The 144,179-nt window shown below is 37.2% G+C and overlaps 6 protein-coding genes across 9 annotated transcripts; 4 read left to right on the top strand and 2 right to left on the bottom strand.

Annotated features, from left to right (window-relative positions):
- The first annotated feature begins 3,918 nt into the window (after nucleotides 1-3,918).
- Nucleotides 3,919-30,296, top strand: syne3 (spectrin repeat containing, nuclear envelope family member 3). Its single transcript, XM_056267155.1, has 18 exons — nucleotides 3,919-4,064; nucleotides 5,575-5,733; nucleotides 6,624-6,796; nucleotides 7,917-8,226; nucleotides 10,098-10,253; nucleotides 11,799-12,143; nucleotides 13,038-13,174; nucleotides 13,571-13,745; nucleotides 14,550-14,732; nucleotides 15,534-15,677; nucleotides 15,993-16,127; nucleotides 17,582-17,743; nucleotides 18,580-18,752; nucleotides 19,190-19,718; nucleotides 20,590-20,748; nucleotides 25,412-25,585; nucleotides 25,948-25,989; nucleotides 29,649-30,296. Exons 2-18 carry the CDS (start codon nucleotides 5,590-5,592, stop codon nucleotides 29,838-29,840), a joined length of 3,333 nt encoding a protein of 1,110 aa, XP_056123130.1. The 5' UTR covers nucleotides 3,919-4,064; nucleotides 5,575-5,589; the 3' UTR covers nucleotides 29,841-30,296.
- Nucleotides 30,297-42,597: 12,301 nt separating this feature from the next.
- clmna (calmin a) lies at nucleotides 42,598-72,103 on the top strand. Its single transcript, XM_056267169.1, has 13 exons — nucleotides 42,598-43,014; nucleotides 59,847-59,908; nucleotides 61,656-61,751; nucleotides 61,841-61,924; nucleotides 62,016-62,108; nucleotides 62,519-62,712; nucleotides 62,799-62,992; nucleotides 63,515-63,597; nucleotides 63,679-65,682; nucleotides 66,771-66,934; nucleotides 67,346-67,424; nucleotides 68,098-68,156; nucleotides 70,459-72,103. Exons 1-13 carry the CDS (start codon nucleotides 42,930-42,932, stop codon nucleotides 70,616-70,618), a joined length of 3,357 nt encoding a protein of 1,118 aa, XP_056123144.1. The 5' UTR covers nucleotides 42,598-42,929; the 3' UTR covers nucleotides 70,619-72,103.
- Nucleotides 72,104-76,323: 4,220 nt separating this feature from the next.
- Nucleotides 76,324-85,936, bottom strand: map7a (microtubule-associated protein 7a). 2 transcript variants are annotated; one of them, XM_056267170.1, is made up of 15 exons: nucleotides 85,503-85,934; nucleotides 82,986-83,099; nucleotides 82,681-82,755; nucleotides 82,423-82,586; nucleotides 80,530-80,635; nucleotides 80,291-80,404; nucleotides 79,960-80,108; nucleotides 79,730-79,845; nucleotides 78,842-79,062; nucleotides 78,267-78,423; nucleotides 77,836-78,007; nucleotides 77,418-77,519; nucleotides 76,916-76,966; nucleotides 76,647-76,839; nucleotides 76,324-76,413 (listed from the first exon to the last, which is right to left on the bottom strand). In XM_056267170.1, the coding sequence occupies exons 1-15, from the start codon at nucleotides 85,633-85,635 to the stop codon at nucleotides 76,403-76,405; spliced, it is 1,878 nt and encodes a 625-aa protein (XP_056123145.1). In that variant the 5' UTR covers nucleotides 85,636-85,934; the 3' UTR covers nucleotides 76,324-76,402. The 2 variants fall into 2 exon arrangements, with proteins under 2 accessions (XP_056123145.1, XP_056123146.1); XM_056267171.1 differs by lacking the exon at nucleotides 80,291-80,404 and having other exon boundaries at nucleotides 79,960-80,084; nucleotides 85,503-85,936.
- A 1,785-nt stretch (nucleotides 85,937-87,721) lies between these two features.
- On the top strand, nucleotides 87,722-94,388 carry si:ch73-204p21.2 (uncharacterized). Of its 2 annotated transcripts, none has more exons than XM_056267176.1 (8): nucleotides 87,722-87,767; nucleotides 88,123-88,216; nucleotides 89,791-89,929; nucleotides 91,201-91,264; nucleotides 92,923-92,992; nucleotides 93,088-93,165; nucleotides 93,359-93,445; nucleotides 94,164-94,388. In XM_056267176.1, exons 3-7 carry the CDS (start codon nucleotides 89,802-89,804, stop codon nucleotides 93,433-93,435), a joined length of 417 nt encoding a protein of 138 aa, XP_056123151.1. In that variant the 5' UTR covers nucleotides 87,722-87,767; nucleotides 88,123-88,216; nucleotides 89,791-89,801; the 3' UTR covers nucleotides 93,436-93,445; nucleotides 94,164-94,388. The 2 variants fall into 2 exon arrangements, with proteins under 2 accessions (XP_056123151.1, XP_056123150.1); XM_056267175.1 differs by having other exon boundaries at nucleotides 87,747-87,767; nucleotides 91,201-91,273.
- A 2,685-nt stretch (nucleotides 94,389-97,073) lies between these two features.
- On the top strand, nucleotides 97,074-105,870 carry znf395a (zinc finger protein 395a). Of its 2 annotated transcripts, none has more exons than XM_056267172.1 (10): nucleotides 97,074-97,371; nucleotides 99,821-100,054; nucleotides 100,184-100,371; nucleotides 100,458-100,564; nucleotides 101,651-101,844; nucleotides 101,947-102,047; nucleotides 102,153-102,384; nucleotides 102,540-102,638; nucleotides 104,389-104,507; nucleotides 105,417-105,870. In XM_056267172.1, exons 2-10 carry the CDS (start codon nucleotides 99,911-99,913, stop codon nucleotides 105,526-105,528), a joined length of 1,296 nt encoding a protein of 431 aa, XP_056123147.1. In that variant the 5' UTR covers nucleotides 97,074-97,371; nucleotides 99,821-99,910; the 3' UTR covers nucleotides 105,529-105,870. The 2 variants fall into 2 exon arrangements, with proteins under 2 accessions (XP_056123147.1, XP_056123148.1); XM_056267173.1 differs by lacking the exon at nucleotides 97,074-97,371 and adding an exon at nucleotides 97,387-97,461.
- A 2,227-nt stretch (nucleotides 105,871-108,097) lies between these two features.
- pnoca (prepronociceptin a) lies at nucleotides 108,098-136,608 on the bottom strand. Its single transcript, XM_056267174.1, has 3 exons — nucleotides 136,490-136,608; nucleotides 111,339-111,479; nucleotides 108,098-109,038 (listed from the first exon to the last, which is right to left on the bottom strand). The coding sequence occupies exons 2-3, from the start codon at nucleotides 111,459-111,461 to the stop codon at nucleotides 108,445-108,447; spliced, it is 717 nt and encodes a 238-aa protein (XP_056123149.1). The 5' UTR covers nucleotides 111,462-111,479; nucleotides 136,490-136,608; the 3' UTR covers nucleotides 108,098-108,444.
- Between the last annotated feature and the right edge of the window lie 7,571 nt (nucleotides 136,609-144,179).

Consider the following 144,179-nt stretch of genomic DNA (forward strand, 5'->3'; position numbering starts at 1 on the left):
TTGATTGATATGAGAATACTTTGGATGTAGAAAAAACGCGTGGTTGTCCAGGAGGATAGATATTCAATGTTACCCATACTATGATAACATTAAATTGGATCTTGTTTTTTGTCTTTTATTCCTCTTGTGCAGAACTCACAATGTAGGCTACACATTAAGTTTTTTGTTGTAATTTAGTTGTAGTTGGGAGTATTGTGCACATTTATGTATGTGGCCAAACTGTAAACACAAAACAATTCACAATTAATATCCAGTAGCCTAATGTTTGTTACGGGTGTGGTGCAGGTTGAAGGAGAAGCAGCAGTCAACAGGTCCAATTCAAATATACTTTACTAAATAACAAAACAAGGATCACGGGGGACAGTAACACACCATACACAAACGTACATACGAACGAGAACCGACAAGGAGTGAGGGAGAACACAGGGTTTACATACACAGAGAACAGATTAGGGAAACAAGGCACAGCTGGGGCAAATGAACTAGACACAGGTGAATAAACGAAACACTAACGAGGAGCGGGAAACTGGAAACAGGACTGAACCAAATACACAAAGAACGGGGGAAACACAGGACATACATGTAACATTAGCTCCCCCTCCTGCAAGGCGCGTCCTCGCGCCGAGTAACATCAATAAGGGTGGGGGGGTGGGCGCCCTGGAGGCTGACGAGGGAGTGGCCTACCCGGAGCAGGAAGCCTCCAGGGCGGAGCAGGACATGCAGGAGGCCAGGGCGGAGCAGGACGTGCAGGAGGCCAGGGCGGAGCAGGACGTGCAGGAGGCCAGGGCGGAGACTTTCCCTCGGGTGGCCAGGGTGGAGACTTTCCCTCGGGTGGCCAGGGTGGAGAGGCCACTTCAGGTGGCCAGGGTGGAGAGGCCACTTCAGGTGGCCAGGGTGGAGAGGCCACTTCAGGTGGCCAGGGTGGAGACTGTCCCTCGGGTGGCTTATATCCCCCCCCCAAAATTTTCTTGGGGGGGAGTGACGGGTTCAGAGACAGGCTTGGGGGAACTGGACGGGACCAGCGGAGAAGGCTCGGGAGGACTGGACGGGACCAGCGGAGAAGGCTCGGGAGGACTGGACGGGACCAGCGGAGAAGGCTCTGGCTCGGCAGGCGCGCGGGGAAGCTCCGGCTCGGCAGGCGTGCGGGGAAGCTCCGGCTCGGCAGGGCTGCAGGGAAGCTCAGGCTCGGCAGGGCTGCAGGGAAGCTCAGGCTCGGCAGGGCTGCAGGGAAGCTCAGGCTCGGCAGGGCTGCAGGGAAGCTCAGGCTCGGCAGGGCTGCAGGGAAGCTCAGGCTCGGCAGGGCTGCAGGGAAGCTCAGGCTCGGCAGGGCTGCAGGGAAGCTCAGGCTCGGCAGGGCTGCAGGGAAGCTCAGGCTCGGCAGGGCTGCAGGGAAGCTCAGGCTCGGCAGGGCTGCAGGGAAGCTCAGGCTCGGCAGGGCTGCAGGGAAGCTCAGGCTCGGCAGGGCTGCAGGGAAGCTCAGGCTCGGCAGGGCTGCAGGGAAGCTCAGGCTCGGCAGGGCTGCAGGGAAGCTCAGGCTCGGCAGGGCTGCAGGGAAGCTCAGGCTCGGCAGGGCTGCAGGGAAGCTCAGGCTCGGCAGGGCTGCAGGGAAGCTCAGGCTCGGCAGGGCTGCAGGGAAGCTCAGGCTCGGCAGGGCTGCAGGGAAGCTCAGGCTCGGCAGGGCTGCAGGGAAGCTCAGGCTCGGCAGGGCTGCAGGGAAGCTCAGGCTCGGCAGGGCTGCAGGGAAGCTCAGGCTCGGCAGGGCTGCAGGGAAGCTCAGGCTCGGCAGGGCTGCAGGGAAGCTCAGGCTCGGCAGGGCTGCAGGGAAGCTCAGGCTCGGCAGGGCTGCAGGGAAGCTCAGGCTCGGCAGGGCTGCAGGGAAGCTCAGGCTCGGCAGGGCTGCAGGGAAGCTCAGGCTCGGCAGGGCTGCAGGGAAGCTCAGGCTCGGCAGGGCTGCAGGGAAGCTCAGGCTCGGCAGGGCTGCAGGGAAGCTCTGGCTCGGCAGGGCTGCAGGGAAGCTCAGGCTCGGCAGGGCTGCAGGGAAGCTCAGGCTCGGCAGGGCTGGACGTGACCAGCTGTGAAGGCTCGGCTGGGCTGGACGGAACTAGCTGTGAAGGCTCGGCTGGGCTGGACGGAACCAGCGGTGCGGGCTTGGCTGGGCTGGACGGAACCAGCGGTGCGGGCTTGGCTGGGCTGGACGGAACCAGCGGTGCGGACACGGCGTGCCATGGGAGAAAGCTCTCCAGACATCTGGAGAGTGCCTCTCTCCAGTCCAGACCAGAGAGATCTGGAAGTTCCCTTGGGTCGACCACCTTGGCCCCTCGCCGGTAACACGCCTTGATTATCTCATCGCCCAGCGAGCAGGAGGCAGCGAGTGGAACAAAGCCCCAGGTAAAGTGGAACAGATCACGGCTATCCAGCGCCAAAGCCGTGATCTGTCCCGCGAGCTCCCAGATCTCCATCTTCCTCTTCTTTTTTTCCTTTTCCTTTTTGGTCGGTTCTTCTGTTACGGGTGTGGTGCAGGTTGAAGGAGAAGCAGCAGTCAACAGGTCCAATTCAAATATACTTTACTAAATAACAAAACAAGGATCACGGGGGACAGTAACACACCATACACAAACGTACATAAGAACGAGAACCGACAAGGAGTGAGGGAGAACACAGGGTTTACATACACAGAGAACAGATTAGGGAAACAAGGCACAGCTGGGGCAAATGAACTAGACACAGGTGAATAAACGAAACACTAACGAGGAGCGGGAAACTGGAAACAGGACTGAACCAAATACGCAAAGAACGGGGGAAACACAGGACATACATGTAACAATGTTTACATCACCAAATACATTACTCCAAACATTATAACATCAGAGATATCTTGCAGATATCCCCTACAAGCAAATATCATATGAAACATTATCACATATACAACTGTCAATAATTTCTAAAACAGTCGCTGAATAATAGCAAAATAATATGTAATATTAATATTAATACAATTTATTTAAACATTATTTAAGGAATACATTTTTGTCCATGGTTTAATTTAGTAAATCTGTTTTGCAGAACTTCCCCCAAAAATAAAAAGGATAAAAGTTTACATTTTCATTTGATTACGACCGTTTTTGATCATATATTTTTATTAAATCATAAAAAGAAACATTAATTTTCTATAAAATACATTTCATAGGACTCTATTATTCTTAAATATTTTAATAAATTATTCATCATGCAAATAGTTGTTAATCTAATGATAAGTTATTGAATTTAGTTGATTAGACATGTTTCATTGAAATTTGAATAAACAAAACAAACAAATGGTTTCAAGTTTGTTATAATAAAAGCATTTGTTAAACCAAAAAAACTGTTTTCTGTTTTCTGTCATTTTAACTGATGATAATAATAATAATAACAACCGTAATTTAATTTTACCGTTTATTTATTTAATAATTGATTAAAGGGATAGTTCATCCAAAAATTAAAATTAGCCCATGATTTACACCCTCAAGTCATCCTATAGGTGTATATGGCATTCTTCTTTCAGACGAATACAGTCGGAGTTATATTAAAAATGTCCTGGCTCTTCCCAGCTTTATAATGGCAATGAATGGCCGTTTCTGTTTTGAAGTCCATAAAAGTGCATCTACCCATCATAAAAGTGCATCTATCCATCATAGTATGGAAGAGTATGGAAGAATTAGTGAGTGGTTTATTTATTTTTTATTATATATCTATGTTTCATTAATTATTTAGAATTTTATTATACAAACAAATGTTTTTGTTTTTGTTTTTGTTTATTTATTTACTTATTTTCGCCAGCCCTGTTACGGTCAGTAAAGCCCGCTCTTTTTTTTTTTTTTTGATTAATTCCGGCGCGCAGTGACGTGCGCGCTCATCAGTTACTCAGCGGATGTGCTGCTTCTGCCTGCCTAATCTCCTCCTCGACCAGCCCAAGCAACGGACAGGCCTGCATTGACTTCCTGACGGATCACAGTAACTTTGTAGCTCGAAGAACAACTTAAGGTCATTTCTTATCATAAATACTCGCATCAGATGCACATATATCCGTAAGTACTACCACTTTATCGATTATTTAAGCTCTGAATACGCCGTTATTTCAGTATAAATTAGCTGCATTGCTGTGCTGTGTTACTTTCTAAACACAAAGTTGACAGCTTCAAAAGTGTGACACTGTGGGATTTAATGCACTTAACTGTGTCTGCATGGTTCAGTCGAGGCAGTAATCCTCTATATTTTGCTGTTACACTGAATTGTATCTGACTTTAAGGTTGAATTTATGTTAAATTCAGACTCAGGCAGAGAATAGACCTTCAACTGCTTCTTTTATTCAAATGCATTATCGTGTAAAAGAGGGCATGTGGTTGTTTTGGTTGTGACTTGTACCATGATTATCCGTTTATGTTTATAACATGTTAAAAGTGGACAAATGGTTTAATTAAATGATGGTTCTGTTATTTGAGCCATGTATTTAACCATTGGACTATAATTTTCAGTGTAGTTGACAAACTTTACAAAGCTAGAGATCCCCTATTCAGAGAGAAAAAAAAAAAAATATATATATATATATATATATATATATTGTGTATAGAATAAATATTGGTAAATATATATTCTATACATGCCCAAAATGTATGTAACAGTTATAGATATTTTTTTATTTGTATGTTTTTTCACGTTTCTACTGCATAACCTTCAAGACCCCTAAATTGGTTGAAAACCAAGGCACTAGTCAGGGGATTACAGTGTGCTCCAAATGTATTGTTTGTGTATTTTCATATGAAAAGGGTTATGGGTATGCCAGAGAAGGGAATGCTGTGGGAGATATGACTCATACAGGAAAGTAGCTTGTAATCCGTTTTAGGGCGCCCTCTGTAAAGAAGAAAAAAGAAGACATTTGGCTTTGCTTTTAATTCAGTCTCTTGTTTTGAAAGAACATATGTAGCCACAAGGAACTGTGTTTTGTCCCCCCTAAGAAAAGTTATGCGGCATTGCTGATGGACAGGGTTTGGCGGAAACATTGTGCTGTAGGGTGGAGTGGTTAAGTGAAGTGGTTACATTGTATGGCGCCCAAAAGGTGTTTGGTACAAAGAACCAGCTGCCAGGCGTGATTCATGAACTATCACCATTTGTGAGCAAAGCAAACCCGCCAAATTCCTATAATTACTACTACAGTTTGTTTGTTCTATAGCCTACATTTATAGGGGATCTCCTTCCAACAGTGTAAGATCCTGCCACAATCGTTACTCTTACTTTATTTTATTTTTAGATGGCAGTTTTATTGCAGTGTTATTTACAATGCATTTTAGCAGAAATTATGGTTACAATTTTTGATTTTTTTTTTTAAGAGAAATTCCTTAACTGTAAATATTTTATATTTATATATTTGACAGACCCTTTTATCCAAAGTCACTTAGTTGGTCTAAGTATGCAGTTTTTCAGTATATTTGTTTTCTAGGAATCAAATCAATGACTTGGCATGGCTTTACCAGTGTCACTTTAAAGGGTGAAGAAGACATACATGTATTTTATAATATGAACCCTATGTTTTTGCATTAGGTCAGCCTAAACCTAATGACCCAGCAAGAGCAGCATGAATTCAAGGAATGTTTGGAGGAAGCCCTGTCCTGGATGCAGGCCGTCCAGGAGAGGCTTAAACAAAATGATAACACCCAAGGGCCCAGATCAGCGCTGGAGGTCAGGCTCAGAGAGACAGAGGTGAGACCTCCCTTGACCTTTAACCTATTTAGAGCATGGTAGTACTCAAATAGAACCATTTCAGTTTCTCAAATGTGTCTCATATTTGCTAATGAAGCTATTGTGATCGTTTCACATTACAGCTGCACGATTACGCTAATCGTTAAAAAATTGGGATCTCGATTCAAACACCCTCGTGATCTTATTCCTAAATGACAATGATTCAGCTATGTCTATTAAAATCTTTGACAAGTACGATCATAGTGATCTTTCAGATCTGCATGGCGCTGCTGCAGAGAGTGCAGTTGTCATGTATAGGTATGAAACCGCTTCACAAACATACTTTTTTCCAACCACACTATGCCACTATCGATATTTCTGTTACAATAATTAAAATCATTACAGAAGTACTGGGATAAAAGCCTACAGTAGCAATCAAAATAGAGTAAATCACCTTTTGAAAGTAGCTTGACGGTTCAAATGAAGACTGTATTACATCGTTACACCAGTAGGTGGCGACAAGTGACTGTTAAGAAATGTATTTGTCATTGAATCTTTCACTAAAGAGTTAATTAAAAAACACTGGTTCATCCAGTAATGAAACAAATAAAGTTTGTATTAGTGAGTCATTGAATCATCCATTCAAACCGATTAAAACATATATCATATATAAATAAATAATTCACATTATTTTAGATATTTTAAATAGATTACAACAAATAACATTTGGTCAGAACCTCTGTTATTTTGTTGTTTATTCAGAATTGTGGGAGAATCATGATCTCTTTTTTGAACAAAATCATAGTTGTCAATTTATCCAGAATCGTGCTGCTCTATTTCACAGAGATAAATTGTACATAATCTCATCGGTTTAAATGTTCCATTAAGCATGACTTTTCTTTGTTGTAAAGAAAATCCATAGCTCAGAGCCTGATGGCCATGTGAAGATGGACAGGGTGCTTGTGGCTTCTGAAGCTCTGCTTCGAAATGGAGATGAAGAAATGAAGAATCAGACTCATTCGAAACTCAAAGATCTGAAAGCGCTCTGGGAGGAGACGTTAACCTACATCATTCACTGTCACAGGTACAGATTTTGTCCATAGGTTGACAAATCATATCACCAATCATAAAAATGTCTTCCTATCCACCATATTTTTCAACGCGGAAGTAAGGCGTTTTCTGTGAATGTGTGAGACTTTCGATTTATTAGCTGCTATAGGGAAATAACGAGAAAAATATATCAAAGTGCAGTAAACTGTAAAACTGTTTTTGCTACAAGTTCAAGTTCGTTTATTTCTAGAGCACATTTACTACCGGCTTTTGGCCGACCAAAGTGCTGTACAACAATCACAATACAATACACATTGCACCAACTACCTTCCTATCGTCAGTCAAAATATGATAATACTTAAATACATAAAAAATGTATATGATAATTAAACCAGCGTGTTTATAATTAAGGACACTACATTAAAATAATATGGTAAGAAATACCAGTTTGCAATATCAAGCAGTATAACGAGCTGTTTTGTACAGATAAAAGTAACTGGAAGCAAATGACACCGGAAGCCTGACACAATTTGCCATTACAAATGGCTGTGCCCGCTCTTACCTGAAAATTAAGGTGGATATTAAAAAAGTATTTGTATATGGTGAAATTTGCAATATGACTTTTGCTACTATATTACTACAGCCATTGGGGGAATTGGCCATTTCTGGTGGATCTTTTTGGTTCTTTTACCTCAGATGTAGGAACTTTTACGTTTACATGATTTTCAATCAGAACGTATTACCATTCAGTTTTACACAAATTATTTTGCTCCATTTTCGATTAGAATTTATAATATTTTTTCAGTTGTCATTTAAGACTAGGGATAAAAATAAAAAATAAACATTATTCTTAAGGGCAACGTAACATAATTAACATAAAAGTTTTTGTTTACATAATATATGTGTGTGTGTTATTATATTTATATACTGTATATGTTACATATATGTCTGTGGGTTTGGTTTTTTGTGCGTGTCTGTGTATATATACATACATACACAGTTAAAAGCTATGTAGGTAATCTTTATGTTCATTAGTTTTGCAGTCATCATTATACAATAATATTTGACCACAGAATGCCACGAATGACCAATCAGAATATTGGATATATAATTATTTATTTATTTCATTTTTTTTTTTTGTTCCCCTCTGATAGTCGTATCGAGTGGGTGTGGCTGCACTGGAGTGAATACCTAAAGGCCCATGAGGAGTTTGGGATGTGGCTGGAGAAGATGCACAGGGCTCTGGAGCCCCTGCTTGAGATGCAGCTGGGTCTCCAAGAGAAGCTGTGGCAGGTGGATCATCTGCAGGTCCTTCACAGTGACATCCAAGGCCAGGCCCTGTTTCTGGAGAGGCTCCTGGATGAGGCTGCAGCCCTGTTCAACCGGACCGAGGACCCCAGTGTAAATGAGCAGGCTCAGCAAGGTCTTCAAGATGCCTACAACCACATTCGAGACCGAGCACAGGTAAACCTTCATCCGTTCAGGTCAATAATTAAAATTCAAGAGTTTAGTTATCACTGACAACTAGGGGTGGGAATCTCTAGGCACCTCACGATTCGATTCAATTATGATTCAGAGGGTAACGATTATCGATGCATACATGTGACTACTTGATACTTTTAAAGCAAAGTATTTGATGACCCATAAAGAATTTACTTCCAATACGTCCTATATCAATTTCATTAATAAAACAAATGGAAGGGATTTGGCAAGTCAACTGTAAGGTTACATTTGCCAGCACATGTCCCAACATTGCAAAGAACCAACATGAATTAGCCTGAATTTGCAGCATACTTGTAGTAAATGGATACAAACTTCAGCATATTCTGAATCTCTAGCATTTAATAATAAACTTCTAACCAACATCCTCCTGTTATTTGCAATGGGCAATATAATCCTCCAGACAAAAAATAATAATAAACATTTTGCTGTAGCAAATTCACATACAGCTTTCGTTCAAAAATATAGAATTATGTACCAGCAGCTCTCATACAAAAATAATGCTTGTGGATTTACGCATATTCTGAATAATTGGTAACATACAAAGCTGCTCTTATACACAACTAAAGAGTTATGACTTGAAATGTTTGCTGTATACCACAATCAAAAACAGCTTATACAAAAAAAGTGAATAAACATCTGCAGAGAGCACAGTCAAAATGTAACTTTTTGTGACTGGCATTGCACTGATACACACTGTGACTGGAGGGCAGTCTAAAACTAAACAATATAGAAAGCAGCTCTCATACAAAAAATACAAAATAGGTCACAATGCAATTTTCCATACGTTAGCTTTTAACGAAGAGGGTGCCGTTCGAATTTCGCACTCAGCCATCATGCGTCTCTTATGTGCGCGTCTCTGTTATGTGCACGCCACAGACTGGCCGGGCACTGCACGTCCACGCTTCAGAGATCCGCCTTTTGCGTTCCGTCAATATTACGTTATTAGAGAAAAGAGAAAAAAAAAACATTTAGAAAATCGATTTTTGACATTTGTCAATCGATTGAGAATCGTCCGCATCGCGATGCTTCTAAGTATCGATTTTTCCCCCACCCCTACTGACAACCAGAACAAATGTGTGTTAAATCATTTCAGAATGTTTTAAGGCAATTAATGGCATCCAATTTGTTCTTACAATAAAATGATGCATTTTTAGGACTTGAAAACCTTTGAAGCTGCATTATATTGTTAATGTTTCATAAGGTTGTTCAGCATGTTAAATAAGTTAAAAACAGCCTTATAATCTTCCATGTCTTTTACACCCACTTTTGAAGGTCATTCAAAAGATCTAGTTTCAAGATACAATGTTCTTCAGTTCTCCACTGCTGTCACTGACTGGTTGTAACTTGTTTTGATCTTCCATAGTTATTATTGAAGAATCTATTATTAGGGGTCTACATAAAGTTTTTGGTCGGTAAGATTTTTAAAATGGTTTTGAAAGAAGTTTCTTTTGCTCACCAAGACCAATATTTTTAGGTAATTGAATTGAATCCAATTAGGGTCAATTTGACCCAGACCATACAGGCTGTAACCAGAAATCGAAGAGTGCGTGAGGGTTAAAAGAACAGCATTTATTTGAAATAGAAACCTTGCTACAATGTAAAAATCTTTACTGTCACTTTTGTACAATTTAATGCATCCTTACTAAACTAAAAGTATTATGTTTATTTAAAAAACCTTGAATGGTAGTGTGTAATTTATAATTAACCTCTATTAATGTTGGCTTTCTTAATGCATACCTGGAGAATTAATTGAGTTTATACAATTGAAAATAAAACTGTAGTATCAAAGATATGACTTTGTACTTTAATAGAAATGCATTACTTATTTGCAGGAAAGGTTGGCATTGGCAAAGAAAGTAGCAGAGGAGCACCAGCAATACCAAAGTGGCTATCATAAATTCCAAACCTGGCTGATGTCTAAAACAGAAGAAGTCAGTCGTTTCAGTGACATGGAGGATACGACACAGAACAGGCTGAAAGCCCTACAGGTACACTGACCTACTTATTTGGGGGAGGGGAAGTCAGAATGATCAACTGGGAAAATCATCCCTGCTTTGGAAGCCAAAGTCATTCCAGTTTAGCCGAGTACTTGCTAGTTTGCATCCTCATTCTCATTTCGGGCTACTGTATTAAAGGGGGCGTGTGAAAAATCGTATTACTATGTCTAAAACTATGTAAAATCTAGTACTATGTAAACATGCAGAATCTTATTTAAGTAAAACATTGCAACCATAGATGCAAAAGCGACTAATAAGCATTAATAATAATGAATAAACACTATTTCTGTGTTGAGGAACTTGAAGGAATAATGAGGAAGTACTACTATTTCCAAACACCCAAAGAAAATTATACTCACCTATAATATAAATGGTCTCAACAGAATTAATAAAACTGAGCTGACGGCTCAGAAATTCCTCTCTGAGCTGTTCACATCCTTGGACTTATTCTTTGTTTCCATAGCAACGTTCACCATGCCAAAATGGACCAATGACTTTGTTGTTGTTGACAGGAAGATACTTCATCATTACATTTATTTTCTCTCGAAATATTGAAGAACAAAAAAATCAAGGGTAATAAAATTTGTCAAGGTATCTCCCTGACTGCCTCTATCCTGTGCGGCTTCTTTCTTTGCCACAGTCATGTTTGGTTTGCTCCCTGGGGGATTAAGGAGTGATTTTCTGTAAAGCTGCTTTGAAACAATATGTATTTTGAAAATTGCTATACAAATAAACTTGACCTGACTTTCACTGTTGAGGCTGCTGCCATTTTGCTTTTTTTTATTATTTTTTTTTATGATGGCTGTTAGAGTTTGGCAGATGTGAACAGTGGTAATTGATGGTGTCAACTGATGTTGGGCAAAAATACAATGATTAAAAAAATTATAATAACTTTAAGTATAGTTATTAATAGTTATAATAGTATAACTGTAGTATTTATAGTGGTTATAATAAAACAATGAACAATTATTAATATTAATTATTTTTATAATTTAATATAATAGTAGATTATACAGTGTTATTTTCATATTAATTATTGTAGTATTTATTAATATTTTGAATTAGCTTTATTTTTATATTTTCATATTTCATTTTAAATTTAGTTTACGTTTTTAGTAATTTTGTTATGTCCTTTTGTCATTATTATTTGTATTTTAAATATTATTCTATAATTATTTTAGTTTTAGTAAGTTTAGTAATTCCGTTAGTTGCCTAGGCAGCATTTCTAATTTTCTTTCAAGTTGTTCATCTAAAATTTGCTTTATTTTGTCAACTTTATTTCAATTAGCGCAAACTATTTTTAATAGATTTAGTTGTAGCTTTGTTTAACAATAACAACAATGATGATATATGGAGTTAATCATTGTATATTCTATCTGCAATATTTCTTAATTAATGGTCTGTGTACACATCGAGATGGTCATCTTTGGCTATTGATCACATTCCACTTCTTATGCCATGTTAAGAATGCCTTATTTCAAATATATTATGAAGAATATGTACAATGAATCATAATTCATTCATTATTCCCCCCAGGAGCTGAATGCTAGTATAGCCCAAGAAGAACTCACTCTCCAGCACATTGAAAGGTTGTCTGAGGCGGTGAAGGCCAACACGTCTCCAGCAGGTGCGGAGAAGATCACAAAAGAGATGGAGGAGTTAAGGCTGGCCTGGCAGAGGTTACGCCAAATGCTGGTAGAGATTCAAGAAGAGCTCCAGAGCTCACTGGACTCTGAGAGCGAGTATTCAAACCGCTGTAAGGAGCTGTGGGCGGACCTGGGGCAGATCAGATCCCTGGTCCAGAACCTCAGCAGTGAGCTGGAGAGCAGGGATGGAGAGAGGACTGAGGAACACTTGGTAGCTCAATGGAAGGCGCACACGGTTAGCATTCTGTTCATTTCTCTCACCACTCCCAAATACTTTAAATGCCTTCTTGTAGGACACAGATGGAGACTCAACATATTTTTGTGACAGCTCATGACACTTACAGTGATTTAGGGAATGCCTTGTGTAAATTCCTATTGGGGGTGTGACAGTAATTTGATCCGTAGTAAATCAAATTCTACAAGTAGTTTTGGAAGAGCTCTGTGGTTTGGAATACCTCCTAAATGATGGACACACAAGGGTGAAATGTTGTGACACTTTGTATTCAGTATTTCAGTGCAAACATCTTCCGTCTTATTCACTTACTGCATTCACCTTGCACAATCACCTTTTTTGTATCTAGATTCGACTTTTTAGACATTGAGATGTTTTAATATTAAGTTTTCTGATTTAAACTTAGCAAAAACAGTGTCAGAAGTTGTGTCATGGCATAATATATATGATAAAAACAGCATAATTTTTAGATATTGTAGATAATATTGCTGTTTAAGATTAAGGATTGTGTGCATTATATATATTTTTAATTATTACCTGACATTTATTTTGAAATTATACATGGCCATCTTTCCAGGGTGCTTTCCCCTGTCTCTGGCCCAAGAAACTGAGATTATAGGCATTACAATTAAACCTTTACTGAAAACACCCAATCAATTGTAGATGATAATAATGGCATTTGAAATCTGATGTTTTTATTTCAATTTGACAAAGTTATTAATTGGACCAAGTTTGCTGTTAGCAGTGGGGAAAAACCAACAAGGATGAAAACCTTTTTTTAGATCAATGAAAGCTGTCTGGACCCCATGTGGAGAAATTCTGCGTTAATGCCCTGCTTGAATGAGCTCCCTTCAAACTCATGATGTGTGTACTAATTTCTCTACATCCACATTTCAGAGGGTGCGCAACAGGCTCACCGCAGAGGAGCCCAGGGTGGAACAGATAAAATCCCGGTTGAAAGAGCTATTCCGATTCCCACAAGATTCTAAAAACCTGTCTGATGAGGTGCTAGCAGTGGTAAAAGAGTACCAGAGGTGAGCAGCAACCACACACGCACACCTAAAGAGCCTCCGGCAAAGGAGGGATGAGGCTTGGAGAAATACTTTGATGGATATTTTATTAATCATTAGCTATTGATGATACTGACGTAGGTAAACATTCTATCATGCAGACACAACGGGAGGCTTGTCACATTCCCATTGTGTTACTGTCAATTGGGATGTCACTCACACAGGTCTAGTCAGCTGTAAACAATGTGCATCCAGCAATAAAAGAGTGCTAATGTAAGCACTTCAAACAATTAGTGCATTACACACAGGGTTTACTGCATTTATTTATGCATTTGTTTTGTGGCAGCCATCTGTTGAAAGCCCTATAAGCTCATGCTGTAAAGGACTACTCAGTAGAGTTGTTTTTGTTTCCTGTGACAGTGTGAAAGGCAGATCTTTCAGGCTGTCCTCTGAAAGCGAGACGACTCTCCAGCAGATACTGCAGGACCCTCTGTATGGCTTCAGCCAGTGGAGTCAGGTGGTTTCTCAGGTACTGGAGGCTTCCGCCGAGGTGACGGAATTCTCCCATATCGCTCTGCTCGTGCAGAATATAGAGGTAAATTATTTAAAGCCACAGTTTTCTTGGAAAAGCATGTGAGCGTGTGGTGTAAAAATGTGTCCCTCCAGATACATTACTGGTCAAATGTTTGGGGTCAATAAGATTTTTTTTTTCTTGAGAAATGTATCCTTTTTTTCAGCAAGGATGTATTCAAACTTGTACACTAGTCTGGCCCATTCCAAAAATGTAAAATTCATTAATTTAAATTAAATACATATTTAACAAAAAAAATGTATATGTTTTTTCATTTGCAATAATAGCTGGAAACTATATTGTTATGTAACTCGATTGCTATTAATTCATAAACATGCCTGCTCAGATATTATCACTTATGGCGCAAAATGCTTTATAATTTATTTATATTTTTATAAATGTTTTTTTTAAGGGTTATCTTACGTAATTCTTGCAATTTTGACAAAACCATTTATGTTAGCCAGCTAAATAATATTACTGAGTGGTGCAGTTGTTTGAAGCTCATATTGGGTTTTTGTTGAGAACACCTCAGAACACCTCATGCAGAGATTTGAGCTGTATTGAAGATCAGCCTCTTTTTTTTTTTTACTCTAAATGTTGTAGTGTTTTCCCATTCAGTACTTTTGGTACCTGATTTACACTTTGTTTTGAAAAAATAAAGGGTACAAATCCAGTTTATGCTACAATCTGTTGAGGAAATGATCATATTGTATTTAAGCATTTGCAGTGATTTTTGCCTTCATCTTGGCACCTTAATTCAGTGTTGATGCTTTGTTCTCTTTGAAGTTATTGAGTGTGCTCTTTCTTCTTTTGTTTTGTTCTTTGTAGAAGTTACTTAAAAACAGCGTGCAACTCCAGGAGCGCTTGAGTTTGCTCCAGGTGAAGAGTGATCTGCTCAGCTCTGTTTTTGGCCAAGAGAAAGCTGTTGATCTGTTGGAAGAGCTCAGCGGGGATATGAGGAAGAGAGAGTTACTCCACAGCCAGCTCCAACAGCGCAAGAACCGCCTGCAGGTACACCAACAGCCAGAGCTCAAAATGTTATTGCTGTATACAGACTGTAAAAGCCTGAGCTACATCAACAGTCTTTACCCCCGCCATTAGCCATAACATGCATAGTCTTACATAACAGAAAATATGGTCGAAGTCACAGCTTATCATATCTGGCTGAAAAAACAAGAAGCCTTGTTTGTTTGAATAAATGTATGCAGGCAGATAAAGTTGTAAAGAATAACAACCTATTCTTAATTTTTTATAAAGTTATTTACCTTTAAATGAAGAGGATTTTTTATTGGTATTTTATCAATGTCTGCAGCAATTAAGAACAGTTGTATTGAATACAAACATAGATCAAATTAAAAAAAACTGCAAAAAAATAATAATAAATGGATATGTTTAATATGTTAATTATAAGACTATGGAGGAAATGATAAAGTACAAACAAATGTCTAATATATATCTACATATATATACAGTGCTGTGCAAAAGTCTTTTGCACATTAGTATTCTCACCCCAAAAAAAGGTTGTAAGCCAGTTATTTATATCTTTTACTGCTGGTTGTCAGTACGAAATATCAGTTTACATTTCCAAATATTCCATGGAAGATAATTTTATTCAATTATTATTCCAAATCACTTTCTTTGTTTTCTTTTTTATTACAATATTATCTTATTATTATTAATATATATATATATATATATTCTAATATTATATTATATCTGCATCCTTTTTTAAATAAAGCACCATTTTCAGATTTCTATCAGTGGGTGAATATAAATTATATAATATATATGTTATCCTATGTACGCCTTCAGGGTTTGATATCAAAGACGAAGGACTTTTCCAATGCCTATGAATCCATACATGAAAAACTGACCTTCATAAAGGAACGGTTTGTCAAGACGGGTGAACTTCAACCTGACATTCTAGCCAAGAAGAGCCAGGCCGATCAACTCCGGGTGAGCAGCAGAGAAAACAGAAGCGTATAGCTGTTTCAGACTTCAAAAAAGTTTGCTTTTTGAATTTCTTTTTAAACAGCTGTTTTGGTTTTAATCTCTGCATGTGGTAAGCTGTAGACGTACAGTGACTTTTGATTAGATCGTCTTTCAGGAACACACTAAAAGAGTCATGTGAATAATTTAAGGAGCTAGGAGTTATGTCACGCTGAGCTCAATGTGTTTGCGCTGGTTGATCAGAGTGGCTTGTCCAGGTGGGAGCGGGAAAGACTCGCTAGTGGCAGACTGAATGTAAAATGAGTGTGCATCTATCTACAGGTCATTAGAAAGGACTTGGACGATTGTGAAGCCCATATCATAGCTCTGGAGACGCTGGTGTCATCCAACCCTGCAAACAGGACAAAGTTTGAGCGTCTGTATGCCCACTGGAATGTGCTTTATAAGGACGTTCGGGTAAGATCCGTTCTGCTTGGGGTTTTTTGGTTTTCCCCCATATTGTTTCTTTTTTTCTTTTTTCTTTTTTCTTTCGTGGAACACAAAATTAGATAATTTGAAGTGTGTTTGTGCTCCTCTTTTCTGTACAACAAAAGCAGACTACAGTGAAGTAGTTCATGCTATATTCCAATTTATCGGAACCCATACACTACGCTAACTTTGTGCGGAGTATTTGTAAGCAGAGTGGAAATGGAGTTGTGAATTTATTTTTATTTTATTTTTTTGGTTGACTGGAGCTCTTTTTTGAAAGTCGGACTGTCTCTGACTTTTTTATTGCCCCAAACTCCAATACATTAACCAGCAATATAAATCAAACGATACACTCCTGGATTTTTAAAAAGATTTTTAAATGCTTTTGAAATAAGTCACTTATGCTCAGGCTGCATTTATTTGATCAAAAATACAGTAAAAAACGATGATATTGTGAAATATTATTACAATTTATAATAAGTATTTTCTATTTGAATTCTTTTAAAATGTAATTTATTACTGTGATGTCAAAGCTGAATGTTCAGCATCATTACTCCAGTCTTCAGTGTCACATGATCCTTCTATGAAATCATTTTATGATGCTGATTGGGTGCTCAAGGATGCTTAATATTTTTGTGAAAACCATGATAATTTTTTTCAAGAGTCTTTCGTAAATAGAAAGTTCAAAAGAACAGCATTCAATGTTTTTTTTTTTTTTTTTTTTGGAATTTACAAAAATATGTCTATAGATCTTCTCAGACTGCAGTCTATTGAAAATGATATCATATTTTATCATATTATCATACTCCAACATCGCACTCGCAACTGTACAGAAATTGTATGAACACAATTTCTCTTGTTACATCATGTCCCCAGACATCCGTAATACAAAACAAAAAATGTAGAAAGAATTTTACAGCAACTGTGGCAAATTTAGCTATGAAGTTATGAATACGCATAAGCTCAAATGAGATTTTAGAGCTGTTGCAAAAGGAAGATTTTCATAGAGTAAATTAATTTTCTTCCTTGGTGAACTATTCCTTTTATTCCTCAAGTTTTTTTGCATCGTTAATTGATAGAAATACGTACATATATTTTTACTAACCACTTCAAAAATGCCCAACTTCACAAGTGATTCTGATTTAACCCTGAAGATCTGTGGAAACCGCTGAAATCACACCCCGGTTTCCACACCTCCTGCTGTGTGTTGATCATGATGGTGATGAAGAAGATGACTATGAAGGCCTTGATCAAACCTCCTTACTTCAGTTTTAATGTGCACTTGTGGTCTGAAGAGATTTGTTTTTTATATATATGTATTTTTTTTCTATAACAGATACCAGAATGTTATTGCACTAAAATCCTTCTCAAGTCTGTTTCAGCTTCATAGTGCAACAACGTATGTGTGTATTCACATGTATGCATTTTGTTGTTCATACCAGATGAAGGTGAATGAAAGTGAGAAGAGCATTGCAGAACATGAGAGTTTACATGAAAATATTCTGAATTTGGAGAAGTGGTTGATGATCATGAGACAGAAGCTGGAGTCGTTTTGTGGATCAGATGGGGAATGGAGCATTGATAACCGCCAGCATGAGGCTGAGGTACGCCTATGAGCTACACTTTAGCTTAGTTACTACAGTTAATGTTGCTTTTATTAAGAAGATTACATGAAATAAACATCACAAAGCTTCTGAAATCTTTTTACAATGCTTGAAGGATCTCATTTAAATCTATAATGGTATAACTATTATCGTTTTCTTTTATTTGAATAATTGATTAATCTGTTGATTTATTTGGTTTAGTAATCTGAATAAAGAAGCCAAACATTTTTGGAAAAGCATTTTGTTATAAAGAATGATATTCCACAACACCTTTCAAACAATGTCCAAACTAAGGCTTTAAAACACTTACAATAAATAAATAAATACTATACATTGTGTGCTATAAAAATGTTTTAAAAGTTAATAATTTATGCCATATAAATAGTTCCCACTGTTATGGAAAACAATTTGAAAAGGCGATTTGAAATTATTTTCAGATTTAGAAAATCTTTAGAAAAGTCAATGAAATTGTTTTGTTTTTTAAGTGGAATCCCTGAATATTAGAATACAGTCCAAGCTAAATAATAATTAAACATTTGTTGTCAGCTATTTTCAGTATCACTTTATGTCAGTTAAATGTGGCAGCACCTGTATTTTGGCAGAAATCATGAATATATAATGGTATTGTTTTGTAAGAAATAACATTCTACACTTTAATCTATAACTATATTTAACCCATTCATAAACGTATTTAACAAGATTCAAATACTTGATGTATTACTATTACAAGTCACTTGAGTCATGACACAAAAGCACACAATGGGCAGGATATGAGCACATGAATGTTTGCCTGTGCACACATGACTCCATCTTGTGTCACTGTTGTTGTCCCCTAGAGGGCGCTTGGAGAGTTTCCAGAGAAGGAACTTCAGCTTCATCAGACGGAGGCTCAGGGTCAGACCGTGCTGGCCAAAACCTCGGAGAACGGCAAAGTTCACATCGTTCAGGACCTTAAACGCCTTCGAGAGTCCTGGACGTCCCTCCACACGCTGAGTCTCAATCTTAACAGGTTAGGAGAAGTAATGCTTGCAGGGTGTTGATGGGATTAAATGGACAGAAACTATGACTCAAGAAGCATAATTGATACAATTTTCTCAGACCTGTTTAAAAACATAATAGGAATTCCAAAGGGCATATTTCACATTCTGTTTTAATTGCAACCAGTTCACCTACCCATGTTAATCTCAATTATTGTTGATTGCTATTTGAATCAGTTCTGTGTTTACTAGTCAGGAGATCTAGAATGTAGCATTTCCTATTTAACTTTTTATTTTATAGGTGATATGTGTAATTTTTCGTTGTTAAAATACTTATCCAATTTAACATTTTTGGCTGATTAATTGCCAACATGGCCAATATATTTCTCTTTATCACTACTGAATATTAAATTAAATTAAAAAGGGAATTTTTGGCAACATATTTATTACTTTCACCGTCACTTGTTAGGCTTCTAAATGGACATGCTGCCACAGGCGACCACGATTCCCTATCACAGAAAACTGAGTTCCTGCTGGACAGATGGGCAGACGGGCATCACCAGGGCACAGCTTTAGACTTCGAAGTGGAAATTGCCACTGCTGACAAAGGACTGGAACGGCATCAGAGATTCCTGCACAGATCTGAATCAACAGATCACCCAGAGCCAGAGAGGAACATTGTGGTCTCTGAGGGCATCGCAAGACCTGAACGTTCAGAGGTCAGGGGAAGAGAGAGGAGTTACCGAGACCAGTCCATGGATGATGAGGTGGATGCAGTCATGTCTGGAAGTGACCGTACTGTGAACAGGAAGCAGATAGGGATAAAAGGCTCTTACGGAGATGACTTGCTTAGGAGCGGTGGTCGGACTGGTGAATGGGTTGAAGAACACATAGCCAGTTCTGGGATTGAAGACCTGGATATGGAAGGCAAATACGGCTTTTCTGATGATGCACAGACAGTGATGCGGCCGTCACAGATCCCACCTGATGAGACCAGTGCTGCTTATGGCTCAACTGATGACGATCAGGTTAGGATGATTAAAATATGATTCTTGTTATTCCTACTGGCACCATTAGGGCAGGCATTATATCAAAAACGTGCAATATATTTGTAGCGATTTTTGCATGCGATGCGATATAAGAAAATTACATAGTGAATATTGCAGTAATTTTATTTATTGTCGATTCATACATTTTTCATGTATTGTTTTATGTAAGCAGTTTGGTAATGCGTTGTTATACTGGTACATGTACACTATTGTTTAAAAGTTTGGGGTCAGTAAATAACATTTTTAAAATTAGTATTTAATTAAGGTAATTTAATTAATTAGTAGTATTTAAAAGGGTATTAGAAGTTGAAAATAGTCATTTTAAATTGTAATAATAATTCATTATAATAATGTTTTCATTGTATATTTGACTGAATAAATGCAGCTTTTGTGAGCATAAGAGACTTCTTTCAAATACGGTACATGAACCAAACCATACCGTAATTGAAAATGATATTTTCCTCTTGTTAATTTAGTAGTAAAAAAAAAAAAAAAAAAAACATTTGGAAAACATGCCTTAATTATTTTAAATTGAGGTAAAAAAGTTTTTTTATGTAATTTAATGTACTTCATCAAACATTTTGAGCCATACCATGGCACCAGTGGCTGTTTGGTCAAAATATTACTTTGAAGGAGGAAAAAGCCTTCTAATTATTTCAGAGCGAATGCATTAAAAGAGATATATCATCAAAAGAACTAAGAATATATCATGATAATTTTTTAGCTAGATGACTCGGCCCTAAAGCCACCATTAGGCATGCGATACCTAGGCTATAATAATAAACGGACAGAGGGATGTCTCTTTCCATTTCTCCTGTAGATGGGCTCTCAGGGGCCCCAGCGTCATGCTGATCTGGAGGCCCAGAGGAGGGAGTTTGAAGCGTGGCTTCACAAGGAAAATGACAAACTCACAGGAATTCTGAACAACCAAAGATCCCTGAGCGCTAAAGAACTGAGGATAAGACAGAATACACTCAAGGTTGGTAGTGTTTGTTAATATTTTTTTGCTTTCTTTTTGATTAAAGTTTCATGAAGAGTCCAAAATATCAAAAAGTGTTAAGAGTAAAAAACAATCTGATAGCTTTGATATCTTATTCAACAAAGCGCAGTGTGATATTTTACTTTGGTCACACAGAATATGCTGGATAATTTTCTATATGTGAAGCTACATGTTTGTGAGAGTCTGGTGTGTAGTGTAGTGTAGTGTAGTGTAGTGTTATGTACGTTTCCATCAGTGCGAATGTAGTCGCAGATCTGTAAAGCTTTAAAAGGCTTCTGCTCAGTTGTTACCCCAGGCTTGGAAAAATTCTAACTTCACAAATACCTGGAAGCTGTCATATCTGATGACATTTGAGCTGACAGCCACTGTGCCACATTTGACTTTTTTTTTTGTTCAGTCACAGCTCAGATTTGGAAAAGCTTTTGAACGGCAAGTCATAGGTGGTCTTCCTGTTGAATAATACCACGAAACAACATCAAACAACATCTGCAGGTTGTGCTATGTGAAGAAGCCACATTGAGATTGTTTTCAATTATTTAAATCTCCCCTACAGCTGAGAAAGTGCCCAGATGCTTTAATACTAAGATCTGACTTTATGTTAGTAGAAACCGCTTCCTCCTCCATTAGTTACTGTTTGCTAAGCAGACACAGAACGTCTTATAGGAATAACTTGGACATTTTCAGGATTATGTGCTCATAAAGTGTTTAAAAGTGATTGGATATTATTCCTATGTGGGCTGAAATTAATTGACACATTGCAAAGAATTTTATCAGCCATTTGGTAACTTTTCCTTCTCACTTGTTTCATTGTTATTAAGTGCCCCAGTAATAATATTTCAGATATTACTGTAAAATGTCATACAAATGCACAGGATTTCCATGTACACTGCCGTTCAAATGTTTTGGTGTCAGGAAGATATATATATATGTTTTTTTTTTTAAGAAAATAAGACTTTTATTTAGCAAGGATTAGGGCTGGGCGATAATACCACGATAATTTTTTTTATATTAGTCTATATCGATAATTATCACGATAAATGTAAAATCTTTATTTCTTTCAAGTTTAGAGGCAGATTTTTGCTCCTAAGTGAAAGTTGTAGAAACCAGAGCGTTAATTGTGGTTTTAAACTACTCTTTATTGTCAGAACACATATCATGACAACCACTTGCCAAACAGGTGAACATTTTAAATATCTGAATAGAAATATATTTTTTCAGCACAGTTTGCAGTGCAGGCTGCAATATTAATATTACATGTTTTGTCTCGAAACGCATATTTGACAGTGAGTTGACAGTAAATCTGCATCCTAACACAAGCTAATACTACTATGTTAAATTTATGTTCATTAACAAAAAACGTAACATCTGTTTTAAAAAAAATGTAACGACCACATTTTTATTTGGTAAAATGTAATATTCTGACTGTTAAGTTTTATTAAAATTAACCATTGGTCATCCAGTATCATGCATTTAGATCATGATAACCACAGATAAAGCCAGGCCAAAGCCCGTCTATGGAAAGTCTGGCCACTCCCTATTAAGTCCTATTTTTTCTGTGATTGACCCGAACTGATGGATCCTTTATCTATGGTAATACGATATGGTACAACTACAATGCAGTGCAAATAGTAAACATAAGATACAGTGAGTAATAGTAAATAGTTTAGTCAATAAAATAAACAAACAGTATACAGTAAATAAAATAGTAATGAAAAGACTATGTAAAATATTGGCTATATAAAATAAAATGACACAACCCTGTCTATTTTTGTTAAATTTCAGTTTTATTGATCAGTAAGAGACATTATAACAGTATAAGTATATATACTTATACAGCCTACTGATGCCACAGAATTATATAATATCATAATGGCTCTGAAGAGCTCAAATTCTGCTGGAGAAGATGAAATTAGTAACAAAATATTAAAAGGTATTGCGAATGAAATAATTGAACCACTTTCACATTGCATTAATCTCTCACTGCTTACAGGAATTGTCCCCAGAATGACAAAAATTGCAAAAATAATTCCGATTTACAAAACTGGTGACAAAAATGAAATAAAAAATTATCGTCCCATATCCATCTTACCAAGTCTTTCCAAAATACTGGAAAGAGTAGTGTATAATAGATTGATTAATTATCTCAATACATTGAATATACTTAATCCATCCCAGTATGGCTTTAGGAAAAAACATACCACTAGTATGGCAATCCTTGATCTTACTGAAAAGATCAATGATGCCATAGAAAAGGGGGAATATGGTATCGGTATATTCTTAGACCTTTCAAAGGCCTTCGATACTATTGATTTTTCCATATTATTGTATAAATTGCACCATTATGGAATTAGAGGTCAATCTCTTAATTGGTTCAAGAGTTATTTATATCAGAGGCAACAATATGTAACTATACGCGAACAGACTTCAGAAAACAAATATGTTCAATGTGGTGTTCCACAAGGATCCATATTAGGTCCTCTCCTCTTTATTATTTACATTAATGATCTGGAAAACTCATCAAAGATTCTGCATAAAGTAATTTTTGCAGATGACACTAATTTGTTTTTATCACATAAAAATGAACTTGAACTTCAACAATTACTTAACAAAGAGCTTCAAAATGTTGACAGTTGGTTTAAAGTAAATAAATTGTCTATAAATACTAGTAAAACTAACTACATAATATTTTGTTCAAATAAAAAACAACTTAAACTTGATGATTTAAATCTACAGATTAAAATAGAGGGAGAGGAACTACAGAGAGTAAAGACGACTAAATTCTTGGGTGTCTTTATAGATGATCACCTAAACTTTAAACACCATATTGAATACCTTATTAAAAAGCTATCAAAGTATGTTGGTCTGTTCTTTAAGCTTAGATATCTGTTTCCTCGTGCAACATTAATCACTCTTTATAAAACCCTCTTTGAACCTCATTTAAACTACTGCAATATCATATGGTGCAACACTTACTGTACTTACCTAAGAAAGTTAGAAATTTTGCAAAAAAAAAATTATTCGTGCCATTTCATGGGCTGATTTTAATGCTCCAACTTGCTCTATGTTTCTTAGGTATGGTATTTTAAGACTAAGTGAACACAATAAATTTCATAATGCATGTACTATGTACCAGGTGGTCAATGGACTAAATGGTAGGCTGTGTGAACTTGTTCCTATTCGCTATCCCCGGCACACTTTCCTCACTAGAAATAAGCACATTATTATTGGAAAAAAACGGAGATTAAAAAGCACTGGTATGAGTGTGGTGTGCCGGGGACCGCGGATTTGGAACGACCTGGATGAAAACTTAAAAAATTCAAGTTCTTTTCTTTATTTTAAACAAAAGCTCAAGAAACAATTATTGAGTCTGTATTCATTTTCTTGAAGTATGTATTATCTCTTACTTTGTATGTATGTCAGTATTAATTTTATAATCTCATGGTACACTGTGAAGAAAAACTGTACTTGTGAAATGGGATCCCCTATTATTTGTTGTACGAATGTTGTATGAAATATTTTCTATGTATGGTCACACATCTGCGATCGTTTTTTTTTTGTTTGTTTTTGTTTGTTTTTTACTTTTTTTACTTTGATTGTTATGGCCCCCGAGTATAAGCTTTAGAGCTTCTTTGGGGACCAGTTCACATACTTGATCATCTTCTTTGTTCTTGGCATTAGTATGTATGTGAATAAAGATGTCTCTCTCTCAAAAAATAAGTAGCCTAAAAGGTATAATATGAGTTTCGTTCCGCTTTTGGCGCATACACATTATCGAACATTTATCGACCTCTTGATATCGTTTTATCGAGAAATTATATCGCGATAATTATCGTTATCGTTTTATCGCCCAGCCCTAGCAAGGATGCATTAAATTGAAGTGAGTGAAGACTTGATTGTTTCAAAAGATTTCTATTTAAAGTAAATGCTGTTCTGTTTAACTTTCTATTTATCAAAAGAAACAACTAAAATGTATGACAAAAATATTAAGCAGCACAACTGTTTTCAATATTGATAATAATAAATGTTTCGGTAACGCTTCCTTTTAAGGTACAGTATTTACGTGTACTTACAGTGTACTTACCCAGAAAGTACTGGCTAATATAAGGTAAGTACATGGTTTAGGGGTAGTACCTAGTTATTACCCAGTAATTGTAATTACTATAATAAGTACATAGTATGTACATGGGTAACAGGACTGTAAAAGGAAGCGTTACCAATGTTTCTTGAGCAGCAAATCAGCATATTAGAATGATTTCTGAAGGATCATGTAACACTGAAGACTGAAGTAATGATGCTTGTCAGCACGGGAATAAATTGGATTTTAAATATATTAAAACATATATTAAACTGTTATTAAGTATCTGTTTTTTTTTTTGTTTTTTGTTTTTTGTTTTTATAAATAAAAGCTGCTATAAGAGACTTAAAAAACTTCTTTTTTTTTAAACGGACGGACCCCAAACTTTTAACTGGTGATTATAGACGGCAAGTTGCTAAGGCAGAATTGGTTGGTAAAAAATAATTTAAACAAAGGGTCAATTTGGGATTTGAAATAATTGGATGATGATCCAATTATGAGCACAAATCTTTAATAACCACACCCACACAAACCCCTACTAGTAACTCTGTCTTGATATCTGTATAGGGTTTGCGTGCTGGTGTAGCCTGGGGTCAGAGTCAGTTCACAAAACTGATGTCTGGTCAGCGGAGTAAGTCAGTGGAGGTGGACATAGAGCTAGAAGAGCTGCGTTATCACTGGATGTTATACAAATCCAAACTTCAAGAGGCTGGCGACCTCAAAGGTCTGCTCAAACACAAGGTATGAAGAAAAAATATTTTCCATTTATATTAAATTATATTCATTTATATTTTTTGTCAAATCAAAATATAATTATTATTCAAATTTTCCTCAAGAACCTATGTCTACCTATTTTTCTTTACATTCATACATTTGTTTGCTTGTGCCATGAATAAATGTTTTAACCTGAAGCCATCATTTTGAAAAAATGGTGAAAAAAATGGTTATATGATGAATACCAGAAAAGAGTCATATATCATCTACTACATGATTTCTCCCTTAACCAATGAAGATGTTGGTGTAGTATCATGTGTCCACCAGTAGGGGGCAGCAGCTTGTAGCCAAATCTAACTAAATAAAGCAATTGTTTCTGTTTGTTTCAGGGTGTCAGTGGACAAGAACAGAAGCTTGTCCGAGCTGGAAAGGTAGGTTGTATTCATTAAACATACGTCTTGATATTGTGAGTGGGCTTCTGTTTAAAGTGGGTTTCAAAAATCTCTCTGATATGACAGTGAAGTATGTTTGAACACTCTTTGAAAAGAAAGTATTCCCTTTTAAGGGTTAGAACAGAATTGAATGCAGTGTTTATTTATTGACACAACTGGGGCTGTTTGTTTCTGCAGTGCAATGTCACTGTGTTACGGCGTCATGTGATTTATAGCTGCAAATTGATTTAATGTAATATATTGGAGGAGGGTATATGGATTTTTATTAGCACTTTGTAACCTTGGCCTCATAGGCTATTAGATATTGTTGTGATATTCTTGTGTGGAACACCCATATTTTATGACCAAATCAATTTCTGATGGACAAAAAAAATATTTTTATAGCACATTTCACAGCAAAGTGAAGTGCTTTTTCAAGTGCTTTTACAGAAAAATATTGCAGCTCATTTAGCAGTTCAAATCTACTTTTTATATATATATATATTGCATTTCACTCTGAAATATGTCACATTACGGAAGTAAAATGGGATGTGAATGCCGTTTCATGTTGACTTAAAAAGTTTGTAAGCACTCTGAAGTGAAGTGGGACACGGTTCAGCTGGATTAGTAGGAGGTCTTTGAAATAGAGGCACATGAATAGCATCTTGAAAGCCTGAACCAAAGCACTGTCTTAGCCCCCAAAGACAAATGCTATTTTTTGGCTCCGTGGCCGCTTAGAAACATCAAGGCAGTTGCTCCACTGCATCTCTCTGGGGAGTGTGTTAATCTTTCTGAGTAATTTCTCAAATTTATTGTTCACACCTTTTTTAGCACCTCTTTTCCCACTCTCTGGCCATCTGTTAATGAGCGGTCATGTCTTCTTGAGAAGAGACGCAGGTGCCCTGCTGATTGCATACGAAAGGCTGCTCTGATAGGCCTGCTTTATTTACATAAGATATTAGTGGATGGAGATAGAAATGTTGTTTTGCACATGGAGCATTACCTTCCAATTACCAAGGCTATTCACAGATGCTTTGGTTGAACTAGTTCTGCAAAATATGCACACACACAAAAAAACGTTTGAATCGTTATGAAATGGGGCATCCAAACATAATGCCAATTAATTAAGAGGGTTTTGTTTATTTGTTTCTGGATGCTTCATTATCATTTACTGAGTGTTATCAGAGTGATGTGGTTTAGTCACAGTGGTCAGTTGGCTAATTGATTTATGTATTTCTATTGAAATATTTTCTATAAATTACATTTATATTTTATTTATATTGATTAAACTTTGTTTATTATATACTGTATTTGTTTTCATTATATATATATATATATATATATATATATATATATATATATATATATATATATATATATATATAAATATGTGTGTGTGTGTATAAAAGTGCTTTTTACAATGCATATTGATCACCACGTCTTAAAGATTTCCTTTTAAAGCAGTATTATATGTATATAATATGAGTTCTTTGTCCAATTAGTTGACTAATCTTTCAAGCAACCAATCATCTATTTAATTTTACAAATATGTAGTTGTGTGTGCACAGTGCACACCCCTACTGTAATTGCGTTTTTTAGCATCTGCTATATGTCTCCTAATTTTAACCAACCATTCCAGAACATATTTTTCTCTTGGTTGTATTTTGCCATTGCAAACGTGTTTAAAGCTGCTCATTAATGCATCATAAGACCACACAAGCAAATTTTGCTCACCTGAACTTCAGCGTCTGACTCTGTCGTGGAAACCGCCATCACCTTCTGCTGTCATTATCATGCAGGGTAAATACACACTCTGATTGTCTCCGTCACTGACCAAATACGATCATCTTTTGAAGATGACGCTTCAGTTGTCAGTGAGGTAATCTTTCTGCCACTAATTACAGGCTCCTCGCATAGAATATATAGTTATTTGTTGTGATAAAGTATATTTTCCTAATGTATAATTATCAAGCCAGAACGATATGATGATGTGTATCTGTAAGGACATTATGCAAGGCCTGAGCACTGCTGTAATTACCTTCCAGTGTAATTACATTTTCCTCAATAAAGGGCTAACAAGAGAGAAAAAGAGTGGAAAGAGATTTCTGCTTTTCATCCACCCACATTTCCTCCTCCTCACTTCCTCACACTTCTGCACTCTCTCAAACACAAAGTAAAAGTTCCCAAGTTCCTCAGCTTTGCTACAGAGGCGTTAGATAGAAAGGGTCATATTAAGTTCAGATATGTCACAGTCCGGCGCTCAGAGCGATGGCGGTTGTTGAGCTGCTGTAGGTGGATATTCACTCCCACAATTCCACAGGAGCTTGAAAAACTTCCCTGTGCATTTTATCAGGTACACATTTGTCTGTGTGAATTTGTTTTTTCGGCATCCAGTGAGTCATCTAGGCAAAAAGCTTCAATCAAAAGCCAAGATTTATCTTTTTATCAAAGAGTTTTCTTTTTTGTAATCTGACGACTTTGAGGAATTATATGAGATTATGAGGGATTTTTTCTGCCCTTTCATCATCCACCAGGAGAAAAGTATAAGTCTAATAGCTTATTAGAGTAATAGTACTTTTTTTATGTGCTGACTATTTATAATAACTTCTAAAACTCAGAGAAGTATCTTTACAGTCAGAATTTGAGCTCATCTTGTGTACACATTTCTGTAATAAACCCTAGTAGTGAGTCACCTACCTAACTTGGCAACATTTTTAGGTATCATAAGGCACCAAAGAAGTGTTCTGGAGATGTGCACTTGGGACTGCATATCTGTATTGGCTGGACCAAACAGAAATATACCATTTTTATGCAATTTGAGGATAAGAAACAACATTTATTGAACAGTTAATGTCAGATTCTACTGCCGGTTTGTTATACATGTTATTTAAATGCAAGTTCGGCCATCAGGTTTTGAATTTCAGTTTTCCCCTATTCGAGTAAATGGGTGTTGGCCTTGCATGTCCAAAGTGCAATAAATATATAATTTTAAAGTAACATTTAAGAAATCCTTCTTAAATAATGCAATCCTAGAATGCACTGCAACCAGGGAAGGTGAAGGGAAAAAGTTTTTTTTTTTTTTTTTTTTTTTTTTTTTTTTTTTTTTACTGAAAAGCATCAGTAGGAAATTCTTGCATGTAATAAAAAAAAATGTGTTATGTATTTTTTGTATCTCATGTATTTTTCATGAGAGCAGTGATTCCCAAACCTTTTTTGTCATCGAACCCCTTTTGTCCTATAATATTTTCTTGAAGTACCCCCTGAGATTTAAAATATTTCAATAATTTAACATGTTCTTCGATGTCGGTTAAAGTTCCCATGACGTGGGTAAACAAAATACTTTACAAAAAAATGACTGAACTAATTAAGCTTTTCATCAATCACTCATTTGAATTCAGTCACTTATAAAAATGTGTCAGTTCAGGATGTTGCCTTGTGTAATTCACACTGACAGTGTTGTGCAGAGACTGCAAGTCATTCATTTTCAATGAGAGTTAGCGATTTGCTTCAGCAAAGTTGAGTAGACTACAGTGAAACAGTAACTACAGTGAAACTAGTGTGATAAACACTTGGACGCTGTACTCATTTGAACGCACTCACTAGGTTTTGTGATATAGCCATTCAGCATGTAACGGCATCTGTGGATGTGTGTTTTGCAGACAAACAGCAGTCTCGGATTCTTGTACCGTGTGTGTCGCGTGGCTCTTCCTCTCCAGCTCCTGCTGTTGGCTCTTCTGCTGCTGGCCTTCCTGCTCCCCATGATGGACGAGGGCACTAGCTGTTCACTGTCCAACAACTTCGCCCGCTCCTTCAACATCATGCTCCGCTACGACGGACCTCCGCCCACTTAAGCGGTGACAGTCCAAAGCAGCTTTTTTAAATGCGCCAATCTGCTCTTGTGTTTATGTAACAAATACTTCTATTTTTTATCAATGTTCTGTTAACATTTTAAGTCATTTTATTTTTAGTTGGTGGATGCAGCAGATCAGAAACTGTGTTTGTGTGTGAGAGAATGAAAGTGTGAGTGGGTGGATGGCATAGATGCTCACAACCTGCTCAACATGATTCAAGCTGTTCATTTCTCTACAGGCTTTAGAGAAACCAATGCAGCCTTTACAAAGAGCAAAACTCCCTTAAAGACATCTACTCAGGAGCCATCGCAAATTTATTGTGTTTTTATGTACGTTGTATGTTATTGCTAGTTTCTAAATGTTAAAGGGATAGTTTGCACAAAAAAAAAAAGAAAATTCTGTCATCATATACTCACCCTCATGTCCAAACCTGTTTGACTTCCTTTCTTTTGAGAGATATTTGTGAGACTTTTTTTTTTTTTTTTTAATGCAATTAAAGTCAATAGGGTCCAATCATGTTGTTTTGGACCCCATTGGTGTTCATTAAATGGATAAAAACAGTTCTTCAAAATATCTTATTTTGAAAACGTGAGGGTGAGTAAATGATGGCAGAATTTTCAGTTTTGGATGAACTATCCCTTTAAATAATTTTACTGTGGTATGTCTTATATTTAAACAGAATTGTGCATCTTTTTATTCATATGTCTTGTTTATATTCTGTTGTTTGCCATTTTACTCAGGCCACTCAGAAACTGAACTGTGTTAAATAATAGGATTTAACTTATCACTGTGTTGCGAGTATTGGTTCTGATGTCATTGAGTCATGATAGATAAGGCTACCATGTAAATATTTCAAAACTAAGCTCAGTTTTAAGTGTTCTTCATATATTGGTGAGCTTTAGAAGAGGAAATGGTCAAAATCAACACAGACATTCCTCTATCACTCAAAGCAAAGGTGCTATGCTCATGCGTTCATATAATAGACAGTTTTCCTTTAACGGTTTTTGGAAATTGAGATTGCAGAATCACATTGTTGGACTTGACTGAGTTTTGGCGTTGGCTTGACTCTGATTGTTGTTATAGGTTATTGTAAGTGCGTTTTTCTGGCATAGATTATGCAGTAAAAATAGCTCTGTTTGGGGAGAATGGCCTTTTTTGAACACAATTTTGGAACTCTGACCTTCTTGGTCTTTTTTCTTTTTTTTGCAAGCAGTGTCTCAGCTGGGTCTCAGAAGGGCCCAAAACCATCAGAAGTTAAGTTCAGTTATTCTTTTTTAAGACGGCTTCTTTAAGGTCATGGTTTGATGAAAGGAATGCCTTGATTTAATTTTTTTGGTCCAGAACGAAGGCTTCTTTGTCTTTCAAAGCTGGCTTTTTGCAGTGTGAGACACATTATTTAGAGGCTAATTGCATGGCTTTTCAGCTTTAAGTAGTATTACACAAACGCACTGAACTGCTTTTATCCTGTATCAAAATGCCATTTTGAAATCATATTCAGACCTCTCTGCATATCTCTGCTATGCTAAAACTGTAATATACGTTAATATGTGATGCACTATGTAATGTTAAATGCATTAATAGTAGTGTGCATAGTCTGAAAGAGACTTAACATAAAATATGCTGCATTTTCTAAAAAGAAACCGAAAAATTGAAGCTCAGCACTTCAATTTATTGCACTGCTTTATTGTTTGTATTTAATCTCGTTTTATGCCAATGCAAGCCATTTGATGTATACAGGTTTCATCAATGACACTGTGATTCATTAGGCTGCAAATGCTAAACTGTACAAAATTTGGTTAAATGGTTCAACTGTGTTTCAAGATCATTAAACGTAATAGATCTAGTTTACAGCACTGTGTGCATGGAAGAATTTTCTCATTGGAGAAATCTTTGATTTGGGAAGAAAATACTGGAAATTATTTTCAAAGACAGCTAACAAAATTGGAAGCATGTAGAAATTACAACATTTAGACTTCAAATGCACGAAGGGTTGTAAGACAATGTATTAACAAAAGTTAAACATTTATTTTATTACTATATTTTGAATGAAACTCGTATAATGTATCTTTAACTGATAAATATATCAAATAAAATAAAAACTATAACCAGTATTTTTGTATTTTACTCCAGGCAATAAACATGCAGTGCATTTTCGGTGCTGTTTGTGTCTCTTTTGTTGCTATGGACTTGAGATTGAATAGATAAATGTGTGACTCAATATCAAGACTCCCATTCAGACCCAAGTCAGTGATCCTCTTTTAGCAGGAAACGTATCTATTTGCCTGCATTCGGCATTAAACCAAAAGCTGAACTGGTCTGACGAGATGTGCAATGATAACGAAACACAAAACCACCCTGCAGGTGTGACTAAACATCACGCAATAGCGCACCGCTAGGTCTTCTCCGGCTATATAGCGGCCATGTAAGGTCCTGAGGTCAGCCCGAGGTTACTTGACGATCTATGTATGATTTGATTTGCTTCAAAGCTATAGGAAGGTTTTATATTTTAGTGCTAGAAAAGCTATGGTTACGGAAATACGCATTTGAGTGTTTATTTGCATGGATTTGTCATTTCTGGGTTGCCTAAGTAACCATGTGTGTGGTTCTCTGCCTATTCCATTTACATTTAATTAGGTCACCAGCTAAAGGGAAACTACACTGTAAAAAATGATTGCTGTGATCAACTTAAAATTCAACATTAGAATAAGTAATGTGTTGTTTCAATTTTAAAAAAGTACTTGTTTGTGCTTGACTTAAAATATTAAGTTTAGTTAACTTTAGTTGAGTTGGATATTTAAGTTATCTCAACCAATCTTAAGTTAAGAATTGCAGCTACATTTTTGCACAGCACTGTCAGAACAACTATTGGTAAAACATTTAGAGTCACTATCAGACTGCACAGATACATGTTTTGGTTAAACATTGGTCATAACGGAGTCCGTTTATTGACATTGGCTGTGTAGTCAGGTGGATGTTTGTCTTCGAGGTGTGTACGGGAACTATAAAGGCTATCTGGCATAAAGATACACTATGACTATGGTTTTAATGGTAAAGCCCACTTGCTGAAAGCACACTCACATGGCCTAATTTATATGAGTGGGAAAGAGTTGGATCTATTCTACACACTCACCCACATGATTTCACACTGCCGTTTCCTTCCTGCGTGGCAGTGAGTGTGAAAATGTCATCTCAATGCAATCCAAATCATGTTTGGTTGCTGATGCCCAAATATTTATGGAGCAAGGAATCAGCTTGAGGGATTACATTAGAAATTAGCCATTCAGGTGAAAGTAATGGGGTTTGAATAATACAGTGATCTTTTACCCAGATTCATTTCATTGGAGCACGGCTATGAAACATTAAAGTTTTTGCAGCTCTCCACCCTTTAAACGCTGAAACATTAACCAAAAACCAGTGCAAAAGTGCCCTTTATCTGCAAAACAAGAGGTGACTGCAGTTCTTACCTGGTTTGAAACCTTGTAAAGGTATGGCTTTACACCAGTGTTGTTATTGTTAACTAGAACTATAGATAAGATGAAAAACTAAAACCTAAAAACAAACTTACAAGAAGATTTTAAATTAAAAAAGTGTAAGTTGTAGTACTAAAATTGCTAAAACTGAAATAAAATTCAACTGAAGCTATAGAAATGTAAAAACAAAAAATGTAATTAAAAATGTTAATAAATACTATACTAGTAAATAAATACAACTAAAATAACACTGCTTTACACAAATACTGACCCACCAATCTAGAGTTATAACTGTGTTTATTCTGTTTTATTGGCATAGCCCTTCCACATTCATTGAATAAATAAAGATGAACCACATGTGTACGGAAATCTGCACTGTAATAGTAATATAATTATCTAGACAGAAGACATTTAAGAGATTGAAGCTATAGTCACACTAGCCGGATGGGCTCTGTAATCAGATTTAGCACTTAACTTTTGACTTGAGTACAAGTTACACATTTGCTGGTTTAAATGGGATATGAAAAACACACCAAGAGCTCCTGGTCACATGATGAACTGCTGTTGTTAATGTGCCGGACATGACTCGCATTGCTAAAGACTGGGATTTTCTTGTTGCCTTAATACTGTGCCGAAGTCTGGAAAAATTTTAGCTTTGTGTGACTATAAAAGTCAAACAGCAATATCACTTGAGCAAACTGGATGACTTATTTCATTAATTAATCAGAACAAAAGGTTAATGTCATTGTGCACCTGGTCTGTTAAAGTTGAGGCTGAAGGAATCTAGTTTATTGCATTGGCTGGCCAGTGCCTCTGAGGTAAATATTTAATTCTGTGGCATGTTGCCATGGTAGCCAAGGCTTCCATGTCAGAGGTGCTTTCCACTGGGAAAGTCTTGTAAATGCAAATTGAGAGAGAGACAGAGAGAGAGAGAGAGAGAACTGCCTTTTCTGGCTGTTGAATAAAGAGGTCTACGAATGCAAATTATCTATTATCTATCTAATTAAGTTTGGGTGTGTGTATGTGTATATTTCTGTCATGACAACTCTGAGTGATTGGCATGGTAATGGGTATGACAATATTGATATGTTTGGTCTTGGCGGATTTGATCTGCTACGCTGCTGCGAGACTTGCTACTGCTAATACATACACGACACGCAGTTGTGAGAAAGTAAGACATGCTGCTGCTGAACAATATAGCGTACATGAATTACCCGTAGCAGATCTATACAGGTGGAGCTGGGGAAGGTGGAGGGTTTCTGAAAGCACTCTGCACTGCTACTGCAAATGCTGACCAAGTATTTGAAGGCTTAGCAGCGAGCTCATTGGCTACTGATACAGCAGGAACCAATCAGCTGTGCCCTCAAGTAGATTGACTTTTTATTGTTAGTTCATGTTAAGGTTAACAAATGGAACCTTATTTTAATGTTACCACATAGTTCTCTTATACTCACCAAGGCTGTTTATTTAATTAAAAATACTAGTTATATTGTAGCCTGGTTAAAACCAGACCATTCTCAGTTGTAACTGAGTTATGGTCTGGCAAAGCGTCATAGACAAATCATTTCCAGAGGGGCGTCACCAACGGATGTCGCGGATAGACCTAAAACCAATCAGAGCGATGAAGGAGATGACGTATGCAGAGCGGCCGAGTGTTGTTCTTTGCTCGGTTTTTAACAAAAAGGAAACGTTCAAATCGCTTAAAACAGACGCGATAGCTGATTCGAACGAGTGATGTTCGACGGCGGCATCCATCTTTGTAATATAGGCTACAAAATCTGCTTTAAAATCCCAGCGCTGTCGTCATCGTGTAAAGCCCACCCCAACGTTTCTGATTGGTGCCTCGATTTCGACGGATTGGAAATGGGCTTGAATGAGCTCTTTGCCAGACTAACTTTCAGAGCAAATCTAAATTTGCCGGAAGTTGTCTGGGTTTTCCCAGGCTAGTTATATTGTGAAATATTATTACAATTTAAAATAACTCTTTTCTATTTTAATATAATTTAAAATAATTAATTCCTGTGATCAAAGCTGAATTTTCATCATCATTACTCCAGTCTTCAGTGTCACATGATCCTTCAGAAATCATTTGAATATGTTGATTTGCTGCTCAAGAAACATTTTTGATTATTATGAATGTTAAAAACAGTTTTTTTTTCATTGATAAAATCATTTGTATTATTATTATTTAATATTTAAAAAGTATTTTAAGATTATACATGTTAAACATAAGACTTGCCAACACTAAATCTTTCAATTTGTGTCACGAGTCACGACCATTTAAAGCAAGTAAACATGATAACTGCAATGTATGCATGAGGATTTTAGAAATGGTGTAATGTAATAATCTTCAAAGTATTGTTTACACAGAGCAAACAGCACTCAGAAGAATTACACCTGTAGAAAGTCATCATCCACCTAGAACAGGCTGAACACTAAAACAATGTTGTAGACAAATGTTGTAGTTTTTTTCACTGTAAACGTGATTTTTATTTGCTTTTACAAACTAGAGACAAATCTAAATGATTTTCTGTCACAACTGACAGCATGTCATAGATGTGGTCGATAATGTCTAGTTAAATTAGGTTATTTTTAGGTTGTTATCTACTAGCTAAGACAGGATATAAAATACCAGTTTTGTGTATGTTATCAACAGCTGTAAAATTGAACAGCGTGTTTAGTGACAAGTGCATATTATTATTTAGACATAATTTACCAAGGGAAGAGCCTGTTATAACATCTCCTATCATACGCTCTTTATTGCAGCTACTGTAGTTGAATATTTTGTATGCCAGCGGTTATGTTCATCAGAGCAGCACAGGCTGGGTTCAGTTGCGGTGACTGCAAACGGCTCAGGCTGACTGACCTGATATATGAAATCACCCTTTTAATTAAAGCTGGCTAAACCCAGCTTAATGATGCCTTTGTAGTGGTCTGTGTTTAGAAGAGAGATACGTTGGGGTTGTGGGACACGCCCCTTTATGGTGTACTATTAAACCCAGTTAAGATTTCCCACTGACCTTCAGTTTTGGATCAGGTGCCAGATGAGGGGAAGTGATGTCACATAATGATATAATACCATCAGAGAGTGAAACTGAATGGATCAAGTATTGTGCTCCATTAGTGTTCATTTACCCACCCCTCTTCAACTGTGACATCGCGGTTGCTTAGTCCATGTTTCACAGAGGACAGATGGTCGGCACCAGTGTGTTGGCAGCATTAGCAGGGCACTTGTTCTGTAAAGCATAAAAAATAAATCCAATCAGTGCTAGTGCAGCAACTAGTGGCATCACATCAGAGCCTCGGGTCAATGCACAAGATACGCAAAACAGCTGTGGCCCACATTAAAATAAGGTGAGTGTCAAGTCTCTGCCTAAATTAAATATAGATTTATGTGGTGTCAGTATTAATCAAAATTCAAAGCTCAGACTTTCCTCCCCTTGAGGTTTTAAAATAATTGTTTCCAATACTGATCAATAAAGCAAACATTAATCCTACAATACCCACAACAACACACTCCCATGGCAATTCATAACTGTTTTGCGAATTGGTGGCTAATTCGTAGGATCTCATTTGTATGTTTTCGTATAATCTGCTTACGCCACACTGACAGTTAGGTTAGGGTGGACCTTCATTCTTACTTTTTTCTAAAAAAAAAAAAAAAAATCGTAGAAATCACATTGTACAGATTACTTCGAAATCGTTACTAAAATAGTTCAACCCTAAAACTCAAGGGTGGGCGTGCGCATAACGTCACCGTTTTCAAATTCTTGCACCTTGAAACCCGTTTTCAAAAGTTTGCATTTGCAGGGCCCCAAAATGCTATTGTCATGTAAATGAACGGCCAAAACGTTTTAGTTGAAACCGGTGTCATGTAAACGGCCCCTCAGTCTTTGTTTAAAAACATTTTCCCTGAAAGTTAAAGTTAGAATTGTTTTCAAGAGCGCGATTTATAAACGCAACGAGCCAATTAGTGAGTAGATGAGTTTACCTGTTCGGCTAATGACGTTTAATGTCCACGACAACCTCTGTAGCCTTTTTTAGCAACTTGTTAGCAACCGCCTTTTACAAGACAAGTGAAAGCTTAAAAAAAAAGATCACAAGAGAGTATTACTGATGTATTTTATAAGAAAAGGTGAAAATATCTTGAGCGTGTGCTCGCCACAGACCTAATTGCAAGCATTTAACCAAAAACCCATTGACTTCAAGACATTAGAACCAAAAGTGCTAAAATGCTAACTCTTCTGTTTCTGGGTTTTGGCCAACAAAAATAGGTCATCCCTGCGCCACTCTATTGATTTTAGTGAATTTGCTCAACATGATTCTCTTCCAATTGTTGCATCATCATGCCTGAAAGAGAAAACTGACCGAAAACCATAAAAAGATTAATTAGCAGTAAGGTAAATTCCTGCTATAGTGCGGCCCTGTCCCAAATGGCACCCTAAGCACTCGCGGTCTTCCTCTGAGTCCGCACTTTCATGACGTAACGCCGCTTTGACTGTCGGGAAGACGTCTGCTGCGGAACTCGCATCGAGGGTGCAAATCGACCGCATAATAAACAGTAACTCGCCAGCACCCTTCTGAGACCTAAAATGACAAATGGGACATTCTATGGTCTCACGGACTTAACAGATACGCACACACGGATACGCGGCAGCCATTGTAAGTCCACAAGACCGAAAGTGCACATGAAGTGTGCCATTTGGGACAGGGCCTGCCTCTTGTGGCAACACTGAGATGACTAGCAGTTGCACTCCATCCCTGCGTCTCAATGTCCATACTATCCATCCTAAACAGTATGTGAGATTAAAATAAGTGTGTCCCAAAAAATAGTATGTTGAAAAGAGCATGCCAGACGTCCCCGGATGGTCTACTATTTCCAGTGGATTTTCCAAGTGTGGATCCTCGATTTTCGAAATCCTCACTATAAAAGCTAATATTACCCACAACCCATTGCGCTTTGGAGGAGGAACTACAAGCACGAGTAAAAAGTGTTAAAGTACTAAAAACAATGGCGGATATTCGCGAGGTTTAGATAAAGGTTTGAGTCACTAATCAAAGTTTAACCTGCTAAAAAAATATTTTGTTATCCATGCTATATTTCAACTGCAAAAACAATGTGGACTTTTATAAAGATCCATTTGACCCTTAACTTTTAAATACATTAACATGAGGAGAGTCTCTGCATGAAAGACCAGCGACTGCAGATCAACATGCTTCTGCATTTCTCTCCGATACAGAAGGAAATGAAATCAAATGAAATGTGGAGGATTTTAACTGTGACAAGATGACTGACAGGCCTGTTTACTGTGACAGGATGCGACAGAGAGCATCCGTTAAAGACGCAATTGTATGACGTGATAGTAGCCTATGTCCCAAAGCTTGTCTACTTTTTGCTACACACTCAAAAGTATCTACTTTTTCTTCACAAAAAGAGAATATTTTAGGGTGTAGTATAGGCGAATTGAGACACAGCGGCTGCATCCGAAAGGCAGCTGACTTGTTGCCTCGCTGCCCTATCGAGATGGTCCTCACTGCAGAACATGAAATCCAGGGGGAGGAGTTGGATCCAGATCCAACTCCTCCCACCTTACATATACCTAAACCTACCCATCTCCGCCCCCTGGATCTCGTGTACTGCAATGAGGTGCTACTGGCCCTATCAGGCAATGACTTTGCAGGCAGCTTTTGCGCACAAAGGTTCCTCGCGAAACTGATTTCGGACAGACTTCTTAGGCAGTGTTACGGTTTAATGATCTATATACAGCTAAATAGAGCGAGCTTTGGTGAAAACTAAGTGAATTTGTAATGACTAGTCTACAATAGTAGCCTAACTTCTCGCTAGAAATGACATCATAAGTGAAAAACATTGATCAAAAATTTACATTTACACACTAACTGATGACCAGCCACAAGTTTCAGATGTCATCTTTATTTTTCTAGCTCAACTGTCACAGAATGGAAAGTACAGGATTGTGGGATATCAAAGGCAGCGAAGGATACATAGATGCCTTCAAAAATCGATCAAATGAAGGTATCTTAGGAGACAGGAAGTGAAACTAACATTGCATTCGGACGCACCTTGATGCCTTCCGACCTTGGAATGCGTCCTCCGAATGCAGCATTTATCAGTTTTCGGGCGCAGCCTAAGACTGTCACATTTCTGAACAGTCAAGTTTATGTAGAGTTTAATTTGGACACATACAAATACTTACATATTACATAAATAGACCAGTGAAATACAACGAAAGAAAATCCCCCAACACTATCATTGTAAATCAAAGGGTTGTTTAATGATCTCAGATGTAGTTGGTTTTATAACCTGGTAAGCTTCATAATTGAGTTCCAGTGGTGCATTAAAGTTAATTCACCAAAGCCCCTATAACTTCAATTCATATCCCCTATTTCAACTTGCCATTGTTTTCCAAGAGATTGACTGTCTGCAACCACATCATACCTACCATGAAGCCCTCAGGCTGCTGTAATTGAACCTGAGTCTCAACATGGCTTGGTGTGAATTGCACAGCATTCTTGTGGTTATTACAAGGTGAGATATTTTTGAAACACAAACGAGTAATATTATCCTACGGCCCTAAAGATTACAAACTATGTTATTTCATTTCCAGGAAACATGGAAAGTCTCAAGACAGTATCGTACTCAACCTAACAGTTCAACAAATCAAATGCCTATTGCATTACAAAGAGAAAGATCTTTGGATGGAGTTTTTTGTTCCAGCTTCTGTTTGTGGGCGGTTTTTACTTCTCATCTTTTTCCCTGTTACACAACAGCCGCCTCTGCCTGGAACAGAGGGTGTGGGTGAATGCTGCTGTCCATCGATCTTTATGAATATTCTGCATAACTGACCCTCGGAGACATGTCATCATAATCATTGCAATGCAAAATCAACAGAGCTGTTACTGTACCTCTTGCTCTCCATCTCTCTCATGCACAAGGTAGTTAGCAACAGCACTCTATTCGCCAAGATAGCACACGTACGTATCTAAGATGTCGCGCTTTATTTGGAAAATTTCTGCTGTGTAAAAAAATCTGATAAAGGTCTTAGGAAAAGCAGTTTTATACATTCTAAATCATAAACATCTAAAAGACATTTTCAAAATGTCTATTTAACATCCACCAGGAAACGTCTTAGAGACATAGACAGATTTAAATGCAGACATCAAATAGACGTCTCTGTGATGTATGTGTTCTATCAGGGTGCTCTTCTACATGAAACACTACAAGATTATTTACAGACTTAAGACACAATTAAGCTTTCACTTTAAAAAACTACTATTGAACTTAACATTCATTGTAAAATATTAGGCTACAGTGTTTATGTAAGTTCATGTGCTTTTGCAAATAATAGCTGAATTTGGTCACGGTCATGACTCGGCTACTGATTAAAGTTTGGAGTTGAGGCTCATTGGCTACTTAAGAAAATGTTTGCTGATTAAGAATCTGCTTTAGCTTCACTGGTTATATCAGTAATCTCATGTTCACTCGTTCTCGTAAAAGATTAAATTCAGGAGATTTCGAGATAAAAACTAGTAGTTCAAGCTACTGCTTTTTGCAGTAGGCTAACCAGTTTACTGTGGCTTAGGCTAATCGATAACCTTTACCTTGACTATTCTTATTTCTTATCAGATTGACTTGTGCAGTATACTGATATAATATAGGCAATTTGTTTGTGTCATTAGAAAAGCACTGCAATAGTGGTCACGAACGATAATAGATGGTTGTCCATTACATCTCACTTTAAACGGTCAGTCGGATATGTGCACGCGAGATGGGGGTGGATAAGTGATTTGCACATCACATGAAGCAGATTTAGCTCGGTCATTGAGTAAAACGCATGCAGCGAAGCAACATACGAACGATTTGTGCTTCACATTTGCACTGCACAACCCTGCATACAGGCTCGATTCCTCCAATATGTCTTTCGTCAGTGATAAAGAGCGAGAGAGAGAGAGAGAGAGCAGATCTGGGAAGTCCAATTCGTTTTAGTGAACTGGTTCATTCTGACGGTCAGTTCAAATGAACCGAATCGCACGACTGATTCACCTGTTATATTGAGTCTTCTTTCAAAAGTAGCGACTAGTCTTTGCACGTCATTTGATAAGAAAGGTTTGATTGAAACACAATAATAATATATTATTACAAGTGATTCTCATAATGGCTTAGATCTCAGTAATATTTTAGATACACAACCTGTTTTTAAACACCTGTTTCTGCAAACAAGTATGAGCATCTGAAATTAAAATCATTTATGCATATTACTTTATGCTTAAAAGTGAATGTGTATCAATAGGCTAGGCTAAGTGTATTTCCTTGAGTGCCGCCTTCTATACGTTTTTTTTTTCTAGAAATTGAGACACTTAATGCATTTACAAAAATAAATAAAAATGAAACACTAACAGGGCCTAAATTTAATAGAGATACTATTTACAATGTAGGTAATGTCTATACACTCCTAAATATTATGGATCTTGAATTTGCTTCTTGGAAACAGGGAACATAATTACTTTCTTTCTTTTCAGAATATTTATTTTGTGTTAATATTGTATTTTGAAGTAATCTTTAGGCTACTTGTTTATTGTCAATGTCTGTTGCAATCTGAGACCATGTAACTTTCAATTGATTCCTTAATAATAAAAAAGAATAAAAAAGGAAACCTAAAAGTTGTAGGCTAAATAAATAAAAGTTGGAAATAGCACATTAAAAGTGTCAAATATTACGACATACAAACATCATTATTAGATCCAGAGTCAGAGACAATTTCTCAATATCATAAATCATTATTATATGAGAATTATTTCTAAATAATTACAAACGTTCCTTAATATGATGGCATATGAAAAAATTGAAATTCCTAATATATTCAGATATTAAAGCATAATTCCCCAGTTTCACAGACAAGTCTTAAACCTAGTCCTAGAAAATGCACGTTTGAGCTGTTTTAACTGAAAGCAACTTGTATTCGCATGTCTTAAAATATGTCACTGCCATTGTTTTGTCTCAAGATGCTCACCTAAGGCACGTTTATAAAAGCTACTTAAATGTCCTAATTGAACTAAGAAGACCTAACCATGGCTTAATCTAAGCCCTGTCTGTGAAAGAGACTCATATTTATTTAAACATGCTTCCATTGTTCGCACCTCAGTTTGGCCTTCGCTTCGCCAATCGGTTCGGCTGGGGGGGGGGAAAGAATCAGTTCAAAACAATGATTCGTTCAAGAATCAAACATGAGATAGAGAAAGAGAGAGAGGGTGAGAGAGAGACAGATCCCTCAGATCAGAGGTAGTGTGGGCGTGCACAGAGAGAGAATCCTGCAAACATCAACCAGGTGGTTATTCCTCACACATTTCCCTCTCATTTTCCTCCTCCAAGCTGCGCTGGAGAGACTTTCCTGTGCGTCACGAGGAATTAAAGTAACTTTACTGGAGCAATGCGGGAGCCGAAAATCAGCATCTCTTCGGATACAGACCCCTGAAACCCCCACAAACTCCACTCATGGCCACCGCCTGGCCACCCGCCACACAGAGCACTTTATAAGAGAGAAATCTACCGAAATCACGGAACGAGAGCCTCATATAACGAGCAACTCGCTGTTTGATCCAGATGGCGGGACACGAGTGGGATGATTGGTTTGAACGGGAGGAATTGATCGGGCAGATCAGCGACATCCGAGTGCAGAATCTGCAAGGTAAGAGTGCTGGAGGCATGGGATGGGTAAAAGAGTATGATCACGAAGACACGAACATTGGTATAGAAGTAACTGGAGTTGATCCAATGTCTCCATTCAATTCTCGCTTTGAAAAATAGATACATTTAGGCTACATGTAACAAATATACCGGCGAGATATAACAGCGTTGCGCTTTAGTGTTCCATTATGGCAAGCCAATTTAACATGCATTCCTTAACGTAGCCTACTGTATCTATTTGTATTACTCATACCTGTTTTCTAAGTATTAGCTTATAATTAATTAAGTAGTGACTGTTATATTTTTCAGTCTCACTAATAGGCTAACTATTCAGTAGGCTACTTGGATACAAGGAATGGTCACTAAATTTAAATAGTGAGTTCAACTAATTATTTTCTTATACAAGTTTAAGTAGATATATTTAGCTGGGGTACTTCAATTAGCACTGTGCTTTAGCTGTTAAGGGGCATTGTCAGCGATTTGCAGTGACATTTATCAGACATCATTCATTTTCAATGATAGGTGATTTCCAGTGACACTAGCAACAGCTGCCATTGCCAATGCAACAGAGTTGACAGATTTAGATAAAAAAATTTTTTTTTTTTTTTAGCATCTTACCATGGTTATTGAGATGATGTATCAATGTTTAATTTGCCGAAACCTATTTGACTTGGAATTAAGACAGATTAGTAGCCTATACTTGTGTGCGGTTTCTTACATTTCCTTGGCCTTCTAAAGCCCAAAGTATACTCCGGTTTTTATGTGTATGCAAGGGTCCTCGTACATGATGCAAATGTTGTCACCAAAATAGTATGTGCGTACTGTAGGCTACGCCCCCGCCCGATTTTTGTAACTTTCTACACTCAGGTCGCACATGCGCATTGAATTTGTTTTGCACAAATCAGCTGTTCCTAGGGGTGTAATGATACCCTCATGTCACGATTCGATACTTATCACGATACTGAACTCACGATACGTTAATATTGCGATACTCCAAGACATAAAAGGTTAACAGAAAAATGTACTGTTGATTAAAATGCTAAATTTGGAATTACATTGTAGGAGTAAATGAATAGGCTCGGACTTGGTGCTAGTAACCCAATGCACAGGAAAATAGTGACACCAGAATACAAATATTCATGATTCTGAGGCTGAAAATACAGAATTATTTCAGACTAATACGCTTGCACTCTGTCACTGACTAGATATAGGCTATTTAAAATAATGTAGGCCACTTTTTACTGGTAACGTAAGACATTTGGCATTATCAGGAACCACAAATATCCCCCCATTGCATTATTATATATTATGTTCAACATTATATATATATATATATAGATATATATAGATATGAGAAAAAAAATTGGAATCACATTTTAGTACACCTTAGTTAAATTACTGGCAAAATATGTATTTTAACACTAGATAACTAGAAAAAGGTGAGGCATTTCATTGGACATAGACCTGAAATGTGTTTTTTTTTTATTGTGCCATTTTTTTTTCTCTCAAAAAGTGCAAACGTGCAACATAAGGTAGGCCTGAATGCACTTATGTCTTTCCAATTTTTGCTCGTCTTGTCATAATGAGAACCGGCAGCGAATGAAGACTTTATTGATTTCTGAGTGAGAGCCGTCTTCGGGTGTGCTCTGTCTCCGGGAATATCTGTTGTTATAGTTTTGCTTTTTAAAATTAGTTTTTATTTTAATATCGTTTTCAATTTTGCTTTAAATTTCAGTTTAGTTTTAGCTAGTTTCATTAATGGTTTTGTTAGTTTTTATTTTGCAAACACATTTCTATATAGTTTTTTAAATTTTATTTAGTTTCAGTTTTAGTAATTATAGTTTAGCTTTAGCAGAGCGAGCAGAACACTTCCAGTGTAGACCAAAGCGAGACGTTTCATTTAAGTTTAATATTTGCACAGATTACAGTTAACTCTTGTGCAGACATCTTAATAATAAAAATAAAATAATGGTTTGAGATTGAACAAAGCACCAAATAAATAGAACTTAAAAGTATACAAGAAAAAAACAATGAACATTTTCATACAAACTAATTCATTAGTGTAAGGAGACAGAATAAAGGCCTACAGTTTGTACAGTATAAACCCCATTACGTCTATGGAGAGTCCCCACACAGATAGTGGACCAGTGTGTGTGTTTGCGCGCTTATGTGTGTGTCGTGTGTATGCGCGCGCTTATGTGTGTGTCGTGTGTATGCGCGCGCTTATGTGTGTGTCGTGTCCTGTTATTCATAGCCTAACGTTACATTGGGGAAATGTCTCCACGTGGATAATATTATTAGCAGTAAATGTTTTGTAAAAACAAAGTCAAAGATAATAATAGCAGCTTTCAACCTTCATGAAAACATGACATCTCAAACATAAAGTAGCCTAGAACTTTAATGTTTTTTTGTGCTTGACGAACTTGTTTTGGTGTTGCACCCGCGTCTCGCAAATGAAACGGCATTCTAAAAATGCTGCGCTCAAGTTAAAAGTCAAACTTGCGTCTCATTACCTTGTTATTTCCCATTCCACCGCAAAAGATGCATCCATCCTTTATGAACAGCCGCTTAGCACTAGCGATGTGTTCGACGTTATACGGTCCTTCATTGAACGCGTCACAGGACAGCGGTTAATCGCCTCAGCAACTTCACGCGTATGAAGCGCCAAATCAGTCATTTCCTTAAACAGCGTATTCGATTCTGTATCGTCATTAGTGTTAATTGTAAAGAGTACCAAATTGAACAAAACAATATAACTGCAAAATTTGAATTTATGAATACGGTCTCCTCGGTATCGCAAAATCCATATCATGGCACAACATAATACCGGTATTCACGTTCATACCGGTATAGCGCCCACCCCTAGTTTGTATTAATATGGACTCTATGGATCACTATTGGATCATTTATATGATTAAATAAGTATAAAATAAGTATGAGTAACAAGTAGTTAGTTTTAAGGAATAAATGTTACAGTGGCTTGCCATAGTTATTATTATTATTATTATATAGTACTTTGTATGATTAGTAACTTGACAGCTGATAGAAGGCCCCTATACATTTGAGAAGTTCAGACAACCAAGCAATAATCCTGAGTGAATTACTAAATCTGTTGGTCATGATGTAGAACCAATGGGTCACTAAAAAAGACTGAATGAATTTGGCCCCCCTTTTTTTTTAGAGACAACTTTCTAGATCAGGGAAGCAACAGTTATCTGAATATAGTCTGCATGTGACTGTTCACCTGAAAAAGCAGCATTAGGTCCTACTTATTTGACGCATAAACAAAAATAAATCGTTGCCCTGGAAAGAATTCATTTAATGAGCAGGAGTTTTACACATCACTGATTGTGCATGTTCTTGGCTTGCCATCAATTACTTTAATGTGCGCCGTTAATCGCTGCTCAGTGTTGGCCGGTGGCATTTCAGGCTGTTATATGTGTTTAGTATTGCAGGTTTCATGACTATGAAGGACTAAATACATGTCAAGAAGTGAGAGAATGAACATTAGGGCCTGTAAAGTAGCTCTCTGAAAACTTTCAAATTGAATATAAGGCCTCTAGGCTGCTTCTGTGACCTAGTGCTGTTCAATGCAATAGGGATTTAGGATGTAATGTGGCTTGGATTTAGGATGTATAGGGCTTAGTAGCAGAGAAATTACTGGAGAATATAATGAAGCATTGCAGAAAACAGATGCTGGAAGCAGATTACATAATATATTGTCTTATAAAAGCTAAAAGCAATGCCCTCTGCATTGGACCTCTGGAATTTCAATGCAATAGTCTGCAGGCCCTTGAGAGCTTCTAGATAATTTGGGATGCAGACTCATTTCAGTGCATGTCTGCTGCAGGCTTGTTTTGAAAAGGAGGCAAAATCTATATCTATGCATGCACATATGTTCCACTATACAATATTTGGTGACAACTTAAGAAGTAAAATCTTTATTGTAGATACAGATAGAAGTTACAGTTGGTGGTATATTCGCTCTTTTTCGTGATTGCCGTATCACTTTGAGGATTATTTTGACATCTGTGCACTGTGTTATGCGTGTGAAACAAATATTTTTCTTGTATTCTACTAGTTGATATCTTCACTAACAATATATGATGCTGCCTAAAACTAAATCAGATACCCATGTTGAATATATAACTTTTTTCTCACCAGCCACTGTGGTTAGTTGCTTTTTTCTTTTTTTGTACAAGTTACATTTTATAAGTGGTGTGAAGATACACTTAGCTCACGACACGTTACACAATATTGGGTTCGCGAGACAATATTTTAACACTATTTTATGAACAATGCAGGATGGGTGTGTATTTTGAAATGTTTTGACTAATCTAGGGCTGTCTGTCACTTATTATTGTTTTAGCAATCAAGTCATTAGTCGATTATGTTGACGATTAATCGAGTAATCAGATTTTAAATGACTTAAAAAACGTATAATAACAATGAGGCAATAATAATTGGTTCAAACAAAGTATCAAAAGCAAGTAATAATTTGGTTTTGTTGAACAACACTGTTAAAATACTAAATGTAATGCATAATAGAAACATAATCAAGTTATGCACACATTACGTATTATAACAAATGCCAATATTTTAGACTTTTGTGTGTGCTTTTCCCCTTATTTAGACTGAATAAAGCAGGAAGACTGAAGCTTATGCTACAAGGAAAGCATCTGTTTGTATTCAGGGTTTGACTTCGAGCTTGGTCTGTAAGTGCTTTTTATCATAAAGGTCTAAAAATCTTCTAAAATGGTGATAAACTTGCCACAAAGCAGAGCGCCGCGGATGATAGCAGTATTTAGTGCATATAAGAGTCGGACATCTGCTGAAGCGTTCTGAAGTGCTGAAACAGAGCTAGTGTGCGCTAGAGTAGAAAAAGTGCAATAAAGTAGAGATCAGTGCGAATATACTGGACTCTCATTGGATGAGTTGTCAAGCAGGACAGATTTTCATATGAAGTGTTGAATGAGAAATTGCTCAAGTACCCCCTCCCTCCCTGTTTCACATGCACACTTGCATACTTTTTAGGCACTTTTTTTCACATTAGAAGGCTTTTCAAGAAGAGTTGACCGTAGGGTAGAAGACTGAGTTTGCAGAAATGTCTGGAAATCAGAACACTATCGCCCTGTCTTTTCCGTTATTCTCCTGTTTTTATTTGTAATTTTCCTCGGGCAGCTGAAGCTACTCCGATATCCACTCAGCACAAATCTAGAAGTCTTCCCTTCTGTTCCCTGTTTATGCAGAGAACACGATGAAATGATGAAATCTAAGTAGTTCATTCCTGTTGTGTGGCATGTTGTTTGGTTAAAGGGATAATTTACTCACCCTCATCATTTACTCTTACTTATTTTCTTCATGGAACAGATATGAATATCTATACCATTACCAACATATCTATATGTTGGGGGAAAAAATCTGTATTTTTGTCCATACAGTGAAAGTCTTAGGGTCCAATATTTGTAACATTCTTCAAATGATCTCCTTTTTGTGTTCCACAGAAGAAAGAAAGTCATACAGGTTTGGAACAACTTAAATGTGAGTAATGATGAAAGAATTTCCATTTTTGGATTAACTACCCCTTCAAGACCTCACCCTCAAGTTGTTCCAAACCTGTATGAATTTCTTTCTTCTGCTGAACACAAAAGAAGATATTTTGAAAAATATGTGTAACCAAACAGACAGTTGATGGGCCCCACTGACTTCCATAGTATGGGGAAAAAATACTATGGAAGTCAGTGGGGCCCATCAACTTTTTGTTTACCGGCATTCTTCAAATATCTTCTTTTGTGTTCAGCAGAAGAAAGAAATTCATACAGGTTTGGAACAACTTGAGGGTGAGTAAATGTCAGAATTAGTGCTGGGCAAGTTAACGCGTTATTATCGCGTTAACGCATTTATTAATTAATGCCGACAATTTTCTTATCGCGCGTTAATGCAGTTTTTTTATTTATTATTATTTTGAAAGTCCGTTGCTCACTGGCTCTGAATACACATAGGCCTACAGTCAAACCATGATCACAGGAGGGGTGGGATGTTGGTCAGCCAGCAAATAACCCACCCAAACAAGCAGTGGAGAGGCTTTGGCAGGTTCTCTCAGGTGAACAGAAAGGGAGACAGAGCTCCGCGAGTGAATGACAGGCGCTCTATAGATAGTAACCATGGCAACGGGCCAACGGCTTCTGTGCGCTACGCAGCTGTAGCCTTTTTAACTTAAATTAAAATTATACATAACTTTACCTGATAGGCCTGCGTTTAGTTTAGCGGGGGTGCTCTGCCATGTGAATTCCCTCCTGTTGATGTCCTGATAACTATTTAGATTCTGGAAACTCACAAACAACGAGCCGAGGATCAGTCTCTCTTCCAATGATTTGTGCTGCGCGTGACGCGTCGTGTACAAAAAGTTAAACAATTCAACTTCGGCAACGCGCGGGCGCGTGCGTGAGGCGAGTATGACCGCAACTATTTCACAGGAACGCACCCGCTTGTCGCTGCCACCTGTGCTCGACCACTTCACCTCACTCTATGCTGATTTATAGGCTACTTCTGCGTCGGACCTACGCCGGAGCCTCTACGCTATAGACTACTACGCGTTGGTTTTTATTTATATATCTGCGTCGTTGTCCGTGTTGACGCGCAATTACACATGCAGAGGGAGAGTGTGAAACCCGGGGAGCGGTTCTAGCAATCACAGCGCTTGTTGTACGCGTAGAATTGACGTTACATTTTTGGAGAGATGCACGTCAGGGTAGGCCTACGTGCGCTACACAGCTACGGCGTGAGTTCGACGGAGAAGTATAAATTGGCTTTACCTCTGTTTAATGTAATCTTACGAGGGGAACCATGGCATGCCATGACCAAACCTAAGCTGCTATCAGAGAAGTAACGTTGGTCGACTTATATCTGTAGTGATCATGACCCTTTGACTACAGACTGTTTCTGCTGCTCCCTGATACAAGATACCTGTTTAGAAAAGAAAAAAAAAACAAGAAAACTGGACTCGTTTTAACAAGCTAGATAAAAGGTAATGCCCTGGCAGTGGCAAATAGCTTTGTTTAAATATTTGATTTGATTACATTAATGTTTAAGTTGAGATTTACAAGAAATATTTTATTGATACTGTGTAAAGGGAATACTGCTGGTATAAAAGCACCTTATTTGTTTAAAGTTTTTGCAAACCACATGTTATTGCACTTTTGTAGCAGTACATTTAAATCAAAAGTGCGCAATACACTACTTTAGAATTCATTATTCAATTTTGCACGTAACAATGCGATTAATCGCGATTAATCGCAAGAAAATCATGCGATTAATCGCGATTAAATTTTTTAATCGTTGCCCAGCACTAGTCAGAATACATTTTTTTAGGTGAACTATCCCTTTAAAGGTAATTCACTTTTTGAAACATGCTTCTGTTGTTTATCTTCAAGCATAGTTCTATATGTTCTTGGAATTACCTGAAGAATCTCAGATAGAAGTTATTATATTGCAGAAAGGAACTTGGAAACCATGGAAAGTCGCTGGCATTTCCCATGACCCTCCTTTTTAGATCTGAGGGATTCTGTTTGGCTCTGGAACATCTAGAGCCGCATCATCGGTGGAGGAGAGCCGTGCTGTAGGTGTATCATTATCTATATTTAGCCGGCACTTTCTCCGGCACGCATGAGCGACTGCCCTGCCTGACATAGGCTGCATGTAAGGACGATGCAGCTGAGTGCTAGAAACCTCTGCAGCTGAGAAATTATGTAAGCTTGGTTAACTCTATAGTTTCCAGGCCAGTTACTGGTGAATCTAAAAAATCAAGGATTACTTTAATCACGCTCTGCTTATAGGATGTTTATCGTGTGCTGTTAGTAAGTATTTCTTGTATGCAGCATGAGTTTAGATTTCATATTGATTGATGGTTGTCAATGAAATAATCACATTGTTCACATCTGGTTTTCTTAAGTCATGGTACAAAACTTTGGCATTTAGCTTGTCTAAAACATTGCCCATTGACTGCCATTGTATTTGAAAAAAGAAGACATTTCTCAAAATAATGTTCCAAAGAAGAAAGAAAGTCACCAGTGTTTACACACATTAGCAACTGTATAGCAACTCCTTTTTGCATTAAAGGAGGTGAGTTTTGCATGGGAAAGCAACTCTTTTTTTTCATGTCAACATTTATTTTTTTATACTTGCTGCACAAAAAGAACTATTTAATACTTGAAATTTGATTTAGAGTCATTTCACTTTTGTACACTTGTGGCTATGGCTGATGGTTACTGAACTCTTTTTTCTCTTTTAGGTAATGATAACATCAAGAAAGCTGTTTTATTAGTTGCAGGTGTTTCTGGCGGCTGGCACAGGCCAGTGGTGATGAATGATGAATAGTATCTGTGTTCTTCTGTCAGTTTTATAAGTAGTCTCATTGTCTAAACAGCCTAGTTTTCCTGATTAGCCAGTCATCTTGATAGAAAGATGATAAAAGTCTTATTCTAAAGCAAATGGTGTAATGACTTGGACTTAAATGAATGGCATTGTTCGTCACAACACATCCATCTTTTGTCTCTAAAACAGAATATTGTTGGATTGCTATGGTTTTGTTCTCATGATACACAAACTGTCAAGAGTCAAAGGGTTTTTTTCCATGACAGTTTTGAAATATTGTTAGTTTTACATTGTTCACTGCAACTTGCTTAGGGAGAGAAACAAGCTCTAATTGCTCTTGCATAAGAGTCTCTTGGTGTCAAGTAGAGTTTTTGCGAAGGGATTAATTAAATTCTCTCGGCTGACAGATAATAGCCATTGTCCAACAATAACACCCCTTCTGCTGATATTCAGAACTAAATGCTCCAGGGTTACAAAACTGAGATAATACAACTGTTTTGATTGTACACATGTGCCATTTAAAATATTTTTTTCAAATAAGTTTTTACAAAAAATATGTTTGTGCTGTTCTTCATTCACCCAGTCTTTTCATCTCTTTATACATTCTGCATATCTGTGATTGGAGGTGAGCTCTTTTCTCTTGACATTGCACAGCTTGACTAGTTCCCTCATTCCCTCTCTGAGGACATGCGTACGATTCGTTTGATGTTTGAAAAGTGCTGTTCGCATTGTGAATCCTTGAGCCTCTAAAAAAATATAATTGTGACATTTAATCCCTTTATAAGCATGTAAATGCTTCAGTGTTCACCTTTTATCTGGGAGTAAGTGCTGCAAAATACTTTTTATTGGTGAATCTCACAAAGAATATAAAGCCTTTTTTGGACGATAAAGAGGTTTTGCATTGTGACAATTTTCATGACAATTAAAGGAACAAAATGTAAGATTTTTGCATTAAAATATCCAAAAACCTCTTGCACAGTGTTATATATTTTGCTCACTTGTGTACTTGCATTATCCCAAATGTTTCCAACAATGTTTAAATACAGAGAAATTCGCAATTTTAACCAGTGTAACGGCCCTCTTTTTTGCGTCGCCTGTCAATGGCGTAATGTCCGTGTTATCCTCGGTTTCCTCTTTACTGCCGTAGTAACCATGGCAACACAGTGAGTCTCATGAAAAAATGTGTAAGTACTAGTTGTAGCGTCTATAGTACGCCACTCTGTTGTTGTTTCGCACAGTCGCCATAGACAATTCGTTATCGTTCGCAGCAGGTTCTGGCGCCAAAGATAACACGTAAAACTGCACTGCGTTACCTCACCATTTAATTCGACAAAAAAAGTGACTTGTTTGAGTAGTAATTTAGCATTAAACATTACGTTACTTGCGGCTAATTCATTAGAATGAAATAAAATCATGTGATCAAGCGTAACGGTATTAACTTGATTCATGAACATGATTTGTGAGTCCCGTCAGATTGATTTCCATCAGCAGTGGAGGTTAAGATGACAGACAAATCCCATCATTCCTTGCTCCTTCACAGCGTCATCAAGCTACGCTTTTGTTATTGCTTTGAATATGCGACCTGTAGCGGCACCACTGTGCTTTTAACACACTGTGTAGCCCACTCAGGATTGAGAAAGAAGCGTATCTAAATGTATTTATTTAAACAGGGAAAACATTGACCAGCTCACAATGGCTGCTTTCAGAGTTTTAGAAAAACTGAAGCATGACTTGGTGACATTATCCTTTGTGCCATCTTTTAAATGAATACAGTACAGTTTTTGACCATTTAACTTGTGTGTGGAAACCCCCCCCCCCCCCCCCCCCCCCCAAATACATTTCACAAGACCTTCTTTTGACTGTAGTATTGTGTTTAATAAATGTGAACTGGAAAGAATAGACAACAAAAAATGCAGACAGATAAGTTCTCATTCATGGCCACCCAATCACAGTGCCATCACATTTAGTACAATTTGAAATATTATAAAGAAGCCAATATGGGGACAATGCTGATCCAGCCAGTGGATTTACATTTTATATGTTTTTGCAAAAATTGCATCGCAATTGGCATTTTTAATTTTAAATGTGCTTTTAAGCTCACCTTTAATTTGGTAGCTTACCCAAATAAGTGAATTCAAGCTAATTCTAAAATAGTATTTGAAACCATGCTGTTTGGATTGTTTTTCTCACAGTGCTTCAATGTTACCCAATATATGCCGGTCATTCCAATGAATTTCAATATAACACCATTAAACACAACCAGGGTTGACCAATGTGCTGCACAATAAAAACAGAACACTAAGACGAAACAATATCATTACTAAAATACAGTGCAATAAAACTTCGGTAACGCTTCCTTTTACAGTACAGTACTTACGTGTACTTACAGTGTACTTACCTAGAAAGTACTGGCTAATATAAGGTAAGTACATGGGTTAGGGGTAGGTTTAGGGGTAGGTTCAGGGTTAGTGCCTAGTTATTACCCAGTAATTGTAATTACTATAATAAGTACATAGTAAGTACATGGGTAACAGGACTGTAAAAGGAAGCGTTTCCAAAACTTCCTCATTGATGATGCCAAATCAAAAAGATGTTTTAAGTTAAAGTTAAAAACAGATAGTGATGGTGGAGATCTACTACAGAAGATTCCACAGTCTGGGGGCAGCTACCGAAGAGGTGAGTGCACCCCTACATTTCAGCTTTGACTTCGGGATGCACAACAATCTCTGGTTGGACGATCGGAGAGACAAAACTGGACGATGTTCAATCAGTAAATCCGAAAAGTAAGGAGGAGCCAAAACGTTTAAAGATTTAAACTCTAAAATGTAGAAATGTACTCGATAACGCACAGGCAACCAGTGCAAAAAACCCCGTAAAACCGGCGTAATGTGGTCCCGTGTTTTAGTACTAGGTACAAGTCTTGCAGCCACATTTTGAACTAGCGGGATACGGCTTTGAACATATCTGCAAGCGGGATAGAGCTAACTGGCTAATCCCAAAATACAGTTAAAGCAATCCAACCTAGATGTAATAAAGGCATGAATTACGTTTTCAACATTTTTGCTTGACAGAATAGGTTTGACTTTTGTTAGTAGTCGATGCTGAAAGAAACATGATTTGACTACTGTATTTATCTGTTTGTCAAATTTCAAACCATCATCAAAAACGACACCCAGATTTTTTACCCAAGGCTTCACAGAAGAGGATAACTGTTTATACAACAGATTTATAATTCTGATCCTGCACCAGCCAATCAACTTCCATTGAGATGAATGGGAAGGGTAACAGTTTTTAGACCTCCTTGTTTGCACCGTCAATCAAACTCTAATGTTGTACTTTTGGAAGCCATTTTCATGACTACATAAGTGACTAGTGGTTTCTGTTTTATTCCCCTCTCCTACTATATATGGGAAACTCTCCTGTTTGAAATTCACAATGTCGCCTGGTGATAAGAATGCTTGGTTTCCCGCTGGTTGATATCTCACTTGGCAAACCCATTCTTTGCATGTTAAGCAAATACGAGTCACATGATTCAGAGTCTGTGTATTTATCAGGTGACTGAAAGAGTAAAGAGTCCTGAACAATAATGAATCCGGTAACTGAGTTGTGACAACTTAAGTGATTCTGTTGGTTTTGAATTATTTGCATTTGATTCTGAATTTGATCACATTCTGCAAATCTGAGCATCTTAAGAGATAATTGTATATAAGTGAGAAGGTTCTTCCACAGAATTTGCATTTCACCAGAAGAATGATGTCATTCTGTTTGGACGAAACATTGCTTTCATGGACGCATGCACATATCTTTGCTTTGTTGTTTCTTGATTGATTTACTATGGATTATTATTTTAAACAGCATGTACAGTCATCGTAGCATAAAGTCATCTGAAGTGAACTTCTGTGGATCTCGCAATGTAGACGCTGGATCAATTGAAAATGTGTCTGACTCTGCACCATGTTATATGTGGAGCCTGGGAACTGAAAATAGAGCAGAGTTTGCTTTGATAGGCAAAATTCTTGCAAATCAGCTAATACTTGGCATATGAATAAAACTTAATTATATCACTAAAGCCGTCATGTTTTAAATTCATTCAGCCCTTGACATAATACAATAACATTGAGGGCTGCAACAACTAAACGATTAAATTGTTTATACAATAATGAAAACGACTGCTTCATTATTGATTACAGTTTATTCATTAACGATTTTATTATTGATTAGTTGAGTCTTCACACAGAGAACCTCCATCAGTGATGGCACTTTGAAGTGTTGAAAAATCAATTTCTATTAAAAAAAAATCCATGTACTTACATTTTTGCAGTAAATGCAATAATTTCAGTTTTGCAAAACACATTTGTGAGGATTAACTGTTGCTTTCATCATTAAACTTCAAATACTTAATGCACAGGGGAAAAGCCCTTCTAGGGACAAGTGTTGCAAATTAGTTTAGCTACACGCATGGAATGGCTGTTGTCACAGTTTTATCTTTATTGTATCTGTCAATATACAAATAAAACATTAAATAAATAAATAACAGAGAATGAAAGCGCAGTCATTTTGTTCAAAATAACAATTTTTTGTTGTTAAACCTCAAATATAAGTTTTAAATGAACCATAAAGGGATCTTAATCTTATATGCAACACAGATACTTATATTTTTATATGAATGATAACCTCAAAAGGAGTAAGTGTTGGAAATACATTTGTTTTCATTATGTTTATGGGTGGATCTCACAAAACCATTCGAAAAAATATCTGGCTCGTAATTCTCACCAAAAACTAAAGAAAGAAATATAGAACTATTTTTGCACAAAGAAAATGAAGCAAATTTTAAGTCCATTCATTGTTTTTGCATTGTGACATTATGTTTATGACAGTTAAGAAAATATTAGTTGTCATTACCATAATGCAAAACATGGGGGGAAAATGGAAGATTCATTAATCAATGAAAAAATCTTAAGATTAATCAGTTTACATGCTGTATTTATAAGTACAAACAGAACTGCTGACCACAGCAAAACAAATTACAGTCCTAACAAAGACATTCTCATGAAAGGTTGCAGCTCTGCTCATGTTGAACCTTCAGACACACAGAGTTCAGGCCCGTCTGTCACACTTGAGAGCTCAAAGCTGTCCTGTTTTGTTTGAGCGCTGGCTCTTTGGTGCTGGAAGACGGCCCCCTCATTAAACAGACATGGTCTGTGCAGAAAGATGGAGAGGGCTGTGTTCTTGGCTGGGGCCCCGGGCCTGAACTGCTTTATAGATCCTTTGGCAGGGAAAAAGAAATGGAGGCTGGCGTGTTAATGTTCTTTGTGATTTCTACAAAGGGATTGCTTTTGTAGTACTGAAAAGTTGATATTGCTTCACTAAAGATCAAAGTTATTATCTAGTTTCAGATCTTTTTTATGATTTTATGCAGTACACAAACGTGTATCATCTAATATTGAAGAAATCGTTCACACAAAACAAAATAAGGTATATTTTTGGCTGAATTTTTTTAAAAACATTTATCACTATCGGTCAGTATAGTGTGTATTTATTTGTGCGTGTGCATTTTTCATCTATTTTTACGTTTAGAAGAATTTTGCCATTATCACATGCTCACTTACGGTTAATTTAATAACACTGCTTAATGTAATATTTAGTTAATTTCAAAATGAATATCCATTTTCACACTGTACATTATAATATTATGCCAATATTCGTTTAAGTTTTGGAGTGTTAGATTTAAAATGTGTTTAGTCTAAGTAGTACAGGATTTAAATATCAGCCATTTATTAATTATTGACTCATCATATTGTACATTAACTAAACACAAATTAATAGATAATTGGATGTACACGACCAAGCAATAAAAATAGCATATTTTATTGTGAACAGACTCCATTTATCTTTGGGTTTGAAAAAACGGCTAAAGCGCTGTAGGTGATCGAAACTTTACCAACCCCCAGCATGTCATACTGGGCTTGGTAATGCAAAAGCAGTCATTAGTAAGTAACCAGAATCCTTTGCAAGGATTAGCTCTTTTTTAGGGCCGACCAGAAAGAACTAGTTGTTGGAAGCCAGGAAACACTGTTTCATTAAACTTTTCATTACATGTTTAAACATGGGGGTGTTTTTATTTGAATTAAAGAATATGTAGTCACATGGAAAACGTAGATAAACATGTAAAGTGTTTTAGTTGACATAATTTAACACTAGCTGAATTCAATGAGACATTTAACAGTGGTCACACATTACCCTAACATTGAATGATGAATTATCTGCCAAAATGATTTTTATTAAGAAAAGCGCTCTGCTGTGAAGCATTTATGGTCTTATTAAATGTGTTGTCACAAAAATGGTTTTAACTTGGCCACTCGCTGAATGTGCACTATTGTGCTGTTGAGTTCTGTGTATGTGGCGACATGCCTAGACTTCCTGTTAGACTGTTGGGTCATTATTCCATCATGGCATTTAGACCACAGTTATTGATTCCAGCAAATGGAGCCTCTTTATGTTTTGGCAATAAATATAAATGAGGAAAGCCATGCCTCCAGTGATATCCCCATCAGGATCTTCCCATTCCGTGTGTACTGTACACCTATAAAATCCAAATGAGCCGCCGGCAGAGGAAAAGAAAACTTGAGAAGAAAGCATTCATCATGAGGTAGACTGTGTAGACGCTTTGCCTGACGGATCATGTAATCAAGCACAGTCTCCTGGGAGGCTCCCCATCCACCACCATCTCTCTAGGCCAGATGTCTTTTATTTCAAAGCGTGTTCACAAGGTCCAAAGAAACATCTGACCTTTTCTCCCAAACATGAAGTAAAAGAGTCACCACGTGGTACCATATCTACCTTTTTCACATTAGAAGCAAGTTGTTATTGGTCATACTGTAAGTCACATGTGATTTATTTTGAACATGTTTTTGTTCTGTTGATGAAGAATAATGATAAAGCTTGACAGAAAATGCCACTCAGCTGGTTTATGTGGCTTGTGTGACGAACTACATCCCCCACTATTCTCTGTGACAACATAAGAAGGATAAGATAAAGCATCAGTTACAGTGGTTCTTGCAGAAACTCAAACGTGCTGCATAACACACGAGAATGAACCTCATTGGTTCTTGTAGAAGCTCAAACGTGCTGCATAACACGAGAATTAACCTCATTGGTTCTTGTAGAAGCTCAAACGTGCTGCATAACACGAGAATTAACCTCATTGGTTCTTGCAGAAGCTCAAATGTGCTGCGTAACACGAGAATTAACCTCATTGGTTCTTGTAGAAGCTCAAACGTGCTGCATAACACGAGAATTAACCTCATTGGTTCTTGCAGAAGCTCAAATGTGCTGTGTAACACGAGAATGAACCTCATTGGTTCTTGTAGAAGCTCAAACGTGCAGCGTAACATGAGAATAAACCTCATTGGTTCTCGCATGTCAAGCAAGCATGATTGAGCTTCCATCTGATGAATGTTTATTTGTGAATAAAAGCCTAAATTCAATCTGTTCATCATATAAAGTGATTCGTGTCTCTTCAGGAAATTTGGACTGAACCGTTCAATTCATATGGATTAGTTTTACGATCTCTTTATGAACTTTTTGAAGCATCAAAGTGGTAGTCATAAACTGTCAGTATAGACGGACAGAAATTCTTCAGATTTCATTCAAATATTTGTATTTGTTTAGAAAATGAACGAAAGTCTTGCGTGTTTAGAATGACATGATGGTAAATAAATTAGGTCCGAATTTAAAAAAAAAGCCAGGTCTGCAGATACCCTGAATAAAGCAGTTTACATGCAAAGCGTAATTGGGGTGAAAGGCAAAGATGTAGGTGTGTCAATCTGGATTTTGCATAAACAGTTTATGATCTTCTTTACACACACTCACACAAAAACAGTTTAAGACATTTCATGATGTTTTGAGCATATTAAGTGTAATCAGTGAAACTGCATATGAACCCACTCTGATTGCACTGGTTTGTGAAGCAATTTATGGTATACTTGCTAGAGACAGCAGCCTTACATAAAGTCCATTGCTCAAGAGCACAATGATGGTAGTTTTTTACTAGCCCAGACCCTTTCAAAAGCATAGTTTTGCTTTGCTCATTGCATTTTAATGTCTATTCTACAGCAAAGTGTAAAACATTTAGGTATTAATGATGTTTCTACAAGTGTATGTGGCTTCTTAGCATAATAATGCAAAGGCAAGCAAAGTTGCCATTGGCTGCTCATTAAATAAAACAGCTCAGTGGAGGTTTGCCGTTTATGGTCACTGGTCATTCCACATTGACTATAATTATTGTGTGCTGTTTGCCCTTTGTTGCCATGGCGTGCTCACAAGTGAGCAATTGCTTCAGGCTACATGTGATTAATGACATGAAGCTGCTGTTTTAGATGAAGCAACTTCTTGCCGTTTCATCTCCGTGCATCATTTACCTCTGTTGACGTGACACTGTTGTTTTTGTTTCTCTTCCAGTTGAGAGGGAGGTGGTGCAGAAAAGGACATTCACAAGATGGATGAATCTACATCTAGAGAAGGTCAGTAGGAATTTATTTGGATCCTATGACCCCAGTAGATGGAGTTTATAGACTTCAGATGTTCAGATTATCCTCCTTGTGCATAGATTGAGGCGTCTTTGTGGTGGTAACGTAGCCTACTACAAACAGGAAATGTATACCTCCTTCTCTCTGCTGAATTATTAATGAAGGAAATTGAAATTGTAATTTCTTAGCATTAATTATGCATGAGGTTGAAACATTAACCTGAGTTGTAGGAAGAATATCAGGGCTGAGGAAATGGTTTATGCTCAAATTTCAACTGCATTATGCTCAAATTTGATCGAATTCATCATTTTATATATATATATATATATATACACACACACATATACATACATACAATTGAGTGTATATATATATATATATATATGTATAATTATTACTATTATTAGTTTAATTTTTTTTCATGTTTAGATTTTTTACTACGCTAATTTGCGCTGCTCTTTGTACAATCCGTTGGTCATCATGGAAATGATCTGACTGCGTCTGTGTTCTTTAATTTTTGCGTCGTCAGTCGATCACCTGCAGAACTTTCCTTTCCGATCTGCGCTTTTTTGGAATTGCGCTCCCACGCTAATTTGCCCTGTTTAGTAAATCTGGCCCTTACTCGTCTGATGCTCCCTTCACCCACTTTCACTAACATATTTTCCCTACCCGAAATGGCGAGACAGACACAAAACACACACACATACATTTGCATAAGGCATTAGTCATTGAACACAACTCGTTTAGGCCTGCTCTTTTGTTTTCTCTGGCAGTCCTCCGGGGCTCTTCTTGTGTTGTAGACGGTTTATAGATTGTAATGCTGCCATTCTTCAGAGCTTTATAATACTGACTGAAAACACTCAGCGATGAATCCTTTGTTTTCATGCACAATGTCGCTCTATTCTGTGCCCCTAAGTTTTGGCTTCTTCTCAAAACTTCGACCCACCATCGGACAATTACACTTTGTCTGTTCTGTTTTGGTGAAAAATTTCACCTTTAACCCTCCAGTTTCCACTGTTGTCCCATCATATCCTTTTTATTCTTCTGAGAAATGTTATTATTGAAGAAGAGTGGGATTTTCCTCCTTTTCTTTTTTTAAGATTCAGTGAAATTAACCAAGAGTAAACATAAAGGGATAGTTCACACAAAAATGAAAATTCTGAAAAATCAATGTCCCTCCAATGACAGTCTACGCAACTACCGCTTTGACCCTTCATAAAGTTGTTACATATATAATAGAACTATAAAAACAATGTGTATTATCATAGACATGCAAACATTGGTATCTTTAGAAATCTTAGTTCAGTTTGAGATTACAGGGGCCTTTTTCTCAGCAGACAAATCTGAGATGCAAAAGACTTCAGCAATTGTAAACATTTGAATTTATTATTTGACATATTTTTTTTTTCATAGTATTGAATTTTTAAAAAAAAATATTTTTTCTGAACTTCTTCTCTTATATGAGATCTGTATTTTATTCAAAGGATCAAAAGACTTTATAGTCATTGTACTGCTGTGCAAAACAACAAGATGATGTTGGTATCCCGTGTTCTCAAACATTCACATAAGACTAAAGTATAAAAAAAGACGACACAAAATTTAGACAAAAACACAACAAATAAAAAAAAATTAAATGTAGATCAAATTTTTAAAAAGGATACATAAGATAAAACAATATGACAGAAATATTATCTTTTGTATGAGTATAGATACTGAACTGCATGTTTTTTTTGCTGTGCAGTGTAACCCTCGTTTGGAGGTGCGGGATCTGTTTCGTGATATCCAGGACGGGAAGCTTCTGATGGCTCTACTTGAAGAACTCTCAGGATGCAAACTGGTGAGAATCATTTCAGTAGATTTTCTGAATCATTTTACTTCATCTGTTCCCACAAACTGCTAAGAAAACGCTGACCTTTGATCTTTCAGCTGCATGGGTTTAAGCCATCCTCGCATCGTATTTTTAGGCTCAATAACATCGCCAAGGTATTGACATTTCTGGAAGAAAGAAACGTAAGTACCGTTTGAGGTTACGCACCCTCACAAATAGCAAATAAAACACCCTGAATGCTTTTCCTGAAACTGATAAATCTGTCTGTTTTAGGTGAAATTAGTCAGCATCGACGCAACGGATATCGCAGATGGCAACCCATCCATTGTGCTTGGGCTTATCTGGAATATCATACTGTTTTTCCAGGTAGCATAATCTTGTTTTCTTCCTTTGTGTTTCTTTATTTCTACATATTTATGCTTTTACATTTGGATTAGTCCACATTTGATTGAAGTTAGTTGGGGAAAATAGTTAATCAGTGGATTATTTGTGACTCAAGAGTCTTTTCTATGTGGCTTAAAGTGTCTGTGGGAAACGATGAGGTCTGATTGGACCAACGATTGCTTATGATATCCTTCTGATTCTGGTTGGATTAGGGTCCAAAATGTGCACTAATCTTATCTTGTCTTTGAGAAAAGACAACTCTCTTATCACTCATGTCTGAACAGTGTTTAGATAGGACCGAAGAGTTTCCTGAGCAGCATGATAGGAAAGGCCACCGCGCTGAGCCAATGGCTGTCATCTACTCGTTCAGTAATGAGCTGTTTGTATTACAGATCAAGGAACTCACAGGGAACATTAAGAGCCAGTTCCCTTCCTCCTCCAGCCTGTCCTCCATACCCACAAGCTCTGATTCGGACACTTCGCATTCCAGCACACCCTCAGATGAGAGAAAGCCCACCATTGCACCAAGAGGTCATGGGAAGGCAATCAAGACCCTCTTGCACTGGGTCCAGAGACGCACTAGAAAGTAAGAGAGATTTTAGTGACCACTGGGAATTTTTTTACTTAGTTATGCCAGATTTCAAAGCATTGCTTGCTACTTTGTTCTTCTAGATATGGAGTTGCAGTACAGAACTTTGGAAAGAGCTGGACAAGTGGTCTGGCTTTCCTTGCTGTGATAAAGTCCATTGACCCCAGTCTGGTGGATATGAGGAGGGCTTTGCTCCGAACGGCCAGAGAGAACATTGAGGAAGCATTTAGAACAGCACACTACAGTCTTGGCATCCCAAGACTCCTAGAACCTGAGGGTAAATATTAAGGTTGATTAAGTCAGTTGATATATAGTGGCCCCAAAAATGTACACTACTGTTCAAAAGTTTTTGAAAAACTGCATTAGTTCAAAAGTTTTTGAAAAACTGCATTTATTTCATCAAAATACAGTAAAAACAGTAATATTGTGAACTTTGCATCAGTCACTTTTTTTGGATCAATTAATACATCCTTGCTGAATAAGAGTATTAATTTCCTATAAAATATTATATATAATATTAAAAATTGTACATATTTAACGCGTATACATTTTTATATATTTTATATTTATACATATTTAAATTATATATTATTATGTATTTTTATATTTACATATATTTGATTGAATTTCTGCTAAATTGATAAATGTAAATGTAAAATATATGGCACTTGGTTTGACATAACGCAAAGACATTCATTTCAGAGGTCTTGAGGGCATTTGTCAAATCTTTGATTTGTTTTAATATACAGTAGCTATTGAAATACATTAGCAGAGTTGAACTAAAAAAGTCTTTCCTCAGATGTGATGTTGAATCCCCCTGATGAACAGTCCATAATGACTTATGTGTCCCAGTTTTTGGAGCACTTTCCTGGAATTGAGGAGGTACGAACGTTTCAATGAATTACAGCATCAATATACAATAAGTCTCATACATCTCAACTAAATGTGCTTTGTTTTCTCCAGGATGAAACGTCAGATATTCTGGAAAGAAGTAAAGCCAGTGCTCGTATGAACGAACCTCCTGTTCGGAATGGGGTTCAGAGAAAACGGGAGTCTTATATGGTCAAGAGAGACTTGGTTCAGCCACCACCCAAGATCTTCATCTCCTCGGTGTCTGAAGATCGTGAGCAGATCACCTCTCCAGTCCTATCACATACCCCTGAGGACAGACCATGGACCAGTGAAAGGTCATCAGTGGGTTCAAGTCCCAGTCCTGCAAACGACAAGCCCCTTTATCACCCATTGGACTTGAATAAAGACGTGTCCACCACAAGCACTCCGCAACCTTCGTTCTCGGATTCTGCTGTCAACTCGCCAGACTCGTGGAGTGAAGTACTTAGCGAGACTACTAACTCTCACCAGATCAATGAGGATCCTGTAAGCGAGAGCAGTACGGCTGGTACTGTTGAAGTGACCTCAGATTTAGGGTCACCATTTTCACCAGAGAGCATGCCGAAGAATCATTTGGAATGTGAGCTTTTCATAGATGAGGGAAACTATTCCCTCGGCTCCATGGATAGTTTACATGCCAAATCCACTGCGCCATCTGAGGAGGACAATGCTTACAAATATATCTTAGATCTGAAAGAAGAACAATCTGCTTATCATTCGCCCAGCGACAACATGAGGAATAAATCAGATACAGGATGTTTAGAACAAACCGAAACCAATCCTTTGGAGCACCAGGAACCAGTCAAGCCATCTTTTAATGATCCTTCATGTTTGGAAAGTGACTCAGGATACTTTCAGGATAACAAGGAAGCCATGCCTGCTCAACCTGAGGATGAGAGACCACTTACTTCCACTGTTGATGAAGAAATGAGTGGAAATCTGGAATCTGAATCTTTTCAGGACAATGTAGAGTCTTCCAATACAGAAGCTTTGCAGAGGAATGCTTTTGAATTGACAGATGGACCTGAGGAGAAGCCTTTCATGATTGAGTATGACAGTGAGCCGGAATGTCCAGTTTTGCAGTTTGAGAGGGTTTCTATATCAGGAAGTGAGGAGGATATTAAACTGTGCACTGATCTGGCTGAAGAACCAACAGAGGAACCAGGCAAAAGTGATCTTGAAAATGGTCATTCTGAAACCATGAATGAATGTAGTGACCTCCATGATGGGGAACAAGTAAGTGTTTCAGAAATTGAGGTAAAGGGTGTGATATTTGACAACCTGGAAGAACCTGTCTCAGATCAGAGCCAAACAGAAGTTGAGGTTCCTAATGAAGATCAGGTGTGTTATATGTGTGGATGTTCAGTTGCGAAGAGCTCGACTGAATCAAGCGAACAGGATGACAATTGTCTGTCCCATTTAAACTCAACTGAGAGGGACTGTAATTCAGACTCGAGACATTTCAGTAAATCAGAAGCAGGTGGAAACTTTGAGGACAATCCAAGGGAACAGAACAATGAATTAAACGGATCTGTAAGTGATCTCAAGAATGAGCCAAGAGAGAGTAAAGGTATTCATGAAGATCTGCTTATTATAGGTAAGAGCAACATGGAAAGTGGGTCAGACGGCATAAGGAGGACTGAGTTTTCCCACAATACAAATGGTGAAAGCCAAGCTCAGGTTTCAGACAATACGGAGCCTGGAGGGGCCAAGGATAACAGGCCTGTATCAGTAGTAGACTCTCACTATGGCGTTCTGAAATCTGTCACTGAAGCCATTGTGGTGCCTCTTTCTGACTCCACCAACCACGATGGAGAAGACAACTCTACATCAACCCAGCGACAGCGTCTAGAGGTTTCCAGCTTTGAGTCACCAATTGAAGCGGAAACCACCTGTGAGGACTCAGAGCCCATTATTGGTGTCCGTGGGTACCTTGAAAGACATCCCGCGGAGCTACGTCTGTCTCTTAGCATGACTCCGCTTCAGCCGGCACCTCCTAAACGTTCACTTACCGAATCGGATACGGACACCGAAGACACTTCAGAGGAACACGGCAAGGGATTTAAGTCAAGAAAGGTTTTTTTCATTCTCACTTTTCTTTAGCCTAGAAAACAGGCTCAGTTTAATGCACAGACTGACCTACAAACAGAAGGTATCAGCATACAAGCTGTTTTAGGGTCATGACCTCCTTTTCCAAATGTAGTTCACTTGAGCGCATTACTCAAAATGATTTTTTAATGATCTATTACAGTTGCTATTGAGTCCTGTGAGTATAGCCCAAGTATTCAGAGCCAGAAGAAATAATACTGTATTCATTTACTTCTCTAGCACACTTTCCATTCACCATTAAAGATTGATGGTTGAGACGAACTATGAAAGACAAGTTCAGTTCCCTCATATAACCAGTATGTAGATCAGCTCTCTGTAGAGTTGGGTTCAGTAGTAGTGTCATCCACTCTCCGTAAAACCATTAGATAAGGGATAAAAAAGTGTTTTGGCTTTCTTGGAGCCGCACATGCTGAGGCAGTGTGAGTTTGAGTCAGGTTCATGCAATTTCCCTATTCGCTCTCCTTTTTTTCAGTTGACCTTTTAAAAGGAGTGGTAAAAAGGCCAAACGGGAAAACAGTTGTGGTTGAGATTCTGTCATATTCACACAGACTAAATTCGTTTTTGGAAGAAACGCTCACCAAGGCTGCATTTTTGTGGTCAAAAATACAGTAAAAAGTAATACAGTAAAATATTATTACGATTTAAAATTACTGTTTTTATTTCAATACATTTTAAAATGTAATTTATTCCTCTGATGGCAAAGCTGAATTTTCAGCATCATTACTCCAGTCTTCAGTGTCACATGATCCTTCAGAAATCATTCTAATATGCTGATTTGCTGCTCAAGAAACATTTCGTATTATTATCAATGTTGAAAACAGTTGTGCTGCCTAACATTTTTGTTGAAACCGTGATAGTCTTTACTGTCACTTTTGATCATTTTAATGTATCCTTGTAAAGTATTATTTTTATGGCTTTCAGTATACTTGTGCAAGAATGGTCATCACAGTGATAATATTACCAGAGTGGATATTAAATAGCTTGAGTCTGTATTCTGGATATTGAACTTTAATCTTGCATTATAAATTCACTCTATTCTGCATGTGTCCATTTAGGACAAAGTGGGATCTTTGCATCTCCAGGAGCAAAGCCTGTTTGACAGGCACCCAGGAGAATGGGGTGCGGTGGAGCCTGATTCACCAGCTGAGCATTGTGAGCTCATTAAGACAGATGAGGACCTGACCAGCGCTGGTGCCAGAGAAAACACTGGGGCTCTGAGGTACGGCTCTATTAATAGAGACTGCTACAGAGACACAGTCTGGGCCACAGGGGTGCGTTCTGTTTTCTGAAGGATGTGACCTCATAAACCTCTTAGAACCATTGCAAATTGCCTTACATGTACTTGTTTAGTTTTGAAAACTTTGGTTGAGTTTTGGTGAATAGGTCATATCCATTTTAGATGAATGATTCAAACATTTTTATCTCATAGCATGTTGTGTTACTGTATAAAAATGTGCGTTTTCCATTACAGCTGATTGAAGTCATGAAACTCGCTCTCTGTTTTTTGGCCGGGATTCAGTCTGTCATGAATAAATGAGCTTAATTGTAACTTAGGTCCATATAAGAGTTCAGTGAGGCATATGAAATGTGTGTTTTATCAACCATAACAAATTTATCATGCTCTTAAAAGGGCCGAAGTGGTGACGGATGCAAGCCAACCTTTGACTACTATACACTTGAGAAGGGTCGTTGACACCAGCGAATCAAAGGTTTGCTAATGTTCTTGATTGTGCCTCGCAATCAACCCTGTTAAAATATAAGTATATCTTATGATAAACACTACCATTCAAAAGTTTGGGGTCAGGAAGATGTTTTTTTTTTTTAAAGAAATTGATACTTTTATTCAGAATTGATGCATTAAATCGATCAAAAATGACAGTAAAGACATTTATAATGTTACAAAAGATTTCTATTTCAAATAAATGTTGTTATTTTGAAGTTTCTATTCATCAACATGATAATAATAAGAAATGTTTTTGTGCACCAAATCAGCATATTAGAATGATTTCTGAAGGATAATGTGACACTGAAGACTGGAGTAATGATGCTGAAAATTCAGCTTTGACATCACAGAAATAAATGACATTTTAAAATACATTAAAATAGAAAACACCAACATTGAAATTGCAATAATATTTCACAATATTACTGTTCTTTCTGAAATATTTATCAAATAAATGCAGCCTTGGTTAGCATTTGAGACGTCTTTTTAATAACTTTTAAAAAATCTTACCGACCCCAAATTTTGGAACAATAGTGTGTGTAATTATCTCATCTTAGGTGTCCACATTATTAACATTTCTAAAGGCTGACAGCCTTTTCTCTGCTACGAAATATATTGACTTTTTTAATTTCACCAATCTGTTGGTTTCTTTTTAATAGGGACAAAATGGGAAAGCCTTAGACTGCAGCAAAATGGACAGTACCATCATAAATAAAAGGTAACATAGGCGCCGATTTGTGTTTCTGCCGGTGGGTGCCCAGTGCCCATACTCCATACAAAACGCACTGTTTTGAGACACACACGTACATTCCTGACACTTTATTTTTTTGCACAGAAATGCACTCTTATCTTTGCATCATAAGATTTATTTACTTTTACTTGACTTAAAGGGGTCATGACATGGAGTTTTTATTATTTTAATATGTTCCTTGAGGTTTACTTGTAATGTAAATAGTTTTTTGCACAAAAAAAAAAACATATACAGTATGTGGAAATCTCATTTACAGACAAAGCATTATAAAATCCCTTACTTAAGATTTGCGATGTAGAAGCTGTCAGATCCAATACAGCTGACTGCTTCATCTGTCAACAAAAGTTTCTTTTGTGAACTAAACTGTGCCTCGTTTACAAAACAATCTGCGGTCAAATTCTCTGAACAAACATATAAACCTCTGACGCGATCTAGGGCGCCATTAAAAATAAACCATTCACTTGTTCCTGACGCTGGTATCAAGTCTGTACAGAGACGCAAATGAGCTGTTTAAACAGGACGCATCTAAACGAATGTTCCTTTACGCTTCTAAAGTGAACAGGGATCTGTATACTGTCCAGTGTAGACAGCGTCAGTGTTTATAATGGGTTCTATTTGCTTTTGACGCGACGCTCGCATGCGGAGTAGACAATTGTTAGCCGTTAAGTGACTGAACGGCAGTGGGCGTGGCCTATGTTGTGATGATGTAAAACTATTCGTCGATGTCTTGCTCTGGAGGCAGGCGTATGCAAATGCATTTGCCCATGTGACGTCACAAGTCCCCCTACATCCATATGAGCTTGATTGAATAAATGCTTTGTTTATAATGAGGAGGACGTTTTATGCTCTGAAACTTGCAGGATGATTTAATGGTACAAAGACCTCTTAAATGTCAAAAGACATTTGATTTCTCATGTCATGACCCCTTTAAAGTCCCACTCCGATCATATTTTGAGCTATTTTTAAACATTCCCAGTGGTCTTTAAATTATGATTATGCCATTTTTAGCCAAAATCACAAAACCTGTGCCGTTTTCTGGGACTTCGCTTCAGCAGAGCGGCAGTAGCTCATTAGCAATTCGCCTCTGCGTTGTGGGCGGAGCCGTTGGCACGGAGACGACCCTCCCCCTGTCCGTTGCTGAGAGCTCTGTCTCTCCCGCTAGCTTACACCCCCAATACCGGTGGGGCAACAGTATTATATACACATTAATTATTATTATCCGAAGTTAATCAAAGTTATCACCGATCACCGATCATTATTTCACTCCAAGACGTCGCGTGTGGAGACGCCCAGTGGAGTTACTACGTCACAACTCCAGTCTATTTTAGCCGGCATTTTAGCGTCTGCTACTGATTCACAGCCATTTGAATGTAGAAATACTCAGAAATACAACTTTGAGCTTATTTTTCTCAAGATATGTCCTCTAACATCAGAAAAATGCCACAGGAACATGTTAACACCTAGAAAAACATTATTTTCATCGGAGTGGGTCTTTAAGTTTCATTTTCAACACACCATGAAGTCACTTGACAATCATTTGTCTCCATTGTTGACATGTTTCTTATTTAAACCACAGTGCAAGATGATTCATATACATTTTTGATTCGTTTTCTTGGAAGAGAAAGACTGTACATTTGAAATGTGTATATCTGCAAAAGGTTAATTTAGTCAACTTTCAGGAGTACTCCAACATATAGATTAGCATCAAAGCTAACAGAAACAGACTAAACAAAACTGATTTCATAGGGTATTTAAGTTTATTTAAAGTGCCCCTATTATGTTATTTTAAAGGTCTAACTACACGTTTACAGGCACCCAAGGTCAAAAAACACTTTATTTTCTCATTATATACATTGCAGCATATCCTCTTTTATTAAAGTGTCTGAAACATTTTGATAAAGGATTCGGTCTCTCTAAACTCCTCCTTTCCGAGAGCCTAGTCTGCTCTAATTGGTCAGAAGATCCAGTCTGTTGTGATTGGTCTACCACTTAGAGAGTATGTCATATTTGACAAAACGTGCCAAACTCTTCCAGGCCAGGTTCGTGCTGGAATTACTGGAATTACTGACAACTCGTTTCAGTCAGTTCAGAATCGGTTCTTTTAGGAGACAATGACTCGATTTATCGTGCACTTTGATTTTAGAAACTTTGAAGATCTTTTACATTCACAAGCAGCTATATTATCTCCGAAAAAAATAATAATAGGGGCACTTTAAAGCAACGGGCTGAAATTCTAATACTATGTGTGTGCACTTTTGTTTCATTACAGCTTGGAGAGCAAGACTGCTCATGAAAGCACATATGACACAACCTTGTCCGACCTTGTCTACATCCTCTTGGCTGCTTGGCTCTTCGTGTACTGCCTTCTTGTCCTGCCTCAGATTGACTTAAGGATGCTTCCTAAACTCCTCTTCAACATAGATGAATGACTGCAATATTATTATACAACAGAATTGATGCTCACACATACAACTCAGATCATGTTCTTATAGATCAGCTTCCTGACATAAAGGAATTGTTCACCCAAAAAATTAAAGTACAGACATTCTGATAAAGCATTCCTTATTGTGCTGTATGGAACATGAGGGTGAGTAAATTATGACAGACGTTTTTTTGTTTTTTTTTAAATGAACTATCCCTTTGATATGAATCAGGACCCGTGACCCAAATGTTTAATGAGTAAATAAAACAGATTGAAAAATTGGCCATATCGATCAGCTTTGTTGCCTTTCATATTTCCATTCACATCTGCACACAAAGAAAAAAAAAAAATATATATATATATTTTTTTTTTGGTTGAAGGTTTTTTGTAATCAGTTTGTAATATCACACACACACACACTATTACAGGTCCACATGCAACACAATTACACAATAGATTATTTATAATGCTTCAGAAGAACGTGCTTTTGGGCCTTTTATGTTGTTTGTACGTACACTATATGAAGAAAAAGCATCTTTAAGACTGCAACTGTTTGTATAAAACAAGCGAAGGTTTTTGGTATGCTTTAAAGCTGTTATGCTACAAGTTTTTGAATGTATCTTTTGAAAAAAGTGATCGCATTACATAGACCCCTTTATTTTTTTGCATTATTTTTTAGTAAAAATGAAGGCTTTCAGCACAACTAAATGATTATGTTCCATCAACGTTTATATTTATACTTCACATACGGCTCTCTAAGTTTAGAGACACTTGTAAGGTGTCAACAGCACTTTGTAAAACTCAAGACAAGAACTGCCAAAGATTCAGTAAAAGAAACCTATTCTCAACACAGTGAACAAATTATGAATTTGCCTAATCTTTTAATAATAAATCCTGCACTTAAAGTATATATTTTATGCATTTTACAAAATGCAATAGCACACAAAAATTACATTTATCAGTGACAAAAATAATGACACATTTATTAGTCATTTTACACAAATACATTATATTGACTGAATTTGTAATATTGACACTGAAGTTGTTAGTGGTGGTTTTCCAGGACTGATATAATTCCCTAAACGGAAGGTTTTAATTTGAGCCTGTTCGGCTTGTAATATGTTGTAAAAATGTGGCTTTTTTTTCTTATATTTCCTACATTTTAAGCTGAAATGTACACTTCCACAATATAGAACAAGCCTACTGGCTGCAGAGTGCTGAGTGCTAGTCGCATGATCATAGCAAATTAAAGTGAACTCTGGACAAAGCCAGAATGTTAATGCATCCTGATTCATTTATACACCTATACAAAATATGTCCAAAATTGTTAACAAGCCAAACTTTCTGCATGAGAATGTGTATGGGAAATTACTTTTGTCTTTAACATTTTTAAAAGTCACCAAGTGAATCTATGTCCTGCTTTTGTAATGAAAATTATTACATTTTCATGTTAAAATGCACTGGAGTGCAATAAATGATACATTCTTTGGTTGCCACGACTGTTGTGTGCTTTTTTGTATCTAATTGTATGTCTTCATCCTTAGTCTAGCCGTTTAGCCTTAAAATGCATACTTTAGGGTCACTGTCTATGATTTTGCACAATGGACAAAACTACATACGATTAATTTTCATCTTTAAATGACTAAACATAATTTAGGCACATATCAAACCCCCAGCAAATCATATTTTCCCACTGCAGGCATTAAATACCTTTTACCTTTTATTATTTGTAACAGATTTGAAGGGAGACCTTGCCTTTAATTGTATATTTTTTAATTTTCTCTCTCTCATATTTTGCCCTTCTTTCTGGGTCAACATATCTGCATACATATCACAGTCTGCTGCTGATGTGGCTGATACAGGATGCTTAAGTGGACACATTACATCAAATATTCTATTTATAACAAAATTATGAGATGTCATGATTTTGGTAAGTATCTATTTACCGAAACCATAATTATATATATATATATATATATCCTAATTAAAATTACTCATAAGTTAAGTGGAAAAACTCAACCCTGTCACAAGTTTACAATCCTGAAACAAATACATATGACAGGGTTGAGTGTATTGGGGTTGAGGTTTTTTGCTCAAAATGGCCACTGCTGCTTGTGTTGAGTAGGAGAGTAGAATATATATGGCAGCAATGAAATACAAAAAAAAAAAAAGTACATTGTTATATACTTAAAATTTTGAAAAAGATTCATTTTTACTCTCAATTTTATGTGATGAGGTTGAGTTGTTAAGCTTGACGGTACCCTCCCTGACCTATAGTACGCCTCAAAAACATGAATAAAAAGTATGATACCATCATCTGCACCACTGTTGAAGAGACCTGAATTATGTCATTCCTGGTAAATGATGTCACATATGAGTGAAGTCTAAATTATTATGGACATAGAATGGTTGGCGTGACAGGGTTGAGGGGCATAACTTTAGTCTGTTTTTGTTGTTGTTGTTTTTTTATATATCTAGCTTTTTTTTTTTTCTTTTTTTTTTTGGAAGAAAGTAACACAAATAAATACTTACATTATTGCCATTATTGACACTGTGCACATTTCGTTAAATAGAAATAAAAATATATTTTATGGTAAAAATGATTTAAATGCAGTAATTATTTTTATTCATTATGGACATACCAAAGTGTTTTGAAAAGCTTTTAACATTTAATTTTTGTAAACCACCACTTCAATAAGTCACTGTGACATATTACCAAATTGCAAGAACTTACCTGTGTGTGTGTGTGTGTGTGTGTGTGTGTGTGTGTGTGTGTGTGTGTGTGTGTGTGTGTGTGTGTGTGTGTGTGTGTGTGTGTGTGTGTAAAGAAAATATCACATACACATACTACTTTTAAAAAGGAAATGCGGACAAACGGAAAATCCCAATTTATTTGCTTGTAGCGTCACCTGCTGGTCGACTCAAACATATACGTTTGTTTATATCTTCTGTCCACGTCGAGCTAATCAAACTGTCGAAACACCTCAGATTAATATAACTGTAAATTCACGAATAAAACTACTGGCTGAACATAAAGCTATATAATTTGCATACTTCATATTCTGCTTGTGTGAGATCACATATGATAGAGCAGGAAACAGTTGGTCGACTCTGACAGTCAAGCAGCAACTGTGGACAGGTGATCCAATTAGCCGAAATTTAGTTGTGAATTCCACTGTCGTCTTCAAAGAACGACGCCATTGTCATCTAACGCGGTTTTGCTCGGATGATCTAACCAAATGTTGTTAAAACTCACTTTAATCCCACAAAATCTGGTAAGTGCTGCTAAATTCAATCCCCCGAGGTTTAGTGTCCGTTATGTTGCATATCTGGTACTTTCCAGGAATAGGGTACAATGCTGTCCCATTTAGCTTTTTTTTTAACCATTAGGGCCGGGGAACAAATCGTATTTCTGTTATAAAGTATTATCTTACATGAAATCTATGGCAAGTAGCTATTTTTAAATGGAGCATTTTGTCCTATCAGGTCATTATTAACTACAACAATGTCACATTTTGGGCATAATCTGTTGAATTCAATTGTATTCAAATAATTAAAAAAGTATTAAAAAAAATTGAACGGTGCTTAAAATCGACATAACATTATTGAAATAACCTTATTTTAGATTTGACCTTTTTCTTATTTATTTATTTAAAATATAAATAATACAAATATGAAATAATTTATTATGATATATGTAGCAGACAAAAACATGAACATGATGAATAGGACATGTGGCTTTGCATGGTTAAACGACATACAGCTATTATCACTGTAACTCACTTTTGTTGCCAGCTATTTTGACAATAATGGCTGTGTTGAGTTATTTTCAGAGGACAGTAAATATATAGGCTACTGCTATACAAGCAGCACATTGACTACTCTAAAATATATCCAAGTTTAATTTCTATAGTATTGTCTCTTGAGAAGATAAACACATGTATAGATAATATTTATTCCTAGACAATTTGCATCACACCAAAATGTTCTTCATGTTACTAAAATATAATTTCCTGTCATTTTTTTAACTTGCAGTTCTCAAAGATTTTTAGGAAATTCACACAATACTTATTTACATTTATTATTATGTATTAACCCAATTTAGTCAATGTAAGCACTTCTAACCTTAGGCTATTTATAAAGCTAAACGTTTTTTTGTAAATCAAGCATTTATTTTGTTCGTAGTCCATGTAGGCATCAATTAACAGTCCTGAACTACATGTTCTCTGCTGGACTTGCTTCAGTTCTCCTGGATTCTTCTCATCTGAGGTTTTCTTTTACCGTTTGCCATCTGGCAGCCCACTCACCAAACATGTAACAATGTTTTTTTTTGGATTCAAGAACATTAAGTCCTCCAATAATTTCAGCTAATGCAAAACCTCAATGAGAAATCCAATGGTTACTCCATTTTAAGTGTTTTTGTAGACTGTGGTAAAAAAAAAAAACCACACACCAACAACCAGTCTGTTTTTTGAAGCTGATTTACTTACACCAATAAAAAATAAAAAAATTAAATGTTTACATCTTTACACCTTATTTGCATAAGCCTTTATCATTGCACAAAGTCAGCGGGCACCGGCACACTATTTTAATGTTCATAAGGCAGACGAGCACGTAATAATCATACATTTTGATTTGCGAAAAAGGGGTGGGGAAATGTTCTTATTTGGAGAAGCTAAATAGCAGCAGTGCAAAACCAGCTACATAAACTGTGGAAATGCATGAGCTCACCTGTCTGGCATAATACTGTGATTCAAAAGCACTATTCAGCAATAAGGACAGATGAATATTGACCTCTGTATACACTTGTACCCTCAAAACAGCAGCATTGCAAAGAGAGATCCTTAATTACATTAATACACAGATATCTGGTTATAAAGAAATACTGTACACATATGCTAACATTCAAAATGTTGGGGTTAGTAAGATTTTTGTTCTTATGCAGGCTGCATTTATTTGATAAAAAAGCAGTAATATTGTAAAAATATTATTATAATTTAAAACAGCTGTTTTTCGGTTTTAAAATATTTTGACATTTATTCCTGATGCAAAGCTGAATTTTCAGAAATTATGCTAATATGCTAATTTGCTGCTCAAGAAACATTTCTTATTGTTATCAATGGTAAAAACCAGTGTGCTGCTTAATATTTTGTGGAAATCATGAAACATTTTTTTTCAGGATCCTTTGATTAGAAAATTTTAAATAATTTATTTTAAATATTTTTTTGTAACAATCTTAGTCTTCACTATCATTTTAATGGATCCTTCCTGGCTGAATAAAAGTTCTTTAAAAAAAAAAAAAATACTGACCCCAAACTTTTTATCTGTAGTGCATTTGTGCAAGAGAAGTGCTGTTTATATGTGCCTGATAAGACAAATAAATCCATAAGACTATTACATCACTGCTCAGAGATTCAAAGAGAACGCATTCTCTTCATAACACCATAAACATAAAATATGACTAAATTAAAGCTAAAATATGAAGCATTCAAGTTTTATTTGGTGGGTAATGTACCTTAAGTCATTATTACTATTATTATTATTAAGTGACCCAAAGTGATCTGGCTACTCAGCGATGCATGATGTCACTAGCAAATCAAGCAGTAATTGGCTGTATTAATTGGGCAGTAAGGAAAAGAACATATTCTGTCGAAGGAATTGTGACTTGTTACCTACGGGTTTTTTAAAGTGCAGGGAAAATCATGTGCATATGTTGTTTTTGTGTTTTTCAGAAAGACAAGCTTGCAGAAGTTGCTCAGACGGTCGTGGCATCATATGACAGGTCCGCTGGTTAAATAACCTCTGAAGCATAGGGGGAAGGGGAATTATATTATGTTTTGTATACCAACTGACAACTTTCAAATGTGAATTTAAATTTAATGTATTAATAAGGTGACATGCATTTAATAGTATACTAATATTTAATCTAATCCTTGAATAATCCAATTTAATCTTGAGTTTCATAATATTAGATTGTTATGTTAGATTCAAATGAAGATTTCAAAAGTTATCCACAGGTGAATTTATTCGCATACCAGTTTGTTGATGGGCTTGTATCTCATCCAGGCCAGAAAGACTGCGGAAGGATCGGCGCTCCTTGAAGGCCACAGTAGGAAGCATATCCTCCTCGTCCCTCAGCTCCAGATTTGGTGTTTTTCCAGGACCTGGTATCCTGATTACAGGCTTCACATTCTCACAAGGCAAGTTATCCTTCACCGATGCTGTTTTCTAATGGGGCCAAAAAATGAGCAGGGCTTCTAGATGAGGCATAAACAAAGAGCCTGCCAGACACTGATAGCCTTACCTTTTCTTCAGAGTCTGTCTTTCTTGTTCTTTTCATGATTTGTTCCAGGCGCTGATTTGGATAAAATTGAAAGCACAATATATATGTACAACTACAATATCATTCAAAATTTTTTTTTAAAGAAGTCTCTTATGCTCACAAAGGCTGCATTTGATCAAAAGTACAGTAAAAACAGTAATATTGTTAATGTATAATGATGATAAAGCTGAATTTTCAGCATCATTACTCCAGTCTTCAGTGTCACATGATCCTTCATTCCAATATGCTGATTTGATGCTCAAGAAAACATTTCTTATTATTATCAATGTTGAAAGCAGTTGTGCTGCTTAATATTTTTGTGGAAACTTTTTCCAGGATTCTTTGATTAATAGAAAGCTCTAAAGAACAGCATTTTTCATTTGAAATAGAAATCTTTTTTTAACATCATAAATGTCTTTACTGTGACTTTTGATCAATTCGATGCATCCTTGCTGAATAAATCTAGACGTATCCTAAGGCATACCTTTTTCCGTTCTTGGCGTTCGGCTTCCTCTCTCTGGAAATGACTCTCTCTTTCCAGTCTCTGCTGCTCTGCCAGCACCCTTTGACGAGCCTCTTCCTCTCTCTGAGAACACATGGAGCATTATAGGAATTTTTATTCAAACTGCCGATGATCCATCTATTTTGATTTGATCCTAGCTTTATTTTAAAGGGGGGGGGGGGGTCTGAAGCAAAAAAGATGGTAATGTCAGTAAGAGTAGCATATGAAGCACTATATTTAAAGCTTGAACAATGATAGTTTTCCAACATGTTTCCCGAGCACTTCTCCTTCTGTCACTGGTTGGACAAATAGACAGTCCTGCCTTAAAGTAACTGAACACTTTTCATTTTGCCTTATAATTTTCTACATATTAAACTGAGTATGGAAAAAGCTTTAATACCTGCTGTTGAAGCCTTTTTTCCTCCTCTTTTTGTCTGCGAGCGTTTTCCTCCTCAGCCTGAAGTCGCTCTTCTTCCTCTCTCTTCCTCTTTTCTTCCTCCAGTCTCAGGCCCTCTGCCTCCTGGCTGGCTCGTTCTTCGGCTCTCCGACGGGCCAGTTCCTCTCTGCTCTTTCTGCAAAGAGGAGACACGCAAGTTCATTGAGATACCTAAACCACTTCGGGAATTTATATCTGTCATCATGAATTTCATGTGCATTTTAACTTTAGCATAAATAAAAAAAATTAACTCTTTAGATGCTTCAGCAAAGACATAGCCTAAGTTGTGGCTTTTTTCATTTGCATTGATAATAATCAAAAGTTAAGCTTTAAAATACTTGGACACAAAATAAATCTTACACTGAAAGAGGAAAGGTAATAATACTAAAGTATACCTCTCTGTCTCCTCTTTCTGTCTGCGTTCCTCTTCCTCTTTCTCTCTCTGGAGTCGGGCTTGCCTCCTTTTCTCTGCCAGTATGCGAGTGGCCTGCTCCGGGTCTGTAGTCCAAGTAGATGGTCTGACTTGAGCGCCGTCACCAACCTGACTTGTTCCTGAAAGTGAATAAGAGAAGAGAGACATATTTCACCAGGGTATTCAAAATACCTTCACAATATCCCCAAACACTTTTATGGTGTCAACAAGAACTGCCAAAGAAGATTAAAGATACTGAAACCTATTCCCAACTCGGTGAACAAATTATGAATCTGCCTATTGTTTTAATAATAAATCCTGCACTTACAGTATATTTTATGCACTTCATTAAAATTAATCTGTTAATAAAAACATCCGCCCGTCCCTTCCACATATTTTATGCATTTCAGCAAATAAATCTTTTAATCCTTCCTGAATAATAAATAACCTAAATACCCACCACAAAGAACCATTTTAGCATAAAAGGTTCTAAACTGATTTATTAATATCATTCAATTGTGGGAGTCATTGGAAAATGTGTTTGAGTCTTTCACTAACCATTAGGAATCCGAGAGCCTGCTGGTGGATTCAGAGGTCCATTAGCAGCTGGATTCAACTGGAGTTGGTTATCTCGCAGGCATTGTTGAGTAAGTGTTTCGTCAGGTTGTAGATGATCGGAGGAGAGTTCATACTCTGGTTCTAGATCCTCCTCTTCTGGCAGCGGAGGTAAACTGTCTTGTTTAAGTGTGGCGTGTCTGACATGCGATCTGTTCTGCAGCCTTGGAAATGGTTATATAAAAAGAGAATGGGTCAAAATAACCCACAGTAACTTTTTTTTATTTTTCTGAGTGTGAGGAAAGTTAAGTGTTACTCATTCTTGAAGGAAAGTAAAATCACAAGTGAGATCTTTTTAAAGCTGTACTACACAACTTTAGCCTCTCTGTCGCTGCTGGAGTTGTTTCTCATGTCAGTTGTGCTTTGCCACTGGTCTGCTGCATGACATGCAAGGACATATGACATGAAACTGAAATTTACCTCCATATAGTGCAGCTTTATTATCTCAATTGTTTCCCCGGCCTAAGACAGTAATGATATTACGAGGAGAAAAATAGAAAATTGTCATTTACACCCCCTTATGTTGTTCCAAACCTGCATGAGTTTATTTCTTCCTTTGAACACAAAATAAGATATTTTAAAGAATGTTGGTAACCAGACAGTCGACGGTAGCCATTGACTTCCATAGTATTTTCTTTTACTACTATAGAGTCAAAGGCTACCGTCGACTGTTTGATTAACAACATCCTTAAAATATCTTCTTTTGTGTTCAACAGAGGACAGAAACTCATACAGGTTTGGAACAACTTGAGGGTAAGTGATGACAAAATGTACATTTTTGGGTGACCTATCCCTTTAAGTCTAATATTACCAAAAAAAAAAAATATGTACCATGATGTTGGAAGGACAGTATGCCCCGGTGGGTTTGTGTCTTGTTTGGGCTTGATTTCAGTTGTTTGTAGTTGTGGCTTTTTCAAGTCTTGTTCCTCAAAATCACCTTTTGCCACCTGATATAATACATAAAAAAAAAAAAAACTTTTACATGCAGTTCTCCATGTAAAACAAAGTAACTTTTTTGGGGGGGTTGTATTAAAAAAAAAAAAAAAGATTCTAACTCCCACCAGCTCTCTGTTTGTGGTTCTGCGGATGGTGACTTTTGGATTTGAGCTTGCAGGCCTGCTTGGCACTTTCCCACAATGCACCTTTGGTTTTCGCATGGTGCTGGAGTTCATGGTATGACATGAGGCTGAACGACGACAAACATGAACAACTGAAGACGTATGTTGTGGGGTTTTTTTGTAAGATAAGGATGAATGAGTACAGAGAAATCAGGTGAAGCAATGAGCAAGAGAAGAAAACAGAAAGTTTATATTTATAACACAAAGCTGCAGACTTTGGTTTTCACTTTAAACATCTGAATGAAAGATGCAGTTTGTCACTCTAAAGTGATACCTGTGTCTCGTGACAGACACACAGCACTCTTGCTTCTGGCTAGATAAGAGACGGTAGGGGTCTGAAGACGACGGACAAGGTCAATCTCCCACTGACTAAGAGAGCGGTGTTTAGCTAGAGAAGAGCAGAAAGCAGAGCGACCAAGAGGAAGTGGTCAGAAAGGGAGTTGGGAAAATAGATGCAAGGCTAGAAGACCAGTGCCAGTTACTGGGTTTTGAATCATGCATTGAGATATTCACCATTTTTGTTTTCGTTCTTGGTGACCCTTCGTGAGCAGTGGCCAGGTTTCTGTTTGGCCTTCTGACTTTTTTCCATCGTCTTCCGCACCACAGACTCAAAACGCTCCTAAAACATGGGATGAAAACACTCCCATGATTCCATGCTCCGTATGTTTTTAATCATGGTTGCAAAATCTCAAGAGCAATTTTTCATCATCGTTGCTGCAGTCAGTGTTACAGTGTTTATGAAACTGATGATATACACTACCCCAATCAAAAATGTGGACACTTCACTCAATTTATTAGCTATTTATTAGCTATTAATTTCTTATTGAACTGTTAAGTAAAATCAATCATTTGCACTCGTGCTATTCGGTACAAAAACTGCACTCGTGTGATATTGCTTAACATATAATGATATAAAAATCTGACGACAAACTCATACAGGGGCATTTTTGCCCTGACATCTTGAATTTTAGGGGCATTCGAAATGTATTATAGGCACTTTTTTTCAGACAAGTGTTCACGTAGAGGACAATGTGGATAAATCTAGATTTAAATTCTCCGAGACAAGATAGTCAATGCATGACCTGTCGTTTAAAACGAGGCGATCTGAACATTATGGAGCAGAAACGTTTTGACTGAAACGTGAAGACAAATAATATAGGGTTTATGTGTGTTTTTCAAGCCATCTCAAGGTATTTATTGACAAAGTATATGAATAATGCAGTGCTAATTGACAGCCTTTAGGCCATGAGACGGGACCCCAAATTTGGGTTACCGGTAGTCCGGTACCATTTTGAGGGATTAAATTTCTTTTTGATTTTCATGAAGGTACACATCTCTAGTGTTGGAAAATGTGTGATAGCATCCGATCCATGGTAGCTTTCATTAGAAATCAACACTTATATCATTCTACCTCAAGGTAAGGTGTTCAGTGACTACAAGAGAGAAAAATGTATCCTTTTATAATTTTAAAAATGTATTTAAAAAAATTATAATTTTTTTATTATAAAAATTTATTAAAAAAAATATAATTTTTTTTAATAAAATTTAAAATTTTATTTAAAGATAAATTCATTTATCCTTTTTCTTGACATATGTTTGAAAATCGTCCTCCGTAACCAAAAACTACCTTGAATCTAATGCTATCACACATTTTTCAAATACAGGGTCATATACCTACACAAAAATCACCATGCGGTTTAATCCCTCAAAATGGTACCAATCAACCCTCTGTCTCACGGCCTACTTTAAATGTTTTTGAAATAAGCTTCTGCTCACCAAGGCTGCATTTAATAAAAAATACAGTAAAATGGTAATATTGTGAAATAATTACAAATTAAAATAGTGATGGCAAAGCTGAATTTTTAGCATCATTACTCCAGTCTTCAGTGTCACATGATCCTTCACAAATCATTCTAATATGCTGATTTGCTGCTCAAGAAACATTTCTGATTATTATCAGTGTTGAAACCAGTTGTCCTGCTTTAAATTGTTGTGGAAACCATAATGCATTTTATTTTTCAGGATTCTTTTATTAATAGAAAGTCCAATTAACAACATTTATTACATTTATTTATTAAATGGAAATCTTTTGCAACGTTATAAATGTCTTCAACTGTCCCTTTTGATCAATTGAATGCATGCTTGATGAATAAAAGTAGTACTTTCTCTCTTTGTTTAATCTTACCACAAATGTTTGAATGGTATCATGGTTTCCACAATAATATTAATTAAATTATCGCGTAAAATCTTATTTATTTATTTTTATTTATTTATTTTAGGGCTGCTGATTTAAAAAATATTACCCATCTGTAAAACTTGTGTGTATATTGGTAGCATATATAAACTATACAAAGAAAATCTCTCCTACCAAGCATCAGTCACAATTGATCTCCTGCACAAACTCACTCTTTCTTCTTTGATCCTCTGTCTGCGTTTCTCCTCGACCGCCACCCTCCTCCTTTCCTCTTTTTGTCGCTGCTCCTCCAACTTCTTCCGTCGCTCCTCCAGGTGTTTCTCGTAAAACTGCTTGGCCCGCTCCTCCCTCACCAGCCAGCCGTGCTCGCGCAACGCTACAGTTCAGGAACACCAATAAAAACTTCAGAAAAGCTTTCTGTTTGTTCTTCACTTGGTAATGATGTTATATGTTGAGAGTAAGGAAAATACCCAGCTGTTTTTGGTACACCTCTCTCCGTTCCCGGGCCAATCGCAATCTCTCGTCCACTTTTTTCGCATTTGACTCTAAATTACAAAAAAAAAAAAAAATCAATTTGAAATGTTTTATGCCACATATAATATAATAAATTCAACTATGTTGGTATAAATGAGCTGCTGGGAAGAGCTCAGAAAAGATTCAGCTTCAAAGACTTTTCTTTACTGACTGTATCCATGGCAGCAGTATCAGGAAATTGAAGGGTTTGAGAAAGGAAAATGCAAATTGAATTGATGGGTAAATATTAGCTATTTCAGACCTGTATTATTTCCATTTCGTTTATGGATATTAATCTGTGCTGATTTAATGTGCTGTGGAGCACATGCTTTTCTTTTCTGCTCCAGGGCTGTGGGTTTCACATCAGATCTGGAATCTGGGGGGAAAACAAAAACAGGCTACTTGTTTAGTATTTAGAAAAATAGATATATGTAAGCACCAAACATAAAAACCTTTGTTTTTTGGTCTCTAAACATTCTGCTGAAATTTACCAGACTTTCCAACCCAGTTCGAAAAGCAGACTGGCAGTTTAGAAGTTGAGGGATGTTATGATTTACAACATTATTACAAGAATGAGGAATGCTAAGTTGAATGCTTGGTTCCCAAACTTTTTAGAGTGGCGTACCCCCTGAGGCATTTAACATCCTTCTGCATACCCCGTCTCTTCTACTTGAACTGCAGTCACTCCTTTTCCATTAATGGACAATATTTGCCCCCTTAAATTGTTTTCAGGTGGATTTTTACCTTAATGAAATAATGATTTAAATTTTAAAAAATCAATAGAGAAATATGTAATGATGGTAAAAACAAAGTGATACTTTTACATATTAAACTAAAACTGCCAGTAGGTGGGATTGTCACTGTGTTAATGAATGAGCATCTAGTCCATTCATTCATTCAGTAAGGAAGCAAGTGGCTGTATTTATGAATCAGTCATTGAATCATTGACTCTCCCTATTCGTTCAAAGCCGCAGATTCGTTCACTAACGAAACTGCTGTGTGTTGCTTGGAGACTCACAACAGTTCTGCTGTGGCTTTCGTTGGAACTATTATCTCATGCAAAATAGAGCAAACAATATTGATAATACTGTGTGAACTGTTGTATTAAACCACAATGAGACATTTGCAATCGTGTGGATATTTGTGAAAAATTGCGTTCTTGCTCATAACGTCAACATTAAAAACAAGAACTCACACAGGGTAAGTTTTTGTATTAAAGAGAGTTTGAGTCTAAATCGATCTCTATGCAGTCTGTGTCTATATTTGTGCTTCATGGTAGTAAGTGCTAAATCCCCACTTTTACAAAGGTACGTTGTTGAGAACGCCAGTGATGTAGTGCAGTTTGATAAGGCAGCATAATCTGCACGTTATTCACGTTATAATTGTTATTCAGATTTGCACCAATCCCGTTGTCTCATGAGTGTGGTCCGTAGACTTTGTAAAGAAATTAAGACAGCAAAGATGAATTAAATTGATTTAAAAGTGGCAGTAAGACATTTATAATGTTACAAAAGATTTCTATTTCAAATAAATGGTTCTTTTGAACTTGGTGCATTTTTTCAGGATTCTTCGATGAACGTTTTCCACAAAAATGTTAAGCAGCACAACTGTTTTCACCATTGATAATAAGAAATGCTTCTTGAGTAGCAAATCAGCATATTAGAATGATTTCTGAAGGATCATGTGAAATCTTACCGAACCACAAAATAATCAAGAAAAACATGGTATTAGCTAATAAATATATCTTGAACCATTTTAGCCACATACAAAAAAGGCTTTTTAACACTGGGGTTATATTGTTCAACTTTTCATACTGTATATTGGAATCCGGTTTCGTAACTGAGACACACCCATGGTTAAAAGCGGTGCTTTACTATGACACATTGCTTTAGCCAGAAAAGTGTCCTTAACCTGGGGATAAAAAAAAGATAATTTAGAGTTGTTTAATGTGATAACCCTATATATTTAACCGATTAGTGTATTAATGCAAATACATGCTTGGCCCACCGGACCTCTCTCTATCACAGCAGTGTCTTTAAAAACACCATTGTAAACAAAACTTGTGGGCCAAAAGGCAGATATAAAGATGAACATGAGACCTGTCTCGTGCCAGTTTTGACTGTCCTATGAATCAAGACAGCCCAAAGCCTGTACACCATTACAAAGGCGACATTTGTTTTACTGTTGCTGTGTAGAACAACAAATTCAGCGCCTGACTGAAGCGTTAACAACAGTGAACTCTTGAGGTGAACTTAACACTCCAGAGCACCACAACAGTCACATCAAGGGTTGAAGTGTGGAGCACGATGCATTCAGAACTGCTGAATTTGCATGCATGAATATTTGAGTCAGTTGCTCTAAGAAAATTAAAGCAGATGTACTTGTCATTGGGGGCACCTTGCATAAAAGACATCTAGCATGTGACGCAAGACACTTATAAACACCTTTAGCTCAGCTAGCCTCAACACACCATAGACTGTACACAGTACACACACACACACACACATTCTTAATACGTCACTACTATCTGAGCTAACCATGAAGAAATACCTTGTAATTTAGTATATACTGTACACATTTAGATGGGTGACGGTTTTATGTTTTTATGGCTCCTAAGAGAATCATTGCATGTTTGTACACAGAATTGTAGTTATACATATTCCCAGTCAAAGTTGTACGCAGTTTATTTTGGACCCTGAATTAGCAGATGCAATAAATGTGAACAGAATAGCAGTTTATGATGAGAATGAATGTCATTTATCGCCTGCTTCTCACCAACCTTTCCGTTTCCTCGCAGTGTCGTACATCTTCAGCTGTCCTTTCTCTGCGATCGCAGCGAGACCCAGCTCTGCCGTTCTTCCCGTCTTCCTCCACTCCCGTTCCTGCTCTGCCAGGCTCAGATGAGCTGGCATCTTTCTGTTTCAAAGCTCCTGTGAGTCTGTGTGTTCGTCTAATTCATGCAGCGCATCTGTGTTCCCTGTGCAGAAATCTTCCACTCCAGCTAACCGCTTGTCAGTGGATCCCTAACAGGGAGTATACTGGTTGAGAGAGAGAGAGAGAGAGACCGAGTATGAGACAGAAATTCTTCCTGAGGGAAATTGTGTGAACAGCTGATTTGCTCCTGTCTGGGCTGCGTCCAGCACACGTGCACGGCTAGCAAACTCAGCGAGCATACGTATGTAAAGAGTGCACATGTGCCATCCTCTGACAAAAGAAACCCATCCAGCTGGTAGCAGCTGTGATTTATTGGAGGTGTGTTTCTCTTTAAAAAACCCATAGAGCCCCTTGCATTGCATTGCCTGGTCACATTGATGGCATGCAAGCAGCTGCAGCAAGGATGAAATATTCACAACGCAATAAGATTCTAAGTGGTTGCCTGGGTGATCGTGAGACTGAATGGAGGCATGACATTGCATGCCAGTGTCCAGAAATAGCAGCAGACTGTGCAACCCTGCAAAGAAAACGTGATTTCATTCTGCACAAGGATTAGTGACTTGTAACATAAAATATACAACCGGTCACACAGATCAGATTAATGGGGAAAGTTCTTGTCCTGTATCTTGGACATGCTTTTCACATCCCATAATGCTTTTCTACAGATCGGCTGCCTGTGCATGAGGATCTGCTCTCAGACAGAAAGATGACGTTATGCGTTCACTCAGTTACAACTGTAATTCCATATTGGTGGTTTTATGTACAGTAATAGTTATCTTGTATTATATTGCATTAGTCTTCTTTTAGCAAATTTCTATCCAGTGCAACTTGCAGTTCATGTTTTGGGACAATCGCCCTTGAGGAATGGGTTGGGTGAACTCACAAATCACCCTTTCAGCACACAGTTTTGAACCTTCAAGCTAAACTGTAAACCACTAAGACACACACCACTCATGCATGTAGTGGAGACAAAAGGCTATAGTAGGTTGTCACACTTTTCAACAATTTCTGTACAAAAATCTTTGTTTGGCTACAAAAAATTAAATTGGTTTAAATCGGTTCTGTGACGGGGCATGTTGTCACAATAGAAACTTGCCATTAAATATCCTGCAATAGGCGTTTCCGTAAACTTTAAACAGTAAAACAATTCATGAAACAGCAAAAAAATTATATCAAGACATCAATGTCCGATTTCACAGACAAGGCTCAAGTCTAGTCCCAGACTAAAATGCATAATATTTGAGCTGTTTTAACTGAAACTGTTTGCACTGATATATCTTAAAATATGACACTGCTATTGTTTTATTCTCAATTTTTTTTTTCTATGGCACATTTTGAAAAAGCTGCTTAAATGTTGTAATTTAACTAAAGCTTAATCCTTGATTAATCTAACAAATCTTAAGTGTTTTTATATAAATATTACATTTAAATGTTGTAATTTTATACAACTTTTTATATTATACAGTTGAGGGTTTTTTTTGGTAACACATTACAATAAGGTTTCATTAGTTAAATACATTAGTTAACATGAACTAATAATGAATTGCACTTCTACAGCATTTATTAATCTTTGTTGATGCTAATTTCAACATTTGCTAATACATTATTAAAATCAAAAGTTGTATTGTTAACATTAGTTAATTAGCACATGAACAAACAATGAACAGCTGAATTTTTTTAACTAACATTAACAAAGATAAACAAATACAGTAACAAATGTATTGCTCGTGGTTAGCTAATTTTAGTTAATACATTAACTAATGTTAACAAATGAAACCTTATTGTAAAGTGTTACCGTTTTTTCAGTAAACCTTAGTGATACTGTATAGTCATTGTGACAGCTAACCTCGGCATCATCTCTATATAACATAACATTACAACATAATGTAATTTAGTTTTATCTGGAACATGTGTCAGAGCCAAAAGAATTCTTTAAAAAGGATCACAAGGTTCAAAGTACATGTCTTAATTTGTGTAAATGCAAATTTCCGGTTGGTTACATTAACAGCATACCCACAGAGAGACTAGTTTGTGATTATAAACCGGTTAGGTGAGCCTTTCCAGGGTGGTGGCACTTCTAGGTTTGTCACATTCTCAGGATGTCTGAATGGTAAGACTTCTGATGACAATTCAAACAGATGTTTACAGTAATATTCTGTACAGATCGTATTTCATTTGTGATTTGATAAACAATCAAGTTTTTGAGTTTATAATATGATGGCTTAGTGTAACACTGAAATTTCTTTGGTTTGATTTGTTTCTGTAACTAGAAATCAGTAAGTACATCTGAAAAAGGGTGAGAGAGGGAAAAATCTACACAAGTAAATGAATGAGTGATCTGTCTGATGTCATGATGACAGGTGAAAGAATGAGGAAATTGAGCTTGTCAAAGCTTTTTCCCCTTCCTGTCAGAAAGGTAGTGTCAGTGTTATGCTGACTGACTGTTGTCTGCACCGATATGTAAGGGTTCAAGAGAAGAGACTGCCCAGGGACTGGATCTGAACGCTTTAAACAACAGGTCACTGACTGAAGGAGGTCACTGAATTATCATCTCTACAGGTATTTTCTTTTTTCACTATATTTCTGCTCATAATTTCCACCTGTCATTTTGTATGCAAGTGAGACCTAATTCATTGCCATTTATTTTTTGTTTCAAAGGACGTTTATTTGGTCTTGCTCTTATTGTTCAGTGAGCATAATAATCGAATAGTGAACTAGGAGAGGTGCAATTTTAGCATTTTTAAATGTTTAAGAGCAGGTGGATCTCTTAAGTTTAGTCCTGGAATCTGTTCCATGTGTCATTTTGGTTTTGGGTGAGGTTTACCTACCTTACTTGTAGTACTGTTGGAGTTACAGATATACGGTGTCTACAGTATACCCACCAAGAAAGATGGTTTACTGATTCATTAAAAAGTGGTTATTCTGGTTTATGATTTGTTGTCCTGGTCAAATTACAACACTCCCAGCTACGTATAAACTAGCCATATTAAATCCATATAATGTGGCAGTGCCTTCTATATTCAGTATAATAGTTCACCCAGATATGACACTTGTGTATTCAGTATAATAGTTCACCCAAAAATGAAACTTTGTAAAAATGTATATGACCTAAGTTATGTCAACATAAATTTGTACATTGCTTTAGCTCTTCAAAATAAGTTAAGCAATTTTCAACTTTTTTAAAAGTTATAAAGTTCAAGTTGAAATAAAGTTCAGTGTAAAGTTGAAAAGTTCATGTTATATAAGATTCAACTATTTTTTTTTTAAGTCAGTTTAATGTAATTTAAGTTGAAATGGCTTAAACATCCAAGTTGATTGTACTTAAAAGTTTAAGGCAGCAAGTTTATTTTTTCTGTCATTTACTCACGCTTAAGTCATTCCAAACCTATATTATTCACTTTGGTCCCACTTTATATTAAGTAGCTTTAAGTCCTATGCACTTACATTGAAAAATAAGTACAATGTACTTATTGTGTTCATGTTTTGCTGCTATTGAGGTGTGATACGGGTAAGGTTAGTGACAGGTGTGGTGGTATGGGTAGGTGTAAGGGAAGGGTCAACTGTGTAATTACATAAATTAATTACAGTTGTAATTACATGCTGGTATTTTTAAAATATAAGTACAATTTAAAAACATGTACACAATAAGTCCATTGTATCAAATTATTAATTTCAATGTAAGTACATAGTACTTAAAGGGTTAGTTCACCCAAAAATTGTTCACCCAAATTATGTTATTAATGACTCACCCTCATGTCGTCCCAAGCCCGTAAGACCTCCGTTCATCTTCGGAACACAGTTTAAGATATTTTAGATTTAGTCCGAGAGCTTTCTGTCCCCCCATTGAAAATGTATGTACGGTATATACTGTCCTTGCCCAACTGTACTTCTCAACATCAAAACCATCTTCTGGTGGTGATGCCAATGGATATATTATGTGAAAACGTCTTTCTGTGGTAATCGATGTGCTTCATGACATAGGCAAAACAGTCAATATAAAAGACCTGATGATGCAAAGCCATGTAACAAATGTTGTTCAGTTTTGTGTGTGTAAAGCACTATTCAGGCACAATTGAAAATGGTATGAGGTCCACTTTGACTATGTATTCAACAATTGATCTGTCTTCCTGTAGGTACCACAATCATGGCACCAATCAGCCCAGATCTCTTTGGCTGGGCGATCTCCGAGCAACCAGAGGCCGCATTTCTCTCCATAATTGTCCTCATCATCATTAGCATTGCGCTCTTGGTTCTCTGTGCAAGCTGTAGAAAGTAAGTGGTTCCTTCTGAGTGACCTTTAAGTGAGTTCGCTTGTTTTTGTTTAAAAAAAAAACATGGCTCAAAAGATTAAGTCATCTGAAAACGGCTACAGGACATGCATTGTTGCCTATGTAGCCGAAAGTCACCTGCGCTATTGTTGTAAGCTACATTCCTAGACATCATTGTCAAGATTTTCCACTATACAAATTTGTAAGGAATGAGGCTGGAATGTGGCTCTGTCACAAAACACAAAGAACTGCGTCTTACACATTCTCGTTCATGCTTCACATAGGAAGACATGAAAAAGAGACCAAAAAGAGGTTAAAATTTCTAAAGTCTATGCAGACTGTCTGCATAGTGATGATATATAAGCCAGTGGGTCAAATACCAGTTAGCATTTAAGTCTCATTCACATTGTTTAAACTCATTAAGGTAAAATAATATATACTCCTTCCTTATAAATAAAATATTATTATAATAAAAAGATAGGATTTAAAGATTTATTCACATTTATTTGGAGCTGTACCTGGAGCTGCAGTTTTAATCTCAACCACTAGAGGCCAGCCAAGAACTCCAATGCATGATGTGTTGGAAAAACTTCAGGCATTTTTGGACTGACAATACTTTTAGTATCATCTGCGTTGCTCTAAAAATTTATTAATTACTAGCTACTAATTACATCTTCAAGAGTGTAATTGGGTTACTGTACAAATTACTCTCTCTAAAAAGTATTGCATTACTTATCTCTTTCTAAATCACCTCGACGGGAAACTTCTTTTAATTCTATCAAATAAATAATATAAAACTGAATTAAATAAAAAATAATTTTTGAACTGTTTTAAAGGGAGAAGGTTACCTTAACAACATAAATTTTAAAATTCACTTTTGTTTTATATAGAATTGCTCTATAGTCTATTACAGCATTTAACGCAATTACATCCATAGTAACTGTACTTAAATTTTTCAAGGGAAAAGTAATTAAATTACAGTAATCACTTAGCAATGCATTAAACCCAGCATATCATACATTTATGGTAAGCAATTGAATCTTGTTTGTGTTAAAATATAAATTGAGTGTTTAATTCAATAATGATTTGAAAATGAATGAACATTTATTTGGCGATTTTTGCAGTTTTAATCTCGGACACCAGCCAATAACTTCAGTGCATGTGGGATAAACTTTAGGCTTTAAACTTTATTGCACTGGCAAAATGGGATCGTATAAGCAATAGTCACTTATGTGTTTTAAACAAAAAGATTCAACTTATTTTATTACTCAACAGACATTCATTTGAGTTGGAGAGCAACAGTGCAGCCAGTGCACCAGGGCAGAAAACATCGACACTTGTGAGCGTGGTGAGTGACAAATCAAACGGCATAAAACTAAAAGAAAATAGACATTGTTTTTATATAAACAGTGTTGGGTAAGTTACACGGTTGAAGATGTAGTAGCTGGTAATTATTGAAATACTTTCTAAATCCCATATCAACCTCGACCAGTTAAATTTTGGTTTTAAATCCACTATAGACTACAGAACAATTTTATATAAAACAATAAAGTATTTAGTGCAATTACATCAGAAGTAAATGTAATCAAAATACAGAAAAAAAAATTTCAAGGGAAAAGTCATTAATTTACATTACACCCAACACTGCATATAAAACTGTTTTATATTTAGTATATTACAATATTTCTTTAACCTATCATACACTCAAAGGTTCATGGTTTCTTGACTCAATTTTAAATAACGCTTTATGCCAAAAAACGTTTCTATAGAAGGAGAAATGTCTTAAATGATTGCATATAATACTATCATGTTTAACTGGTTATTTCGTGTGTGTTTTTTTTTTTTCTCTAAAGTATGTTTACAAGCTGCTTAAAGTGCCCCTATTATGCTATTTTAAAGGTTTCTAATTTTCTTTCGGAGGTCTCTTTCAATAGGTTTATATGCATCCTGTCACATGAAGTTTCTATTTACCTGTTAGTTTTAGTTTGCTTTGTCCCTGTTCATTATTTGTCATAGTTAATCGTTCCCATTTGTTTCCATGGTTACTCATTTTTTTTAATTGATTACCCCACCTGTTCCTTGTTATTCTCCCTCCACTGAGGGTATGTTTTTCCTTTGTGTTTTTCGCTCGCTCACACAGATCTGCGAAAACAACCAAAAACGCTGTATTATTCATGCCAGGCCAGTAGTTGGCGATGCCGATGTCACTTTGTAAAGAAAGACTACAATCCCTATAGGCTGAATGTTTATCACCGTTTTCACGAATTCACATTTTTGTAGTTTACACAGAGACGATAACGGTATCGGTTTGAAAAACTTGCACTTTGAATCGCGTTTTCAAAGGTTTGCGTTTTCAGGCCCCCAAAACGCCATTGTCAGGCAAATGAACAGCACAAAGAGCATACGTTTTCTGTTTTTAGTTGAAAACTGTGTTGTGTAAACACAAAGTGGATTCACAGCACTGAAAACAGCCGTCTTCTCAACATGTCGACAACCTGAAACCAAACTCTTCCAGTCTCAGCTGCAACTACAGTGTTTGAGGGCGGGTCAAATAAATTAGACATTGTTCGTGGGCAGCCAATGAAGGACCATAGGCTAGAATTATGCAAATTTGTTACATTATTATGTAGGTTTGTAACAGGAAGTGAGACTGGAATTGCTGACGACTTGTTTTGGCAGTTCAGAATCGATTCTTTCCTTTAGGAGACGATAACTTTATTTAACTGCAGACAGTTGACATTCACAAACAGCTATATTACACACTGCAGGAAAGCGCATATTCGAAAAAGCATAATAGAGGCACTTTTAATTAAGTAAAATAAAAAATGAATTGAAACAAAATGAATTAAAGCTAAATTCATAAAATCATCCCATGATAGGAAAACCTAAAAGGTTTTATACATGAAGCACCTGAGAGAACCCTTTTTTTTCTAAGAGTGAATAAATGCTCAAATGTGATGTAAATCTTGTGGTAAACTCTAATTCTCAATTAAACAGGCAAGAATGGGCGATTCATCAGGAGCCAGACACAACCCTGCTGCTAATGAAATCATGGGTGATGAAATCGGTAAACTGAGTTGTCAATGAATTTCATTTGAATCTGAATGGCTGTTTATCACTTTGCAAACCCACTCAGCAGATGCACTAATCTTGTCTTTGAAGGTTTAGAGCCTGAGGATATACCAATATCTCAAGGAGGAATCGTGCACACACCTTGGAGAAGTCACACTCTCTCTCAAGGTATGTCTCTCCAGGACAAAAAAAGATAATTGCAAGGAATTCAAACCACAATAGTAATTTAATCCCTGTAAAAATTGCTTTACTTCTCACCACACATTCTGTTCCCAGAAATGAGAAATGCACAGAATAGTCTAACTGGTAAGAGTTATTTGTGTTAGACTCTATCACACAACAATGCATGTACTTTCTGCAGGTTCAAACCTACCAACTCAAATAAATGGCGGTGTTGGGACAGTAAGGGTTGAGGGGTTCAGTAACGCTTCAAGCTAACTGAGAAATTGTAAGCACTTCAGATGATTCTGTTCGACTTTTAAAATACTCCTGAAGGAATAGTTCACCCAAAAATAATTTACTCACCTTCAAGCCATCCTAGGTGCAGATGACTTTCTTCTTTCAGCCGAACACAATCGGAGTTACATTAAAAAATATCCTGACTCTTCTTTGTAATGGCATTGAAAAGTGCCCGGGTTTTTCAAAATGTCCACAAAGCGCTTCCATCATAAAAGTAATCCATACGACTCCAGTGGGTTAATAAATGCCTTCTGAGGCGAAGCCATGGGTTTTTGTAAGAAAAAATATCCATATTTAAAACTTTATAAACTAAACTCGATCGCCAGAAGTGAAATGTTGCCGAAAGATTATAGTTTATAAATTATGGTTATTTTTTTACTTAATAAATGCCTTCTGAAGCAAATCCATGGGTTAACCCACTGGAGTTTGGATGGATTACTTTTATGATGGATGGATGCGCTTAAAACTCAGGCACTTTTCAATGCCATTCAATGTCAAATCTGGGAAGAGCCCGGATATTTAATATAACTCAGACTGTGTTCAGCTGAAAGAAGGAAATCATATATAGGCTACCTTGGATGGTTCAAGGGTGAGTAAATTATGGGATAATTTTCATTTTTGGGTGATCTATTCCTTTTAAGTTGCATTTGAGTAAAAATTCAAATGACAATATAAACATGTTTTATTCATCTTCTTTTTTAATTCAGATAATAAAAATGGCGTCGGTGTAACACCACAGACTTTGTGGTGTAAACAAGCCTGTAGAAAGTTCCACCATCTTTATTATGCGACCTGAAATGCTCTTACTAAACAAAACCCCACACTATTTGGAGATGAATGCTTTCTGTATTCTTCTTGAGCCAGGCTGAAACCCTGCTTTGTGGGGTTGACTCCCATAAAGTGCCCATCAAACTTCATAGGAAATATTGGACTCCCCCTTTCCCTGACCATACTGACTCAAAGCTGAGTCCTTATGCAACGGTTCAGACAGAGTTGACCAGTGTCCCTCAGGGGAGAAGGAGCCTGATCTTCTGGTCACACCTGTTCTGACAAATGGGGTCTCTTTTCAGATGGTCACCAATTAAATACGACGTAGGCAAGAAAAAGTCACATTTCCATCTGAAGATGAGGTGGAAGTTTCGCCTCCATCATTACCAAAGAGACATGAAGAAATGAAGATTTTCATTGTATCTTTTTCTGATGAATTCCAGTATTGTGAAACTATTCTGTATTCATATTCATTCTTAATGGGGGTGATTTATAGATTGTATCTGTCAGATCAATTGATCTGGATATGTTTGACTTGATGGATGCATACTGGTGAATATTTTTAGGTTTTGACCAAATGCACGAATTCCAGTGGGCATGAATACATCCTATAAAAACTTGTAAATGTAAAATTAAATTAAAGTAACAAGTTCTTTAGAATTTACCCTCCTGTTCTGGTGAGATTGACTTTATTTAGGGGAAATATTTGCGCTCTAGAATTGGGCCTCTTTTCTTTTTTTATGAGATATAAAATTCTTTTATTTCTTTAAAATAAGCAGTGAAACAATTGTATTCATATTTAATGATTAATAATTTTGTAAACAACATGCAAGAAGCCATTTTAAGAAAAATATTAAAATGGATGATTTTTGTAAAATATTTGAGACAGAAAAATAGAAAAAACTAGATTTTCGAGTCAATAATCATTTTTCTACAAAATAGAGCTTTTTTAAAATAAAAAAATGAAACCCATAACATATCTGTGAACTTAGCACATGGTTTTAAACATTTTCTTTAAAGGGAGACTCCTTTTTTTGTAATTTCCTTTTTTGTCATTGACCCTTAGCCTATATTAAATGGGCTACTTGAATCAAGTAGGACTCTAACTTAGCTAGATCTAAAGTAAAATATTTCCGGTATGCAATATATCAAATGTTAGATAATACGGGGTCTCTGTAACCAAACATTTTTAACTGAGGGTGTATTCATTCATGTTCAAATGGACATTTTGTTTATAACCAGTTATTTGCTAAGCATGTTTTTGCGATATTACAACAACAACAAAAAAACGGACTATAAGGGTTAATTTGCATGCCCTATCTAATAAATTATAAATGTGTGTAATTGAATGCTTTTGTTTTGCTTGAACACATATTCATACATATACATATTCAGAATCACAAATAATACATTGTGAAAATATAAAAAGCCTGCAGCAGAAAAAGGTTGCATTATGCGTTTATCATAATCATTATCAATACTTCAGTCTATTTTTTAGGTCGCATTAGGAACTAACGTTACTGTTAAAACATCGTAACAGTGACATCCTTTAAACATCTTTTGCACATTTCTTTGACCTGTGATCTTCGTCCGTAATACCCGCGTTCAACGGTAAGTAAATAAACAATAAGAAGAAGAAAAACACTGTTATGATCTTCACGTGACGCCTGTTCTTGCAGTGTTTGAGCGCACGCGGATCTGTGGCCGACGTGCAGAATGCAGGTTCTTGAATGTTCTGGCGGGTTCTGGCACGATGAGGGACGTGCGCTCTCTCACGTAAAGCGTTTATTGGCCTCGGCTGGTTCACGAGCGCAGCGCGTGGGGAGGCGAGTCACAGCGATCGACCAATGGCGTGCGGCGGTGATGCCAGCGGACGGGGAAAACTCGAATTATGTAACCCTTTCATGCCCTCCCCTTTAGAAAACGGCTACTAAAAAAGAAGAAAAAGAAAACACAGTTACTGAACTTAAGATGTTTTTTGTGCATTTAAAGATAACACGCCTGCTGTTAGTTGAACAAATAGACTGACACCTTATTAACCCTCTCATTGTAAACCATTACAATTCATCGATTCGTTTAGGATGTGAGACCTATCATAAGATATGTGTGTTTCTGGTTCCAAAGCGTATTGTGATCAAAAAGATAAATTATGGAAAACATTTGAAAATAAATCACAATGTGTGTGAGATGTTAAATAACATGACGACAGCTCTGACTAAATCTTTGCATTTTAATCAACTGTCATAATTTATAAAGGATATATCTATAGCGTATTGTTTCCTGAAAACAAGTCAAAGATGACCCGACGAGGTTAGACGGTTAATTCTGTACGGGCAATGCATACAGTGCAACATCTGTCAGCCAAAAGTTACAAGGTACACGATGTTCCCATATGCAAAGAAACAAATACTGCACGATTCAGACACACACATATGACAGCTAAATGAGTGCCATTTTAATGCACAATTCGTGTTATGCAATAAAAAGCATACACGCATATAAAATGTGCTGGAATCCAAATTTCAAATCATTATTTGCACAGTGAGCAACAATGCACCCATTTGCATTCCTGTTTAAATGCATTTTACTGTAGTAATGCAAAGCCACGGAGATGTAATAAAAGTGGTGTAGCATGAAATACAGTGTCATATGTGTGTCCATCCATTGTGTTTCTTGACCCTTCCTCAACTTCTGCGTAAACAAGTTGGAATTGTAGGGCGTGTGTCTTGGAAAGCGCTGCTTAGCCAATGAGCGTCGACATCCCTACCACGTGGTCAGGTTGTTTACTACAAGAGCAGAAGCCCGCTAGAAGGCGCTTGGGTGAAAACCCGGCACAGGATTACTCTGATACGGCTCACCTCTGTGAAGACGGAAGCAATACGGATTAAAACAAAATCAAACAGAAGATCACCTCATCTTTGTCATGTAAAGCGAACACTGTTGATGAGAATAGACTGCTTTAATAGTGGTGTTCTTACGGCCTTGGTGCTTTATCAAACAGATACTGTTACAGTAACTGTAAAGATCCAGGCCGGGGTTTTGAATACCTAAACACAACCCGTTCTGGTCTCTGAAAAAAGACATTTTCAAGTTACAGCCGGTCAGAGCGAGCCTTGTGGGAAGGGGGTGTGTTGAAATTTGGCAAAGGTACGTGTGTTCATTGAAAGTTTTCTCTGTTTTAATGTGTTTTTTTCTTATTGTTGCGCTGTGTTTCTCAGACAAGACTACGTTGTTAAGGTTAGTACATAGCAGGTAAGGTTAGTATTAAGGTTCGTACATTATTTCAGTTAATTCGCGTGAAAAGCTTTTGGATGATCATGTTTGATACGTATGTCTTGTTTGTGCGACGATGTGCTTCGTTTTAGCAGAAATATTATTTTAGTTGTTCTATACGGATTCAAAATCTACACAACTGTAAACTTTTCCATTTGATATAAAATATAAAAATCCCAGCACAATTGAAAAAAAGTCAGTTGGTTCATTAATTCGGGTTTATAATCTGCAAAAACGAACTTTTTAGCATTTGAAGAGATTAACTGTCCAGCTGCTGCATTCTGATCAGTTTCGCAAAAACTGCGTTTAACGCTTTCAATGAATACTAGATGGATAATCTGCTCCTGCTGCGCGTTCTCGTCGCGTCGCTTCTGCAACGAGGCTGCGAGTGCGAGCATGTGGAGACTCACGCGTTGTCATTCATTTTCTGATTCTGAACAAGCTGTCCGATTCTTGAATGAACGGCTCTTTTGAGTTGGATCTCTTCAATTAATTTTTAACTGGACGTTAATGAATCCGTCTGAATGTCATGTTCGATTCGAGTTGTTTTAATAGTCGAACAGCAGAAATAAATGAAACGTTCATGACTTGATTGCTGAGTGCTGACAGTTAATACGAGAGAGCTGGTTTACTAAAATAATCAAATTTATTAAAACCTGTAAAAACTTGATCAGCCTGAGATTGTTTCAAAGCAAAGTTATAGGTATAAATTTATTTTAAGTTGAGCTGAATCATGGCTGCAACAAAATGAACTCGGATACATTAAATCACAGTAAGCACTTAATAATATAAAACCGTAATAAACGGCCCTATGCGAGTATGTGCCTATGGCTTCTTTGGAATGTTTTGGAAACATGTAATATGCCACGCCGGTGTGTCGGGGAACACGCGATGACGTAATTACGATATGACGTAATCGGACATCCAAATCGTTTTTTGAACCGGTTCTTTGCACGAAAGTGATTGAAGGAACCGGTTAAATCGGATTTTTCATCAATAATTCTGAATATACCGAACATCCATGTACCAAAACAATTACATCATACTATATTCTCCAACTTATATAATCACCTAGTTATAATTAAACTGCTATTTTTAACAGATTTTCGAAAGGAAACTTTAAAAAAAAATGAATTTAGTTTCTCACAAATTTCTAATTTTAGAATAAATAAGTTATTATTAGACGCAAAAATACAAGCAGCAGACATTTTTATCCTTCACATCTGTCGTTGTAGCCTATATTGCACATTATATCTAACCGCTGCATATTGTGCAACACATTGACATGTCAAGTAGACGTCAAAACACTATGTATACTAAGTAATATTGTATGATATTAATGATTTGCACAGTATTTTCTGCTCCGTTGTTATATATTTATATATATATATTTGCATCTAGCTAGACACTTATCCATTGGTTTACAGGAGATTTACATTTTTTGATGAAGCTTATCTTCTCATTCACCTCTATTATTCTGTTTGTATTAGCTTTGTACATATTATAAATAATAAAATAAGAATAATACAAGCCGCTCCCATGCTGCCAAATATGTAGTATTTGGCGACCAAGGGAGTCTTTTGGTTCAATCAGTTGCAGTTACTCTGAATCACCTTTTACTGGAACGGAGGAAACTTAATACCGGACTGCAGCTGGTAATAATGGTTATGTAGTAATTACCAATTCCTCTGTGCCCCAAACTCTTGGGTGAACATTCTGAGGTTACGAAGGCTAGCATGACCATAACCGTTTTAATGTCTTGCGTCAGTTAAAGTAGTTTTTGCATGGTTCATTATGTGCTGACAATGACTCATAGTCATTCTGCACAGTTGCACGTAAACTTTGAATTTTGCATCATTCGTCCTGTGATGTCTTAATTGTTTGACACTTAGTTGCCGGATGTTTCACGTAAGGATGGTGACTCATGCTGATTTCACTGATCAGATTCAACAGGTGACAGCATTGTGGAGATTAATATAAATATTTTGTAAATATATACCAGTAACTTGTCTTTTTGTTTATTTCTTGAATTTGTAAATGGCAAGGTTAATATATCTAGTTATACTATAACTTTACACATTTAGATATGTCATAAATATTTTATTTTGCTTTGTTAAAACTAGTGGTTGACCGTTATGGCTTTTTCCATTTTCAATGATACTGATATCTAGAGAGCAGGGTGTCTAAACTGAGATCATTTTTTTGGCCTATTCCTGATATATACACAGTAAAATGAGGGCAAAACATCAGGCTCTCTTTCTGGCAATAAGATGTGCTGAGTGACCAGAACTACATTAATCATTTGTTTGTTTCCTCTTATCAGCTTCCTGTCCGTCGTCTGAATTGCGCTGCTGAATCTCCATCAGGAGTTCGTCAAAGCAGTTGAGAAGATTCAAGGTTCGAGGAACTGAAAATGGTACCGAAAACCAGGCTTGGGAAGCGTTCCCCACTGGGCACCCTGTTGTGTGGCTCCTCAGCGGATGGCCTGACAGAAACAGGGCCCCATGGATGCCTGGAAAGTGGGCTTCACAGAAGCAAGCTTTACCCTGGACAGAAGGTAAGCATGAATGTCTTTGTTGTTGTAGATTAAATCAAAATATGACTGGTATTCTGAGTGAGATGCACTACACAATGTCAACACTGGAGCACGCAGCCACTTCATGGTGTTTTTCCTGATACGTTTCAGGTGTATGTGCACTGCGGAGGACAAGAATGTGGAGGTGTGGTCGAACAGCATAACCACGTGGACAATGAGGTGTCTATCTTCCTGCCCCAGCTTAACCAGCACGTTCATCGCAAGCTGGAAGATGTATGGACAAACCCCACGTCCAGTCCTAACTCCTCAGTCTCCTCGTCCATTGATGTGCCAAGAAGGTATGGCTTGTTATTGGTCTCAGAATGATGAATGTTGACTTTTTGAATGACGAGCACTCCCTTATAACTCTACTTCAACACTGCAGGAATCCAGTGACAGTGGACATGGATGAGATCATGGCTGCAATGGTGCTTACAAGTCTGTCGTGCAGTCCAGTCATCCAACACGCAACTCCGGGGAGCGTAGCTCCAGGTTAGTTGAACCTTACACATTCATAAATGCTTTACCAAAGCAATGGCACAGTGTACAAATCTGGTATAAACCAGCTGAGATTACTCAGCGCTTGCTGAGATAGGTGTTAGTCACCAAGAAGAAATCCTTAACAACTGCACGTGCAGTTTTCGCTAGTGGAACAAAATGTAGTGGAACAAAATCTTACACTAGTACAGGATTGCATAATCATCATAATTGTTTATGACTTCTGAAGGATTAAATAAGGTCCTACTGCCTAAACTGAGACTTCTGGGAGAAGAAGAAAATAGAGAATTTTAAAATGTTTTTGACAGGTCTCTTATGCTTACCAAGGCTGCATTTATTTGATCAAAATTACAGTAAAAACAGTAATATTGTGAAATATGATTATAATTTAAAATAACTTCTATTTTAACATATTTGAAAATGTAATTTATTCCTGTGATGTGCTGCTCTCATGTTGAAAACAGTTATGCTGCTTAATATTTTTGTGGAAACTGTTATATATTTTTGTTCTGTATTCCTTTATGAATAATAGAAGGTTCAAAATAATTATTTTGCATATTTAATGCATCCTTGCTCATATATAAAATTCTACTGACCCCAAACTTTTGAACGGTAGTAATTTAATATTATATTATGTACTGTATGACATTTTGTATTAATATTAATTATTTTTATAATATTTCTATATTTTTTCAATGTGTTCTTCTAGCATTTAGAACAGGGTTCGTAGAGGTGCTGGAAATTCTTGAATTTTAATATAGTGTTTTATATCGACTCATCCAGGTTATGTAGGATGCCAAGTCTACTTACAGACATTTTGAACAATGAAACTTGTTTTCTTTTAATTTGTCACTCTTCTGTAGAATGCTATAACAAATGCAATCAGGTTTTTTTTTATCGCACAATAACTTCTGATTTAATGTGATGGAAGTACGTACATGTATGTAAACATGTAATTTAGCACAGACTTTGTAAGGTGCTGGAAAAGCTTAGAAATGCTTGAAAAGTGCTTGAATTTGACTTTAGGAAAAGGGATTTAATGATGAAGCATAACTCCGTCACCTATTCTGTTTGTATTAGCTTTGTGTGGAATGGAAAATGGTGGTGGCGAACTGTCTGATGGTGGATATTGGAGCTGCGACCATGGAAACGGAAGCCCCGCCCCATCCCCACCCATCGCAGAGATGGACAAGAGCGCCCCTCTCGTTGATGAAGGCCTGGACATGGAACTGGACCAAATGTTGTTTAATGAGCCAACGCCAAGAAAACGCAAGGTACATTGTAAACCGAATTCATATACTGTATAATATATGAGGTGTTAGTTTTATGGAGTGTGTAGATTAATTGTCTTGTTTGTGTTGTTTTTCACCCTGTAGAACTCAGTAAAAGTAGCATATCGGTGCTTGTGGCCAAAATGTGGAAAAATACTGACCTCAGTAGTAGGCATCAAACGTCACATCCGAAATTCTCATCTTGGGTAAGCATCACAATCGCCAAACGTCTCCCAGAAGTGTCTAGCCAATGAAAGCAGCAATCTGGGACGTTTAGATTGTAAACACACTTTGTGTTATGTTTTCTGCAGACAAAGTGATGAGCACTCGCAAAGAGAAGAAGACTTCTACTACACTGAAGTCTATCAGGACTTGGAGCAGACATCTCCCCCTGCTGGCCCCCGGCCCTCCTGTGCTTCCCCATGCAGTCCCAGCCGGCACAGGCCCCCTTCTCCCTCCAGCCCGGAGATGCTCCATCCCAGCCCGCTCAGCCAGTCGGCCCCGAGCAGCTCCTGGCAGGTCCATACTGAGCACTCTTACCAGGTGAGATGCTTTACATTGTTGTGATGTAATTGAACACAGTGTTTCCCTTGAGGGCTTTTAGTGGCATCAGAGATCTGATTGGTGTCGCTGTTTGCATGTTGTCCTAAATTAAGAAACGTGGACGATTGTTTAATATGTTGATGTTGATTCTTTAGGCTCATCCACCCGTTCCGGTTGTGACTCCGTGTAAACCAGTTTCTGTTCCTGTGTCCTGTCATTGGACTCCACCTCTCACAGTTCACCAGAGCAAACAGGTGAGATTTATTTATTTCTATTAAAGGGTCACTCCACCCATTTCAACATTAATCTTTATTGAAAGTGGGTCATATATGTAGTTGAAATGTAAAAGAATTTTTGAATTTGGTGCCCTCTTGACCGAGAAAAGACCGAAAATAACTTTATGGCACATTTGTATTTAAGACAACAACTCCCGCAATGCACCACATTGCACAGCTCCGCAAGCCACTCCCACTAATCCAGAACAGCGCAAACATCAGAGAAATCACTCTTCCGTCTACAAGGCTAGCTGTCAAAAGAGTTTGAAATTCATTTCACACAAAATGTCTAGTTAGTTGGCTGTGGCGAGCAGGACGAGGGACGTCAGAGGACGGCGCGAGTGATAATGAATGACACCTGTGAGACGCAGCGGTCTCATATCTCTCACAACTATGCTTCTAACTACAGTTTGAGAGCTGTAGTTCCAACCACGTAAGATTGCGATGTTGTTTGCGAATGTTCGTTGGAACTATGGTTTAGAGAAACGCCAAATCGTTGAACTATGTTGGTGACCACGGAAATTGCGACCATAGTTGGCTAATGATGGTTTCGGGAAATGCACTCCTGTTTAGTTCCAAACTCTATGAAGCCCCTCCTTCCGTAAAGCACAATGTGCTCTGATTGGTCGGCTGGACCAGTGTGTTGTGATTGGTCAAGCGCTTCAGCGTGTTTTGGAAATGTCACGCCCCTTGCCATGACTGCGAGTTTCAACACACTACTAACACAACTCAATCAGGTCTTGCCTCTTTTTTTGCGCATGCCTTAAACCGGAGTATTAAGATGCATTTTCTTCGATCAGATCACAAGTATACGAGGGAGACACATTCCCGTTTACACCTGGTGATTTAATCTGTCTCTTTTGTCCACTACCGCTTTCGACTACCTCTGGAAGTGGATGAAAGTGGACAAGCTCAAAACGTTTAAGACCCCGTTTACACCTGTATTTAGCATCGTCCACTTGTGATCCGAACAACCAAAACACATCTTAATACCAGGTTTAAACAGGGCCATTTTGACGTGTTTGATCCCAGTCGAGAACTCAAGACTACAACCGAGGCATTTCAGGGGGTTCAGAAAGCGCTTGCTGAACTCCCTTTGGAGTGACTTTGTGCTTTGTAACATTGCAGACCTTTTTCAGGCTCAAACAGCAAAACTACACACTCTTTAACTGATTCCATTATCATCTACAAGGTCACAAAAAAAAAGATGTCTTTAAAGAGGCTTTTTCACTGTGAATATTTATAGGTAATGGATTGTTTATCCATGAATGTTTTCTCTGAGGCTTTCAGAATATACAAAGCACCACATGGTCTCAAGTACGTTGTGTTTTCGCACTGGAAATGGGAGTGACATGCCCATGTTGTTTGTGTGTCCTTTGTTCCGCCCACAAGAGATGCTGATGGTATTGCAGTGCCATCTAGTGGAGTTCAGGCCAATGTGTTCTCTTTGTCTAAACGCAGGCTTGTCACTAGGTTGAAAAATCATGTAAACATATTGTGATATGCGAATTTTGATCTTTCTGGTTTATAACAGTCAAACTTTTTTATCAACAATATTTCTTTGAAATGAAACATTTCTAATTGCATATTTTTTCACAGTTTTACTGCACTAATGCATTGTTTGTACCGCGAAGTAGTGTTTGCAGCTGTAATATAAAAGTGCGTCATTCTGTGACTAATGGTGGTCTCTCTCTCTCTCTCTCTCTCTCTCTCTCTCTCTCGTCCCCAGGCCTCACCATTCCGCCGTCGTTCAGTTAGTGTTGGTGAACAGTGGCTCCAGAATAACACCGCCACCTTCAGGCCACATCCTGCCAGTGTTTCACCTCCAAGAAACCATTGCACTTCCAGGTGAGATTAGATTGTTCAGTCTCTTTTAGTCCATCTTCATTTATAGTTAGTTTGATCAACAACAAAAAATTGCCATTGAAATCAGACGCTGTTTAGCCCTATTGGCCAATAGGTACAAATTAAAATACTGAAGGAAAAAAAAGGCTTGATTTCATACCTTTTCTCTGTACCTGTACTTTTCTGTTGACGTAACCACGGTTGGGTGTGCAGGGGAAAATAATAGTAACCAATAACTTCTTAGTATTTTAATATAAAATCCTGATATTATTTTTCAGCCAAATATTTAATAAACACACTATTGTTCAAAAGTTTGCTGTCGGTAAGATTTTTTAAAAATGTTTTTGAAATTCTCTTGTGATCAACAAAGCTGCAATTATTTGATCAAAAATACTGTAAAACAGTGATATTCAGAAGTATTATTTTTCTGATTTAATATATTTTGAAATGTAATTTATTCCTGTGATGCAAAGCTGAATGTTCAGCATCATTACTCCAGTCTTCAGTGTCACATGATCCTTCAGAAATCATTCTAATATGCTGATTTGGTGGTAAACATTGCTTTTTATTATGAATGTTGAAAGCAGTTGTGCTGCTTAATTTTTCTTTTCTTTTTTTAAATCGTGATACTCATAATTCTTTGACTAGAAAGTTTGAAAGAACAACATTTATTTGAAATGAAAATCTTTTGTAACAATGTAAAAGTCTTAGCTGTCACTTTTATCAGTTTAATGCATCATTGCTGAAAAAAACCTTGTATTAATTTCATTAAAAAAAAAAATCTTACTGACCCCAATCTTAAACAGTAGTATAATTCACATAGTAAACTGTGTTGTGAATAGCCTTTTCATTAGTTCTGTTGCATTTAGATTAGATGTCAAATTGAACTCTGAATTTATTTTCTACTAACAGGAGGATTCGGGGCGAAGCCAAGAAATGCCGTAAAGTGTACGGCATTGAACACCGAGACCAGTGGTGCACCGCCTGCCGCTGGAAAAAGGCCTGTCAGCGATTCCTCGACTGAATCCTTCTTGAGATTGGAAACGGAACACTAACCTCACAGAGACTCACAAGAGGGGAACTGATCTGGAACTGTGGTTGGAAGAAACCAAAAGAGCACCTTTGTGACTTAACTTTTTCTACTTTTTATCACGAATACGTGTTTTGCGTTTTATTAAATGTGCTAAAGAGCCATGTTGGTGCTGGAAAAATGAAAAAAACAAAAAAGGACAGCCTCTGCCCCACAACTCCTGCAGTCTTCCTGCATCTTATATCATATCAAGAACTGATGAAGTGTTACCTTCCTTTTACATGCAGTAAGCAGCCATATACGTAATGTATATGCATGTTGTTTAATGTGGTTTAAACATTGTTGTCATCAGACACGGATGGAAAGTTAATTTATCATTCCAACTTAATTGCTGAAATGAGACGGGAGAGAGGTCTTTACTGCAGTCCGATGCTTTCAGGGGCAAAATTGGCAGCTTACCGTCAGTTGTAGATTAACAAGAAGGCAGAGTAAATGTTTCAGTATCATATAACGTTTATGTTCATGTATGCCATGTTTACCTGCTGATATGCAGTTTCTTTCTTCGATTTCCAGTGTAAAATTTTGTAATACAAACTTTTGAAAAGGAAATAGGAAGGAAACAGGATTTTGTATTACGATTTTGATATCTGCAATGTGTTAAATCGTGTGTCATGTCATTATCGGTGTATATGTCACAGGTTATATACTTCTGTGAAATGAGACGGTTCACTTTTCTGTCATGTCATTATTAAGGAAGTATTTGTGTAAACATGCATGATCTGATACAATTTATTCAGTTACTTTTGTGCTTCTCGCCCCAGTCCGCTCACTTGCTGTTCGTTTGTTTGGTCTGTGTTCTTGCCAAAGAAAATCTCAGCAAGATAATACATCGTAGACATCTCTGCAAAATAATGTGAAATATATCTGTTGACCATTTATGAGTTTGATTGGTTCATATTCTTAATACTGGGTCCAAATATTTTCTTATTTCGAATAACACTTCAATGTGTCATCCTTTTTGTTTTTATATAGCTCAACTCTATTTTTTGCAAAGCTTGATGCTTTGACATCATTAAAACTGAATGTACCTTATCCTGAAGATCTCCGGAAGTCTTATGCATTTCCAACAGTCAGTGTCATAGCTGTGTAAGAACATCCTAGTCTGAAAGACATTCAATTAACCTCACGGAGAACAATATTTTTGTACATTTTTGTAAAGTACTTCCAAAGTATTTCCTTTTATGAAACGTCTTGAACTGTCTGCGATCTGTATAGTAGGTAAAAGTAAAATTTCTTTTCATGAATCTTATGTTGGTTCATGACTTTTTTAAATAAACTTTTGTGCAAACATGTATGACCCAACAGCAAGTGTTGCATTTTAATATTTGAGAATGAAAAGGTGGGGTGCTTTCAGTTTGCAATAAGGTGAACATGTAGAAAATATTACATTGTCTTAGACTGAAATTAAGATGAATAAAATACTTCAGGACACAATCATTTGCTGCATGACAAGCCACAGAAAATAGTAAACTATTTTATTGACAGTTCAGTTTTACTATGTACAGTTCATGTAGTGAACATCTGATTTTTATCTTCGGAATAAAGGGAAAAGCATGACTCAGCAATGTTTGCATAAAATACATCATTTCATATGCACAAATTCAAATAAACTTCGACAGCTTAAAAAAATAATAAAATGAAAGCTTTTGCTTTTCCCATTCTTTGATGAGGAAGCAAACTGTGCATGACAGAATTTGTTATGTTTGTATTGGCATATTACAGTGATGAGTCTTTGCTGGAATCTGGCTTTATTTTTTTGTTTTGTTGGGGAGACAGTAAACACAGATTAGCTTTCCTTAATCCCCTTAGAGGGATAGTTTACCCAAAAATGACAGTTCTATCATCAATTACTCATGCTCATATCATTCAGAACCCATTTTATTTTCTTTCTTCCTTAAAACACTAAAGGAGATGTTAAACAGATTGCTCAATCTCCTATTTTCCCAATACAATCTCATGGCAATTTGTAACTATTTTATGTTTTGGCAAATTGGTGGCTAGTTCGAATTAATTGGCACATTCACATTTGTACTGTTTAAGCCGAGTGATGCTTATGTTTATGAGTGGGGTTAGGGCTGGATCTTCATGCTTACTTTCCTCCCCTTATTGTCATAGGATTCACATTACGCTCAGATCAGGATGTTTTTTTGGTTGAAAGCAAATTTGTTATTTATACAGCCCATATAAAGTAATAAAGCCTAATATATTTAATGCTAAGAACAGACAATTAATCTGTTATCACTTCCCAAACATAATTGGTTCGTGAGTGAGATTGGTTTCATTTGAGATTTGAAAGCAAAAATTAGGTGATAGTGATAATTAAAAACGTACTTAAAATCTGTTTCTCATAGGTTCATTAGATTTTAATGGTGATTTCGGAGCTCAAAAACAACATAATATTGAGTGTGTCATCGTGACAATTTTTTTTTTCATATTTGGTGAACTATTCCTTTAATCGTTCTATTTTGTGCCTAGTTCACCCGAAATCCCGCCTTAATTTTCATTGACCAATAGGTGGCAGTGTTGTAGAGGAGATGGATTTGAATCTAGTAACGTTTTTAAATGGTCTTTGTACAATGTATAATTAAACTACAGGGGCCTTCATACCAATCATATGCAATCTTTAGATGTCTCGAATTGAATCTGAAGAGTTTTCTTCAAACTTCAAGCTAATATTAATTATTGTTAGCTTTGTTTGACACAGATTAGATGCTTTAATGAGTAAATGTACATCTAACCCTGTGGCACTATGAGAGCTTTTTGTGTTTTAGGAGAACACTGCATGATATCTTTCGAATGAGCATAACAAATGGTTTGCTGGGTAATTTTATTCGCTTCGAAGATCAAAGTTTACTCATTCTGTTGGGTGACATCAGCAGACATACTATTAAACTCGCTAGCTCGAGTACTCATGCCCAAATACTGCTTGAGGAACTCACTAAAACGCTTCTGGTTGTTCCATTTGCGAGCGGATTTGCGGACGCCTATGAAACCCCCATATCTCTTTTGCAAAGACCTGCCAGGATCCATGAACTTCCTGTAGCCATACTTGTTTTTGAGGAAGCCTCCAAAGCGTTTGATTAGGTGGATGGCAGCTTTTTCTTCCTCGTCACCTTCCATCTCGTTGTCTCCATCTCGCTCTTCCTCAGATTGCTGTGCCGACTGTAGTTGCAGGAAGTTGTATTTTTTACTGAGCTGCATATCTCTGTCCTGATCATCCATTTCCAAAGCCCTTGTTATGTGGTCAAACCTCTGGAGGGTTTCAGAAAGCTCCCCATCATCTTGGTCCACAGGCAGAGAGGTGTCCACCTCTTCATCTGCTCTTTTCAGCATGGCACCTCCAACCGATAATGAAGCTTTTTGTTTCTGCTCCACAATGGTCCTGCGACACATCTCCCAGGTGTCGCCTGGAGAAAGTTTACCATGACACTCTACCAGACACACCTGAATGAAGACACACACAAACACACGTTCCAACATCAATATACTTTAATAATACAGACACACTCAGATGTGAAGAATTTCTGTAAAGTTATTTTTTAACACAATTTATCCATTGACTGGTCTTAGCTGATTTAAAGGGACAGTTCACCCAAAAATGAAAATTGTGTCATTACTTACTCACCCTCAAGTTGAGTTTCTTTCTTCTGTTGAACACAAAAGAAGATATTTTGAAGAATGCTGGTAATAAACAGTTGACGTTGACGGTAGCCATTGACTTATAGGCCTATAGTAGGAAAAACAAAACCATGGAAGTCCATGGCTGCATCCGAAAACTGATAAATGCTGCCTTCGGAGGACGCATTTCAAGGTCGGAAGGCATCAAGGCACGTCCGAATGCTATGTTAGTTTCACTTCCTGTCTCCTGAGGTACCTTCATTTGATCGATTTTTGAAGGCAGCATCTATGTATCCTTTGCTGCCTTTGATATCCCACAATCCTGTGCTTTCCATTCTGTGACAGTTGAACTAGAAAAATAAAGATGGCATCTGAAAGTTGCGGCTGGTGGTCAATATGTGTGTAACTGTACATTTTTGATAAACGTTTTCCACTTATGATGTCATTTCTAGTGAGAAATTACTATTGTAGTCAAATAAATATTCACTTAGTTTTCACTAAAGCTCACTCTATTTGCCGTAGATCATTAAACCGTTACATTGCCTCAGAAGTCTGTCTGTCCGAAATCAGTTTCGTGAGGTAGGCTAGGCTACCTTCGTGCACAGACGCTGCCTGCAAAGTCGTTGCCGAAGTTTTCGGACGCAGCCAATGGGTGCCGTCAACTGTCTGGTTACCAAAATTCTTTAAAATATCTTCTTTTGTGCTCAACAGAAGCAAGAAACTCATTCTTGAGGGTGAGTAGCCTAAGTAATGACAAAATTTTCATTTTTGGGTGAACTATCCCTTTAAGGTGATCTCCCAGTCAGCTAAACTGGTGTTCTGAGGAACTAAAGTCACGAGTCACGACCTTTTTTTACAGTCTATGTCTATCTATGGCTATGCTATGGTCACGAGTCACGACCCTCGCATATTAAAGTGGGAGGAGCGCCAAGTCTTTTTCATGTAATCCGGTGCAATCAATTAACCTATTCGAATTAAAAGTCTGGCTTCGAGGGAGTTTGTTAGTGACCAGAAAGAGGGAGAGAAGAATATGGTCGGTCATTCATGCTGAAAATGAATAAAAACACCTCAGGGAGAGCCGTAACGATGGAGAGCTACTCAGGCCAATCAGTTTCCGTAAGCAGCCTTGCCAAATGATGTTATTGTGTTTCTACTTAATTACACAACAAGATAACTGAATCACCCCAGCTGTTTTGAGTCAAAGGTCCATCTTTAACCAAATTAGCACTTCTGCCCCCGCAAATGCGTCTTATTGACATGAATCAGAGAGTGTGTCCTCCTCTCCTCGGAGCTATAATCAGCTGCAGTGCACAACCACATTCCGCTGTTATGATCATTATAATTATGTCAACTAATGACGAGTCTCGGGGAAATTCGATACAGTTGAGGCCACAGATCTTGAACAGTACAGACAAATTAAATAAGATAAACGAAGCTGTAGAAGATCTGGAACTCGGGAGTAACAAAGAAAACAATACTTTTACATATTCAGAAGAAACATGCTTCTTATTTTTGGGTGGTTCCTAAGGTGCTTTAGTACTTATATGTGGTTTCTAGGGTGTTTTGAGTGGTTTCTATGTGGAGTCGTGTCACTGTCAACATAACAGAGTCTTTGATATTCCGGTTACTAGATATGGCTTGGATAAATCGTTTAATGTAAGTTTATGGGATTTTTTTCTTCTGTTGTGTTGTCTGTTTGACAAAAATGCATGATAAATAATTGTGTCTTATTTGGGGATCAACTTTGTACATTTCTCATTTGAAGAAAAAAATGAAATAGAAACAAACGAGACAATTATTGCCAAGCTATAAAAAATTAATGTGTATGGTTGGGTGTATTGATGGTTTTGGAAACATGTAATAGGAAGAATACAATTTGAGCTCATTAAATCTCTGATCACAGATGTTTGTATTGTATGTAAGCACAATAATCTATGACATTGAAACTCTAGACCATGATATATTTGAGATCATTGAGGGGGGTTTTTTTCCTGAAAAAAAAAAATCAGTGCAAAATTCTCCAAATGCTTTCCATTTAATCTCATTGCTGTCTAGGAGAGACATTTTAGAGATCTCATTTGTGATATTCTTTCGTATGGGAAGTGATGGCCACTGTAGGGAATTACCAAATTGTTGAAGGCATATTCATTAAGCAGTTTTTGGCTGCAGAAGAGGCAATCCTTCTGGCAGTCACACCATGCTGGGTTACACAGTCCAAGCAACAGTAGCGTCCACAGTGGAGTCTTCATCACGGAGTGTGAGAACAGCTGAAGTGCAATCTGTAGAGAAAAGAGATGATGGTGCGAGAGAGAAAATAAGTTACAGAAGCAAAACTTGGCACAACAGTATGTGTGTATACATTAGTTTAACGTGTAAAAGACTTTCCTGGAATTCTTCTGATTGTTCAAGCATTATTAGCACTAAATTTTGTGACTCAAATCTAATAAACTCAAAATCAAAAACCAACTGTAATAAAAATAGCCTGAATAACTTCAGAATTATACAACGTTTAAAAGTTTGGGTGGTGTCTGTAAGATTTGTTTTATGTTTTTGAAAGAAGTTCAAGGCTGCATTTATTTGATAAAAATACAGTAAAAACAGTAATATTGTTAAATAGTATTACAATTTAAAATAACTGGTTTCTATTTTAATAAATTTTAAAATAGCATTAATTCCTGTGATCAAAGCTGAATTTTCAGCATCATTTCTCCAGTCTTCATTGTCACATGATCCTTCAGAAATCATTCTAAAATGCTGATTTGGTTCTTAAAGGGTTAGTTCACCCAAAAATGAAAATTCTGTCAGTAATTACTCACCCTCATGCCACTACAGTGGCTCAATCTTAAGTTTATCAAGCGACGAGAATACTTTTTGTGCGCAAAAAACAAACAAAAAGAACGACTTTATTCAACTACTCTGTAAGGCCGTGATATTTCACGTAGTAAATCTACGCAAAGCTTCTAGGTTGTAAGTCACGCATCACACACATGACCAGCGTCGGCCAATACTGAGCCTACGTGTGACGTGCAACCTAATATTCTCGTCGCTTGATAAACTTAAGATTGAGCCACTGTAGTCACTCGGACTAATTTAACGATGTCTTTCATAACTTTTGGGCCGGCCAGTTTCGATCCCTTAAGAAGCCTATGGAGAAGTGATCCAGCTCTCAGATTTCATCAAAAATATCTTAATTTGTGTTCCGAAGATGAACGAAAGTCTTACGGGGTTGGAACAACATGAGGGTGAGTAATTACTGACAGAATTTTCATTTTTGGGTGAACTATCCCTTTAAGAAACATTGCTTATTATCAATGTTGAACAGTTGTGCTGCCTAATATTTTTGTGGAAAACTTTTTTTTCAGGATTCTTTGATGAATAGGAAGTTCAAAAGAACAGCATTTACTTGAAACAAAAATATTTATAACATATACAAGTCTTCACTGCCACTTGAATTTTTATAATTGATTCTGTTATTTTCCTGTTTATTATAATCTGTATAGTTTAAAGCACTATATAAATGAAGGTGACATACTTGATCAATTTAAGTCAGGGTTTATGTTGTTTGGACTTTGTTTGCCGTTTTCCGTCTTAGTTTGTCACCATAGTTACTAATTTGACTTTGTCATTCTGTTCAGCTATTAGTCATTAGTTACCTTGTTTGACCTGTGTAAGTCCATGTGTTTCATTTGAGTTTTGTCTGGTCTTGTTTATGTATACTTGTAGATCTTCTTGTCTGTGTTTCCCTTTTGGATTATCTATTAAAAACTTTACTTTGACATTAATCTTCATCGTCATGTGCAACCACCAAATCTACAACCACCAGTTGTGACAGAAGACTGGACCCAGAAAAGATTTTGTATGGCTTTTAAAAAAATTCTATTTAGTATTTTTGTCTTTCATTTTCCCGCTCACCATGGCTGGAGCAGATAGACCATTCGCAGGTGGATTATACCCAGGACCTTTTAGATCTGTCCTGCCTTACGTACTATGACGCTGACTCGTACGGCATCTTTTTCCATGCCAGCTTGAGTGAGCAGGCGAAGGCATGCCTGCCAGCGAACGATCCCCATGAGGACGTCCCTACCTATGTGGAGTGGGTGCTGGTGCAAAATGGACTGGATTTTGTCGTCAGCCTTAAAGAGGACACCAGCACCACTCCCAACCCAGAGTCCAGCCAGACACCACCATGTGAGATGGACACGGAGCCTGAGCCCACCGCAGACTGTTGTGTTTACTTTGGAGAGGATGATTCCCTGATCCCACCCGAATCAGACTCTTCATATTCAAATCTATGGATCCCGCAGCCTCCCTCTCCCACCTCCTCTCAAAACCTCAGCCAGTCCTTCTACCCAGACTGGTGTCTCCCGTCAACCCCACTGTTCCTCCTCAGCCTCCTCACAGTGAAATGGATCCACCTCGGGTCTTCTGTGAGCCACCTACCCCTGGGCGAGTGGATCCCCTTGCTCCGCCTCCAGCCGCTGATCCCGTCACTCCACCTCAGCCCGTCGCCCTGACTCCTCTACCTTCGCGTCTCGCCCCCTCTGCTCCACCGGGCTCCCTCAGCCTGCTGGCTCCGCCTCGGGTAGACGTCGACATGACTACGCCACGGACCTACGAGACATCAGCTGTGCTCTGTCTCTCCATCCCTACGGCTCCATCTGGCTCCGACCTACCTCCGGGTTTGCCCCAGACCTCAGTTGCTCCAGTTCAACCTCAGCCCTCCGGTACCCCGGTTCCACCTCGGGGGGTCGTCACTACAGCTTCGTCACGGCCTCCGAAGCCTACGGTGTTGCACCGGAACACCGGCTCTTCACCACCATCAGCTCATTGTCAGTCGTCGCCAAGGAAATCCCCACCATGGCTCCTCCCTCCTTCGACGCCGCGGTGGATCTCCATCCTGGCTGGACTCTGGGATTCCACCTGGCTTCCCCTGCTCCGGACTTCTCCCTGGCTCCACCCACTATCTACACCACCTTGGTTTTCTCAGTCTTCACTCCTCCTGGTTTCCCGTCCTCCACCAGAGTCTCCTCCTTCCTCTGTCGGCGCGAGTCCGCTCCTTTTCGGGACAGGGCGTACTGTCAGGGTTCTATGTTGTTTGGACTTTGTTTGCCGTTTTACCGACTTAGTTTGTCACCATAGTTATTAATTTGATTTAGTCATTCTGTTCAGCTGTTCATCATTAGTTACATTGTTTGATCTGTGTATTTAAGTCCTTGTGTTTCATTTGAGTTTTGTCCGGTCTCGATGTATGCTATTCCTGCCTTGATCTGTGTTTGCCTTTTGGATTATCTATTAAAAACTTTACTTTGACATTCATCTTCATCGTCGTGTGCCTATCTACAACCACCAGTTGTGACATTTAATGCATCCTTGCTGAATAAAAGTATTAACTTAAAGTTTCGGACTCAACTTTAGAATGGTATTGGTGAGCATAAACACTTTGAAATATGGCTAGAAGCTCAGGAGTCCCCAGTTAGAAAATGAAAGCATCGTTAGAAGAACTGAAATAAGACTCCCTGAGCTTAGAATGTCACATTAGAGCTAAATATGTTACCTAGTCCATATAAAAAGTAACTTGATTCCAGATTAATCAGTTAATTATAAATTAATGTTGTTATATTGTCACAGTGTTTAGTTGGTTGCTGGGCGACTTTGTTTAATAAGTTTTAATGGACTATTTTCTTTATGGATGCTTTAGAAACATTCATTTAATAAAATAAATTGATCATTAAATATTGAACTGAGTTTAAATTATTTGTTTATTTGGCAAGTAATGAGCAGAATAATGTACAGTCAAAAGGTGATTATTGCAAAGATTATTTAAAAAAAAAAAAAGACTGTCTGAATGTACTTTATCCCTCACATAATCTAAACTTGATTTAGATGTAAAAATGTATCATGTGTGATGTTAACAAACTATATTTAAAGGTACTTTTTGATTGTATTTGAGACAGACTTAGCATTTGCATGTTCATTAGCAAAACTCATCATCTGTAGTAATTGAAGCTAGAATTAGTGCTTGTGGCGTAATGGGAGCAGAATGGAGAAGAGGAGGATTTGAGCTGCTGTGATGCATGCTGGTTAAGCAGTCTTAGTCACCACATTATTCCAAACAATAGAAAGGACTATAAAGCTTCAGCATTTAAGCGCTTTAAGAATAATAAACTTATTCTGTGGCTTCCTGCTCAAGCAAATAAAGTACAGATGAGAATGTACATTTCAGCATTGACAGGTGGCCTGACATGCTACCCGCCAAACCATCAGTTGTTTAGTTGCTTCAAAAGCAACTTCAAGATAAATCAATTTCACCTGCATTACACTTGTACTGAAGGTGTCACCAGGAACAAAAGCAAAGGTGTAAGTCACTGAGAATCGATTGTCACCCCTTGAGTGAGTTTTATTGAATTTGGTCACTGTACAAGCAACAGACAGAGTGTGAGTGAATTACACAACTTTATGTAGGGGAGAATGAACTAGATATTGATTTTCACCACCCCCTTTAGCTAATTTAGTTTTTTTTTCTCTTCTCGGGAACTACAAGATGACGCACCTAAATGGATTCTGGCCAGGGTGCAGCATTGTTTAGAGGTGATATTTCAAGTGAAGATTGTTTGTTGCAACTACAGTAATTCTCTTCAGCAGTTATTTATTCTTGTTGAAGTTTCTCATTTGAATTTAGATTACCAGGACACGTTTTTCTGTGCACCTCAAGTGCCCCAGAAGTTCTTAATCTCACTGCAGTTTTAACAGACCTATACATACATGTGGGATGCAGAGCTTGGCAGGCCTTCAAAATGTAATTAACCAACTCAATTATGTAATAAAAAAGACTTAACCAAGATAGACACAGTGATTTAACTCCTGACCTTTGGAATTATCTCATATACCCAAAGGAAAGAACAATCTCTCATTGACTAAGTGGGAGGAAATTGGTGCAGTTTGAGAAACTATGCTTTTTATATCATAAGAAAGCTTTTCTGTTTTGAACAGAAAATAGTGCTCTATTTACAGAATGTCAGCGTTTCATATCTTTTCGGAGTGCCACATACCAAAGTAAGAGTAATTTAAAATTGTTTAATGCTGCACAGAGGAGGCATACATGAAATTACAATTGCACTCTAAAAAAATCCTGGGTTTAGCCTGTGTTTGGGGGTTATTTTTTCAGCGTCTTGGTTACCTCGCTTCTGGGTCAAACGTAACAACCCAGCGGTTGAGTTGTTTATCGCGGGCTTTTTGCATCTTCTTCAGGAGATGAGAGAGTAGTTCTCAGTGACATCGAACTGGCATTTCTTCGGTAAAATACAGGTTTGTGTAGGCTACGTTTTATTTTATTTATAAAACTGTAGCCTACTGTGTTGTAAAACATTTAATTGTATGCAATGCAACATACAGGGATGCGATGTGTGAGTCATCTAAACCGACGAGTCAGTCTTTCCTCGTGATCAATGGAAACGCCTGGCGCCTTGCATAAAATAAATTATTTTATTAGTAATAAAGATAGGCCTATACTAAATCTTAATACTTTGAATGTTAAATGTGTCCTCAGAGCTGCTCACTGTTTGTTTACGGGCAAGTTATGGTGTCAGTCACATTTCGGCTATGACGAGTGAAACGCTAGGCGGCGGTGTGAAGTTAGCAGTTCCCCCGCCGAAGCCGATACCATCTCCGGCACGAGACACAGGCAGGTCGTTACGGTGGAAACGGGATAACAGAGACGGGTCGATTACACGTAAGTTACATTTAAATGTTTATTTTTTACTTCTAATGTTTGTTGAATGAGTTTAAATGTAGGAAATATTGTATAGCCTACATATTAAAAAAAAACGGAATAAAATATTCTTAGGCTAAAATATAATACAGTGGCGTAACGAGCCAACACCGGGCCCTTATGCAAGATTATCAAGGCGGGCCCCCTACTACAACACGTGATGACGCAATGTCCACGAGTAGGCTTTTGCAAGCAATACGCAAGGAACTGTTTACACCTGGCCACTTCATGCTTTTTCTGTGATCGTATAGCTATCCGATCGTGAAAAGACCAGGTGTAAATTCCCTTCGAAACGCATTCGAGACGGATTTGAATCCGTTCGCTCAAACCACTTCAGGAGGTGGTCTGGGCCGCATTCCAGACGACACTGGACAAGTGTAAATACATCTGGTTGTTGAAACCACATATGTCAATTTTACTCCTCTAAAAATGCTAAAAAAATAAACGTGTGAGAGCGTTATAGGCTATATGTCATAGTCAGATATGACGACGCTTCTGCAACAACACGCATCACCGCAGATGAGCATCTATTCATCAAGCCAACGCACAAACTATCGCAAATCAAAGTGAAAGTAAGTCGCAGACGCTCGCTTAACACACAATCATCTTCATTAAAAGTAAAGAAACGAAATGATCTTACCAGTACTGTTGCCGCTCTCTCTAATTGCGGTCTACGATTTAGACATTTTAGCTGATGATCAAAATGCAGCTTATCTGTTGCTTTCGGTGACGTGAACTCTATTAAATCTGCATATAGCGCGGAAATTGAAGATCGGATTTATATCTGTTTTGCAAAAACACATTTATGTGACCAGCTGTAAATGGAATCGTTTTGATAAATCAGTAGCTATCCGATCTGAGAAAACGCATGAAGTGGCGCGCGCGTGTAACGTTAAACAGCCGACCCGGGGATTCCCCAGTCCCAGCTCAAAACAAATTACACCAAAATCCATGATTGTTCGTTTCACACATGTATTTAATGATCTGTAAAATATGTTGTTGTCATTATTTATTTAAAACAAAATCGTGATAAAGTAAAATGCGATCAAACTAAAAGTAGTAATATGCGATAGGGGGCCCCGGCTGTCAATCAATATCTTCCAGTCAAGCGGGCCCCTGATTGGTCCGGGCCCGTAAGCAACCGCGTACCCTGCTTACCGATAGTTACGCCACGGTAATTGGCCAATAAGTTATAGCCTACTTGACCAGTGGTTGTGTGGAGTATTTTACAAAAGTTTAGATGATTTAACTTTAATCTGTAATCACTCATTCATGTATGAAGTAAAAATAAGCGAGTATTATAGTTAAAATGAAATAATAAAATCAACCCATTATTGTTGGGTTAAATAAACAACCAAATTTGCTGGGTAAAATTAGCCCAACAATTTCTGTCCTATATTTACCCAAATTGTGTTGTTTTTAACCCTGTGTTTTTAGAGTGGTATAAATAAATGAATGTTTTAAATATGACATTATTGAAACATGAAAGCCTGTTTCTGCTTCAGAGTAAAAAAAGAAAATTAACAAATGAAAAAAGTGAATTGCGATTTTATGTCTGATAATTGTGACTTCATATTTTTTCACAGATCAGACTTTATAAATCTCAATCACAATGTTATTTTATATCACAGAATTGCACCTTTATTTATTGTAATTCTGACTTGATTTTTCATAATTGCAACTTTATTTGGCACAGTAGCCTACACTTTACAGCTCATGATTGAAACTTTATTTGTCGCATTTGAATCTTTATTTCTCGCAATATGATTTTATCTCTCACAATTGCAACTATTTCTCATAATTGTGACTTTATTTCTCAAAATTGCGACATTAAACAGCACAATGTCACGCATAGTTTATTTCTCACTGAGACTTTATATCTTGCAATATGACTTTATATCTCAGTGTTGCTTTATTTCTTATTTTAAAACTGTCGTATTTTTCGTTCCGATATGGTCTCTCTTAGAAATGATGAATGAAAATATGAAATTACAAATAAATTTATCTAATTATAATTTATAAATAATTCAATATATACCAATTACAACAGCAATGTTTCAGTGTTTTGCTGCTGCATTTTATTTTAATTTACAGAACAAAAGCAGCATCAGATCTGTCTCCGATTCTATGGGCTGAGATGGATCAGATCTATTTTATGGCTTTTATGTGGAATCGTGTTTTTGCACAGAATCTGGCGCAGGCACTCAGTATCCATAAGCTTTAATGTGTTCTTTCTTCATATTTTAATACAGCTTCAATTATGTTAGCTTCTTTTCCATATTCTGATCAGATAAAAGGAGGAGAGACGCAATCAATTAATGGATTCTAACGAGTACACTGCAACATTTTTGTCATTGATGCTCATAAATATCATGATGAGAAATATCAGACGTTGTCCATTAAACAAAGCAAGTGGAAAGAATTCCATGTTCTGCTTCATTTCCCGTCTCCATCACCAGTTGCTACTCTCTTGGAGATATTGTCCATCATTTCAGATGTGTTACCTCCTGAGATTTTGAATGTATTGGTTAAAGACACTCACTGGCTCAATTAAACTCCAGAAGTAAATGGGGTTAGTTTTGCACAGCCCATTTCTCAATCAAACGCGTCATAATCAAAGCTAAATACCAGAGGGGTTCTCAGATGCGAGGTTCACTGCTGTGTCTAATTAGACCAGAATTGTGCATCTGCAGATGGAAAGCTGGAAAGAAATTGCTGCAAGGGGTCTGTGAGTTGACAAACACGTAATTACGATCACATATACCCCCGGTTTCACAGACAAGGCTAGTCCTAGACTAAAATGCATGTTTGAGCTGTTTTAACTGAAAGCAACTTGCACTGGCATATCTTAAAATATGTCACTGGCATTGTTTTGTCTCAAGATGCTCACCAGTAATGTTTTTTATAAGGCACGTTAATAAAAGCTACTTAAATGCCCTAATTGACCTAAGGCCCAATCCTGGCTTAATCTAAGTGCTATCTGTGAAATGGGGCCATAACATTTACATTATGTATGTATGACACAAAACTAACACCATAGCCTAAGGAAATAAATAGTGATACAGTATATGATCATAATGTTCTGGCCATTGGGGCGGCGACTATATGACGCTAACAGCCGTACCTGGTTTGAATTAATGACGTCAATTTCCTTCAAGCATGACGCTATAGATCAGTTAAAAAAGAAGAAATCAATGACCATTATTACTAATCCAGTATTAACCCAAGAGCCATTAGCATCCAATAGTTGATGTGTACAAGTGTCATTATTATTGGCTGTAAACATAATGAATGTCAATGAAATAACCAGTGATGCAGCAACACCCCTGAGGAACATTTTATTGCTAATACGTTGCTCTAACATAGCTCAGGAGACTTAAAGGTGAGTCTCAGTTAGGCTTAAGGATAATTTATGTTTCTCCTTAAATTCCTTAGGAGAAATAAAAAAGAGACAATTGTTGACGTACAGTGAGAGTATATAGAGCTATAAAATGAAGGTGGACGACAGTACAGACGAGAAGAAAGACTCTAGGAAGAGAAGACGGGTGCACAATCCTAAGATTGCGGTAAGACTGCTATCTAAACTAAGATTTTTTAAGTAGCACAAGCTAAAAGTAGGCTTGCAAAAGAACAAGTGTAAGTTGCTTTATAAAAGTGTATTTTTTGGTCTTGTAATTTACAGGAAACAGTAACGTTACGCCGTCTTCACAATTCTGAGAAAAATTGTAGGCGCTACGAACCGGAGCAATGGTAAGATTAAAAATACTTTAATTCTCCTGTATAAGGAAATAGATCCTTTAATAGATATGTTACCGATCTTAACCGTACATTTTGTTTTCTCAGACTAACCTCACCTCATAACGAGGCCGTGACCTCATTTGCTCGGAGCTATGTCTGCAAGTCCAGATACATGCTGATAATGACGACATTGTGTGTAAGTAACTTTTACTATTTTCTCCTTTATTGTGTAATTTTACAGTGACTTATGTTGTTTATTCATATCACTCTCATTTAATTGTTTTCCAGCTGCCTGTAAAACATATTACGAGACAAGCATATTTCAGGTAAGCAGCCAGATCTTGCATCGCAGGCGGAAGCTGTGAAGAGTTCAGCTCGGAGTCGAGTGAGAATTAAGAGGGAAGAGGGTAAGATTTATTTGATACGATCTGTTTTTGGACAATGTGACTATTTTTCAGGTGAATTAATAGATGTGTTGTGGTCATACGCAGTGCTGTACTGATTGTCTTTGGTTGTGTTTACAGCTGTTAGAAGCGAGACAGTGTGCTAGCTGAGGATGAGGTGAGCCTTTGGAAGCGCGCTACCACATGATGTCTGATGAGGAAGATGGCATCGTTGGCGGGGTGTGGATTGTGTGACCTCCGTCCTTTCGCAGCCAGGAGCTCACAGAGCTCTGTGCCACGCTGAAGTCGAGATTAGAGGCGATTCCAAAGTACAGGGATACGCACCACAGACGTCTGCTAAATGGACCAAATTTTGCAGCCGCGAAGCTTCCAATTTGTTGTGTGGGTGGATCTCCTACGCTTTGTACATATAGTTGTTTGTTTGTGTTAATAAAGCTCTTTCTTTGAATGAACAGCATGTCTCTGGCAAAATATTTTTTTCTTGATGGTAATAATAGATGGTACCCAGCGAGCAAACAGTCGTCTATAATACGTCTAAAAGACGTAATTGTTAGACATCCAGAAGACGTCCTCACAGGAGCCAGAATGAAAGTTTTTTATACGTCTTTTCAGGACGTTGTTTAGACGTCAATTAAAGACGTGCTACAGACGTAATTTTTAAACATCCAGAAGACGTCCTCACAGGAGCCAGAATGAAAGTTTTTTATACGTCTTTTCTGGACGTTGTTTAGACGTAAATTAAAGACGTGCTACAGACGTAATTGTTAGACATCCAGAAGACGTCCTCACAGGAGCCAGAATGAAAGTTTTTTATACGTCTTTTCTGGACGTTGTTTAGACGTCAATTAAAGACGTGCTACAGACGTAATTTTTAAACATCCAGAAGACGTCCTCACAGGAGCCAGAATGAAAGTTTTTTATACGTCTTTTCTGGACATTGTATAGACGTAAATTAAAGACTTGCTACAGACGTAATTGTTAGACATCCAGAAGACGTCTTCACAGGAGCCAGAATGAAAGGTTTTTATATGTCTTTTCTGGACGTTGTTTAGACGTAAATTAAAGACGTGCTACAGACGTAATTGTTAGACATCCAGAAGACGTCTTTACAGGAGCCAGAATGAAAGTTTTTTATACGTCTTTTCTGGACATTGTATAGACGTAAATTAAAGACGTGCTACAGACGTAATTGTTAGACATCCAGAAGACGTCTTCACAGGAGCCAGAATGAAAGGTTTTTATACGTCTTTTCTGGACGTTGTTTAGACGTAAATTAAAGACGTGCTACAGACGTAATTGTTAGACATCCAGAAGACGTCTTCACAGGAGCCAGAATGAACGTTTTTTATAAAAAATTTTTGGACATTGTTTAGACGTCAATTAAAGACATGCTACAGACGTAATTGTTAGACATCTAAAGGCAGCCAGAATAAAAGTTGTATTAGTCACGTTTTCTGTAGTATAAATGTCAAAGAAGACTGTTAAAGACCCATATTGAAACGGATATCCCATTTGTGCATTTTGCAAGGATCCAACTTTAAAAAATCTTTACTTCAAAACAGTGGCAGTGAGTTAGTTCTCACTGAGAAAAACCCAGTTACTCATTGTTAATGGTTGTCGTGTCATGAAACTGCAGACACACAGACCATAGACCTAAATAAGATTTGAAAGAATTTTGATAAAATTGAATACTCAATTGAATACGGGAACTGTGTAGTGTATATACAAGTCTTGCATTTGTATATCTTATCAATATAATTGTAATAAACTGCTTACCATTTGCCTGTAAACCAAACTGATCACTCCAAGAAATCAACTATTTAAATCTCAAAATATATATTTTATTACTATTTTGTTCTACTGGACCAAAACTTAAAAGCCAGAACAGTAAAGTTATAAATTAACACAATTTCCCTTTAAATAATCTATAAAATGTTGTTAAAACAGTATAACATATCAATTAACAAAATGTGGCTGCTATAAGCTTCACAAGCTTCATTTATAGCGGCAAGCCCCGACTCTCCCGGGGGCATGTTTCAGATGATCGGCTGCAGACTTTATTTGGGCCTCTGTTGCAGCTGGGTCCCATTTCATGACAGCAGCTACAATCAAAGCAAAAAAATACACATGTAAAATAAATAAATACAAACGCCACTGTTGTGGTTTAGCTTGCAGCAGAGATGCATAGAACATTTTAGTACTCGAATCAATGAAATGAAACAGTTATTAAATCACAAATCAAGTAAAATTACATCAAGCCTGATATAAAGCATTCCACACACACATACATATATATATACACACACACACATATACATATATATTTTCGTATTCGTATTGAACCGTTCGGTACGAGGCTTTCGGTTCAGTGTGCATTACAAACCGAACGGTTTGTTGGACTATTTTTCCTGCTGACCAAAATTTCGTTATTTAAAATGTAGGGGCGTGGCAAGCGTGCTCATAATGTAAGAGATGCTGCCGCGACCACAACATTGCCCAACATCAAATAGCAAACGTAATGTAAGCGGAACGAAACTGCAGCTGCGCTACTCGTTATTGTGTGGTTGACGGATCGTTTATCAGTTTGGACCAATCCAGCGTCTTGATCAAGCGACACTGTTACTACACAGCACTAAGAGATCCAGTAAAGAAAGCAGTTGAATTTGCCACTGAAGTAATAATATCGCAGCGAGATCTAGTGAGAAACATTCACATTTCTCCGTTATTAACGGATCAAACAGCGCTGACGTGGAAAACAGGAATAAACATTGTGCCATGAATGAACTATCCAGTGCCCACAGATCAGCAACATTCACCATGGATTTACTGTAGTAACACTACTAACTGTAACCATGGAAGTTTGGCAGGAATAGTAGGCTATAATGCTTTCAAGTAACGTTACGTCGGTTTTATTTCGACATTATGAATAAAATTGCTGCCCTCAAATGTTAATCTGAAATAAAATAAACCTTTGTTTATAACTACTACAATATTACAATTAATTTTTTTCAAGGAGCAAGGAGCTGTTTTTGTTTTATATGCTCCTAAGAAGAGTCAAGTGTAGCTCCATCACTGCTCAAAGTAAAAAATTATCATACTTTGATGAAAAATTATTAAAAAAATTAAATCAAGGAAATTTCTCTGGCTTTTCTTTCTTTTTGCTGTATCAAAAACGTACCGAACCGTGAATTTTGTGAACCGTCACACCCCTAACATATATATTTATTTACATTTGAATAGTTATCAAAGACCTGTTTGTGAAAGGTTTTTTATTTTTATTATTGTTTATGTTAAAACTAGGGGTGTGACGGTTATTATATAACCGTGAGACCGATGGTTATAGTTGAACACCGTCATTAGAACTTGTGGTGGCAATTTTAATGATATTCATTGATCTTTAGTTAAATATAGATGATTCAAAGAATGTCACATGTGTGTCTCTCACTTGTAGTGAGAGAGGATTCTGTTTATGTACCTGGGGAGGCAGAAGAGGGAGACACTCCAGAGAACAGACGAACAAGGACCTCTGACCTAGATGTCAGAAGGCCACTTAGTGCAGGGGAGCTTAGTGGGCCAACTAGTGACGTCTATGGAAAACTACTGGGAGGAAGGCTCTGGGGGGAAGAAGGCCTTGAAACTAAGATAAAAGCTAGTTCAGTCTGTCTGGGGGTGTGTCACTCTTCTGCACAGGGTAACAACTGTGTATTAGACTGCTCCTATTCTTGCAAGAATAAATACTTCTATTTTATATAATTTGACTCTGAGTGTCTCTTACGCAGTGATGTTTGTTTGAGATGAATTTTTGCCACAATAAACTCTATAACCGCCAAAACCGTGTTATTAAAATATATTGCAGATAAGGTTATACTAATATCAGTGTTGGGGAGTAACGGAATACATATACCAGCGTTACGTATTCAGAATACAAATTATGAGTAGGCCTAACTGTAGTCTCCACAGAACAAAAAAAATTGTAAAAAAAAAAAAATTGGGTTTGCATTTATGAGGAAAAAACAATGTTACGGACATGAGCGCTCTGAACGCGGCACTAAAAGATGCTTTAAAAATTTCACAGACACACCAAACAGAAAGCACAAAACCTTTCTTTAAAGTGCATTTAGTTTTGTATTAATTGTATCTTAATTTTAATCAATGTTTCATCAACCAATTGCCTGGATTTAATAAATAAGAAGTAAATATAGCAGACGATAAACACGGAGGCGCCGGCGTGTGAACTGGAGCTCGTCTCATAAATGAACCGAAACTCAGCATATAAGGTAGCCTACTTGCCTCACAGACAGGTCTACTTTTAAACAGAACAATTCAAAACGTAAGAATACAGACTGCTCTCTGCTTATGTAATAAGCAGATAATCCGTATGAATTGTGTATTTCTCTCTGGCGCGTTGACTACTGCGAAGATCGTGAGTCAGCATCGTCAACTTCATCTTTGCAGCCGACACTGGCAAAGAAAACACTTGTTTATTAATAAACAATTAAAATATCTCATTGCTATATTTTACATATTCATAATCATTACTTTTGCCGGTTCTTTGTGACAGATTTTAGGTGCTTATTGGCAGCACCAGCCTTACATGTTACACCACCGCATCACCGCACCCACCAGAATAGGCCTGTTTGATTTTTTTTTGTTAAAGTCCCACTCCGATCATATTTTGAGCTATTTTTAAACATTCCCAGTGGTCTTTAAATTATGATTATGCCATTTTTAGCCAAAATCACAAAACCTGTGCCGTATTCTGGGACTTCGCTTCAGCAGAGCGGCAGTAGCTCATTAGCAAATCGCCTCTGCGTTGTGGGCGGTGCCGTTGGCACGGAGACGACCCTCCCCCTGCCCGTTGCTGAGAGCTCTGTCTCTCCCGCTAGCTTACACCCCCAATACCGGTGGGGCAACAGTATTATATACACGTTAATTATTATTATACGAAGTTAATCAAAGTTATCACCGATCACCAATCATTATTTCACTCCAAGACATCGCGTGTGGAGACGCCCAGTGGAGTTACTACGTCACAACTCCAGTCTATTTTAGCCGGCATTTTAGCGTCTGCTACTGATTCACAGCCATTTGAATGTAGAAATACTCAGAAATACAAGCTTATTTTTCTCAAGATATGTCCTCTAACATCAGAAAAATGCCACAAGAACATGTTAACACCTAGAAAAACATTATTTTCATCGGAGTGGGTCTTTAAGGATTTGTTTACTGTGTGTGATTCATTTAATGGAAAGCTCAAGTCACTGCTAGTTGTCTGGCTGTTAATTCTAAATAAACGTAGAGCAAGTAGCAGTGTCTGCTCGTTTATTCAAACTAAGTTGTCCTATAACAGACGAACGTCGCAACGCTATGTTTTTTTTTGTTTTGAAAACCAAATCTTTTGTATGTGAAAGAGCCATGCGTTAAAAGTCAGATGGCACAAAATATGAACAAAATAAATAAAATAATTGAATATTGAATTGCATAGCATCATATTTTTCTCCATTGCATCGTATTACATTGAATCGCATCGCGTTGAGTTGAAATCAAATCGCACCGCATCGTAATAATAGTGAATCGCATTGCATTGCATCGGTAGCTGCTTATATGTAGCCTATCTTTAATGTATCGTATCGTTGGCTATGCATCGACATGCGTATCGCATCGGCCTCAGTTATGGAGATGCACATCCCTAATACCTACATAGGAAAAGTAACTACATTTACATACTGTGAATCGTTTTTTTTAAATCGAGAATCGTTTTTGCATCGAAAATCGCTATTGAATCGAATCTTGAGCCTAAAAATCGGAATCGTGACATTTTCTGAATCGTACACCCCTAATATAAACACACATAGCTGTTTGCTTGGAACACCTCTTTAATTGTAAATTTATTAAATCACATGTAAGGTTTATAAATAGTAGCTAAAGGAGAGTAAACTGATACCCCCTTTATTTTCTCTACCTTATGCCGTCCGAAAGGGTATGTGATTTTCTTTCTTCAGATGAACACATTTTAGAAAAAATAAACTAGACTTTTAGAAAAATTATCCATCTCTTGTGTTTGTGTTAAATACTGCAAGTGAATAGACACCAAAATGCGGAAGGTCGAAAAAGTCCAAGAGCATTGTAAAGCTCACATGATAAATGCAGAAAACATCTTGTGTGAACAACACAGCAGGCTGTACTGTATGAAGTTTCTGGTGCATGCACTTGCATTATATTGGCTTACAATAATGGATAATTTTTCAAAAAATCTTTGTGGAAAATATACATCTGGAATGGCACGGGAAAAAATAGATTTTTTTTTATTTTGGAGTGCACTGTGCCTTTAAAATTGACTACGGTTTTAGATACTGCAATGGATACTTACTAGTGATGGACTTGTTTCTCTGTTGGTGCCTGTTCTGCTCCGTAAACATTGTTCCAATGCTTGATCTAAAAAAAAAAAAAAGTTAAAAAGTGCGTTAATAAATTATTGATCTGGGTGACATAGGACCATTTTGAATGTGTTCCTTAAATAAATTATACAGGTTATGTGTTATATAAATCTGGAGAACCCTTACTAAAATTAACAATGTTTTGTGACACTAACCAAATGGTAATAAATTATTGTAATCAATCCACCATAAAAAAAACATGGTTTCTACACCTTTACTATAATAAAAACCATGGTTAATTTAGCAAATGTCCTTAAAAGAACAGCTCATCCAAAAAAAAAAGAAAAGTTCTCTCATTATTTAGCCTACTCACCCTCATGTTGAAACTGTATGAGTTTCTTATGTAGAACCATAATTAAGATATCTTGAGAAATGCCTTATTTGTTTTTGTTTTTCTCATACAGTTGTTTTATTCCCAACATTCTTGTGTTTCACAAAAGTAAGTTAGACATTTATTTTTGGGTCAGCTAGGCCTGTATAAACTCAAGAAGATAGAAGATAAAACATTGTCTGGAGGGTTTGAACCAGTGTGCCTTTGAGCAGAGTGTCCATGTTCTGCCTCTATTTCACGTGTATTTTATGACAATACTCACCATCTGAAGATCGTGTGGCTGGATAATATTTAACGTTACTCCCAAAATGCCTGGATCATGAAGGAAACACACACAGCAATATTAGCTATTTGTTTTTACTTAGGCTACTAACAGAGACATTTACAAAAGCTTGCAAAATTGACTCACCAGCTCCAAGACAATAACGTTAGGCCTAACTTTAACGTTAAATCCCGCGATCAACAATTTAAAAGCCTAGTTTGCAGATTCTTCTAGACTCGAGTAAAGGAGTGTGGTTCGAGTTCTTCTGTCTAAAGAGACAATGTTCTCAGTTCACTCATTGTAAAGCTCCAATGCTGAGTTTTATTTTATTTTTTTATCATAAACTAAGTTAGCTGACAATACACATGCTAGCTCAGCACATAATTAGCCTAATACATTGGAATACCGTACTAATATCAATATTTCTCTAATCGCGTTTAGATTCTCAATTTAATACACTATATTTTGATGTATTAGAATTTGTATAAAATAAAAAGTTATTTACGTTACCTTCCGTAGATTGCAATATGTCCATTGTTCGTTGTCCATATTCCTTGTTTGTTCTTCATTTACATCCCGCAACTCGCTCAAAATAAACATTTAGCAGTCCGATGTAAAATAATCCATGTTTTAAACAATGTAAAAGCCACAAAACCGAAGTAGGTCCCGAGCAGGAGCACAGACACCCACTCACTTCAACTGACGTATTCAAACTTGACTGGTAAAGGCGCGCATAGTTGTCATTGGCCAGATTCCTGGATGACAGTCAGAATAACCAATCATGCTCAAAACAACTCGGAGAGACAGCCAATAGTGTGAAAACATTGCAATAACAGGACAATATGAAATGTTTTAAAAGAAAGAATAGGAAAAAAATATACACGTGCTATTTAGTTGTATTTGTAGGCTGGCTGTTATATTTAATCAATTGTTTAAATGTGTTTTCATTGCAGTGCATGATTAAAAATGAAAGATAAAAAATGAAAGATAAAAAATGAAAGATTAAACAGTAACTTGTATACCATATATAATAACATTTATTTATCACTGTTCTGATAAACAGCAATTTATCAGAACAGTGCATAATGAGTGTCCTTACATGCAAACCGAAGCATTGAGAACTTTGTAAGTGTATAGACAGTTTAATAAGAAGATACTTTACACAGACAGTACAGTTAGCGCATACAGACAGGAGCCATCTTGGAAAACAGTCTCGACCAATCGAACCACGAGAGTGAGCGAACAGTACGTGTAGATATTGAAGATAAGATAAATTATATTTATTTTTTTATTTTCTCTGTTGCGTTAAGTGCTTCTCTTATGCGAGACTGTTTTCCAAGATGGCTGCTGTCTGTATGCGCTAACTGTACTGTCTGTGTAAAGTATCTTCTTATTAAACTGTCTATACACTTACAAAGTTCTCAATGCTTCGGTTTGCATGTAAGGACACTCATTATGCTGCCGTGTTAGTGTGGGGCTAATTTGAGCCTTGTTAATGGTCAGGGACGGACTGGGACTAAAAAACGGCCCTGGACTTTGACCAGGCCCGGCCCAAAGCAATCGGCCCGCGGAAACTCGACAACAACAACAATAACGCCTGCCGCCTGGCATGAGTGTCACAAGACTTTAATTGTGGCTCATAATACTATACCTAGCTAACAGCAAATTATACAATCCATTCCATGCTGTCTTAAAATGAATTTATTACTTAATAATCTTAATTAATTTATGCAGTAATTAATCTTAGCTACTGCACAAATAATAATACCACATCTAAATGAAAATAGGCTACACCATTACAAATGTAACTTCTGTATTCAAAATCTTCAAAGTTTGTAAGCATTAACTGTAACGTTACCAACATTTTTAAAAGTAAAAGCACAACATATTTCTTAATATTAGCTACTGCATGTGGCATTTTACAGCTAAAATGTTGAAGTTTAGCTGTTTTAACTACTGTAATCATTAAAAATGTAGCAAGCTGAATATCACTTCCTAACATCATCCCTAGCAAGTAACTTGCAAAGTAATTTCTGATTAATTCGGTTCGTGAGTATTAGAGATAAAAGCCCGCCCGCACTTGATTGGTTGGGTCCTTACATGCGCTTCGTGAGGCACACGCGCACACTAGCACACACACGCAAGGTCTCTAGCTCGCTCCCTCTCTCTGCCGTGCGCGCGCTACGCATGCGCACTCTTATTCGCTCTAGATTCCGAGAGATTTTAACTAATTTGCGGGCATCAGTGAGCCGCTATAAATATGCGGGAGACTCCCGGAACTTCCGGGAGACTTGGGATGTCTGTGACTGCGTGTGTGGCGGGTGGTGGGCCGGTGGGCCGGCCCGCCGGCCGTCCTGGAGTACCGGCCGTTCTGTGATTCTCCAGATCACACAGATGGCCAGTCCGCCCCTGTTAATGGTATTAACTAGCGATCTCTTTTTGCTTACTCGATGCCCAATATACTAGCGTTATAAGCTAAACTGTTTTTAGAGATAAAACTCTTTACATTCGATTATCATGAAAACAAATCTCAGGGAACGATTTAGTCTGTACCAATGTGTTATTACACCCGAGGTTCATTTTGCGCCGGAGTTCTCCTTTAAGCCTGTAGTCCAGACTAAAATGCACGTTTGAGCTGTATTACCTGAAAGCAACTTGTAGGCTATACTGACATATCTTATGTCAGTGCCATTGTTTTGTCTCAAGATGCACACCAGTAATGTTTTTTTCTTCTAAGGTACATTTTTAAAAGCTATAATTGAATGCCCAAATTTAACTAAGGCCTAATCCTGGCTTTATATCTAAACCCTGTCTGTGAAACCGGGGGTTAGAAATTAAGGGGTTAACCCTAACCTTAACCCTTGTCTACAGACTTTTATTTAACAGCATGGATACTCCAAGGTGTTGACTGCAGTGGTTAGGTCTTTAGCATTGATAAAGGACAAAGATCTTCTCACTGTGACAGTCTGTAATGTATTTTAGCAATGATTGTTTGTAAGGATTGTCCCTAAAATAGAGCTATTGATGCATTCAAGACATGTCATAAAGATCGTATTTACGAATTGAACACACATGAACGCCACCACAATGATGAAAATAGGAAGTTATTTACTGTAAAATTAGGATATTTTTTTTACAGTGCAGTATGAACATCTGTTCTGAACTAGTTCTGGCTGTCAGTGGACGTTTAGATAATGGCCAGATTGGACATCTTTTATTTACGTAATTTATTGACTGTTTCTGGATGTCAACGGACGTCCAGATTATAGTCAGTATGAACGTCTTTTCTCAACTAGTTCTGGCTGTCAGTGGACGTTTAGATAATGGCCAGATTGGACATCTTTATTCACGTCATTTATGGACCATTTCTGGATGTCAACGGACGTCCAGATTATAGTCAGTATGAATGTCTTTTCTCAACTAGTTCTGGCTGTCAGTGGACGTTTAGATAATGGCCAGATTGGACATCTTTATTCACGTCATTTATGGACTATTTCTGGATGTCAACGGACGTCCAGATTATAGTCAGTATGAACGTCTTTTCTCAACTAGTTCTGGCTGTCAGTGGACGTTTAGATTGTGGCCAGATTGGACATCTTTATTCACGTCATTTATGGACCATTTCTGGATGTCAACGGACGTCCAGATTATAGTCAGTATGAACGTCTTTTCTCACCTAGTTCTGGCTGTCAGTGGACGTTTAGATAATGGCCAGATTGGACATCTTTATTCACGTCATTTATGGACCATTTCTGGATGTCAACGGACGTCCAGATTATAGTCTGTATGAATGTCTTTTCTCAACTAGTTCTGGCTGTCAGTGGACGTTTAGATAATGGCCAGATTGGACATCTTTATTCACGTCATTTATGGACCATTTCTGGATGTCAACGGACGTCCAGATTATAGTCAGTATGAATGTCTTTTCTCAACTAGTTCTGGCTGTCAGTGGACGTTTAGATAATGGCCAGATTGGACATCTTTATTCACGTCATTTCTGGACTATTTCTGGATGTCAACGGACGTCCAGATTATAGTCAGTATGAACGTCTTTTCTCAACTAGTTCTGGCTGTCAGTGGACGTTTAGATAATGGCCAGATTGGACATCTTTATTCACGTCATTTATGGACCATTTCTGGATGTCAACGGACGTCCAGATTATAGTCAGTATGAATGTCTTTTCTCAACTAGTTCTGGCTGTCAGTGGACGTTTAGATAATGGCCAGATTGGACATCTTTATTCACGTCATTTATGGACCATTTCTGGATGTCAACGGACGTCCAGATTATAGTCAGTATGAACGTCTTTTCTCAACTAGTTCTGGCTGTCAGTGGACATTAAGATAATGGCCAGATTGGATATCTTTATTCACGTCATTTATGGACTATTTCTGGATGTCAACGGACGTCCAGATTATAGTCAGTATGAACGTCTTTTCTCAACTAGTTCTGGCTGTCAGTGGACGTTTAGATTATGGCCAGATTGGACATATTTTTTTAAGTCATTCATCGACTAATTCTGGATGTCACCGGACGTTCAGATTATAGCCAGTATGAACGTCTTTTCTCAACTAGTTCTGGCTGTCAGTGGACGTTTAGATTATAGCCAGATTGGACATAATTTCTCATTGTCATTAATCAACTAATTCTGGATGTCAATGGACGTTCAGATTATGGCCTGGACGGACGGACGTGATATCAACCTGTTTTGTATGTCCACAGACGTCGCTTGCTCAGTGGGTAATTGTATATGAATATAATACAATATAATAGATATGAATATATATATATATATATGAATACATAATTTAATAGCATATCATATGAATATATATATATGAATATATACATAATTTAGTATGTAAATGTATTATTATTACAATTTTGGGGTTTACATTTATAATGAGGCAGGGTGACCAATAGCAACATATCTGCCAACCAATCACGAGTGATTTTTCTTGTTTAAATGTAGTGGTTTCAACCAATACTGAGTGAGGTAATTCAAGCCATTATCTGGCAAGGCGCGCGCGGGCGCTGCTATTCATATGCTAATTAGAGCCATTAGCACCTCCGCTAGCTCTCCTTACGTCATATGGTACGTTTCCGTCAGTATGTGGCACAGGCGAACGCGACGTTCGCAGGCTGTAAATTGTCATTAACTGACGAAAATTAGGGAGATTTCCGACCGTTTACGGGGACGAAAATCCCACTTTTCATGCAGTGAGATATGATTTGGTTTTGGAAGAATCTGATGAGAGATGTTTGGGTTTGTATAGTGATCTCTGATGTTTGATTGCTTTGCATACTTTTGGTATCTTGGCCAATCTGAGCACAGTTTGAGATCTCTTCTGAAACTCTAATGCCCTACACATTGTGTGATTTGGGGCTGTTCCAGACGAAAGATGACCAATAGTGGGGATTTCTGTGGTCGTGGCTTCTAAACTGTGGTTCTACGTCGTACAGTGAGAGACGTTCAAAGACGACCGTATCACGGTCTTGCGACCAAAGATTGCCTGCGATAATTTTATGACAGATATTTAGCATGATCATCTCACAGTGTGTTTGCTGCTACGACCTACGTCTACTGACGAGCCAATAAAAATGCAACATGAAATGGCGTATTGATCAACTTGACCCGGCGCTAAAACATAAAACTGTTTACCTCAAGCTCCATTTGCAAAAGTGGCATGCCAATTTGGCCTCTTTTCCCAAGCAATGACCGTGTCCATATTCTCCTCTTTTACTTCCTCCTCTTTTTTAGGGCTCATAAAAATTGCCAAAGTGCGATTAATGTTTCTCTATTTGTTTACCACGAGCGCACGCTGATGAGGTTTTATTCTTCTGTACTAACTTCCATCGTAGCCTACGATTCAATAGGTGTCACCATCGTACAGTCTACATACATGTCGTACCCAAGTTTATTAGTTCCATGTCGTACATGTCGTGTGATTTGTAATGATCTTATTAGGATTGCCGAAATCACACAGTCTGTAGCAGGAGCTCACATCAGTGGTAAACACGACACAGACAGGCAGACAGGTAAGATGAAAGGAAATGAGACAGAAAATAATAGAGTGTAGTGCACTTTGTTCACCTGTATGTCTCAGCAGGGCCACTGCAGCCCATGAAGGTCAAAGACAAACATTTGTGCGGGCATAAACCTACAAACTCACAAGCAGATCAACGCAGGCACAAATTGAATGCCAAATTGCCCCAATAAATTGCCCCAAGATTTCTTATAAGAAATAATTAGTGACTGGAATAGAAGGATTCACCACACTTAAACAGCAGTCAGGATGGGCTTTGCATTGACACCCACGATATAAAGATAGATGATCTAATCAAAAAAGCTTAAGGTTGTTTTCATGCTTGCGATGCTAAAGTAATTGTTTCATCTGCGGTACTGAATGCAGTTGTTAAACTCAAGATAAGGGCAGAGGAACTCCTTGATGAAATATTATCATCCTGCAGTGCAGTTTTCATAGTCCAGCATCAAACAGACATGTTAGTCTAGATGGCAGATAAACTGTTTGGAATTTGAAAAAATGTATGTGATATTACTTTCAGGTTTGTACTCTTATGGCATTTAACACCTCTTTTAATGATTGTATTGTCACACCACATTGCTGTGCTGCACTGCACATCCATCTTCAAACAAAGCCTTCCTTTTCTCCAGCCAGTGCCTAATATCCTTTATAGCAACTATTTTGAACTGGCTGACCACTGTAAATATCTATAAAAAAATGTTCATGTTTATTATTATAGAGCTAGATTATCATTTTTATAAATATTTCCAGTGATTATGCTTATATATTTTTCTTTTATGCTTATGATTATGCTTTTTTTGCAGGATATTTAAAGCACCACTAGGACAGCTAATCAGGAGTCAATTTCACAGTGGCTAAATTTGTGGCATAAGTTTCGGACGAGCTGATAAATTTGCCATCATAGCAGCACTTTCCCTCAATGATTTTTCTACAATCTTAGAAAAAAAGGCACAAAAGCTGTCACTGGTACACATACTTACCCTTGAGGTACTAATATGCATCCTTAAGGAGCTACAAAGGTGTGAATTAGGTACTGCCACAGTAACGGCTTTTGAACCTTTTTTCTGAGAGTGTATCATATTTGTGAAAATTTTCTATTAATCATCATATGGATTTTTCTTTACATCGTTTTTTTTAAAGAAGTACTGAAACGATTGGCATTATTCTAATAAAATACAACATACGACATTAGGAATTTGCATAGAAGGAATAAATAGCACTTAATCTTTTTCAAAACTCTTTTGAGTTGTAATTCAGCCAGGTTTTTGTTATATAATAAACAGTATTACCACTTTTCTATTTTTATTTTTATTTTTTATGACCACAATTCTTGCAAACTCAGCTCTGATCTTTTAGTGACACTCTGTGGTTTAGAACAAGCAACATCAGAAAGTTACATTTTGAATCATCCAAGGCAGAATTACATCCAATGCATCACAATCTTTAAAGGCTAATTCATTATGACCTCATGTGAAATCCACGAACAATTTATGTCACTCTTAATTTTTGTAACCTGAGCACTAAATCCAAACTAACTCCAGCAGATAAGACATTTATAGGCACTGGCCACAGATAGTAGAAAATTGCATGGTAATGGCCCATGAACAGAGCAGGTGCTGGGCATTTTGCTGCACCAAAAGTCAACTTGTTTTCAAAAATATTTCACAAAACTGCCGATATTCCCTCTCAGCTGAATCGAACACCTCAGAGTACAGTAAATTTCTCCCTAAAGTTAAATGAGGTGTATAGTAGCCTGGATTATGCCTTGTAAAGAGTTGCATTGATTTCACTATGGACAAATCAATGACATAATTGTGAGAGCAAAGTGAAAAATACGTCCCTGTCATTCACAAGACAGAATACAGAAGACACAACATGCTATAAACCATCATTTTTATGCATAATTTGATGCTTTATATCAGTAAATTTTGGGGAAAAAATATAAAATGTCTTGCACGTTGTTAACTACGATTATACAATAAACTACTGATCTCCTGATGAGATATTTCACCCAGAAAATCTTTTACACCCCTATGTTGTTCAAAACCTGTACGACTTTCTTTCAAAAGAAGATATTATACGTTGGGGTCAAAACAAAATTGAACACAGAAAGAAAGTAATAGAGTAAATGTGAACCATCCCTTTAACGTCCAAGTTTAACAAAAAAAAAAAAAAATTCGACTCGAATTGCACACTCTAAATTTCAAATAATCAGCAATCAGATTCATGCAAAGTGGCCTGAGTAAACTGATGTGAATCTAAAGTGTTTCTCCCCCTCTGTCAGCCTACCTGAGCTGTGTGCGGTTCAGGCACCTGTCCTGAGCAGATCTGCTGAAACTGAAGGCGGTTATATTCTCCTATTGCCTGCTTCTGTTTGTTTCCTAAGAGGATGCTGTTGCTCGGTCGTCTTATAGAGACACACCCCTCCCTGTGGTCCAACCCCTAACCCCCCTGTTTTACAAGTGTGTGTATGTGTGAGAGAGAGAGAGAGAGAGGGAGAGAGAGAGGGGGAGAGAGAGGACACAGAAGACTGTCTTGCGTATTGGGATGGGTGGACGTCAAGACCTATCTTCTACGTCAAGGATTGCAGTCTCTCAGAACAAGCTAGAAAACTAAAAATACAAGCAAAACATTTTCCCAGAATACTCGTACACTCATTCACAGCGTGTCCTCTGTCCATTCATCCTCTGTGCTGCTCTGATGGAGTGATGCTCCAAGACAATGATGCTTTGGGAGCTGTGCATAAAGCGTAACCATTGGCATTGAAATGGATTAAACTTCAATCTGCGCTGTTTTCAATATCTCATTTGCAGTCTTAATTTTTAGAAAGCAATAAACACAATTTGAGGGTAAACAATGGAAATGAGGGAGGTTAAACCAAACAGACCCAAAGACTTGTTTTTTATAGAATGAATAGGTCTTAATAGAAATACAGGTAAATTAGAAAATTATTGATTGCAATGTATACAATAATATTTGAAACAGTAGTTCAGATCGTTTGTCCATCAAAGAATGGATGAGAAATATTTGGGATTATAATGAAATCTCTCTTGTCTTGGCAGATCTGAGCACAGTTTGAGACCCTAGAAGAGATAGGCTATGTGAGATTACTGGTTTTTTAAGGGTTTTTTTGCAGGAGAAAAATGAAAAGGCATAAGCATTTGTTTCGGGAAAATAGTTGAGATGTTAAAGAAATCTCCTTCAGAAGTTTTCTTTGGGGAAGTTTATTTTTAATTATGATTGAGATTTCTGCAAAAAAAATTTTTTATCTTATAGCTTATAGGCAAAAAAAGAAAGAAAGAAAAAAGACCACTATCACATCACCCAGATTTGATTGACAGAAAGTGAAATAAAATGTAATTTACAGTTATAAAATGGGCATTTTTACATTTTTATATTGTCCAATCATACTAATATTTATTCTCATTTGAGATTTGAGATTGAGATTTACAATATACCAAACACAACGTCCCCATAACAAGTTTTAAAAAATCAATCCTTGTTTAAGACATCTCCAATAATGGAGATCTGAGGTGAGAAATTCACAGCACTCTGAAGATGACTGTGTGTTTTACACTAAATGGCCTGTAGATAAATGTGCCAGACGGATAGCGAAAGCTCCTTTGCATAGTCTCACAATGAATGGCAGTTTTAAAATAAAACTATTTCATGGTGATACCACAAAATCCCAAAAACAATGCAAGGACTCGAAAGTGTTGAGATTGCTTTTCTAACTGTGAGTCGCTTGTGAATTGAAACCCAGTCTTGTCTAGCAAGTCCAAAACAGCCAAATCAGAACAGGCCAGCACTCTGTCCACAGGTGAAGGGACCAGAAAATTGGCCCTCCCAGCTGTGGCCTCCACATCTGCTTAAGCCAGATCTTACAAAGTGAGTTTAAACAGTCATGTGTTTGTCCTTGGGCGGGTATATAGAGAACCTCTGATTATGTTGATGGTAAAAACAGCCTCTCGCTGAGATGACCATCTCGTGATGCTAAGAAGGGCTTCTGGCCCAAATGATGTATCATTGTAGCTCTCAGCATGATAGCATGGAGTGGGGAGATCTGATAAGTGTGTTACAGGATGAGTTGTGTTCACTGATCTGGCTTCAGCGTGTCACCATGCTGAGGAAATGGAGCCAGAGAAGAAACTCATGCTGAGAGAGCAGAAAGCATTTTGCGAGATTTTCTGGGGATCAGCTCTAGGGTGAGTCTACGATGGGCAGAACTGTTGGTTTATTGTGTTCTGGACTCAGGGCATGATGCATGGAAGATAAAATGTGCATATTAGAGAAGTCCAAGTCCCACTCAATGCAGTGGAAAAACAAAGGAAAGCCTTAAAAAAGATCCCTCAGCAGAATATCCAACCTGATTTAAGTGTTTTTTCCCCCAGTGATCTGATTATTGGTGTCATCACTTGGCATCTTCTATTAATTCGTGCTTGACAAGTAACATCAAACATAAATAAACTAAATTTAAAAAGGTGACAGAATGGGTAACAGAGTTGCAAGTCTATAACAAAATGTCATGATAAACTCCATAAATTAAAGAAAAATATTGAATACAGTAATTTTTATGTGATAGTTTGAGTAACCTGCTTGAATGGTTGAGTTTAACAAATGTAGTCAACAATCCCATTTTCTCAATTTTTACAAATATTGGTATTTACTTGTCTTTCCAAATTATGCTAATTCTTGAGCGTCACGTCACATTTTGAAATGTTTCATTTTTGTTCTCTAATACGGAAAATAATGTGGTAATACAGTTGTGAAAAATGTGAGATACAGCTAAATAATATGTTTTTGGTAATTAAAATGAATTGTTATAAATATGTTTTACTATAGTTGATTGGATATGAGTTCAGTAGATTGTCAAAATTGCATTGCATGATTTTATTTGTCTGATACAGGCATAGGCCCAAATTACCAGTTTTAATGGAGGACATTTAATGTGTTTAAAACTAGTTACTTTTCATGCTAGGCTAATTTTACTAGATAGAAGTTTATCAAATATATCTCATAGGTCTCACATCAAAAAAACATTTGGATTTGTGCCTCTAGGGCTTTACAAAGTAATGAGACACCAAAGTGCAACATATTCACGGAACGTGCCACAACGTAACAGATTCCCGTGTTGATGATGGCAGTGTGCTTTGTTAGATCTGTCCGTTTCATAATGATATAACAAACTTGTGTCTAAAGACTCAGTCAGCCTTTTTGTTGATTCAACACTGGCAATGTCAGAACAGTGCAATTTCAGAAACCCTCCCAAAGGTCCTTGTACAGCTGTATTTTCTTCCTGGCATCATCAGCTTGATTGTAAAGTAAACATTCCCAAGTTGTTTCAACCAAAATCAGAGTCATTGATAAAAATGAATGCAATCAATCAAGGGCGCAAGAAATCCCCAGTATCATTAAAACATGAGAGAGAACAGAGATGCATCATATGCAATCAGTTTGATTAATAGAGCTGCACTGCACTGCTGCTAATCCCACGGGATTATGACGTTAATGGATTTCTTCATATTTCAAAGCAAATAAAGCAAAGGTAAACCAGAACAAGGCTGTAAATTCACACAATAACAAACCTAAATAGCTTATGCTCAGAATCATGAACACTGTTATCAAATTAGCTCTTTAAAATGCCTGAAATAGTGAGTGGGATTTGAATGACATATTTTCTTAACAAGTACTCTGATACCAAAGAATGAACATTCAGTGTTTACCAGATTTATACGCTTTTGCAGTAATTTATTCCTTTGTTCAGTTCTTTTGTTCTTTTGTTAATTCATAGAAAATCATTGTAACTGCAAATGGCATACTTTACAAACAATAGATACAAATGAATCATCTTACTCCTCTTACATCTTAATAATCTTAATTATACTTTTTCTGGCCAATCATTTTTACCAAATGATCCCTAAATACCTTTGAAGAGCATAATCAACTTCAGTGTTCTTCAAAGGTTAAATTGTTCCTGTTGCTCAACAGGTAGAGAATGGTGCTAGCAACGCCAATGTCATGGGTTTGATTCACAGACACACATACTGTAAAAATGTGCTGCTTGAAAGCATGTTGCTTTGTGTGTATAAAAATAAATGAAACATTTAGCAAATGCAGAGTTTTCTTAAAGCGATAGTTCACCAAAAAAAGTCATAATTTACTCACCCTGGTGTTGTTCTAATGCCGTATGCCCTTCTTTCTTTTATGGACCACAAAAGAAGAATTTTTTTTAAATGTCCAGCTCGCACTCGTCCATGTAATGGCAGTGAATAGCGACCAGCATCAAGCTTTTTAAAAAAGATGCAAAGTAATAGAATGATCCCATGCAACACATGATATTTCAAGTTTTCTAGGGGTATACGATGTGAAATTTACAGTATTATTTAACAAAAATCCTGACCTTGACTATTGGTCCTCACAGTGCAGCTACGTAACAGGAGCGTTAGTGTGACTCTGTTAACGCGCAGTTCACTCTCGCCCAGAAGGTATTTTGTTCAAATCTGTCTAATGTCATCAGACAAACGTAGTTACGGTCCAGATTACTCATTGAAGAAAGTACACGGATACTTTTTTTGGGGGGATTTCTTGGCGTTGTATTTCATGTCGCTTTTTTGTTAATCTTGAGTGAACTGCGTCACACGAACGTGCACGTAGCCGTGCACTGAAGGTCAGGTTTTCAGTTAAATAATAAATACATTAAATATCATATCGTGTACCCCCAGAACACATGTTGCTTGGGACCAGGGTGAGTAATTTATAACTTAATTTTCATTTTAGGGTGAACTATCCCTTTAAATTCCATGTATAGTATCCATGAATGTGATTGTTTCATATTTAGGTGATGTTATTTGTGGAATCAGACAAGTTTGTCTTTGAGTGTCTAGACCAGCTATTTTTAGGATGCATGAATGCAGTCGAACTATTAGAAAGTTCGAGACAGCTCCAATTTGCCCTTGTCGCTTAGCATAACCGAAGTATAACAACGTCATATCAATTTCTAACGCCAAGGGCGAACTGCAAAAGAGTAAAATGGTTTTGGAGTGGTTGTCAATCAAAGAGTATGAGCTTCATGTTGAAACTTAATTGAAAAATTCATCTCATGATATTTATATAGGGTGTCATTGCCAAAGGGCATTTTCAGCATCTTAAAGAAGCCAACAAATTAAAAACATTGTTTAGGTATTCATTGTCACATAGTTCCTCAATTAAGAAAAACAGTATCTGTTATGCTTGCCTCAGCTCAAGCGTATTTGCTATTTAACAAGATGTCAAAAACATGTTTTCCAACATGAGTAAATAGCTTGACTATACTGTTGTCAAACATTAAATCCTCTTTCTCGTGGTCATATGATGTCCTTACATATGGGTTTTTGGACACTCTGACCAAGTCAACCGTTGTACATTTACACAGGAAAGTGACCATGTTGATGTTTAATGACCATGCTTAGTGCTTTAGAAACTGAGAGACAGTGAGAGCTTGAGATCGGGGCAACAGCATGTGCACTAAAGCCGGCTCCAGACGGAAGGCTAACATTGGTTGACTTACGCTTTGCCACCAGCAGGCATTAGACAGCTATACTCACTGTGAATCACCACAGCAAACTTCATCTGAATACATTACCAACTGATTATCAATGCTCAATAAACAGATGGGGTTACAGTATATTTGGACTCTACATGGCCTAAGGATGATTAATCACACTGATTAACAAGACCCTATTGTACAGGAGTTTCAATACATACAAACAGGTATTGTTCAAAGACATTTTAAAATCTAAAAATCCAGCATAAAATAATACAGTATATGAAACTTGTTGGTTTGCATCTGCTTTGGATGATGATTGGATGCCGAATGGTTCGGCACGGCATGATTACAAACCGGTCTCAGCCCGGAATTCTGCTGGTAGAATGCCTGTAGTGACATCGCCACTCAGGATTGGCCATTTTCTACCACCAAGCGCACTATTTAAGTGAAGTTAACTCAAAAATTAAAAGAAATATCTGATATTTACATCTCATATGGTCTGTAAACTCTTGCGTAACGACTGACACATTTGTATTACATTCCAAAGAGCTCCAGTATCAGTCCCACAGTGGAAAATTAAATCATATCCATATCGGCTGGGCCGGATCGACACAAAATGGAACGGTTAAATCTCTCATTCAATGCAAGTCTATGGGATTTGTTCATCTGTTTTATCACCTACCAGCGAAAATCACGCGTCTATTTCTTTTAAGTTCTGAATAAGCTGCATGATTTGATCCCGCAAACAGTACGTGCCAAATTTTAATACTTGGGATTTGGAGGTTTTGAAAAAATATTGGTGCTTGCTTTAGTAAACTCTACTAATAAAAGATATAAAATAAAAGGGAATTTGTCACATTGACAGGTCATTCATTGATTATATTACACAAAATGACATGATCGGTTCCATATAATGAAACTGTGAACTAATGTTGTCGAACTAAATATTTATAATATTACTGCTCACAGTAAACCAACTCATTTAATTAATCATACAACGTCACAGCAGACTGTTGTCACCAATGATACATCATGGAAGGCAGCCACTCATCAAACAAATCTCCTTGAAAATGAATCACCATTGTGCAACAAAACCACATATTTATTTAGTCAGAGAGCTTTTCTGCCAAATGAATGTGACTGCCTGTACGATGCTCAACATTCGGCTTGTTGGAGCCAAAACAAATGCTGCCAGTGAGGAGAACTTAACGTTTGTTTAGACCACGTTTTCTAGACCATTCGATCTTTAAATATGTTTGTACACTGTACATTCCTCAGATAAAGCTGTAATTGTAAATGATTTTATTTTATTTGTTTTTTATTTAGTATTCAATTATTATTTCAATTTATTTATTTTATTTATAAGACAAATAAAAATTGATAAAAATCTTCAAGGTCCTTTAAGTTCTTTGGTTTCCCAGCATTCTCTGCACATTTGAGTTCTTCAGTGGCTACATGTAACAGGATAATTTGGGTAAATTTAGTTATTATTTTGTTGTGTAGGACATGTATGTGTAATGCAGTTTACAGTGCAGTAAAACATTTGATTTGTATTATTATGTAAAAAAAAAAAAAAAAAAAACCCATCTTATAGATTCTGCAAGTGGTATGTTAACTTATAAACATTGTAGAATGGTGTAAATGAATGCATTCATTTGACGGTCAAGCCATGAAAAATCCCTTTCATTATTTCAGTCATTTTAGCTGCTAATTAAATAGTCATTAGGAGTTGCAGCTCATTTATGATTACCCTGAGGAGAAATGACAGACTTTTCGAAGGGGGGCACATTTTGTTACCTCCAGGCTATATTTAAAGAAAACAGCAATAACTATAAGCCAGTAATTTTCTGTTTTTTCTTTTCAGTTTAGTGCACAATGAAACAAACTAAAATATATCAGCACGAATCTCATCATTGGTTTAGTTCATTTGACAATTTTGATTTGCATTTAATAATGCTGTAACTGTAAACCTTTGCCAAGCTCTGCGATGCTGTAATTATGACAGTAAACGAGCAATTATATTTTTTATGTGTTTCCCCGTAATCCAATGTGAAAGGACGCGAAACACTGGGGTTTGGAACATTGCGAAGATAAGTAGCTTATCTCTCTTTCTGCAGGTGTTTGAGTCTGCGATCCAATCAGGGAATTTCAGAAGGAATTCATTGACTCGTGATCACTTGTAGATCCATGTTTGTGAACAAACAAAAGGCATTTAATTCTTTTTTGGATTCATTAATATGCCAAACTATTGGCATGGTAGTCACTTCAGTGTGATTAACAATGTGTAGCATGAGAATGTAACTCAGTTCATCTGAGAGAGGTATTTGTAAAAAGGATTGGCTGTACATATGCTTATTTTTCACATGATTATCTAAATAATTCAGTCATTGGGATTGTTGGTATATATGTGATTATATTCTGAATTGAATAGTATAATCAAAACTGTGCAGTATA

Source organism: Rhinichthys klamathensis, unplaced genomic scaffold, assembly GCF_029890125.1.
Source record: "Rhinichthys klamathensis goyatoka isolate OS25496 unplaced genomic scaffold, OSU_Roscu_1.1 h1tg000256l_1, whole genome shotgun sequence".
NCBI classification, from domain to species: Eukaryota; Metazoa; Chordata; class Actinopteri; order Cypriniformes; family Leuciscidae; genus Rhinichthys; species Rhinichthys klamathensis.

What these genes read in the sequence shown, in the direction of transcription:
- syne3 (XM_056267155.1), top strand. Translation starts at nt 5,590, where the DNA reads ATGACCCAGCAAGAGCAGCATGAATTCAAGGAATGTTTGGAGGAAGCC. An exon ending in GCCAGGCCGATCAACTCCGG is followed by an intron (nt 15,678 to 15,992) that starts GTGAGCAGCAGA and finishes ATCTATCTACAG; the next exon opens with GTCATTAGAAAGGACTTGGA. An exon ending in TCCCACCTGATGAGACCAGT is followed by an intron (nt 19,719 to 20,589) that starts GCTGCTTATGGC and finishes TTTCTCCTGTAG; the next exon opens with ATGGGCTCTCAGGGGCCCCA.
- clmna (XM_056267169.1), top strand. Translation starts at nt 42,930, where the DNA reads ATGGCGGGACACGAGTGGGATGATTGGTTTGAACGGGAGGAATTGATC. An exon ending in ATATCATACTGTTTTTCCAG is followed by an intron (nt 62,109 to 62,518) that starts GTAGCATAATCT and finishes TTTGTATTACAG; the next exon opens with ATCAAGGAACTCACAGGGAA. An exon ending in ACTTTCCTGGAATTGAGGAG is followed by an intron (nt 63,598 to 63,678) that starts GTACGAACGTTT and finishes TGTTTTCTCCAG; the next exon opens with GATGAAACGTCAGATATTCT.
- map7a (XM_056267170.1), bottom strand. Translation starts at nt 85,635, where the DNA reads ATGCCAGCTCATCTGAGCCTGGCAGAGCAGGAACGGGAGTGGAGGAAG. An exon ending in ACTGTCCTTCCAACATCATG is followed by an intron (nt 79,063 to 79,729) that starts GTACATATTTTT and finishes ACCATTTCCAAG; the next exon opens with GCTGCAGAACAGATCGCATG. An exon ending in AGACAGACTCTGAAGAAAAG is followed by an intron (nt 76,840 to 76,915) that starts GTAAGGCTATCA and finishes TGGCCCCATTAG; the next exon opens with AAAACAGCATCGGTGAAGGA.
- si:ch73-204p21.2 (XM_056267175.1), top strand. Translation starts at nt 89,802, where the DNA reads ATGGCACCAATCAGCCCAGATCTCTTTGGCTGGGCGATCTCCGAGCAA. An exon ending in AATCATGGGTGATGAAATCG is followed by an intron (nt 92,993 to 93,087) that starts GTAAACTGAGTT and finishes TTGTCTTTGAAG; the next exon opens with GTTTAGAGCCTGAGGATATA. An exon ending in AAGTCACACTCTCTCTCAAG is followed by an intron (nt 93,166 to 93,358) that starts GTATGTCTCTCC and finishes TACTTTCTGCAG; the next exon opens with GTTCAAACCTACCAACTCAA.
- znf395a (XM_056267172.1), top strand. Translation starts at nt 99,911, where the DNA reads ATGGTACCGAAAACCAGGCTTGGGAAGCGTTCCCCACTGGGCACCCTG. An exon ending in AGCTTTACCCTGGACAGAAG is followed by an intron (nt 100,055 to 100,183) that starts GTAAGCATGAAT and finishes GATACGTTTCAG; the next exon opens with GTGTATGTGCACTGCGGAGG. An exon ending in ATACTGAGCACTCTTACCAG is followed by an intron (nt 102,385 to 102,539) that starts GTGAGATGCTTT and finishes TTGATTCTTTAG; the next exon opens with GCTCATCCACCCGTTCCGGT.
- pnoca (XM_056267174.1), bottom strand. Translation starts at nt 111,461, where the DNA reads ATGAAGACTCCACTGTGGACGCTACTGTTGCTTGGACTGTGTAACCCA. An exon ending in AATATGCCTTCAACAATTTG is followed by an intron (nt 109,039 to 111,338) that starts GTAATTCCCTAC and finishes GTCTTCATTCAG; the next exon opens with GTGTGTCTGGTAGAGTGTCA.